This window comes from Vicugna pacos, chromosome 9 (genome assembly GCF_048564905.1).
Source record: "Vicugna pacos chromosome 9, VicPac4, whole genome shotgun sequence".
Classification (NCBI taxonomy): domain Eukaryota; kingdom Metazoa; phylum Chordata; class Mammalia; order Artiodactyla; family Camelidae; genus Vicugna; species Vicugna pacos.
In genome coordinates this window covers 61080809-61224987 of record NC_132995.1, presented here as the reverse complement: position 1 = coordinate 61224987, position 144179 = coordinate 61080809, and the positions used below count along the sequence as shown (strand labels likewise).

Sequence of the window (144179 nt, the reverse complement as noted above, 5' to 3'; positions counted from 1 at the left end):
TCTCTCAGGTCCCTCCCCTCCCCTCCTCTCTCCTCACAACGGAGTACAGCGCGTTCTGAACAGAGAGGAGGCTTCAGTGGGGTATGAAATGAAACAAATCCGCAGGCAAACAGCAGAGAAAGAGGGTGTGTTTTTAATATGCAGGCACCATTTCGGGGATTGTGGAGAAAGTTTTGCCTCTTCGTGTTGAAAAACCAGTGCACTGGAAAGGGAACCAGAGGGAGGGGAGGAAACACACAACTCTCCCCGTTCCGCACAGCCACTTCTTAAAGAAGCAATTGATTAAAGAGAAAATATGGGGAACCAATTGTTCACACCTGCCAAATATTTCTAAAGGCTTCTAAATCACTCGAGGTAGATTTTTTCCCCCATAACGTGTCTACACAATCTGTCACCTCAACACCCGGTGCTCAAACAGGGCCGTGTCTTGAAAAATGACTTTGTTGTTGTCTGAATCACTCACAGCGCTGGCCTGACACTGCTTCTGTTTTCTGCTTCAGTGTGAAACGCGCTGCAAAACAGCTGCACCAGGGCTCAGCATAACAGCTGCCAGGAGCCAGGGAGATGGCCTTCACCGCCTCGGGCGGCCAGCCTCAGGACAACTCCCCTCTGTCCCCCGCCCACTTCCTCCCTGTGACTGGGAGCAGGACAAGGGCTCATTGCCTTTAGATGGATGGTGTGAGCTGCAATTGCCTACACCACAAAGACCACAGCGGAGTGTCTGAACAGGATGACAGATTTAGAAGCAATCTTACTATCTGTTCCAAAACCTTCTTTCTATAGTAGAGGAAACTGAGAAACAGAGAAAAAAGCGACACACCCAAAGGCTAATGGACATCTACCATTTGCTTCGGCTGTTCAGCAATTCTATTCCTTGTTTTGTTCAGGGAATTCCCAGCCTTAGGAGTCTTGGTAGGAATCAGAGCCCATCTCCTACTGTAGTAGCTGAAAATGCCAGGTAATTACTTCTTATGCTTAGCCAGGGCATAGGCACTTGACCTAAGCTCTTGCCAAGCAGATGCTCCTGCCCCATATGATGATCCTGTGATTGGGAGAGAGTGACTCGGTGGAAAGGAGACAGAGGAAGACTTCCTCTGAGGTCATGGTTCTGGATGTTGTTCCTGGCTGTAAAACTCCTGATTTCATGAACTACTCAATAGCCTTGCAATCAATCTTTTTTTCTCTCTCTCTCTCTTTCTGACTTAGCCACAGCCCCTTTTTGTAGCTTGCAGATAAAGACTGGCTGATGTCAAAAATGGCACCAATGGTTGAGGAGAAACAGACCCTCCAGAAATTTGCAGGAATCTGGGGTAGTTTATTTGACATGGTCAGGGCTGAACACAGTGAAAATTCAGCCAGTGGTAAGAGATGCGACTCCACCAAAACATGGTAAACAGTAGCCAAATCATTAAATTTTTAACTGTGGCCACCCAGGATGAAGTACCTATGAATGAAGTCAAGGTTTAGCGGTTGCTACCATAGAATGATATACAGGGCATGCGAAATTCAAGGTTTATAGGATAAAATGCTTGCTTCTAATAGCGCTAGATGCATTTTTAAAAGGAAAAAAATGAAAAACACAAATTCTTAATTTCTCAACTCAAGGCATAAAATGGAAACCATGAATTTTCTATGACTGTACTAGGAGAATCTCTCTTTTATTTTAGCCACAGTGCTGAGCTAGACAAAAACCAAACACAAAGTTTGATCCTGCAGTTTGCTAAATTACAAGATTAGTTGAATTTACAAGCTAACACTATTGCTTAGATGAAAATTAGAGCATTAATCAGGAAACAGGTAGGAAAGGGGTAGACCTGGGAACTGGAACGGAGAGTTATAGGAGGATTCAGATAACTCAGAAAGCATTGAATTTCTCAACTTAATTGATTTTCTTTTACATTTTTTAATTGAAGTATAGTCGGTTACAATGTGTCAATTTCTGGTGTACAGCACAATGTCCCAGTCATGCATATACATACATATATTCATTTTCATATTCTTTTTTCATTAAAGATTATTACTGGATATTGAATATAGTTCCCTGTGCTATACAGAAGAAATCTGGTTTTTTAAGTCTCTTTTTAAATATAGTGACTAACATTTGCAAATCTCAAACTCCCTAATTTACCCCTTCCCACCCACTTTCCCTGGGTAACTTCATTGATTTTTATTTCTCTTGTCAGCCAAATTAGCCCCCCCTTTTCTCACGTGTCTATTCCCACCTTGCTTAAAAATCCCAGTGATCTAACATGAGGGTGTTACTTGGCAACGGAAAGCCTCTTCTCTTCATGCTAAATCCCTCTATCCCTCATTATCTCCACATCTACAACTAGAGTTAGAGCTCAGCAAGTCACTGGAACAGGGTGGGCTGGGGATGGGAGCTTGAAGTCCATACCTGAAGTGCATATCCAATATCTGAAGGGAAAAGCTATAGACAAAAATGCATGACCTTGATAACTGACATCAACAGAGACCTGGAGGGAATACATGAAGAAGTAGATTCTGAAGATGCTAGTCCAAAAAGGGAAAAACATAATTTTAGGTCAAGCTGAGTTTATTGATATGGTGGCATCTGCCAGTGATTCTACATCTGATGTACTAGCTTGAGCATCTAAGGATCATTTTCATTGTTTGCTGAGTAGATTGACAGGAATCTGGACCCACTGGTGTTCCATACTAAATGCATTGGAGATGCCAGAAATTATAAGGTAAACTTTAGAGGAAGTAAATTCAAAGACCAAGACAGAAATGTTGGGGTGGATTTATCATGATTGCTTACCCATCTCATAACTATGTCTCCCAAAAGGACCCAAAACATACATCTTTTGTCAAGGCAATGGTAAATACATTACTAAGGGAACACCAACATCTTTATAAAAAGCTAGAGTGGCTATTATCTGTCAGCCAAGATTGTTGGTGGAGAAAAGATGTAGTTGGAATAGAGATGCACAATTTCAATTGGATTGGGACTGTAACGAGGTAAAACAGGCCTGGGGAACAGCATTTATTGCCAGATTGCATAGAGAGCTTGGCTATCATAATAGGCAACTGGCCAGCCTGATAATCAGACTGGTCTGACCCATAGGAATCTTTATATGGCAGCTCATGGTGCCCCCAAAGAAAAAGAGATGGATGCAATAAGGTTCTTACTTTGATCTGACAGGCCTAATGAATAGAGGCCTGAGTTCTGCCTTCATGACTGAGTTACAGTCTATAATAGACTGTTCATTTCACAGCCTACAACCATTCATTAACTTCCCATCCCTGCTTCCTAACCAAAGTCAAGTGAGACTTCTAGGGGATAATTCCTTACTCCAAAAACCAAACTCTAAGGAAGGAAAAGTCCTTCCTCCTTCTTGGACATTACCTGACTGCACATGGTTCTGGCAGGCAACTTGCAACCACGGAGTGCAGTAAACCAACACACCAAGAAGGACAGAGCAAAGGCATGCAAAGAGCCCAGGTCTTTAATGGTACTTCTGAGTTGTTGAATTAACAACCCCGGTATTTCCTGCCTTCAAACTTTTCATTCCATGAGATACTTTTTCTTAAGGTTAATACTTTCTGTTAATGAAGCCTAAACTAGCCTAATGATGCATAGTCCCTACTTAATCCCCATACCTGAGTCAGTTCACAGACTCAGTTTTCTGTGTATGATGGGAAAGTTGGGTACCCTTGAGTAAGAAATCTACAATTACATGGCAATTATACCCTGAATCTTTTCCCTAGAAGTCCCCAAATGCCTGCAAAAATATACTTGAGTATCTGTGAACTAGGAAAAAGGAAATACCCAAAGTCCTTGTCAAAATTATTAGAGACTGGCTTGACTTAAAGACAGCAGCAAAATCTGAAGATGTAGAACACTATGATGGTGTCAGAGTGGGTATGCATGGAAGACAGGCATAAAACAGACTTTTACTGATGTCTACCTCATGTAGGCCCAGTAGGACCTCACGTCCAGTCTTTTGGTCATTTTCCCAGTTACTGGGCATACAGCTAGAATAGACATGTTTAGTAACTGGCAGCATCCTCATGCAGACTCTCTGACTAGACAGCAAAGGAATATAGGTTCCTAGGCAGGAAGAGTCAAGTAGAAACACCCGGAGTTCCCTCATGCTACCAAAATGGTAAATAAAATGCAAGACTTCTCCATGGGAGAATCACAGAAATTTAGCACCACCCTTAAATATTTGAAAGATACAGAGGTAGAAACTTCTCTTCCATTCTGAGTTAACTGTCTAGTGTGGTGAATTGGGAAGACCATGGGGCCTTCACAAATGGCCATGGATAAATATAAACATAATCAAGTGGTAATTTCAGTTAAAAGCACAGCTCCAGACGTGGTCTTTTTACTGAAACTAATCAACATAATCCCTGGCACCTATAATGCAGCTCTACTGCAGATATGATTCCTCTCTCCTTAAGCAGAGGACACCTGAAACTTTCACCTGGTAGGGACAAGAGTACCCTAATACCATCAAGCTGTAACGAGAGTGTCTACCCCCAGAACTGTGCCACCAATAAGTTTTCTGAGATCTCGATCATGTCACCCATCCACCAAGAACAGGTGGTTCACAAGAATGTTAACATGATACGATGTGAAAAGCAAGAAGTAGTGGCTCAACGGATGCCTTGGTAAGGTTCATGTACACCGGAGATGTGAGAAAAATACCTCAAAAGTACAGGGGACTTCTACCTCCATGACAGGGATGGCTCAGTGGTTGAGAATGTTCAGTCATTCCCCACAAAATAAAAGACAATTTTCCATAACTTGTTCCTCTTACAATGAAAAAAAAAAGGGGCGTAGCATTTTGAGGGTCTCTTTGGATTTAAGCAACAATATATGCCACATTGTGCTTACTGCTCCAATCCACTTTCCAGGTGACCAATAAGGCTGCCAACTTTGAGTAGAATTCAGAGGAAGAGAAGGCTCGCTAACTAGTTCAGCCTGCAGTGTGATCATCCCTTCCCTTGGCTCTTCTGATCCACAAGATCCAATGGTACTTCAGCTGTCCTGGCACATCAGGGTGCTGTACGGAGTCTGAAGCAAAGCTGGACAGGAAAATTGTAAAATAGGCCCCTGAGGTTTTGAGAAAGTTAGGTTCTCTTTAGCAAATTACTATGTGTTCTCTTTTTAAGATAGGCTGTTAGTTTTCTACTAGGCCCTGGTTGAATGCATGATCATTAGACACCACATAATCAGGAATCTTCAGCTACCCACCCTGAACTAGATGTTAGCTGATCCACCTAACTATAAATCAGGCAGGCCCATCAACACACCATTGTCTATGGAAGTAATATACGGAGGACCAAGCTCAAGAAAGTCCTAATGGTACAAGTGAATTTCACGAGGTTATACTCCCAGTATGCCTGCTCCTAAGGTGTTGCTACTCCTCCCTCAACTTCCATGGCTGAGGTATATTCTTTGAACCATATATTGCTGTTTCTTACATAGCCGGAAAGCAGGAGTCTAGAAACCAAGGAGGTGGAAGTGGGGATGGCACTTCTCACTCTTACACCAAAAATGTTAGTAAATTTTTAGCACTCAAACAAGACTGCTTCTACCAGGAAACCATTGGTTCATTGAATTGAAAGCGGAGGCTCTGACCTAGCCATTGGTAGTACCTATTCCCACTGAATGAACAGGCCAAAAACAAAACAAAACAAAAAATGAGATTACTGTATGGCTTAGAGTACTTGCTCTAGATCATGTAGAGGAAATAAGATTGTTGCAACACATTGAGTCCAAAAAAGAGTATGAATGGAGCACATGGGACACCCTAAGGCAACTTACGGTACATCTATTTCCAGTGGTAATAGACTGATGGGAAACCATGGCAACCCTGAGCAGATAAAACTACCAAGAAATCAAATCTCTCAAAAGTGAATGTTTGCATTACACACCAATTTAAAAATCTGGATGGACTGAGTGCTGAATGAAAAGAAAAGAAACAAGTGCAAGCTAATGGAGGAGGAACTCTTAAATACCAACCACAAAGAAACCGTATCTATATTCCAACTATAGTGACATCAAGGATGGAGGATTTGACCCACCTATTTAGGAGAGTGTCCCATCTTAAGGGAACATGGAAGGCAAGACTTTGGCAAGTTGAGTTGGAACAGTGATGTGTTTTCTCCTACAGATAATTTACAGCCTCCTGATGGTCTGTATTTTCTGCATAGATTGGGCAATTGGAAGGAAGACAGTATCACCTACATTATTTGCATCAGTATAGACTTAGCTTTTTTAAACATTGAGATTTGACTTTTTAGCCTTCTCCATCCATCTGTGCTTCCCTCTCTTGAACTCATGCTTCTGAGACAGGCAAATGTATGTGTAATTCAACTCTTTTCTTAACTTGGTTTGGTGACTTTAAGCAAGTCACTCAATCTCTGTGAGCCTCAGCATACTCGTCTATAAAATGGGTTGACACACTCAACCTTACAGGGGAGTTATGAGGATTAAGTGAGATAATGCACACATTAGCAGCTCCTCCTCCCTGCTACCAAGGGAAAGACTCTGAACCTTCCATCCTGCCACCCCTAAAGCACATTAAATCCTCTGTCCATGCACATCCCTTCCTTCATTTATAGTATTTTCACAATGCCTGCCCTTTAGAAAGCTGCTCCTTAACAGTTTCTTTCTGCTCCATTTCCTGAGCCTGGCACCCCATCACACTCATGCTCTCAGTTTGTACTCTTTCCTCTCGAACTCAGCGTCCTTCCTTCATTCCCTCTATGTGGGTTCTGTGTTGATTCCCCCCGCCCCAGGAACCCACTGCATGGCTCCCCACACAACACAGAATGGAAGGTAGAAGGGGAGGGAGAAGGTGAGCATCTCAGGTCTCCATGGAGGCAGTTATCCTGGACGCAGGAAGATCACCCAGACAGTCAGATACTGCTACTGCCTGCACAACAGGCCCTGTTGTCTCAAATGCCTCACAAAACCTCCAGCCTGTGAAAGGAGATATTTTGCCTGCAGCTTCTCAACAAGGCCTTATTCCATGCCTCCAGCTGCTCCCTTTGATCTGAGCTGACCCTCTCTCCTGTCTGTGGGTAATCTTGGCCTCCATTAAATTCTGCTCCTGATCCCTCTGGAGCCATGTTAATTAAACACAAAATTGTCGCCATGTTCTCCACTCAGTCTCCTTCACAGGCTCTGTGACCCAAGAGCCCTCCCCATGTGCCAACAAGCTTTGTTCTGTCCTACTTAGATGATTTTAACTGTGTGTTGGCCAGGGCCCAGACATAAGCACCTCCAACCTTCCCCGTCCAAGGCAGAGATGGTCTCTTGATGCTTTTGAATCATCATTTTACCAAGGTGAGTTAACGAAATGATGAATATACACCCAGCCATGTGCAAAGGATTCATTCATTCATTAATAAATGCTTTCGAGCAAGATTTCCTATATGTCAGGTATGTTTGTTGTTGGTGGGAATACAGCAGTGAATCAAAACCAAATCTCTGATCTCATAAAAATCACAGTCTGGTGTGGTTTTAGTAAGGCCAGTGGTTTTTCAACCTTGGCTGTACATTAGAAATACCTGGAGAATTTTTAAAATCCTAACACCCCCCACTGCATACCAGATCAATTAAATAAGAATTTCTAGTATTTTTTAAAATCTCCAAATGATTCCTATGTGGAGATACAAGTATTTCCTCTGATGCCTCAGATGATCAGTCATAAGCCCTTTAAGTAGCCTGGGATGAAGTTGTCTAGAGTGACTTTCATCTTAAGCTTCATTAATAGAATCTCTGCAAGGTAGGAGGGGCTGCCCTGCTATGCTTTGTTCTTATGGGGCCAAAGCTCAGTGGTATCTTAACAGGAACGTAGACCAACAATTGAGAGGCTAGGTTGGTCCTGAAACTCTGTCATTGAAAGAACTGAGAAGGTGCCACCTGGGAAACAGAAGATTCTGGGTGTAGGTGAAGACTTTCTCTAAATATTGAAAAGGTTGCCCTGTGGTTGGGGGCTCAGATCTGTTCCATTAGTGGACAGGAGGCTATGGGAAGGCAAATTTAAGTTGACTGCAAGCCACAACTCTCAATAATCACAATTATCGAAGAGATTCCAGGAGCTGCTCTGTAGGACAGCAAAGGGCCCCATTCCTGGAGCCTGCTCAATGTTGCCTGCACAACTATGCAGTGGGGGTCGTGCAGGGAAACTGGCACTGAACTAGGGACTGATCTATCTGCCAGCGAGAACGACCTGTACTTTGTGGACTCTGGGGGAGGCAAGTGAGTGCCAGCAACAGTGGTCAAATATCCTAGAAACTACTTAGCTGGGTGGAGGCTGGAGGATGTACCTCGGGCAGTCTTCTCCCTGACACATCCATCCCAAGTAGATATTGGGTTAGACGTACTTTAGACTTTCTTTCAACCCTGCAACTGTCAGATTCTATAGCAGTAGGTATCAGAGCAGTTATTCAGCCATGGGCCTTAAGAATAGTAATTATCAAAAAGAAGAACTAGAAGAAAAGGAGGAGGAGGGAGGAGAGGAGGAGGAGGGAGGGGAGGGAGAGGAAGAAAAATCATCATCACAGGGCAGCTAAGAACAAGGAACTGGAGCCAAGCTACCGGAGTTTAATTCTTGGCTCCACCTCTTACTGCCAGTGTGACAAGTTACTTAACCTCTCAGTGCCTTAGTGACTTCATCTGTACAGTAAGGAAAATAAAATTACATGCAGAGTCTTCGTGAGGATCCATGAGTTCAGTGTGTGAAAGCACTTAGAAGAGTGCCTAGCAGAGAGCCCTTGCCCAGCTGTGTGAGTTCTTATCATTTCAGGAAGGACTGACGAGGAAAGAAAATTATTGTGTCATTTCTCCCTACAGTAGATCATTGTTATTTGTCCCTAAGGTAAAGAGGCATCCAGGTTGACCCTCAAGTGGGACCCATCCCCATGTCTAGTGAGTATTGTATTTACTGAGTACCCAGAAACTATCAGAGAAAAAGGAACAAGGCTTATCTCTGGATATTGATGGTGGCTGTTCATTCATCGTGAACTGGCCTGGAATGAGCACACATGTGTGCACACTTGTGTCCACGCACAAAATCCACCATATGGAAAGGTCTTGAAACTCTTCTCTCTCTCCTTTTGATCAATCCTTCTGTTTCCTATCAAAAAAAAAAAAAGTGTTGGGGGTGGGGGCGGATATATCACTCCCTAAGGAAGAGAGAAGATCATTGTCCCTGGAGTTGTGAGCTTGGCATTTCAAGTTCCAAAGAAGTACTCCCTGAAAGGCTCAGATCCTCTCTCATCTGATGGGCCTATAGGTTCTGAGAGTCAGGCAAAGCAGCTGGCCTTGAACTGGTCCCATCATCCCTGGATGACAGGGAGATCTCCACGTGCTGGAACCACTGCTGTTACTACCCTGTCCATACAAAATTGCCCGAAGTACATGTCCCCAGGTTGACAAAGGGCCTAACCCCGCCAATTTGTTTCCTCTTTTCTGTCATTTAGACATGATGAGGGGCCTCCTACTAATGGCACACTTGTCCTCAGGGGCTGGGAATAGGAGTTTCTTAAACTGGTGATAAAATTCTAAGGAGCATGTTCTGAGAATCAGGTGGCTCCTTCTCCTCAGTGAAGCCTGGGTCTGACTCTTGGTCCCAGGAGCTCCCTACCCAAGGGAAAAAGCTTCATGGCAGGGAAGGAGGTTATGGAGTTGTTCCATACCCTAGAGCTGGCTGGAAAACAACTCTGGCCTTTAGGGAAGGGGACACAGCAAGGGAGAAAGCTGTCTCTCGGGTCCCAGCACGTTCAGTCCTCCCATGGCAAGTGAGGATGTGAGAGGCAATGTAAGTGGTGGCTCAACCGGGCTTTGGGAGGTCTTGATTCTGGTGCCGGTTCTATCATGAATTAGCTGGTGCATCTTAGGCAAGTCTTAACCACTCTCCAGGCATGACTTTCTTTTCTATAAAATTAAATGATGCACTAAATAAAAGACATCTGAAGAATCTTCTAGATTTGATGGTCTAGAATTCTAAGAGACTAAGAGCAACTGCCCATCCAACTGGCCCAGAGCACCCGTAGGCATGAAGAAGGGGCCAGAGGGTGTCCAGCCTGAGGAGACGTGGTTATTCAGAGCCAGGCTCCTTCCCACTCTCCAGGCCAGGGGGATATCAAGCCATTTGCCTGATAAGCAAGTAAAGAGAAGTAAGTAGCTAAAGACTCCTCTGCCCCTTTCATGCCTCTGCAAAGACGTGGCAGAGTAATGGTCTCAGCCTCTGGGAATGGTGCCCTGGGCCTGGTGGATAGAGTGAAGCAGTCAAGGACCTCCCAGGTCCCAAAGCTGAGCTTGAGTCCAATTTGAAGCTGTCACAGCTACAGCCTGAATGCCTAGCAGCCCTGGTCTCATGGGGTTTATAGCTCCTCCTGGCTGCCTGAGAAATTATTCACTTGGATAAACCCAAATTAGACTTAGGAAAGTAGCACATTTCTCTTGACTCCTCAGCTGTCTAGAGCGTTTCTCCACTGCCCCACACTTACACACACACCTTCCTCCCTCCCCCGGCCTCTTCAAGTTCCAGCCTTGGAAAATTCCCAGGACGCAGCCATTTCCAGAGCTTGTCAGAGACGTCAGAGGACATACCGAAGTCTAGCAGTTGTGTGAGATCCATTCATGGAGAGGGATGGTTGGCACAGAAAAAAAAGAAATTCATGGGCCTTGTAAATAAATGCCAGACTGCTCCCTGCCCCATAAAGACTCAGTGAAAGTATTAGGAAATCTTCCCTAACTTCCTACCTCCCTGCTGCACTTGCATTTAGCGATGTAGCCTTCCTTCCCATTCACACTGTAGGAAACAAAACACCAAGCTGAATGTAGGATTCAAGGGAGTCCCTCATTGGCTGTGTCAACTCACAATCCTGTTTCCATCCCATGTCTGATTGGTCAAAGGGTAGAGACAGCTGACCTATTCTGGACCAATCAGATTCTTTCTTCCAGGAAGATGATGACTTGAGCACCCAGAGACCAGGCAGGTGGAGCTCATGGCACTCATTGTCCTGGAGATGAGATCCAGGAGGGTCTTCTAGTGAGGATTCTGGAATGCTCTGGTTGTTCAGGTTTTCCTTTATTCTGTGAGCAACCATAGTTGCCTTCATCTTGGGCTGCCTGGAATCAATTCAGTTGTTTGCCTCCAAAGACATTTAATTGGTAAAAACTCCCTTAAACACCATCCTTCCCCCATGCCAGTATGGGCACACTATTGCAATCACCTTTTTCTCTTTGCCCAATTCTTTTCCTAGACCAGAAACTCCATGGTGTCCTGGACCAGAGATCCAGAGACCAGTCTCACCTTCCCCTCTCCACTCACTGTTCACCAGGCAAAGTCCCACACTTCCCTCAGGTCCCATGTCAGATTTCAACACCTCTGACAAGCCTTCCCTGACCATCACCCCCTGCACCCCTTGTCTGGGTTAAGCGCCCCTGGACTGTGTTCCCACAGCACCAGGTACTTCCCCTGAGGTAATGTGTTAGGTGCTTCTCTGTTGCTCTTGAGACGTAGCTCCTGGAGCTGTGTACTGTTCTATCTCCAACGCACAGCACAGTGCCTAGGACATGGTAAGCATGCAGGAGATGTTTCTAGAGTGAGTAAGTGAATGAAAGAAAGCATATGCTCATCTTCTTTCCCCCTGCTCACAGTAGAATAATAGAAATTAATTACCTGGTCCAAATTATTATTCATCTCAGAATGCAATCAGCTAGTCAACAAATTAGTACTAACTGATGTGCCAAAAACTGTATTAGGCATGATGCAACTGCAATAAAGGTACAAATATAGGCAAATGAGAGGGAGGTGGGGTTTCTCATGAGAAATATAACATACAGTCTTGGGCTCTAATTTCCATTTTGCCCAGTCTGATGGCTTCTATGCCTCTATTTTCTGTATCTTGAAAATAGACGTGTAAGAATTACCATGAATAAACTATTGGGTTTGTAACAATCTCCTGAATCAATGGGCAGGAACTTGTAGAACAGTGCTGAATCCAAACAAGGCAGAAACCTTTGGGCACAATGGCACATCCAGGCTAATGCTTTGGACTCCGGATCCCGTCCTCTCTGGCTCCTGCGTGGCTCAAAAAGACTGCTGCATGATATTGTGGGCTGAGGCTCCAACAGGTGGATAGGAGATTCTCAGCCTCTTTTCCCAGAAGGGCCGGCAGCTGCCATCCCTGCTACACTGGCAGGTGTTGAGAGGAGAAAGGGGGACAGCTCCCCCTGCCTCAAGGCTAGCAGTTACAGAACCCAAATTGTCATCTGCAGGAAGGCATCATTGTCCCGATGTCATTTCAGCATAAAATAAATTGCACTGCCCATCAGCCTGCTAGAGGCCAGCACTTGCGGGCAGCTTCTACTCGCTCCCAGGAAGAGCCTACTCAAATGTGAAGACAAGTCATCCGCTGCAGCCAGCGCTGGGAGTGACCCTTCAGGCCCACGAAGCGTGATTCTGTCATGCAAGGACCCAGCGCACGCCTGAAAGAGCACTGCTTCAGCCTGGTACCAGCGACAGCTCTGCCAGGCTGGTCTCCTATTTGTCAAATCCCAGCAAAGAGCAAGATAAAGAATTCAGAGAGATACAGGGTAACCACGTCAGCAGTGTGAACTCTCCCCTGCATCCTCACCCCACTGCCCCAGAAGTTGGAAGATATCTCTCCTTTCTCTGAAAAATCAAAAACAGCCAGCGTTGATTGCCTGTTCTGTGCTTTACAATTTACATGCTCTCTCACATTTATCTGTCATTATCAGTTCCATTATTAAATGAGAAAGCTGGGGTTTAGGTGGTTTGCCCAAAGTCACAGAAAACCTAAATTGAAGAGCCAGAACATGAACCCAGAACTGCGGAGTCCGAAATCTATGCCCTTAATTACTATGAAACACTCCCTCTTCAGCTCCAAGGGGTGAGCAAGGAGAGATTCATCTCTCTTGCAATTGCCATCACCATCCCAAATAAGTTTATCACCTAAGTAGTGCCAAATGATTCTGATGCCATTGAAGTCTTACCCATCAGACCCCTTAGAGGTTCTGGGAAGGGCCCTGGCAAGGTGTTCGTGTGATCTTATGTGTTGGTAACACTTTCTAAAGTAAAATATTTTAACCCAAATTGATTATAAGCTAGTATCTCCTTCCATCCTAGCCTCCCTCCATCACACTTCTCCTCACATCAAGGATGCCAGAGGAGCCATGGGCATTTAGGGATCCAGCCCAGGGGAAGTTGGATTGGAAAAACTTTTAGTTCCATTCATTATATTTTGCTATTTCACAGTTTTGCATACAGTTAAGTTATTGCTTAGAAATGACTTGAAGACACTTTCCACCCACTGTGCCAAATTGCCCGGCACCATGACCCTGGGTGCAGGACCCGAGGTCGTAGTGTGGGGTGAACATGTCTATGGCTCTTGGGATGAATTTCTCACAATTCCAGAGTTGCAGAGCCCAAAACTAGAGCATTACCACAAAAGCAAGAACGCCTGTGTGTTTTATGAATCCCAGCCATCAACAATATAAAAACAACTTTTGATCAACTGTGTGAGAGGAAAGACAGAATTAGCTTTCTACTCTCTCTTTGGAAAATACATTTCAAAACTGTTATGTTATGAAGAAACATCAAAGAGTGTGCAACCAAAAACTGCAGGGAGAAAGTCAGCTGATTCATTTTATTTTCTATTATTTTTCTGGATTTTGTGGTGTTGGTGGCATTGTCAGTTTTTTAAGCATATAGTTTACTCTGATCCATTTTCTTACTTGAAATTAATACTTGATTTTATACTTATTTCTGTACTCACAGTTTTGGGTTTTTTTCTTAAATAACCTCCCTCTCAATTAATAAGCTTTAGCACCCCCAAACCCTGGACCTACTCCTGAATCTCAGTGAAGATGGCACTCTTGCCATTGCAAACACCTCATCAAGAGTCCTGCCATCTCCCTCGGTCCAGCTAGGGCCCCCAGTGCCTTCCACGGGCATTCTGGGGCAAGGGCTGCAGTTTCACATGACTCTTTCAGGGCGCACAGCACTGTTTACTGATACTTCTTTATGTCCCTTTTTGTCTCTGTCCAGCAACCAACTCAGGGCCTTACATGGAGGAGAAACTCAATAAATGTTTCAAGATGAGAGTCAGGAGGCAGAGTAGACCAGGTGAAGAGGCAGGCAACAGCCCTTAGACCCTGGGTCTGCACCCTAGTGATGGGCAGAGAATGTCTCTGATGTTTATCTTTTGTATATGCAAATTGTACAGGCAAAAGACTTTCTTCTCTCTTTCCCTGGGTCCCAATCCCTAACTCTCTTTTCATCTCTCTGATTCCCTTTGGAAGGAGCAGAAATGGGAACATGGGAGGCTATCACAGCCCCAAATCTTCCCGGCCCCAAATCTTCCCATTCCAGGCAGAAATTCACCTGCAGAGGCACCTGCAGAGAGGCAGCCTTCCAAGGAGAGGATGGATTGTCTGACCCAGGCTGTGTATCTCTCCATCAGACTGGTTTCAACCAGAAGTCATCCAACAGGCTGACGTTTCCTGAAAGTCAGGGTCAGTCTCATCACTGACAGGTGAGGTGGGAGGTCCTCTGTGGAGGGAAGCTGAGCAGTGAAATTTACTTCAAAGATCACAAGGTTTGGACCCCACTCAGAGAATGAGTCTTCCAGCCAACTCGATGGGAATGAAAAGGAAGAGTATTCAGATAGCACAGTTACTGTCTGGCTAAATTAATTGTTGCATTCATTGAAATGGATTAGACATTTTAATTAGCAGGGTCTGGTTGTTTGCCGAAATTGAATTTTTGGCATGTGGGTGTTATGTGCACATGTGTGTTTATTCTAGCGGAGCCCAGGCTGGAGCAAATCTGCAGTGATTGCTTTCTCCATCGATGAAAGGATCTGGCAGCTTGGAAGGAACCAGCCTCCTCTCCACAGGTCTCCATCCCCGAGCTGGAAGGAAGACCATGGCATCCTCACCTGGCCTCCACAGGGGGTTGTGCAGCTGGAGAAAACATCTGTGGGCTTAGAAGCAGAAGGGAAGAAGGGGAAGGGTGTGATGGAAGAATGTTGGCTTCAAAGCTTTCCTTTGATTTACACTAGAAGTGGAAGGAAACTAGTCTCCCAAATTGGCCTCTAGGATGTGCGCCCCCAGGGGGCAGCAGAGCACCAACCCTTGGGAAGCCCGCTGTCCAGCTACTCCGTTTTGGCCAGAGATGTGCTGTGGATACACGGGGTACTTAGTGGCAGGAAGACAACTGATCTGATTAGGAGAACAGAGATCTGAACCTCTCTGGGACCTTAGAAGGCCAATACCAAGAAGTCTAGGAAGAGGAGGGCCGGAACAAAAAAGGTTGGCATCAGTCTCAAGAGAGAAAACAGAATCAGGGTCCGCAAAGCAAGGATCAGAATTCTTGAACAGATCAGCAAGGTGCAGGGCCTGCAGACTAAACAGAATCAAGGGCGGACCAGCCAGGCCACTACCCCAGATGCCATCTATAAAGAGAGTTAGTTTAGAATATTCATGGAGATGTAAGATGCTAGAGAGAATGTGTTTGCCAGATCACCCCCCCCCACCAGGAGGGACTATATACTTAGCTGAGCCTCATTGGGACTGGGGTCAGGGGGAGGTGGTGGTTGGGTTGATAAGAAGATACACAGAGATAAAGCAGGCAGAGGTTAGGGCACGTCCTGGTTATGGGTACTTTCTAGATCGTCCTCCTTAACTGTCAGGCTTTTATTTCAGTAGGTGGGACAGGCAAGTCTGGAGCCAGTACTGAATTGTTGGGGACATCAGGGAAGAGCAAGACCTGCCACCAGCAGTCCTCACTCCACCCTTCCCCCAAAGCTCTCAACCTTGCCTACAAATAATTACACCAACTGAAAGGGAGTCTAATCACAGTCTTGCCAAGGAGCCCTCTCTGCGTCTGGCCCCGCTTATCACAGGCTGTGTCTACGCAGCTCCTGTGCAGGTGGGTCCCTCCTTCTGTGCTTGCTCCACTGACCTGCTCAGGGCCTGCAGCCGCAGGGCCATAGCAGGGCCTGAGTCTCTTTTCAAAAAGCTGAAGGAAACTATTCCTCTGCCTGGCCCAGACTGGGCCGGGGAGAGCGCCTCCAACCTGGAGGCAGAGGGGAAGGAGGCTTCAGTTCTCCAATTCATTTCATTGCAGAGTTTGCAACTGAGTTTGAACAGCAACTCTTCACGCCTCTCGTAAGGTTTGTTTCACATCTGTTATGAAGAGACGGCAATCACGCCGCTCACGGTTATGTGGTCGATGGAGCAGAGGCAATGAGATTGTCCCCGGGCAGGGAGGAGATAATCTCATTTGCTTTGTCTTTTTTGATCAGGGGAGCAGGTCGGAAATGGGATTTCATGCAGCTTATTCTTTTCTGTTGCAACTAATGATCATGGCTATTTAACATTTCCTGAGTGCCAAAAAGCTGCTAGGCACCTGGGAACCTTTCCTCCAGCTTGGAAACTGTTCTCAGCAAATGAGCACACACCAGTTTCAGGGAAAGGCAAACTCCCGAGATCATTTTATCCAGGGCTCAAGCCTCTGCATAAGAGTGTATGTAGAATATTCCAGAATATTCTGGAGGAATATGGCCAAGTCTGCCATTTGTCCCACTGGTCATTTTGGAACAGGGCTTCTCTCTTTAGCATCAGTCCCACTCCCTACTTCCTCACCCCCACCCACTACACACAGACACACACATGCACACACATCTCTGTCACTTGCAGACCATTTCACCTTGATATTTGGGGGGAGTGGGGAGTGGTGCTAGGTAGCAAAGGCCAACATATCTGACCTTGTCAAATGACAAGAATCTGAACACCCGTCTGCCACCACCGCCCTGCTACCCCTTCCCACCACATCCCACCAAGATCCTCCTTAAGGATAAAGAGGGCTGAAAAACTGAGTGCACTTGAATAAACACTCTCTTCTCTGGCCTCAGTGCCCTCATCCGTAAAATGCCGAGGTTGGACGGGAGAATGTTTACAATCTCTTACAGCTCTGATGTCAGATCGATTTTCAAAGGGAAACAGTTCCCTGAGAAGGCTTTGTTACGGTTCTGCTACTGGATGTGGCCACGCTGGGGGGGTGGAGGGGGATGGACCAGTGCAGCCATGTCCCAGGCTAAGGAGGACAAGGAAGAAGAGAAAGAAGCCAGAGAAGGCTCCGGAAACTATTTTAAAAGGAGCTGTTAACGTGCAGGAGGTTATTTCTTCTGGGCTCTCAATTGCAAGCAACTTAAAATGAAAAGTCTTAGTGACTTGGTCAGGGAAAGCTGTGTGATAGGAGCCATCCAGCGGGGGGTTGGGGGCTTTGGGGAGCACAGTGGCGCTTCATGGGGTCCCAGCAGAGCCCTGTCCTGGGCATGGGTTTTGCAGGCCCGAGATGGGGCAGCGGCCCCCCAGACACAGGCTCTGTCAGCCTTGGTGGGCTCCTTCCCTGAAGGCCCAGGTCCAGTTCAAGCCTCCACCCTCCACTCCACTCTGAGAGTCTGTGAAAAGGCACGGGGACTGCAGAGGCAGAGGGCCTCCTTCCTGTCTGGTGCCAGGAGACAGGGCGACAACCTGGCAGACTCTAAAAGCACTCAAGTCGGGCGGCAGCTTCAGGAGGGAGATGGAAGATGTGGTGCGTGTGGGAGGTTTTATGGAGTGACGGTAATAACCCCTCCATCTCTGCAGAGCTTTCCAGTTTATAAAGCCCTCTCACATCCATTATCTCATCTGAGCCTCCTTGAAGTGCTAAGAAGCAGGCAGGGCGGCTCTCATCTTTTCTGTTTCATTGCCAAAAAAGCTGCAGTGTAGATGAGTTAGGTGACCTGCCCAAGGTCACACAGGTGGCTTAGGGCTGAGCAGGGCCGTTCCAGGCACTCGGGAAGGAGCACCAGCCTGGCAGGCGGACAGACCCAAGCCCCATGCCTGCTCTGTCCCAGGCCAGGCCGTTTTCCTCTGAGCTTCACTGTTTTTATCTGCAAAATAGGGCAGTTAAGGCAGATGGTATGTGCAGAGGGCCCAGGCCCGAGTAGACGAATCAGCACATCTACTCTTCTCTTTTCTCCTGCTAACATTTAAGAATCTCCCTTCCTTTGGCCCTGAATCACAGCCAGTAGTTTGCTGAAGCTGTTGGTTTCAAGTAGGAGCCTAAAGAAATGTCTTTCTGCGGTCTGTTGGCCATTCAGAACTTTGGAAATATAATGGTCAATTCATTAGAAATAAACTCCTGAGTCACTGGTGACAGATGTGAGCTAATACTTATTTGTAATCGATTAATACTGGGATTCCAAAATTTAGAGATCCCTGGCTTAACTTGTTCATTAGAATTATAATACTGTTAAACCCAATTACTACAAAAAAAATGGCTGTGGGTTTTGCACAACAGTAGGGTGATTCTGAACTATGAGCTTCCTTTGAATTATTTGCCTTTTGTATGCCCAGGGCCCTGATTTGTTATTTTTAGACTTCATTCAAATTAGAAACTTACATTTATTATTGGACTATAAAACTTTTTTAGTTGTTTACTGGATTGCGAAAGTCATCTATATTATGGACATTGATTAAGTTACTTTCATAGTAAAGCACCTGTTAAATTAAAAAACAAAAAAGAATCTCCCTTCCTTCACTTGATCTTAGCCAAAAGGCCAAGAAGCAATGAATCTCCCTTCCTTAAAGGGGTAGGAGATTAAGAGGTACGAATTACTATGTATAAAATAAATAAGCTACCAGGATATATAATACAGCACAGTGAATAAAGCCAATATTTCATAATAACTATAAATAGACTAGAACCTTTAAAAATTGTGAATCGCTATGTTGTACACCTGAAACTTATATAATATTATACGTCAACTATAGCTAATTAATAAAAAAGAAGAATCTCCCTTCTTTGAGGTAGACAGGGAATGAGGTGGGCTCAGGCAGACGTGGTTTCAAATCCTGCCCGCCCTTCTGGCCTTGTAATCTTGGCACAAAGTATTAAGAGTCCCTGGCAGTGTCCTTCTCTGGAAAGGGGGGGCTCTAATACCCACCTCAAGGGGGTGTTTGAAAGTCAAGTGACAAAACATATAACTCACCTAACACTGTGTCTGTCTTAATAAAGGCAGTTTCCCCTTTTTTCCTTCTTTCTACTACAGCATGAGGTGGCCACCTTCATGGAGCCGGCCAACAAATCCCAGAACGCAGGGTCCTTTCCAGGCCCTGGTTGCCTCTTCCACCATGAAAATACTAATTGTCATTATTGTTTTTATTCACCAAGTGCTCACTCTGGCTCAAACACAGTATTCAGTGCTATACCTGCATGATCTAATTTAATTGTTACAATAGTGCAGAGCTATTAGCCCCATTTTGCAGATGAGATAACTGAGACACAAAGAACTCAGGAATTTGCCCACGGCTTTACGGTTAATGATGGCAGAGCCGAGACTGAGCTCCAAAGCTAAAGCTCTTCTGCTAACTCACCTCTGACCATCATGTGCCTGCTGCCTACCGGCTGGGGGCAAAGACCCCACTCTTCCCTGCGCCGCTGTCCCATGGCCATGAGGATTGAGTCCTGAGTAAGCGAGCTGAGAAGCTCCCTAGCCCAACTGGTAAGGCCAGATTTCATCATTTATGCAAATGCCAGGATTCTATTTGTTGAAGAGGGTCCAGGATGAGTTTCATTTGAGAAGTGGGAAAACGTGGATGATCCCGGAAAGCCAATTAGTACACGAAGGAACATTATCCCCTGTCAGAGAAGCCAGATATTAACAAAACTTACTCTGTGTGCAAACTTCAATTAGAGAATCAGCCAATAGGCTTAGGAGCAAAATTGAATATGACATGTGGGAACCCCTCTCTTACCACCTGAAGAAGCAGGATTTAGTGGTAGACCCCCTTCCCTGGCAACTCAATGGGTCAGGTGATTAAGTGTTTCACAAAGACCTGGACACCCATTGCCCAGCACAGAGCCTGGTCCTTGGTCAGTGCTCAAGGAGAATGAATGAATGAATGAATGAATGAATGAATGAATGAATGAATCAACCAAACCGTTCTCTTACCAAGAGGCAGGCAAAGAATCTAGAATGTTTCCCAGTACCCTCTAATCACAGGAGACTCAGAGAAAACCCCAGTCGTTAGGGGAAACTTGAAAGAGAACTTCCTGACAGTGTAGAATAAAAAACAGGTGACCGAAGAGTGAGGGAGGGTAGGTCAACTTCAAGAAAGGGATTCCTAAAGGTCAGTTTGGGGCCAGAGGACAGCCTTTTCTAGAGATAGAATGACATCTACCACGTGGATCTCAAAGCAAGGAGAGAAACTGAATGAGAAAGAGTCCATCTAAGTGGAATATACGATGTTAGGTCTTGATTTTTAGCATATTTCCAGATGTTGAAGTCTTGGGAAAATCAGGATAGCCTCTGCTTCCGCTCCCTGACCCTGACCCCACACCCCAAACCTCAGGTTCTTCTCCTCAAGTGACGGTTCTTCAGGACCTAGCCTGGGGCACAGTCCAGAATGGTCATGCCCATGGGACAGCTATCAGGACATGGCTGTTTGCCAACTCCAGGCCCATATTTTTAAATGCCCGTCTCACTTTATAAAACCAAAGTAAAAGCTACAGTTCAGAGAGTGCTTGCAACATGGCAGGTGCTGGGCACAGACTCATGTGGATAATCCCATTTTATCCCCAGAATAACCCAATGGGATTGGGCTATAATTTGCCCCATCTTACTTAGTTGACCCAGGTCACATATTTAATAAATAAAGGACCCAGAATTTAAAGGCCCAAGGCACTGAAAAGATTATGACATTCCCTTGAAATATAATGCAAAAGAGAAACAAACCTAGACCATAAAATAAATGTAAAGAAATTCACAAAGTTCTTTGTTTTCCTATGATTTAAAATATAAATAAAAATAATCATAAGAAGTACACTTGCTAAATTGCTGGGTAACCCACCAGGATGCAAGCCCCATTCTGCCCACTCCAGGCCTGAGTTCTTAAACACAGTACTCCCTTGCTGGGTGGACTTTGCTTTTTCCCAGCATCTGGTGCTTCCAGAGCCTCCAGACCTTCTAAGAGGCCCAAACATTTGTTTCTTCCCAGAGGAGATCACAAAGTAGATATTGCAAAAGGTGGGGGCCTGATGGGGAGGGTGACTGAGGTTGTTTGAGCTCAAATCTTAGGAAAGAGATTATAGGAAATCTGCTGGTTGGCCAGCCACTTGGGCTCCTTATCTGAGCCAAAGCAATCACTTGCAGAAAAGCAAACCCATCTATCGCTGCAGCCAGCGTGGGAAGATGCTTCTCTTTATCTTTGCCAGGAGCTGAAGTGCTTTTGGCTTTGTAATCAGCTTCTGTGAAGGAGCTGCCACTCAGGCATGGCTAGCCTTTATGAACCTCCCTTCCTTGGGAGAGACAGGAAATGAGTTGGGGTCGGACCTAAAGGATCTTGCCAGGGTGGAGAATCTAGGTGAGTTCTGGGACTGCCTTCTTCACATCAGATGAGCTGAGTTCAGCACCGATCTGGGAACCAGACTTCGTGGCGTGATCCCCAACCAGGATGCACAAGTCCAAAGATACTGTGTGAGAGAGTGCAGGTGGACTGACATGGGTAGGTCAAATCTGACAGCCATCTTTCTTCCCACTGTAATTATGTAAGAGGCACTTTCTGTCATATCTGCCCTGTCTTCACACCACTACCCCTCGATCAACACATACCCTCTTAAGAATTGCTGCAGTCCCTCTGGAGGGGAACACTCCTGTGCCTGTTTGTGGAAAGTGACAGCTGAGGGGCCAGAGGGGGCGCTTAACCTCAACAGGGCCATCACATTTCTCTTCCACAAACAGGGACTTGAAGAACCAGAATATGGGTTGGTGGAGCTTAGAGAGAAGACTGATAATGAGGTGAGGGTGGCCACATTCTGCCATGTACACAGAAGAGCCAAGGAAGCTTGTCTGCAGAGAAAGAGAATGAAGCAGACGCACAGGGAAAGGGATGAGACCACACGGCCAGACAGTGGCTGTCCCAGGCCCTGACAGCTTCCTAGCCCCTGGTTCCTGACTCTGATGAAGCCCAAATGCATGCCCTGACCTTGGGTCTAGACTCGTCAACACCCCAGAGAGTCTCCTTCTTCCTCAAGCTCCTCTGAGTTGATCTTCACTATTTGCAATCAAAATAAAGGAGCTTTGAAAAGCAATTAACATTATCATTCAGATTAAGAGTCTACTAATGGTTATGGAATACCTATTATGTGCCAGGCATGGCTCCAGAACATTGCCATGATTCATCTCACTTATTGACGTCTTCATCAGCCACATCAGGAATGTTAGTATCAGAAGGGTTTACAAAGAGCCTACTTTGGTATAACACTCAGTGAGACTGAAAGAGAGTGACATTAGCCAGGTCCACGTCCCCTGACAGCTCATTCTGGACAGGCAGTCTGATGTGATGACAAATGCACCGGGCATTAAATTAAGACACAGGAGGCAGTGAGATACTTGCCTCATTATCAGGTTAGGAAGAAGGAGAGAGGCAAGAGCAAGGGTAGATAAGGGGACAGCTGAGGGCATTCCAGGTCAGGGGATGGAGGATGAATCCCAGGGGAGGGAAAGCTCAGTTCGAACAAGGAGACTCATAGAAAAGGATAGAAAAGAGGCTGAAGGATCCTCAGTGCCAGGGCATGCTGCCCTAGTCGGCAGGCATCAGCGTGATCTCTAACTCAGCGAGAAGGGAGAACTGAGGGGACACTGGAGACAGAAGGCAGGGTGGGGAAGAGTTGAGAGAAGAGGGACCAAAAGAAATCTTCCATGTTGATACTGATTCACCTGGCAGATTTCACTACGCCACTGGGAAGCCAGAAAGAGCAAACAGCTGGTAGGAGAGAGGGGCTGGAAAAGAGAAACCTTCGAAAGGGGAAAAGTACTGAGTAGAGACGGGAAGTGAAGATGTGGAGAGGGAAGAGGCGTGGGAAGATGAATTAGACAAAATAGAAGGTGCCAGGTGGGGTCAGAGGCAGGGAGGGGCAAAGACTATCAAATATAAAGCGAGGCCAAGAAACACCACAACAGAGAATGAGGGCGAGTCAGAGACAGTACAGAAAGGGAAAACGAAGAGGAGCAGCCGAAGCTTTTGAGAGGAGCGTGGGAGGCAGCCCTTGAGCAGGAGGGCTCTCCTCGCCCGCCCACCGCCACCCTGGAGGACATTTCCACGCTCTTCATTTTCTGGCTGAGAACCTGGAGAGTTTCTTCCTTCCTTCATTCCGTATATGGAAAGCCTGGCGCTGGTCTTTGTCATTCTTTCTTCCAACTGTCTAACCCCTCCCCACCCTCATATCCCCTGGATGACCGCCTCTGGAGGTCCTTCCCGCCTCCAGACTCTCAACATTGTCTTTATCCAGGTCCCCATAATGATAATTTCTCCCATTTACCTGCAAAGGACTCACCAGATGACTTCTGATCCTCCCAACTGCTCTCTGAGTTAACATTATTATACACATTATACAAACCTATTCACTCATTAAACCAGTATTTCTTGAGAACTTTTCCCGGTTCCATGCTCAGAGCTAGGGATTCAGCCCTGACCATGACAGGTCTGGCCCCTGTCCTCCTGGGCCTGCAGATATTAGACAACTAATTACAACTGTGACAAGTGCCACAGGGGAGAAGTAGGAGTTGCCATATGACAGAGGGTCTGGCTTAATCAGAGTATCAGGGCAGTAACATTTCATCCGAGCTCTGAAGAAGCGGGAAGCTGAAGTTTGGAGAGGTTTTGAGACTCACTCAGGGTGGAAGAAACCTGGGCTCAGGACTGTCATCTTCTGACTCAGTGCAGGTCTGGCCTCTGGCTGTTGGGTTCACTACCTCTCTAGGCATGGATATACACAGGGAGGCATGACTCCCTTGACTTCGGGGCAAATGCACTTGTTCCAGAATCTCAGTGACTTTCTCTGGGCCTCTGACATCAACCCAGACTCCTCTGCCTGGACCCCCAGGCCTCCATCCTCCAGCCACACCTGACTCATTCACCCATCTTCCCCCATTGTTCTGAGGTACATGCCCTGGACACTAGTAAAGCCTTTTTCTAGTCCTGAGATTAGAGCAATAAATGTCCATTTAACCACGACAGTGACTCTGCTGCTCCCCTCTCCATCCCCTCCCTGTTCCAGGACATGGGGAACATTTGTCTATTTTACGTTGAATTCATTTGTATACTTATACCTTCACCCAACACTCTTAAACCTCTGCTATATGCCAAGCATACATCCTGCTCATGCCATTTCTCCTACTTGAATTTTCATTCTCTTTGCTTTTCATTAATCTAAATCCTCCTTACCTTGAGTCTTGTCTCCTTTAAATCCTTGACACAATATAACAAAAGGAGTAGGGAACTCAAAGTCGGAACACGGCTGTTCAAGTCCACTCATGGCTTCAACTTTCTCAACCTCAGTTGTCCCCCCTTTAAAATGATGAAATCATGATTGCCCACAACAGAAATGTTGACATGAGAATCAAAATACCAAAATAAGCTAAGTTTTGTATGAAAGCACTTTGTAAATTACTGTACAGATTTAAGGAATTCATTGATTGACCCCCAGCTCAGCTGGAGCCCTCTCTTCTCCACACTCCTGCTTTTGCACACTCCAGTCAAGCCCTTCTGTCCTCTCAACTTCAATCGTGTTAGTCTTCTCTCCTCAACAAGATTACAAGCAGTATGAGGGGTGGAGACACACCATAGACTTTCACATCCCCCACGGTGTCTGGGGAAGTGCTGGCAGTTAGTAAACACTGGTTTGCTGTCCAGGTTTGTTGATCGAGCTCTCCTGAAATGTGAGCAGAATGGCCAGGGAGGGTTTGCCCCCGCCTCACGGAAAGGGGAGGAGACAGACAGAAGAACTCACACTTGAGCCCTGGCCACGACTGCCCAGAGCTAAGACCCAGTGGGGCCATCAGAGAGATGGGCAACCCAGTTCTTCATGCCATCTGACCTCAGGCTACCCAGGCCCCAGAGCTGCCAGGGAGCCCAGTGCCACCGCACCTTAAAAATAACAACCACCAGCCAATGGATTGATTTGGGGATGTAGCTTGTTTTTCTAGCGATCGCTGGAGTTCCTGTTCCCTTTGCCAGCTGAGCTGAAGCTTTTCTATAGCCCCCGGGCCTATGGCAATAAATTTCCATTTAGCCATGATAAATGACTCTGCTGCTCCCCTCTCCCTCCACCAGGCCCCACTTCCTTATTCTGAAGTCTCCCTCTCAGAGGTAGCTCGAGGGCCTTCCCTTTATGTGACATGGACAGGCAAGGACATCTGTAGTTTCCCACAGCTGGTATCACTCCAGAACAGGCTGACTGTAACCGGAGGAAAAGAGAGGTTAGGGTGGGAGAAAGATGATGGGAAGAGGAAGACGAGAGCTGGGCTGCAATGTGGACTAGCCTTCCCAGGTGAAGTCACTGACGACACTGACAAGAGCACAAGAGCAAGAAGAGGACATGTTAGAATAATAAGAGGCTGATGGGCGATGCAGAGGGCGGAGGGGAAAGGAGGAAGAGGCAAAAGATATTCTTTAGTTGTGTTGATTCAAGGGGAAAGACAAGTGATTAATTAATTTGTGCCCAAGGAAGAGGCTTCTGGTCCTACTTTTCTTCCTTGGCAAGAAGCAGAGATCATTTCTTAGCAGAGTGGCTCTACCTGGCTCCATCTGAGCTGGGGTTCATAAAGGGGGAGGGACGGTCGAGGAGTGGGCTCCACAGCCAACTCTTAGCAATGCATGCCAATGGAGGGGCCCAGCAGCATGGGTCATGTCCCGGAGTGGACGACCCTCCTGGTGGTCTCTCTCTAGGCTTCGAAATTTATACGTGGAGTGGAGGCACATTCAGCAATGGTTAGCCATTATTCCCTGAGCCCAGGCTGTGAGATTAGGGGGCTGTAGGGGGACGGGGCAGGAAGGTGGGAGGGGGCAGGTAGAAGATGACAAGGGTGGGAAAGTTGTACATCTTCAAAGTGAGTGATCAAGTGGGGAGGTAGAGTGCATGCTTAGCGTGCACAAGGTCCTGGGTTCAACCCCCAGTACCTATGTTAAAAAATAAATAAAAATAAGTAAACCTAATTACCTACACCCTCCAAAAAAAAAACCTGAGTGGTCTTAATTTTAAGTCAAAAGTCAACTGTGACCATATTCAGGAGGGAAGGGAGAGAGCCTTTGTGTTGTGCCCACCATGTGCTACGCTTTCAGTTTGACTGACTTACTGCATCCGTGATACCTGCCAGGCACAGCAGTGCAGGATAAGGAAGACACAGTCCCTGAAGGATCTCTCAATCTAGATGGGGAGACACAGTGTCAAGTCATTTCCATATCATATGGTAAGAGCTAAGTCAGGGGATGTACCAGGGCGGACAGAGGGCAGTGCTGAGGGTTTCTGGAAGGTTTCCCAGAGAAGGAAGTTGGCAGTGGAGCCTGGTCCTGGGGCTGACCGCATGAGTCTGAATGGGTTCAGAGGTGCCCCTAGGTCAGCTGCTGCAGATGCTCTAGCCCACATGCGCTTTGCCAGTTCACAAATTCCCCAGATTTTACCATTCTCCCTCCTCCTCCCTTTTGCAGCCCCATGATCCCTGCAGAGGACACGGAAACCTCCCACTCCAGGCCCTACCTGCTGGAACAAGGTGTACCCCAGGCACTTGACAGAAGAACGTCAGTCTCCTACTTGGAGCCATCCCGCACACAGGTTTCCACAATGGGACTCTGCCCTGCCAACTCATTACCATGCTCTTGGCAGGTACAAGGCAGCTCTTAAAAGCATTCCCTTTCAATGTGCTCTTTAGGATATAGAGTCTTAGAATAAAGCACAAATCAAAGCTGGGGAGACAAGAGGGTCCATCTGCCCCGGGGCTGCTCCTGCCCTCAGCAAAGTAGGAGACGGGCTCCTCTCCATCCTCTCTCTTCCCACATCCTTCTCTCATACTTGGTCAGGTACCTCCACTGCCTTTTCTTTTCTTTTTTTTTTTTTCCCACTGCCTTTTCAACCAGGGATTTAGTCGAAACTAATTCAGGGCAAGAGCAGGTCTTTTCTTTTGTAAGAAGTATTTCAAAGAGAACTGAAAATCAGTCATTCCCAAGGGGGCTGTAGGAGAAGTTAGAAGGTCACATAATTTTTCCTGAATTTCCAAGAAAGACTGCATGTCTTCCATTTCCCTCTCATGGGATTCTAACTCCTGCTTCCCAGGTAAGCATTGCCCCTGTAGGGTGTGACCGGCGTTCCTGGAGAGCTCTGCCTTGGCTCTGCCTCCTCTCTCCATGGCAACACCCCTGAAGGGAAAGCCTCAGATGTCTAGGACGGAGAGATCCCCCTTCTTCCCTCTCACCTCAGCCATGTCAACTTTCTGCCCTGGTTTTTCCCACCCCACTTCTTGGACTGAGCCAGGCTGCATTCTCCATTTGCTCATGAATCCTATGGTTTGACTCCTCCCTCCACCACACACACACATATCACCCACACATCACATATACACATACCAGGGTCCCTGGAAGGCAGCCCAACAAGTTGATCAGAGTTAGCCAACTTCAGGAAAGTTTAAACACTGGTAGTCTCTTTCTTCCCAAAAGTTGGCTTCCAAAAGCCAAAGTTGCCAATGGCCAACTTAGCAACATGACTTTTTCCCAAAGTAGCTACTTCACATGGGAATACATATACATATTCACAGAATCCTTCCTTGATCTGAGCTGGGGTAACAAAAGGAAAGGAGGATGCTGAGTATGGCCAGCATAGGCATGGCCATGGTTAGGAGTAGAGAGATTGGCTGGCCCATATGACTGAGGGGTTTCTTATACTCATTTATTCTCTTCCTCGGCCAAAAACACTTTAAAATAGCAGCCACTTTCAAGGGTTGAGATCCAAGGGCCAGGAGTCTGGGGGCACTGCATGATATCCTCTCCCTTAACATTCCCTTTCCCTGAGAATTAAAGCATGCCAGGGACCTGAGACATCTTCTAAGTCAAACCCCTGAGGTACAAAGGTGGAAAAAACTTAATGAGGTCGAAGTTAGTGTAGAACCTAAAGCTGACCCCAGGTCAACTGGCTCTCAGAGCCAGGTCTTTGTATCATCATACAGCCATTGGTTCTTCCAAAATTAGGTGTAGGAGGGGGCAAAAGAAGTGTAAGTACTGACAAATGGAGACATTCACAATGACAGGCAGAAATGCTCTTTTGGGAAGCCATCTCCAGCTATATTGCAGAAATAAATCAGAAAGCATTTACTGATCAGCTACTATGTGTTTAATGTTTTTCAAGGCACTGTGGAGAGTGTAGAAGAGGAGTAAGACAGGAAAGCACCTAATACAGTGCCCTGTCCAGAGTCAAATCATAGCTGCTCATTAAAGATTTGTTGCATTACACTGAGTGGTGATAATAATAACTAATATTTATTGTGCCTACTGTGTGCCAAGGACCCTGGTCTAAGCTTCATACATGCATTTTTCTCATTCTTTCCTCACTACAACCTTAGAGTAGGTAATTCCTCCTACCATTATTTGATAATTAAACTGAAATGCAGAAGCTAATTAAGCCCAAGGTCATATATCTGGTAAGTGGTATTAGGACTGTGCATTCAGCCACCAGATTACAGAAGACATAGGACACCCATATTCTATGTCCAACTGTGGCAATTATGAGCTGTGGGACTAGTCCACAAACAATAAATGCTGAAGAGGGTGTTGGAGAAAAGGGGGCCCTCCTGCACCGCTGGTGGGAATGGTGCAGCCACTATGGAAAACAGTATGGAGATTTCTTAGAAAACTAAAAATAGACCTACCCTATGATCCAGCAATCTCACTCCTGGGCATCTATCTGGAGGAAATTCTAATTCAAAAAGATATATGCACTCCAATGTTCATAGCAGGACTGTTTACAATAGCCAGGACATGGAAACAACCTAAACAACCAGTCCATCCACAGATGACTGGATAAAGCAGTTGTGAGACTATATATATATATATATATATATATATATATATATATATATATATGCTACTCAGTCATAAAAAAGAATGAAATAATGCCATTTGCAGCAACATAGATGGACCTGGAGATTGTCATACTAAGTGAAGTAAGCCAGAAAGAAAAAGAAAAATACTATATGATATCACTTATATGTGGAATCTTTAAAAATGACACAAATGAACTTACTTACAAAATAGAAACAGACTCACAGACACAGAAAACAAACTTATAGTTACCCGTAGGGAAAGGAGGGAGGGTGGACGGATAAATTGGGAGTTTGAGATTTGCAGATACTAACTACTATATATAAAACAGATAAAAAAACAAGGTCCTACTGTACAGAACAGGGAGCTATATTCAATATCTTGTAATAGCCTGTAATGAAAAGAATATAAAAAGAAACATATATTGTATGACTGAATCACTATGCTGTACACCAGAAATTAACACAACATTGTAAACCAACTATACTTCAATAAAAAAATTTAAAAAGTAAAATAAAATAAAATAGATACACAACAAGGCCCTACTGTACAGAACAGGGAACTATATTCAATATCTTGTAATAGCCTATAATGAAAAAGAATATAAAAAGAAATACATATATATGTATAATTGAATCACTATGCTATACACCAGAAATTAACACAACATTGTAAACCGACTCTACTTCAATAAAAAGTAAATAAATAGATAAAAATAAGTTGTGTGACCTGAGGTCAGTCAGCAAGTTGCTTCACCTCTCTAAACCTCATTTGAAAAATGGCCGGAACACTGCCACTGAGAGAGGGTTAACAAGGTCCTGCCCAGCAGAGCCCGGAACACTCACACCACTTCCCTTGGAAAGTCAGCAGAGGGAAGAAGAAACAAGCATGAAACCAAAAACGAACACGGCCTCCACTTCCACACCGCTACGATCTACCTCATTAGGCTGTGGTGAGGATAGACTGAGTTCCTACAAGAGAGCCCTTAGCAGAGAACTTGGCACAAAGTACACGCATAGTAAATGTTGGCTATGATCACAATGATTGTCACTATAGCATCACCGTTATGATTACAGTTTATAGAAACTGGCTACCACTGGACTTCAGAGAATTGGTCTGCAGTGTTGAAGAAAGCTTTATGAAAGGGTCCGGTCTGGGCTATGATCAAAGGCTGAGATTTATAAAGACACAGAGAAAGACAGCTCTCAGACTCACAGGAGCCAGAGAAACAGGATTCCAGCCTTCTACTGGCAGTGGGAGCCAATGTGCAGGCCTTGGAAACGGCTCACAGCTTCCCCCTCAAACTGTGGGAGGTAGAATAGTAACAGAAGTCCTTCTCCTTCTCGAGGGCCTGGCTTTGAGACCACCAGCCCCGGGAGGTGTCTGACCTTCCTGAGACAAGGTCAGGTCAGCAACTAGAGAGAGAACTAGGAAAGCTGCTTCCCAGCAGCCTGGCAGGGCCACCAGCTGCTGCCCCTCTTAAATGGGCGTGATGCTTTCTCCCAAGGAGCCCCCAAATAGGTCCACTTCCTCTCCTTCCCCCCACATCCCCCGAGCCCCGGCCAAGCTGGCAACTGTCGCTGGTTGGATGTGGGATTTATGTGCTGTTTCCAGTGCTATCTGATTATTCTTGAACCTGAAAGCTTTACTGGGCATTAGATTCCACACTGGGCTGCTGTTTGTGCTCCCCAGTGAGGCAAGGAGGGAGAGAGCTTCAACACTCTACGAAAAGAAGGGCCTGAATCATTTATGAACGGGCATCGCAGGAAGCCCAGAGCCAGTGTTAGGACAAGGGCTGTTTCCAGAAGGAAAATGTTTGTTGTGGAAGGTCCAGCTCTGCCCTCACCCCAGCAATCCAAAATCCCTTGTTAGCAGGACCACGTGGATCATTCCCTTGGTCATTAAAGGACAACCCAGAGGGTGGGGGCCGTGGGGAGGGGAGGCTGCTCGCTGTATGACGACAAAGCCGGAGCCGGCAATTATCTCTCTGTGATAAGAGAGGAGCTCTGTCCTAGCTACTCTGGCTTATTTAGCTTTAGCTTTGTTCTCGTGGGAATGTTTTTAAAGCTACACGGGCTGGCTGTCCAGGCCTTGGGAGAAGCCTGCTGGCAGGTGGGCTGTTTCAAGTGAACAACCCAAGTGGATTGTGGACTCCGGCCACTTTTTCCCCCAGCCTCAGCGTCCCTTGGGGAATGTGCAGATGCAAAGTCGAATAGCTCCTGTGATTTATTTTTTTTTCCCTTGGGGCCACTACTCAACCCCTTCATTAGAAAGGTTATAATCAGAAAACAGAATGTTTCATTTTAGAATCATAGAATTACAACGCTGAAAGAAATAGGAAAAAAAAAACAAAGCAAAACTGAGTATCGTGAGCCTCTGGAAGCAGATCCTCCTCTGCCCAGACCACCCGCTTCCCTTCTTGGCCCCCGAGCCCTTTCATAGGCTGCAAAATACAATGCAACTCTCAGTCCTTTACAGGACTTAAAGGACTTTATAATTTCCAGCCACCACAGGCTGACTACCCGCTTCTTAGGCATGTCCTTGAGGTGGCCAAGACCCTGAAGTACAGAAAGGGACAGAGCCACCCCAGAGACGTCTTGGCAGTGCTGGTTTGGAACCTGGACCAATGTCTTTCCAGTCCTAATATTGCAACCCAAGCAGGGCCAGGAAGTCTAATCTCAGAGCACCAGACAGGACTCTTCTCACAACCGAGAAAATGGGGATCCCCCTGTTCTGCTGACTTCACCGAGCTGCTGGGAAGCTCACAGAGGCAGTGTTGATGATGGCTCCCTTCCATCCTCGAAAGTAAGGGTGCTCACTCATGCTCTGGCTCTGTCTCCCAGAAACGGCAGGACTTAGGGTAACTCCTTCTTCCTGTCCTTCAGTTTCCTCAACCTCAACATGAAGAAGTTGATGGCTCCTAAGATCTCCCCAACCCTCTGATTCTGGGCTGGCCCTAACCCTGGGCCCTAAGAGTCCTGGGCTTTGGAGGCAACTAAAGAGGTGGGGAGAGAGGGAGCACCTGGGGTATCTGTCCAGCCTGCCCTGAAGGAGACATCCTCACCCTTAGCAGGACCCTGGGGCCAGCTGCTGGGAGCTAAGGATAGTCACCCGGACTCCTCCCAATCCAGTCCCAGGCAGTCTTTCCGACAGTGACTGGAACTTTGCAGCAGCAGGAATGTCAATGGCTTTCCCTTGGGCTCAGGGTCAGGCTCAGGAAACAGTTGGGTGGACCAACGTGCCATTCTCACCTGATAGCTGGTTTCCCCGCCCCTTCTACTTTTTGAAGCTTGAAGCTTCCTCCTCATCCTGAGGAACGTTCATCGAATGCCAAATCCAAGTCAACATGGAGCTCTGGCAAAGTTTGAGTGGTTTCTGGAAGGAAGCAAAGTGGGTGAGGGGAGAGGCAGGAGTGTCTCAGGAGCTGGAGGGGCAGGAGCACAGAGCCCTCAGCCCAGCGCAGACAGCATCAGTCCTGGGGGAAGTCCCCAGAAGACGGAACCTAATACAGCCCAAGATATGAAGCCAAGAGGGCTCTCTGATGTGCAGAGAGCTGAGGGTCTGGGCAGGGAAATGAGCCTTCAACAAGAAGAATCTTTTAGCAGAAAGTAGAGTAATCCATGGAGCTGTCCCAGGAGCTGGAAAGGGATGGCCACCTGCCCGCTCGCCACACCTTGGGCCTTGGTTGGTCACTTGAGTGTGTGCAGTAGGTAGGGAAGCCTCAGGAGGCCGGGAAGGAGGACTTCCCAGCCAATGAGCCTAGGGTCCTGGTAAATGGACTACCTCTTCTAGAAAGAGGGCTTGAGGACTAGAAGAGGCAGTTGTTGCTTTGAAGCTCTGGAGAAAACACCTACTCACTTCCCCTTTCTGGGCCTGAGTTTCCTCCTCTGTCAAATAAGAGGATTGGATTTGGCGGTTTCTAAGCCCCTTCCACGTCTGACATATTGGGATTCTATGATTAATTTTTTAAAAAAATAAATAAATAAATAAATATTGAAACAATAAGAAAAAACCTGAGAGTGGAAGGAGGAGGTTCGAGAGAGAAACTTGAAGGAGGGAAAGAGCCGCCGGCCAGCACAGGATGGGGATATGGCCCAATTCTTACAGCCGCTGAGCTTTGGAGAGTGGAGTAGGACTTTTGGAGCTGTTGCCCTATGGTTTATTAAGAGGAATTAATTTGTCAAGGCCCTGAATGTTCTGTAAATCCTCAGCCCAGTCACAGGAGGCCTAGGTCAATTGGAGGCCTTTGCCTTTAAGCCTAGAGGCGACTCTGAAGGCCCTTGCAGACCCAGACCCCTACCCTAGAGAGCTCAAATCTCAGAACAGAGGACCCTCACGTCCCTAATGACATGGTCCACATAAGAGAAGTCTGAGTGGTTCCTGGGCCTGTGGCCACAGCCAGTCTGCAGCTCATGCCTAAGTGGGGCAGGACCAGCTCAGGCGGAGGATTAATGACAGTGATTGAATATTTTATAAGTGGAATATTGTGTATTTTCCAAAACCAAATGGAATGTCATTTTTTTTCCCAAGAGAGATGGGGGACATCACTGTCCTCGTTTCCCATTCAAACCCCATCCTCCATGGCAAGCAGGATGAATGGGCCTGGGAGTTTCCCGAGGAGAAGACGAGAGACAGAAACGGAGAAAGAAGATCCTTTTTCATGTTGTCCTCTCCCCACCAGCCTAGCCCCACTGGCTCCTTCAGCAGCCAGTATTTGAACCCACTGTGCCCTGGATGGCTCCAGCAACTGACTGAGGATGCATCTAATTCCCTGATCCCTGTGTGGTCTCTACACCACGTGGAGACTAAGTCACAGGTCACGTCCTCCATCCCTGTGTTTCCAAGAAACACAGAGCCTCAGCCATGGAAAATTTGCTCCCAGGTCTTCCTTCATGTTCTTAGTCCAAGGTATTCTTTTCTTTAGAAATGCCTTCCTTTGGTCTAAACGAAGTTCATCTCACTTCAGATGAAGGTCATGTCCTCTAAATGTTAACTTTGGTGGAGGGTAAACTATATCTGGCCTCCTTCCTTGGGGCAGAAGCTCTGCCTATGCTTGATATGAAAGTCTTCGGGACTGAAGTGTTTCAGAAACCCAGGATCTAGCATTCCCTCCAAACCCACGCTCTTTAAGGCGTTATTGGCCTGTGCAAATGGAACAATTTGATTAGCGCTGGAATGGTGAGAGGCCCTTCCTTTCTCAATACCTTATTCCATGCTCCAAGGCCACCCACAGGCTCCACTACTTTGCATTTGCCCTGCAATCTTTCATGCCAGTTGACTTTTCATCTCCAAATCCCTTTTCACATTAAACACAAACCCACACACTCTGTCCCATTTTCCTTTGAAATAAATCATAAGCCCATGCCAGAAAAGACTCAGGGTGTTCTCTGGAATTTGTAAACAGCATTAAAGTCTTGTGGGAAATGTCACAGAGTGTTGGTCTGAATTTATTAAGTAATTTCTCAGCTTAAAATATATCTTCCCAGCCTGCTGTCTGACAACATTTACCTCTAATGGAATTTTATCCGCTCCTGATCACTAAGCACACCCCCATCCCAGAGTACAGATTTCTAAGCGCCTCCTGTCAGGTTCTCCAGCGGGGTAGGTTTCAGACACGCCAGCCTTGCCCTTGCTTCTCGGGAGAGAAGCTTCAGTACTCTGGGGCTCTGGGACTGCCGATGACTACATTTCTGAGGGCAGAATTGTCATCATGCTGCACACACCGGGGTGGAGCTGGACTTCAGAACACATGAATGACAGCCACACTTAGCTCACACCACGGCAGACCAGGGAATGGCTTGAGAAAGGAACTTTAGTCCCCACAAATCTCCATCTGTCCCCAAAGCTACCCCAAACAAATGTCCTATTTGATGTAAAACCAAGACTTACTGTACAAAATAGCTTCAAGACAAGTCCACTAGCCTGCCTCCTCTTCAGCCAATTGTCACTCGTAAGCCCCTTTCTCATAGAATTGTTGGTACTGCCCTGGAGATTTTTGAACACTGGTTTCAGTCAGTCGATCAAATCATACATCTGTAAAGAGCAGCTGTTTCGTACTGTTGTGGAAAAATGTATTACAGCTCAGTTGTGACAGCAACCTGGATCCAAGCGAGACACCAAGCAGCACTCAGAAAGTTGGAGAACTCAGGTTTTTACACCAGCAGACCCAGAGGAGTTAATACTCCAAGCTCTAGACCCCTCTGTAGGTTTACATTGGCTTTTATAGGCTGCCAGTTTACACTTTGCAACATCATATACAAATAAGGTATAACAAAAGTTGACTAATTAGAAACAAGCTTTGTAGAAATGGACCAATCAGGAGGGAGAGAAATAACCAGTCAGGAGTGAGCTCCATGCAAATGAAGTACTACAAATGGACCAATCAGAAGTTAGGGAAATGAACCAATCAGGAGTGAAGGAAATAACCAATCAGGGGTGAACTCAAGGAACCAATAGAATTTTAGGGGTAAGTAAGCCCTTTCAGAGACAAAAAGTGAGATAGAGTCTCTGGGCCAGGGAACCAGATGGTGCTGGCAGGAGAGTAGTGGCTGTGCCTGGGGGTCCTGCGGGTCTTTTTATGGGGCTTCCCGCCTCAGTACAAGGTTAAAATGAAGTGAGGGAATGAAGAGGCATCAGCTTGTGTCCTTCCTAGATCTCCCCGCCCCCCCGCCTGGGTCCTCCACCCATGGCCTCAGGCCTCCTTGGTTCCAGGGCCCATCCTGACCAGGACAGGGAGCGTTCCAACAGCATCAACCCAGCGTCTATTAGGGCCTGAATTGGTCATGGTATTCTAAGCTCAGTATCCAGGGTAGTTTATCCCTAGGCCTGTCACAACTCTGAATATGTTGGCTTTTTCTCTCCTCCGCACTATACAGAAGATAGTATAATATACTGGTCAAAAATTTAGACCCTGGAATCAGAACAAGCTGAAGTCCCAGTTCTGCTACTTACTAGCTGTGTGACCTTTGACAGGTTGCTTAACCACTCTGCGCTTCCATTTCCTTATCTGTATAATAACGATCTAAATTTTAGTGCCTGTCTTCTAGAATTGTCCTGAGAATTAAAACAATATATGTAAAATTCATAGAACAATGTATGGTTATTATTTTTAAGTAGTGATTTAAAATAATAAATATGTTTTATTATTAAATATTTGCTATCATTTAATTATCTTGCTGACAGTGTCCTCTTTGCTTTTGTTCTAATTAGATCTCCAAGTTCCTTGGTCTCCGTAAACCATTTACTGTCTGGTGACTGGGGAGGGGATCAGTAGATGGCTGTTTATGCTGAGGTATGGCCAACAGCTGCTTCCAAATGGGGCCCTTCTCCTTGTATACCCTGCTCTGAGGATGCATAGTCAGCTCTCAAAAGGTTAGCATTTCTGGAACTGAAAGTAAAAGCTGGCCACCCTGCCTTCCCAAGAGGCTCCAAGGAATCCCATTTCACATGGGCTTGGCCAACAGCTCCTGCGTGGTGAACAAGGAACCAGAGCAAAGGGAGCTGAAGGTCTTCAGAGATACTAAAACTGTATTTCTGAGGGTGATTAACAAATAAAGTTGTGCTACTGGGATAAATTGAGAGGGATAAATTGGGAGTTTGAGATTGGCAGATATAAACTACTCTGTACAGAATAGATAAACAACAAGGTCCTACTGTATAGCATAGGGAACTACATTCAGTGGCGTGTGGTAACTTGTATTGCAAAAGAACATGAAAAAGAATATGTGTATCTGGAGGAAACTCTTAATTCAAAAAGATACATGCACCCCAATGTTCACAGCAGCACTATTTACAGTAGCCAAGACATGGAAACAACCTAAATGTCCATTGACAGATGAGTAGATAAAGAAGCTGTGGTATATTTATACAATGGAATACTACTCTGCCATTAAAAAGAATAAAATAATGCCATTTGCAGCAACATAGATGGGCCTAGAGATTATCAGTCTAAGTAAAGTAAGCCAAAAAGAGGAAGAAAAATACCATACGATATGACTCATATGTGGAATCTAAAAAAAATAAAGACACAAATGAACTTATTTACATAACATAAACAGACTCATGGACATAGAAAACAAACTTATGGTTACCAGGGTAGAAAGGGGGTTGGGAAGGGGTTAATTGGGATTTCAAGATTTGCAGATACTAATGACTAAATATAAACTAGGTAAACAACATTTCTTCTGTATAGCACAGGGAGCTAGATTCAATATCTTGTATTAACCTATAATGAAAAAGAATCTGAAAACAAATATATGTACGTATATGCATGACTGAAACCTGATGCTGCACACTAGAAACTGACACAACATTGTAAACTGACGAAAAAGTAAAAAAAAGAAAAAGAAAATGTGTATACATGTAAACTTGAATCACTATACTATACACTAGAAACTAATGCAACATTGTAAATCAACTACACTTCAATAAAATTTTTTAAAAAATAAAAATAATTGTTTTAAGTTGTAATATATTTAATGTGTAAAACATGGTGATTCAATATATGTCCACATTTGTGAGCTGATTCCCACAATTGAGTTAATTAACACATCCATCACCTCACATAGTTACCTTTTTACTTTTCGTTTTCCTTGTTTTGGTAAAAATGCTTAAGATCTCACCAAATTTCAAGTATACTCTCAGCAAATTTCACGTATACAGTACAGCATGATTAACTGTAGTCATCATGATGTACATTAGCTCCTCAACTTATTCAGCTTATAACTGGAAATCTGTACCCTTTTGACCAACCTCCACCTATTTCCCCAGCCTTTCAGGCCCTGACAACCACCGTTCTACTGTCTGTTTCTATGAGGCTGACTTTTTAAATTGAAATTCAGAGGCCAATCTCAAAATAGAAGTTAAAGCAATGGTTAATCAGAATAATTACAAAAGTGTGGAAAAACTAGTAAGGAACAAGAAATCTGAGACAAACTATAAATGAATTAAAACCCACTGGGCCAGATCCCATATTTGACATTTTCTATTAGAAATTGTGTCCTGCTCTGGAACGTATGTTCTATTTGAGTATATCCCTTCTCTACTCTAAGAATGTATCTACAAAGAGACAGAATAGTAGGTGCATGTGCTGAAAAAGCCTTATTTGGGGTTCCTTTGTATCTGGACTCAAGACAGTATCCAATCTTCTGTTTGACAACATTGCTTTAAACATGTTACAATCAGTTAGACAACTTTTCTTTGCATCATATTTTAATTTGGGAAGACGTGGGAGACATCCTTATTTCTTGAAGAGATTTGCAAATTGGTCTAGGCTCACTGGAAATACATTGACAAACTCATAGTGGATTAGTTATGTGTATTCTAAACTCATCCTATTTTTTTCAACCTCAGAGGATGGCTTTCAAATCTTGTCTTCAACGTCCAAAGGATATTTTGAGTCTGTTGGGAGATAGAATAAGCCATACATGTATTTGTTACACTTTGGATTTTTAAATAAGTTTAAGGAATTATGAGACTATTTTAAATGCCTAATTCTGCCTCTTAAGCCCTGATGAAAGGAGTAGATTGTGAGGATAGCCCTGTATGTCAAGTTAAGTGCTCTGGCGGAGGGCGTAAGGCAGGTTAAGTCCTGAACAGACAGACTGAGGAAGCCTAACCCGGGGAATCTAAGTGTGTCCCCCAGGGCTGTAATCCAACAGCGAATTAGCAAAATTACAGAAACAGCAGAGAGCTGGAAGACAGGTAGGAAGGTCAAATGCAAACAGATCAGAGCTGAAAATAAACCTGAGATTAATTATAAATGAATTAAACCTACCAGCTCAAATGAAACAGCCAATTTTACATTTGATATTTACGAGTATTTTTGTTAGTTACAATTTTTATTTGTGTGCACCTGTGCACGTCTATGTTCTCAGAACGTATTTCATATGTATTTTCTCAAAATTAGGAAACTTCTTTTCCATAAAAAAAAAAAAACAGGTTTCTTAAAAATTTGTGTGATATTTCCTGTCTGCAGAGTTGGTTTTGCAAGTCATGCCCCTGGAAAGTTATTCTCAAATCTTGGTCTGCGTCAGAATCCCTGGGAGACTCTGAGTCAATATGGCCAGGCATCTGTGCCTTTTACAAGCTGCTCAGTGAGCCTGAGGACCACGGAAGCTTGAGAACCATCACCCCAGGGAATGGCTCCCTCCACACTCTACGTGAGTAACTGCTACTTGTGCTTTCAGTCTCCTATTTCTTCATTTATACTTGGGGACCCATTAAAGTATAAGGAAAGTTACATAATTAATAAGAACCCCTTGAGATAGTTTTCCTACCCTCAAGTTGTTTATCTGGAGAACCTAGTAAGACGACACAGCAGATACACAGAGATTTCATCACGAACACAAGGCAACGTGGGATGAGGGTGAGGGATGTCGTATTTTGACACATAACTGAGAGATCAGACAACGAGAGCTGCACTGCAGTGATCAGAGCAGTCTTTCTTCAGGTAATTCTTGAAGGGAGCCCTAAAAGATGAATAGAATATGCATAGAGGTGAACTTGGAGGCGTGCTACAGGGTGAGTGAAGGTTGCAATTTGAGGTTGCTGGGCAATTATGGAAGTTCCTCTCTTTGCAGTAGTCAGATGCTAATTAAAAACTGCCTTTGGCTCTCACAGGCACTATCTAGTTAAAGTTTTAAGAGGAGGAATTTTTTGTAAGAGTCCATAAAATTTAGTACCAACTTAATTTTTATTCATTGTGAATCAATGCAGAAACCAGAATAGACCTGACACATTGTTGCTGAGTATGTTCTGGAATCACAACACATTCTTGGCTAGAATCAGAAAGGTGATAAAACTAAAAGAAAGGTCTTGGGTCTCCAATCCCACTTGTGGTTACAGTTCTGCCCTTGCCATCTCCTGAGAAACGTCTCCAGGAATAGGCAATTAGCAAAACCAGAGTGATGGGTATAAGGAAAATCAAATTTATCTGGTCTGTATTGGGTAAACACAGTCCCACTCCTTGAACCTGGGCAGTCAGGGCCTCTGCCCTTGGCTCTGCGGTGTGGAGACCCCAGATGCTCACTCCTCCTCCTGGTTATGCTTCTTCCTGTGAGATGAGGAATCCACAGGGCTAAGAGACATGCCCACCAGGAGTCTATGATCTCCCTTTTAGACAACACTCTGGGTATCTAGACACTGGAATTCTCTGCCCTTCACAGGCCTCCTCCTCAGGTCCATATTCCCAAGGATGTACAGTGCCACCAACAAGGACACACCTAGGCCTAAGGGGTGGCCAAAGGGATACTGTTGGGAGAGGGTATGGGCAGGGCTTCAACAAGTGGACAAAATGCATGAGGACCCTTATGGTGAGAGATGAAGGGAAAGAGCAAAGATGGGTTAGGAGGACCCAAGTTCTACTCTTGTCTGAACCATGAAAATGTTAGGAGAAGACATTAAAGATTCCCAGCCTCTGGGGAACTGGGATGTGCCATCACGATTGCCTCTGCACAGCCCCTTTCTATTCCTGGTCCAACAACCAAATGTTAGGTGCTATTTACTGCCCACATCTTACATTTCCATAGAAGCATTTCACTCTATGCCCTGGGAGGGAACACCGAAACCCTCTTCATCCTCTTTCTACTTCCGTCCATTCTCCCCAAAGGAGGAGGAAAGACTGGTCAGATTGGTCAGGCTGAAGAAATGTCTGTAAATGCATAGCTCTGCCCTCCCAGGGCTCTTTTAGAGACTCTCTCTGCCTGCAGCCATCGCTTTTTCTCCTCCATTCAAGGATCAGTGGAGAGGCTCAAAGCTTCTCCATCCTGTGACTGGTATATCTGTACTAGTTCAGGGAGGAAGACACAGAAAGCCTGCATTCGGCCCTAGATCTGACTAGTTCTCCACTCCAGTAGCAATCATATTCCTCCCTTGCTGCAGACTCAGGGTCATCACACGCACGTGGTAACACACGGGAAACTCCAGCCACGCCAAGTCTGAGGTGAATCATGAGGGGCTTGAAGGATAATAGACAACAGACAACAAAAAAAGAAGAAAGAGAAAGGAAACTTTTCACCCATTTAGGAGAGAAGACAACTAGACCAAGAGATCAGGAACCATAGAGAATAAATGCACTGGGCAACCAGAAGACAACAGTTGAAGGGACTAGCTCTCTCTAGAGAGAGTCTAGGAGAGAAGGGGTGACAGGGGAGATGGAGGTTAGGGGATGGTACTAGTGGCATTTAATGTAGGCCACAGATAAAAAGAAAAAATATTCAAGGGAACCTAAAAGGACTCCAGGGGAGCAGATACCCTGCCTAGGAGAGAAGATCTGGAATCCAGAAGAAGAACCCAGTGATTCCAGGGACTGAGGTTGACCATATGATGTAAAAGTCCATCTTGTATGCTAAGCATGGTCAAACTGCATTTGATCGTTCAGCCAAGCGCCTGTAATTTACCTATTCCCGTCTGCATGTACCCTGAAACCTAGAGCTCCTCTCACTGTAAGGAAGGAAAATTTCTGCGAGAAACATCTGGTTGGACAGGAATATGCTTTTGAACTATGAAGGAACCACAGCACAGACCTGAGCCACAATCCCAAAGTGAAAGTCTGAAAACAAGAACAACTCTCCCAGCTCCTGTGGGTGGAAGAGATGGAAGCGGCCAGAGGAGACTGCCACTTTCAGCCAGACACCCCGTGCTTTCACGCCCGCTTTCAGGCATACGGTCCACGGGGTGGTTCAACATGCACAAATCAATTCATGTGATACACCACATCAACAAAAGGAAGGACAAAAATCACATGATCATCTCAATAGATGCAGAAAAAGCATTTGATAAAATTCAACATTCATTCATGATAAAAACTTTTTACCAAAAGGGTCATAGAGGGGACATATCTCAACATAATAAAAGCTATTTACGACAAACCCACAGCCAGCATAGTACTCAACAGTGAAAAGTTGAAAGCCTTCCCACTAAAAGCTGGAGCAAGACAAGGATGCCCACTCTCAGGCATACTGACATTCATCTAAATCAAATGATGGTTTGGGGGTTGGTTCATTTTGTTTTAGAATTTCCTGCCCCCACTTTGGATTAACTGAAGACCCCTTGGATATCATAAAACTAACACTGGAATTCATAAAACCATACATTTGGGATGGTATGTGCCAAAGGTAGAGAGACAAATTAATGCACAAAAGCATGGAAGATATAAAAAAATAAGGAGGAAAGAGAAAGAGTTAAGGAGTGCCCTTGGAGAGAATAAAATGTAGGTGGAAAAAAGTCATAGAAACAGAAGCAGGAAGATTTTTTTCAATGGAAGGAAGAAGGAAGGTAAAAGTGGAGAGAGGGAAGAAAGAGTAGAGGGAAAGACTGGGTAGGTACGTTAATTAGGGACGAGAGCAAAGAAGGGAAAACAAAATGTTCTCCAAGTAAAACAATCTCCAGCCACATGAAAACAAGGGTACTTTCTGCATTTCTGTCAACCTCTCTGCTGGCTGTTTTGTTTTGAAAAGCAGCAGGGAACGTCAAACAGCTGTTTTTACAGCTTCTGCAGCGTTGTCAAAGCCAGCCTGTGCAGCCTGACTGCGGGGCACTCCCGACAGCCGAGCAGGCGGCGAGGCGCTGCGGGAGCAGATGGGCCGCGTCTGAGGGAGACAGTGCCTGGGCCCCTCATGCTCCCCGAAGCCGGGACCCAGGACCCCTGGGAATGCTGCTGGAGAGAGATAAGCAAACACTCCAGGCAGCATTTCTCTTTCCTGATTAAAAAAAAAAAAAAAAAAAGCACCTGGGGTAGTCTTCCCTTGGTGGAAACAGCAGAAAAACACACAAAACTCAAAGTCAGATGACGTGGCCTTGGGCCCCAGCGCTACCATTTCTGAGCTACATGGCCTCAAGTCTGTTGCTTCCCCTCTGAAAGTCTATTTCTTCATTTATAAAATGGGGAGAATACCTGGAAGGGTTCTCGTAAGGACTGAATAAGGTCAGAGCATGGCACACAGCCTAGAATATAGTAGGCATTCAGGAAAGATGGTAAAACCTCACACTTGGTTTAAAAAATAAAAAATGAGAGAGAAAGAGATGATAGACACAGAGACAGGTCAAGGGCTTTCCTGGATCTTGATCTTGACCTCAGTCCCTATCATCCCTACCTCTCTCTCTACTGATCTGTCTCTGTGCCTGTCAGCTCTTCCCACCAATGTTTGGTTTCCAATAAGTGTAAGAAGGGACTTCTCACCCTCCCTCCTTGTCCTCTACTCTCTCCCAACAGCGAGGCCACCTGGAAATCACAGAGGTGGTCTCTCCTTTCTACCCCCCCTCCCCAGTAAAGCCTCCAGCAGCACCACTCCTAACCCTGCCAAGTCTAGCAGGGATCTTTACCACGTAGGGGACCCCCGAGGAAGGGGCTTCCTCCCTTGGTGACCTGTTCCCTCCTGAGAGTGACTGTACAATTCATGGTTCGTCTGTGGCTGGCTGGGAGTGGAGGCCACCGGGGGGAGGACAACTAGGAAGGGGAAGAGAAACAAGCACCAGATTATAAAGGAAGACAGCCTGGGGTCAATGGTGTGGCCAAGGTCGTGGTCAAAAGTGACAGAGGGTGAGCCTAAATTAGAGCCCTTTCCTCACAAGACCGTGGGTCACAGGGCTCCCGCCAGCTCATCAGCACCCTGGTCGTCAGTCTTATCCCAGAAGACAAATGAGTGTTTCCCCGGGGCTCGGAGCATTGCCCAGTGTGGCCCCCTTCACTGACACTCTGCTTGGTGGTCTGAAAGCATGGCGCTTGGCCTGGCTGCTTCACGGGGGCCTTTGAGGCCTGTTCTCACCACCACTTTCACTTGGGCACACCCCTAACACTTACGGGGCCAAGAACAGGACAGTCAAAAGTCATAAATCAAACTAACAAACTGCGAGATAAAATATACTCTCCTTGACAAATACATCTTCATAAGCCTGGGAAGTTTAAATCTAGAATTCTCAGGCTCCTTGGAGTTCTGCTCCGGCACGTGGAGTTATGGGGAAAGATGACCTCTACTCCCCAGGCTGCCTCCCCACCTCTTCCCACACAGGGTTCTCACTCACCTTGAAGGACCTCACACACACACATACACACGTGCACATCCAGCCCACAACCCACAAGGACACAGTCCACTCTTTAACAGACATGCTGGCAGCGGGGGTTAGGGGGAGGGTAGAGCTCAGTAGTAGAGCACGTGCTTAGCGTTCAGGAGGTCCTGGACTCAATCCCCAGTACTTTCATTTAAAAAAAAATTTGAATAAAAGTAAATAAATAAACCTAATTACCTGCCCCCCACCAAAAATTAAAAAAAAAGAAAAAAAGATATGTTGGGGTAGAAGCTTGGGCAGACCCGCTGAGCTGGTTTGGAGCTTTTGAGCAGAGAATTGCAGGTTCCCAGGTACCTGAAGCATGGCGGGGCGGGGGAGGGGGGAGTCACGTGACTTGCATAAGCCTATCCTCAAAGCGCCAAGGATTCCTTGCCCTTCAGGGAGGGTTACGGCTGGAAGAGGGCAGAGTGGTACCCTCTAAAGTGCAAGATGCAGAGCAGGGGGCCCTCTTGCCCAGAGCATTCTGCATCCTCAGTAATGTTATGACCCGCAACTAATAGCACGCCCATCTCCCGCCTAGGCAGGGTGGAGAACATGCCTCATGTTTGCTCCCCTCCTGGGCTCCCACCACACCATCCTAGCCACACTCTCACCGACCCCAGCCTGAAACTCAGATTCACTCAAGTTATTAGGACTCAGTACTCCTCTGGGAAGGACTGAGGGTTGGGGAAAGGGAGCCAGGCTGGAGACTGAGGCAGGACTGAGCCGAGCTGGGACCCCTGGGGCCCGTCCCATTGTTAAGCAGGCCCCCCACCGGATCTAATGGAGCATTTCTGCTGTGCTTTTCAGTGTTGTGGCTCTAACAGGCTCCCCCCGGCGGGCCGCTCAGGGCCCACGCTGCCTCCGAGCAGCTGCTGTGCTGAGCGAGGGAACGAGAGCCTTGCTCGTTTGCAGACCACGTGCCTGTCGCCTTCGCAGGCAGCCATCACCACCGCACACCCTGGAACAGGCTCCCGAGGAGACATCACAGTTTAGTGTAATTCGTCAACTTCACAGCTGCTCCTTGGGAGGGAGGGGGTCTGGGGAAGCAAGTGCCAAGCCGCTCAGGAATCAGGAGCCTTCCCCAGGCCAGCCAAGAAAGAGTAAGCCCCAATCAGAGCGAGCTGGGCTCCAGCCTGCCTCTGGCTTCACCTCCAGCCTGCCATAGGCCTGGGGGCCCTGGCCTCTACTGGTCCCCAGGACTCTGCGAGACTGGGACTCAAAGAGAGAGCTGGTCTTCAGAGTCAGGAAGACTGAATTCAGGGGCCCTGGCATCATTCACTGGGTGTATGATCTTCAGCAAGTTACCTCACCTCTCTAAGCCTCTACTTACCTATCTGTAAAATGGAGGTGAAAGTAACTCTTCCTCGCAGGACTGAGATTCAACTAGGAGTGTGAAAGTTACTGAAAGATAGAAATATCTGGTAAAGAACAGCAGTTCTCAAAGGGTGGTTTCTAGACCAGCTGCATCGACATCACCTGGGAACGTGTTAGAAATGCATGTTCTTGGCATCCTCCCAGGCTTACTGAATCAGAAACTTCAGAGATGGGGCCTCTGAACTGATGTTTTAATAAGCCTCCCAGGTAATTCCAAGGTGGGCTAAAACACAGAGTATTTTCACTCCTGCCCTAAAAATCCTCTGTGCTCTGCCTATTCATGCCTCCTCACCCCCAACCCCTGGCAACCACTGGTCTTTTCACTGTCTCCATAGTTTTGCCTTTTCTGTGATGTCATACAGTTGGAATCATATAATATTTAGCCTTTTCAGGTTGGCTTCTTTCACTTAGTCATATGCATTTATGTTTCCTCCATGTCTCTTCATGACTCAGTAACTCATTTCTTTTTTAGTGCTGACTAATATTCCATTGTCTGGATAGCTAATCCACTTACCTACTGAAGGGCATCTTGTTTACTTCCAAATTTTGGCCATTATGAATAAGACTGCTATAAATATCCATGTGCAGATTTTTGCACTGATATAAGTTTTCAACAATTCTGGGTAAATACCAAGGAGCGTGATTGCTGGATCGTATGGTGAGAGTGTATTTAGTTTTGTAAGAAACTGCCAAATTGTCTTCCAGAGTGGCTGTACCATTTTGCATTCCCACTAGCAATGAATGAGAGTTCCTATTGCACCAAATCCTCGCCAGCATTTGGTGTTGCTAGTGTTTTGGATTTGGGCCATGCTCATACGTATGCAGTGGTATCTCATTGTTGTTTACATTTGTATTTCCTCAGTGACGTACGAGGCGGAGCATCTCCTTGTATGTGTATTAACTTTTCACATCTTCTTTGGTGAGGTGCCTTTTACTTCGGTGTTCAGGTCTTTTACTCATTTTTTAATCAGGTTGTCCTTTTCTGATTGTCAAGTTTTAATAGTTCTTAGTATATTTTAAATAGTCCTTTATCAAATATGTCTTTTGCAAATATTTGTCCTTTAGTCTGTGGCTTGTCTTCTCATTCTCTTGAAGTAAGTCGATGTTTCTTACTTTGTTTTCTTTTAGTAACAAAGAGATAAAGGGTAAAAATAATAAACATTTAGGGAAAGGTGAGTGTTACAGGAACTTTCATACACCCCACAGTGAGAGTTCTGAGGCCCAGGGATACAGGCCAGGTGGCTCTAACAAGTCCCCCAGCTCCTGTCCCTTATTTCCACTCATCTCCAACACAAAGCTCGGTCCTTAGATAAGGACCTTCCCAGAAGAACTTCCCTAGAACAACTTCCTGCTTCAATGGACAAACAGTGTTTCTTTAACCCTTTCGGGACCACTGACCTCTTTGAGAATCTGATGAAAGCTGCAGGCCTCCTCCCAGGAAAATGCACACACACACACACACATTACATGCCAATTCAGGTGTTCACAGGATTCCCAAAGCCCATGCAACATTCAGTGACCCCAGGTTAGGAAGCCTTGCTGGAGAGAGTGAGGAGAAAGACTTGAGCTGCCCGTAGTCAACTGGTCAGGGCCCCAAGGCACAAAGCACAAGCCATTTCCTTTTCAAGGCAAAACCCAAACTCACAGCCCCTGTCTCCCAAGTCCTCTAGGCTCTTCCCTGGCCAATGCCTTGCTCTTTTGAGATTTGGGGAGGAAATGAACCAGTGGCCAGAGCTTGGAGACGTCATCCAGCCCTGGTCACAATGACCTCATGCAACCCCGAACCAAAGCAAATGAGCTATCCACCCATCACCTTCCCATGTGGCAGCCGTCCCCCAGCTGGAGCAGAGCCACCCCATGGTGGGGTCTCCCCTCTGCCCCATGAGGCTTCTAGGGGCCCAGCTGGTGGTCTGGCTGCATGGGGCCTTCGGTTCCGAAAGGAGGAAGGCTGGAATTTGGAGAGGCAAATGAGGCACTGACAGTGCAAAATATGAAGGACTGCTCACTCTCAGGGCCCTGCAGAGAAGCCCACCAGGAGGCACATGGCCAGCAGGCTTCCTCGGACACAGAAACAGCTGGCTGCCAAGAGGCTGGAAACACTTTGTTTCAAATGAGATGAGTTGGTGTATAGCAACCACAGCCCCTCGGAGCAGAGCTCCTTGGCACTTCACCAGCTTCAAGCCCAGCTTTGGTGACCTTTGAGAGGGAGGGAGGGTCGGCTCCCACGTGGAAAATACTGCAAGGACCTTGTTAACACTTTACACAGGGCACTGGAGGAGCTGGGAACTTGGAAAAGAAAGTCTTTCTCGGCGGCCCGGCCTGGGGTGAGTATGCAGTCATGTCTGTGGTGGAGAGATGGGGGGCCTCGCCTCCGTGAGGGCTGGACGTGGGCGCTGGGGGTGTACCTCACACAGAGTAAGTCCTCTCCAGGAGAGTTTTCCCAGTGCCATTCAGATGAGCCCACCCAAGTCCCTCCACCCTGCGAATCCCAGTCCTGACGTCCTCCCTCACTTCATCCTTTCCCAATCTGTGAGCTGCCTAAGGCTTCCCCCTTCTGCCCAGGCTGGGGAGGTGCCAGCACACCAGAGGAGGAGCAGAGCCCACCCACCTCGGCTCCTGCCCCAACCCTCTGGCTGCGGTAGCTGAGGAGAGGGGGAGGGGTGCTGAACAGACAGTAAGTGAGAAAGGCAGGGAAAAGGGGTCATCAACAGCTACTCAGGTGCAAAGATGGCAAGCCCATGAAAGCTAAATAGGGTGTGAAATTCATCCTTCATCTGTTCAGAAATGGAAGTCCTTGCCTGCTGCATCTCCTGGTCCAGGCACTCTGGGAAATGTGGAGCAGGTGCGGCAGCAAGCCCCCAACAGAGGGTGAGGCTCCCCCTTCCCGGACCATCCACCTCTGCTCTTTGCTCCACTCGTGTCCATTACCCAGACCTCATCCCACCCTACCAACCCCCCGTCACTGCTACTACTGTGCTGGACCTGGGAAAAGGTAGTGTGAACTGAAAAGGTAGGAGATAAGCACACAGAGAACACACAGAACAACCTAGAAGTTGAAGGTTTTTTTCTGTAACCCTCATCCCTTAGGGAATATGGTTTCCAGGGTTCGGAGAGCGAAGGCAATGAACCTATAAAAAGTTGATCTAGTTGATGGGAATGTAAATTGGTGCAGCCACTATGGAGGACAGTATGTAGGTATCTTAGAAAACTAACAATAGAACTACCATATGATCCAGCAATTCCACTCCTGGGCATATATCTGAAGGAAACTCTAATTCAAAAAGACATATGTACCCCATGTACCCCAATAGTCATAGCAACACTATTTATAGCCAAGACATGGAAACAAACACAGATGACTGGATAAAGAAGATGTGGTGTGTATGTGTATATATGTATATTATATATATTATATATGTGGCATATATGATATATGTTATATATATATGTTATACACATATATAATGGAGTATTACTCAGCCGTAAAAAAGAATGAAATAATGCCATTTGCAACAACATGGATGGACCTAGAGATTATCATATTAAGTGAAGTAAGAAGTCAGACAGAGAAAGACAAGTATCATATGATTTCATTTATATGTAGATTCTAAAAAACTACAAATTTTATTTACAAACCAGAAATAGATTCACAGACATAGAAAACAAACTGTGGTTACCAGGGAAGAAAGCAGGGGGGAGGAATAGATTAGAAATTTGGGATTAATAGAGACACATTACTATATATAAAATAGATAACAAAGACCTGCCGTATTGCACAGGGAAGTATACAATTTCTTGTAATGCACTGTAATGGAAAAGAATCTGAAAAAAAAAATATATATATATATATGTGTGTGTGTGTGTGTGTGTGTATGTATAACTGAATCACTTTGCTGTACACCTAAAACTAAACTGACTACACTTCAATAAAAAGTAAGAATTTTTTTAAAGAGTTGATCTGTAGAGAGTGATGAAACTATAAATGACTTGAAGTCTTCCTAACAGAACTTGTCACAGCACTGAAGTCTTCAGGAAGACAGGACTGAAGTCTGGAAGTCAGCTCTGTGGTTCGTGACATGGTGTTGCTCCCACCTCGTTCTGAGACATCACACTAGATGTTTCCCCTTCCTGGGCCTCAGATTCATGACATAGATATTTCTTGAGCATCTTCATTGTGCCAAGCATTGTGCTAAGTGTTGGAGATCAACTAAGAATAGCTTAATGTTCACCACCTGAATGTTGGGTATGGACACTGTTCTAAGCACTTTGCTTAAATTATCTCACTTAATCCTCACAATATCCCTGTGAGGTGGACACTACCATTATCCTCACTTTACACGTGAGACACTGAGGCACAAAGAAATTAAGCAACACATTTATGTCTCCCAGCTAGGAAGTGGTGGAACAGGGTTTGAACACAGACCATCTGATCTCAGACCATCCTCTTAACCACTGCTGAACGCTCCCTCTCAAGACAAAAAAAGAAACACACACTCTCTGCTCCATGACCTCATAGGCTAATGAAAAGTACGGCCCTTGGGCCAAATAATAAATAAAGTTTTATCTAAATAAATAAATAAATAATAAAGTTTTATCAGAACACAGCCATGCTCATTTGTTTACCTACTGTTTGTGTCCACTTTCACACTCACGATTGAGTGGTTGTGACAGAAACTGTATGGCCCACAAATCTCAAAATATTTGCTATACGGTTTTTTGCAGAAAAAGTGTGCCAACCCGTGATCTAGTGAAATGGAACCATCTTGCCCTTCCATGCAAAACCAGCAGGACGAAGTGATGGGAGGGACAATGCTTTGAGCTCTTTGGTCTAAAGAGTGACCAGCACACCCCAATCAGAGCATATCCAGGCTGCCATCCAACTACTATTCTATCTTCAGGATGATTTGGGATCACTTTTCTCCTGATTGTCCCGCTGTCACTCAATATCCTGAGCCCAGAGGAGATAGGGCACCCACTGGCGAGAGTCATAGCTAGTTACAGTTAGAGGAAATTGATCTGTCCTCTGGGGCCCAGACACCGCAGGCAGCTTGGGAGGCAGTGAGCTCTTCCTCCAGCTTAAGAGGCTGCTCATTGATCCATCTAATCATTCAACATTTATTAAGCACCCACTGTGCCCCAGGCCCCAGGGTGGGTGCTGTACTCATAGAGTCCTACTATAGATACAGTTCAGATAAAATCATACATTGGACAAGGATTAGCCAAAAAACACCATACTGGACCTTCTGATTCTAAAATACTGTGCTTCAGTGTTCTCTAGGGTTCGCTCCCTTGCAAGGAATACCACCATATATATTCAGGTCTCAAGTGGTACCCAAGAGAGGATCAAATCTGCAGAAAGCTGCCCACCCCAAATTTTCTTCTCTCGAAGGCAACTTTCTAGCTTTTTCCAGTTCTACCCCATTGTATTGCAGAGTAACTTGTTCTGCAAGTAGCACAACTAGATATGGAGATATATGCATATAATAATCTTCAAATATTTTATTCAGCTTTGATTAAATGGCATCTAATGAAAAAAACATTAAGAAAAAACACTAAATAAAAAGAACTGTTGACACAAGTGCTTTGAGGATGCCAAACCTAGGGTTAGCATGGGCCCTTGCTGAGACAGATGAAAAGGGTTAGACAATATTTACATATCAGATGCAAAATTTAGGTTAAATCCACACTTTTTCTGTATCTTGTCAGCATTAAGTTGAGTTCCCATCTAAGTCTTGTCATGAAAAAAGGCAAAGAACTTTCCTATAACACTGACTACCTTAAGAGTTCTAAGGACTTGGAATCACGAGCCCATTAAAGTTTGCTAAAGGAGACAACACGTGTTGAGATGTTTGCTGTAGAAAATTGTTCACTTACAGTAGCTAAGCTGTGTTTATCAAAGGAGGTTGAATTTTCTCACCAGCCTTGCTATAATTAACCCACCGACAATGACCTCATTGGTCTCATTATAATTCAACTGGTGAAAAAGACTGGCAGAGCCTCTTAAAATTAGGAACATGACTAAAGGCACTCCTTCTCTCAAAAAAAGAGGGGTGATTTTGAAAGTAAACTAAACATGTGGTTCTAACAGATTAGCTTCAAAACAGCATGCAGAATCTCGATTTTCCACAACACAGGAATTCTCACGTTAAGTAGGTTTAATGAGATTCTGCGCAGATTTTTTTCCCTCTCTGATGCCAACACGTGAGCACATCCTCAGGGCGCCTGGGTGTTATTTCTAAAGGCTCAGCCCCTGCTCCCTCCTCCTGCTTCACTCCAAGTCTGAGCAAAATACAGAACACAACACTGCTTCACAAGCCACTCGCCAGAATCCTCATTACCTTCCCTGGAGCTCAGCACCCATGGAAAGGCTAGCAGGGAGGCTGCGGTGTTGGGGCGCTCCACAGCAGACCCAGCCCAACAGCCTCCCTGAGCCAGAGGCCTGTGACCAGAGAAGCAATTTGCTTTTTCATGCATTTTCTTCTCCCAGTCAAGATCAGAGAAGTGGTGTTGGCTGTTGTTGAAAGCTTTTTGGGCTAGACATCAATATTAATGGAATGACAATTGGAAATACAGCATTGTTAGGCCAGGCGTCTCTCAGGGGAGCCGGCTAGATGGCCTAGCAGAGCTGCCAGAAAACCGTGTGGTGATACCCATCCTGGCCTCCTAGGCCAGGCGCATCTGGACCAGAAGAGATGACTCCACCCCAACACACCCGGTACACGTCTTGTCCCCAGAAACAGGTTCGGCTGAAGGTTTGCAGCTCCAGAAGGAGACTGAGAGCGGGGCTGGGTTTTGAATGATTGATTACTCAATTGAAAACAGTTAAGGTTGTCAATTTCTGGGTGAGGCTAAACTGAGAACCAGCTAGGGACCAGGGAGGCATCAAATCCTCACAGGTTCTCAAGCGCTGAAGAGCACCCAGATGCCCAGGGGCAGGCCACCACCCTCCCTCCCACAGTGAGAGCACTGACCTCCATATGAAAACCTCCAGGGAAAACGTCCTTTCCACGTTTGACCTTCCCAGCTTCCTCTTCCCCTCCTTTTCTTCCTCCCCCTTAACTCCCTCCCCTTCCTTCTCCCCCAGCACCCACCCTGCCCCTCCCCCATTTCCTTTTCCTGGAGGTCTCTGCCTGTTGACCCAAGGCTCACAGGGAGGAGCTTTTCCCAAACTCAGGAGGCAGACCTGCTGGTGAGAGGGGCCAACCCCTCAAGGAGTCCCAGGACAGAGCCAGGAGCTCACTTTTCTCAGCCCGTCCTGGGGGGCAGGACTGTATCTCCATCCTGTTGGGAAGGCTCGGAGGTACAGTGTCAGGGACCCAGCTTTCAGTCAGAGACTGGGGTTTGAAGCCTGGCGCCAATATTTACCAGCTGTGTGGTCCTAGGCAAGTCACTCTACTTCCCTCGACCTCTTTCTTTGTCTGTCAAATTGGGAATAATAATACCTATCTCAGAGTTGTTGTGAGCATTCAAAGAGTTAATGTAGATAAAGTATCTGGCCAGTGCCTGGTGATGGATAAAGTGAGTCCCATCACTCTTCCTCCCTTCCCCTTTCTGTCCATCAGGAGTACAGCTCTGATTATCTGTGACTTCCTCGGAGAAACAGCCCAGGAGACTGTGGACTCATCCTGCCCAGATCCAGTGGACAAGTCAACATCTGCAGGGTGTTCTGTGTCTTCTATTGGGCCCCTGCTGGGCCAGGTTAGGAGACCGTGGTTCAGAGTCAAAGGGGACCAGACGCTGGGAACAGTCATGTATGAAGGGAAAAGAGGTCTCCTGGAGCCTGCTGACAATTGATTCTATTTCACTTCCCTTTTTTAACCCTGGAGTGCCCACCCTCAAGCAGCTGATGCTCAGATAGCTGGTCCTAGGGCCACAGGAAGGCCCCCTGCTCTGGGTCCTGCTGCTGTCTATTCTGAGATGGGTCTGCTCCACCCAGCATGATATTAAATCAGGGCTCCCCTTCCTGAAAGGAGTCTTAGCCTTGGCACCTAGATATGCACACCTCCATTCAATCAGACCACCGGATATTTTCCAAGGGTCTCCCCTGGTCCACTCTCCATCCTTAAGAAGATCTAGGAACCATACAGAGCCTGGAAAAAATCTGCCTCTGTGCACTCAAAAGATTTTCTAGAATAAAAGCCATGATAATAACCAGCAACATTAGTATAACACTTTGAAGTGCCTGCAGAAATTTGGTCCATTGAAACCCTGTCAAAGTAGGCTTACCGCTATGACGAATGATGCCAAAATTTCAAAGGCTTAACATAATGAAAGAATTTCTTGTTCTCATCACAGATCAACGCAAGTGGGTAGAAAGGAGGGAAAGCTTTATCCCGCGTAGACAATGGAGTCCCAGGCTCTTTTCATCCTGGGGCATTGCCATCCCTAGAATCTCTAAATCCTTCACCTCTAGTGCACAGGCAGGGAAAAGCCAAGTATGGAAGATCCTGCAGGTTTCTATGGCCAAGGCCTGCAAGGAGAAGGGGGAGGAGGGCATCAGTTTCACCTACATCCATCGGCCAGAACTCAGTCATGCTGCCCACTTAATTCCAAGGGAGGTTGGATGCTCAGGAGGAAAGACGACAGGATTTGGTGAAAAGCACTGTACTTTCTGTGCTACAAAACCACAAGACAAGTATCTTTTCCTTAGAGCAGGAAACTGAGACCCAGAATGGCTGACGTGCCCAAGACACCATTGTTGGTAAATAGACAGAAGCAAGATTTGAATCTAAGTCTTCCAGCTTCAGTCAATCCTTTATTTCATGGAGAATTTCTCCCTCCTGTGGATACACGTTGCTGAGCAAGTTACTAAGTCTTAAGAAAGACCCAGGTCCTGCCCATGACACATCCTTTTCTCCTTACCTTCAGGTATTTGAAAAGCCAGAGAGAAACATTACTACATATCTCCTCCCCAATCAACCCTTCCTCCTTCCACACCACGGGAGTGGAATCCAGCCCTCCTCTAGTGGCTCAGCCATGAAAATAAAGACACTTAGGCACACCTACATCTTTGGCCCTGAGTAAGAAAACATGGTCCTTGACTTGGAAGAATTCAGTCTTATGGAGAGACAGAAATGTAAGAAGCAGCTCTAATTAGACATGATTAGTCAACAAAAGAGGTCTCTACCAAGTGCTGCAGGAACACAGATGAGCAAGAAACGTATTTTCTCAGGCACTCAGAGAATGTCACAGACAGTAATGTTTGTCCTGGGTCATGAGTCAGGAGTACCTAGCAGACAAGGCAGGAGAGGCACCAAGGCCAGAGAGGAGCATGTGAACAGACACAAACAAGAGAAAGGAGTCGTCCAGGTGAGTACTCCACAGGAAACTGGGAAAACCCAATTTCATGCAGCTGCAGAAGACCCCCTTTCCTTCTTCTGGGGTCCTGGGAAGAAGGGAGACCCTGAAGAAGGTCACAATCTGGAGAGTGTCCCAAGGTTTTTATGTCACAAGACCAAGGGGCAGGTTCTCGTGTAGGATCCAAGACTGTTACTTACCTATAGTAGAATTAGCTGTCACTTACACAACACTTAGCTATTTAGAGGCCTTTTTCACACATTATCTCCCTTCACTCCTCATTCTGCAGATGAAGAAAACAAATCTCAGAGAGGTTAAGCCACTCAGCTGGTAGGCAGCAGGACTAGAACTCAAGCCCAGACCTGTCCTCTAAAACCCTGGTGTTTCCACTAGGGCTTTTGTCAGCAGTTGGGGGGTGGGGGGCACTGCAGGGGCCTTTTCAGTGCCCCATCAGGGTCCTGAGGATAACTCATTGCCTGTTCTTTTCCCTTCCTCTCCACACATGGAGTTGAGAGTAATTCTAAGAATCTGCTCCAAGGGGACCCCACTTCAGCACACCAACCCAAGGAATAAAGGGCTCTCCCCCGATTCTGGAAAGCCCCTACCTTCCCCACCACCAGGTCATCTACAGTTCCCTCCAGGAAGCCACCAGAGGACAGAAGTGGAAGAATCAAGGACAGATAAGAACAGAAGCAGAGGCCAACACAGAAGAGGATGCCATCTTCCAATGCTCCATGAACCACACACACCCACTTGGGACCTGCACAGAAGCACCAGGGCAGCAGCCACCTTCTCTGCATAGCCACCCCACCGTCACCCACCCCAGTGCCAGGGCCCTTCATTCCTTTCTCCCACCCCTGCTCTGTTCTTCCTTTCAGAAATGGATCAAGAGCAAAGACGGAAAATGCTGTTTTCAGTGTCGTTCTCTGACCTCTCTGAAGGGTGGCCAGCAGGAAGGTGTTCCTTCTGGAATTGACTAGGGCTCCTTCCTCCTCCTGCCAGAGGAAAGCTAGTAGGAGGGAACATTGGTGACCAAGAGAACTAGGCGGTCCTCCCAGAGGACCTGAGGACTAGGTACCATCTACTGCCCTGCTGTAGATGGGGCAGAGACCATCCTGGGAGAAATTTGCATTAGACAAATTCCCTTCCTCTTTTCTTGACCAAACTGCTCTTCCATCAAGTCAAGGGTGATGATAGTGGAAAGGGAAGAGCTGGGTTTCATTGGATCCAGCCAGTGCTATTGATTCTTTCTCCTCTCATCAGCAGTCCTGTTTCCACAGTCTAGGATCCTGGTGCTCCAGCTGTCGGCTTTAATCAACAGCAAGAGTAAATACAGGCAGATGCTGACTGTTCCAGGATGTCCTGAAAGCTTCTCACACTCAGCTTGAAAAGGAACATTTGCTGGGATTGTTTCGGGACATGTGACTCCATAAGCATCCAGATTGCAGCTGAGAGGAGACAAGGAAAGAGCTGGGACAACGGGGTCCTTCCCTTGAAGATGTGATGGAAGGAGGTTTCTTTAGGACTTCTTAAGAAGCTCTAGACCTCAGTTGCCAATAGCAAACATCTGATTCCAATTTCAGTGGTTGAATGATCCTCTACAAAGGGTATTGATCTAGGAATTGATGTAAGGGTCATAGATCTACCTAGAAGGGGTTCTCCAGTGATTTCTCTCTGTCCTTGGCTTTGTCCTATAAAACATCTACTTTAACAGCTTAAATAGAAACATTCCATTAAAGTTGAGAGATGACCCAAAACTAACGGGTAGTGTGAGCCAGCCTGGTAACCTTGGGCAATTTGCTTAACCACTCTGAGCTGCAGTTTTCACATCTGCAAAATGACACCATAAATCCTCCTTCTTTAGATTGTTCTGAAGATTAACTGGATCGCCCTGAGCAAAGCACCTATCCCACTGTCTGGCACAAAGGACACACTCATTACATAGTAGTAATTTCCTTCGCTCAGTTTGTCATTTGTAAAATGGGGACAATAAAAGTATAAATGTCATTAGAACCTGAAACCCAGCTGGCTCTGGAAAGGAAAACTTAGCTGTTGGAGAACTACCACAGGCTAGAATAACAGACCAGAATCAAGAAAACAAACATTAATAAGCCACACAATTAACAACTAATAACAGCACAGAGAATACAAGCTTGATAACAATTCCAGTGAAAAAGGCCCAAGAGTTTTAATCAGCCACAAGCTCAGTTTGAATTGAAACAAGAGTGGGACACATTTACCATAAGCTTATGCAATTGTAGACTATACAATAATAATTGACAAATATTGAACACTTACTATGTCCCAAGTGGTACTCTAAGTATTGTGCTTTACTCATTATTGTCCCCAGTAACCCTATGAGCTGCTACTTTTATCACCAGTTTATAGATGACAAAACTGAAGGAGAGAGAATTTAAGTAGATTGCCCATGGCCACAGAGCTTATTAATAGCAGATCTGGGACAGAAATAGCCAAGCTGTACACACTTCAGACCACATCTGGAGTTCCTGGGTTAGTTCTGAGTGCCATGACAGATACAGCCATGTTGTCCCTCCCCAGATGCCACCCCCACCTTCAACAGTTCTAGGCCAACAGGTTAGGATGGGGAGGTTAAGCGGGGCATAGCTTAGAATTAAATCACCCACTCAGGCCCTAAAGGCCAAGCCATGACATTAAGACATTCACCTTGCTCTTCAGATCATCTGTGCCTCATGGAAGGGCCCTGGGTGCTCTACTGCCCCGAACTGTCACATCTCCTCCCCTTTTTTTCTCTCTCAGCCCATTCAACTGATCCCCATAAGCTGATGACTACCTGCCATTAAAAACAGTGGTACAATGGTGGGGAGGGTATTGCTCAGTGGTAGACTGCATGCTTAGCACGCATGACGTCCCAGATCCAATCCCCAGTACCTCCATTAAAATAAATAAATAAACCTAATTACCTCCCCTCAAAACAAACAAAAATAAATGAAACATTTTTAAAGTAAATTTTTTTAAAAGATGGTACTGAAAAATGAGGTGAGCTGGATATTTCTTTGAAGTCTCATATCTTCTAAAATTCGTGCAATTGTACTCTCCTTCATGCTGTACCTGGGTTTGTCTTAATATAAAAATAGTATTTTAGGTGACTTACCACAGAGTGAAATTGATGCTCTAGAGTGATGAACCGTGGTTTTCATAGGACCTCTGGCACACTGCTACATATCCCCCATTTGAAAAAGCTCAGAACTGTAGAGGCATTATTTCATAACACGGAAAGGTGTCCAGGGCACATTATTGGGTTTTAAGAGGTGACCGAACAGTACTCACAGTAGGATTCTATTTTTGTATCCCCTCTGGAAGGTTACATGCACACTAAAATGTTAACAGAGGTGATCTCTGGGCTGTAGGAATGTGAGCAACTTTTATTTTGCTGTTTTCACTTCTTATATAATTTTTCTACAATAAGCATATGTATTATTTGTGGGGATAGAGTATGGGGTTTTGTGGTGGTGAGGGTTTTTTTCTTCTTTTTTTTTTTTTTTTTGAGGGGGTGGGGAGCAGTTAGTTTGGCTTTTTAAGACTTAAGAGTTCATGGCCGCCTGAATTTTCAGACACTTGCTTCAGCAGGATGCCCCTTTCAGAACCTGAGATGTTCACCCTCTGAAGCAGGGAAGCCAAGTACAAGAAGACACCATACACACAAATTCAACCAGTTATCTTTGCCGGCGCCCCACCTCCTTGTTTTGTTAGCTTTGCCAGCAGTGACCTTGAACATCCAGGATGCTCACCCAAATCCCTCTCACCTTCGAGGTTCGCTGTGGGGGACACCCCAGTGACCAATCCCCACTCTGCATAACCTTATGGCAAAACATTTCTGTCCTGTCCCCACTGTCCCAACAACCAGTTCTAGGTGTGACCAAGGTCTTGCCGTCCCACCTCCAGCCTAATGCTGCTGGCTCACCCGAACCATGCAGGTCAAGGAGTAAAGACCTCACACTGGCCGCTGCCTGCATCTTGTCATGACTCACTGCACATTTGGAATCTGTGGCTCAGCTCTCAGCTTCTTCCCCAGAGGCTGCCCCACGGCAAGTGCAGTTTCCCAGTCTTCCATCTCTGCTTCGTACCAAGGTCTCAATCCAGGTCTCCTTCCTATCTCATTCCTGATGTCATTAATCATGATTAATTATTTGTTGCACAATCACTATGTGGCAAGCACATAATGGATATCCATTTATATCCATTATCTTTTAAATCTCATACTAAACACCTAACGTGGATGTCAGAGTCCTCATTTCACAGGTAAAGAAACTGAGACTCAGGGAGCTTGAGGAGAGCTGAAGGTCACCGTTCTGATTATTGCCAATAATGAATCACCACTATGCTTAGTGTCTTAAAACAACAATTTTATTCTGGAGTTGACTGGGCTCAGCTGGGTGATTTTGCTGGAGGTCACTCACGAGGCTGCAGTCTTGTGGTAGCTCGGGATGGAGTTATCTTAAAGACCCTCACTAAACATACTTGCTCAGAGGCTGGTGCTACCTATGCCCTAGGACTTCAGCTGCGCTATCAGCCAAAACACCTACACTTGGCCACTCCATATGGTTTTTTCACTTGGGTCAGTATGGGCTTTTTCACACAAAATGACTGAATTCCAAAGAGAACTAGATGGTAGCATATGGCATTTTTATGACCTCAGCTCACACAGCGTCACTTCTGCACCTTTCATTGGTCATGGCAATCATAAAGGTCTGCCCAGATTCAAGGGGAAGGAATACAGACCCCACCACTTGACAGGAAGCGTGTCACCACATCGCACGAAGAACATGTGGGAAGGGATATATCGTGGCAGCCATCGTTGGAAACTCTGGTCTGCCACGACCACACAGCCGGCAAATTGGGTAGAGCCAGTATGTGAACCCAGATCAGCCTAAATGCAAAGTGTGTGCGCTTAAACCATGACAGTACACTGCCAAGAGAGATTCAGAATGCCTCAAGGGACAGGGAGGCTAAGATGTTGAGATGCCTGGAAACAATAACATACGGTTTAACAAATAATTGAGGCTATTTAGCCGGCAGAAGACAAGTGACATGAGAGCTTTCTCAAATATACTAAAGACAAACACGTGGAAGAGGGAAGACAGATTGTGTCTTGCATCCTCCAGTGATGGAGGAGACAGGGAGGCAGAATCCAGTCCATTGCGCCAGTTCAATGCAGAGGGCAGAGCACTGGCTTCTGGAACCCTACTGGTTTGGTAAGCAAACCAGGTCTACCTCCTGGCTGCACCTCATAGGTGAATCACTTATCCCCTCTAGGCCTCATTTTCCACATCTATAAAGCGGAGATAATAAAACCTATCTTACAGGGTTGTGGTAGAAACTGAAGGTGATGTATGTATAGCTGCTTTATTATTGTCACATTGTTTTTCATTAGAGCTATTCAACAATGAGATGGGCTGCCTTGCAAAAACATGAGTCCCAGGAAGGAATTTTTTTTAATTTAACTTATTTTTTGTATTGAAGTATAGTCTGTTTACAATGTTGTGTTAATTTCAGAAAGGATTTTTATATTTGGCAGTGGGAAGTATCTGGATGGAATGTTGATCAGTAGCCCAGAAGTTCTAGGCCCTTGCCCACTTTGGGCTCAGCAGAGATGAAGGCCAACCCAGCCAAACGCCACTGTCCCTTGGGTGGACTTGGCCTAGGGGCTTGCTGGGACCCTGGCAGCACTGGCCAGGAGAGAACAAGAGGAAACCAGAAGGCATGGGGCCGAGAGAGCAGCACTGGACCCCGGAGGGAGGCCCGGGTGGAGGTAACAGAGATCTTTGGGCAACAGCGGTGATAGAACCATAAGTTGTCAGCGGGATTCTGGCAGCATCTGTCTAGACTGGCTCCATCTAGGCTCGGCTCCTGGGAAGTTTGCAATCCCAAGGGGAAGGACATGGTGGGAATAAGTTAGGAGCTGGAGCCACAGACAACAAGGGTGACCCCAAGAAGCCCTGATTACAGATCAGGAAGCCAAGACCCAAATCAGATCTTATAACCTATTAATCAGCACAGGGCCAAGAGAGAAAGTAGAGAAGGAAAAGCAGGGAGGGGGAACTTCTTAAAAACAAACAAAAACCCAATTTGTGTATCACTACTTGCCAAAGCATGGTATTACACATTTTATGAATGTTAACTCATTTGATCATCACAATGCTTCTATAAGGTATGTTATTATTACCCCATCTTACAGGTGAAGAAACCAAGGTATAGAAAAGCTGTTACTTGCCTAGTTTCCGCCAGCTGGAGGCTGTCAGGGTCAGGTTTGAACCCAGGAAATCTGGTTCCAGTGGTGTGATCTTTACAGCTCCACTCTTCCCGCCTGCCCCAGTGCATACACCACTTAATTTAGTTTTTAAAGGCACTTACTATTGCTGTTGCAGAAAAACGTGTTACAGCTCGGTGTTATAGCTCACTTGTGCCAGCAGCCTGGATCCATGCGACAATCCACTCGGAGAATTGGAGAACTCAGGTTTTTTACATCAGCGGGCGGAGAAAAGCTAACACTTGAAGCTCTGAACCCCATCTGTAGCTTTACACAGGCCTTTTATAGGCTGCCAGTTTTACACTTTGCAACATCATAGGCAAATAAAGTACAATAGAAGTTGACCAACCAGGAATAAGCTTTGTAGAAATAGACCAATCAGGATTGAGCTCCATGTAAATGAAGTACTACAAATGGGCCAATCAGAAGTTAGGAAAGTGGACCAATCAAAAGTGAAAGTAATAACCAATCAGAAGTGAGAGTAATAACCAATCAGGAGTGAGAGTAATAACCAATCAGAAGTTAGCTCACGGAACCAATAGAATTCTAGGTGTAAGTTAGCCGCATTAGAGGCAAAAAGTGAGATAGAGCCCCTGGGCCAGGGAACCAGATGGTGTTAAGAGGAGAGTAGCGGCCATGCCTAGGGGGCTTGCCCGTCTTTTTATGGGGCTTCCCGCCTCACTGCCTTTATTTTCAGAGGAGGAAAACAGAAGCTCAGAGGAATAAAGAAGCCTCCCCAATATCAGACAGCTGATAGAGAACTGAGGTAGGATATTAACACATGTCCGTCTGCTCTTGCAGTTACGCCGAGCTCTCTGTTTAACAGGCACAAGGACTTAGGACCCACCAGAGGCTGTTTGGTACCAGCTTAGAGCAGCAGGACCAATTGATTCTATTTGCTATAGACAGGCTCCCAGCCAAAGGTATCCTGGCCTGCCTTGGGCTGAGTGGGTCAAGTCTCAGGGGTGGCAGGGTCTCAGTGCCCTCCCAGGGACAATGTCCCCAAGGCAGGACAGCACGTCCCTCCCTACAGCCTGCCATTTCTCCCCGACAAATGCAGTCCTGCCTGGGCCTGGCGTCACAGTGATAAATTCTAGTCTCTGACGGCAAAACTCCCAGGCCCAAACTCTGTCTGCCTATTAAGCGGCAAGACCTTTCCCTGACTCACCAGGGAAAACCTGGGAGGAAAAGGAAAAAAGACTGGGTTTCCAGAACATTAAACTTCCATTGCCACTACTGCCTGCCAATCTGCCTGCTAATCACTTGGAGAAAAGAGTCAATGCACCTGGGAGGGAGCCGGGGTGAGGGAGCTCACTGCAGCACTGCCTGCAGAGAGTCCTCGTCTTTCCAGCAGGAAGGGACCTTGGAAGGTCAATTCGTCCCTTCTGCCCAGGCCCAGACTCACTTCACACAGAGAAAGAAACCTGGCCCAGCCAAAGGGACATTTCTCCCTCCTTATTTGGTGACAAAAATATCAACCAGAGTTCATTCCAGAGCCAACAAACATTTAGTAAGCATTGTCCATGTGCCAGACACTGAGCTGATTAAATAGGGCTCCAACTCTGTGTCGGCGAAGTTTATCATCAGGGGCTTAAATACCAGGGAAGGGGGTAGTCCTCAGACTGGACGGTATAAATAATGAAAACCTTTCTCCCTCACCCTTACTCTACTGCCTCCACCAGCACCTCACAAAGTGCATATACCTTCTGCCTCCTTTTCTGGCTTTCTTTTTCTGGGAGAGATTTTCATGTGCAGGACAGGCTGCTCCAACATAAAGATTCAGTGGAGTTTGACCAGCAGTGGGATATAACGAAAAGATCACGAAACTGAACATGCAGTTAGGAGACTGGGTCACCATAGAAACCTGGACCAGTCACTCAACCTCAGTGATGCTTCGTTGTGTTATCTGAAAATGGGATTACTTATGCCACTTGCTTCATAAATTATTCATCCCATTCCAGTTTCTTAAAAAAAAAAAAAAAGCCTAACTCACCATGCTGGTATATATGATAAGAGTACACTTTAGAAAAAGTGCACACAAAAAAGTAACCCTAAGGTGTGGGGAAATGCACCCTTTTATAAACTGCTGGTAGAGCATAAGCTGGTACACCTTTTGGGGGGGATGTGGCAATAAATTTGAAAGAAAAATTATTGTACTCATCTTTTTCCTCAAAATCTTCTTTCCAGGAATTTACTTTAAAGAGTGTTAAAAGATACATATTATAACAATGGTCATTACAACATCAGTTATAATTACTCCATTTTTATTACGTCACACCTACAAAAAGTATGTATAACAGATATTTACATATGAAAGAACAGACAGCCACATCTCCAACACCTATCTTAAGAAATAGAATATTCACAGTACCTTGAAAGCCCCCTACATGCCCTGTCCCCTCTCCTGCATCTCCCTCCTGCCACTCCAGTAACCCAGTCCCCAAATTTTGGGCTTATCATTCCTTTCCTTTCCTTTTCTTTATAGTTTAATCACACTTCTATGTATCTCTTTAAAAAAGAAGTTCCATTTTTCCTATTTTTGATCTCTGTCCAAATATGGTCGATTTGTGTACATTTGTCCATGATTTTAGTTCTAACTTGATTTTAACCCCACAAATTAGTTTATTATTATTTTGTACTATCAATATTTATTTAGATACAATTTGTTCTTGCACTTCAAAAACCTCCTTCTGGAATCATTTTTCATCTTCCTGGTGTATATCTATATAAGTCCTGTTAGCGAGTGTCTTTTGGTAATCAACTGTATCACTTTTCTTTTTAAAACATGTTTAAATTGTTTTTATTTTGCTTACATTTATTTTATTTTATTTTATTTATATTTAAATTATAATGGGGGTAGAATTCTAGCATATTTTCACTTAGCACTTCAGAGCTATCATTCCATAGTCTTCTGGTTTCTCTTGTTGCTGTTGGTAAATAAGCTGTGGGTGGAATTCTCATTGCTTTGTAGGTAATCTATCTTTTCTCTCTGACTGCTTTTAGGATCCTCTCTTTTTCTTTAGTGTTCTGTTTTCCTACATAACGTGGGTTTCTTTTTCTTCAGCCAGTTTTGGATTAGTGGGGCTTGCTCAAGCTGCAGAGTAATGTCTTTCATCAAGACTAGAAACTTTTCAGTTGTTAGCCTCTTTGATATTTCTCCCCCATTCTCTCTGTTGAGCCTTTGGCATTCCAATCATATGTATGTTGTATCTCCTCACTCAGTTTTTTTAATCTCTTCACTCTTTCATCTCTTTGTCTTCCCACTGTATTCAAGGTCATTCTTCAGAGAAACTTCCAGACCACTAATTCTTTCTTCTTAACTCAGCTATGTATAACTTATTATCATACACATGACTTGTTCATTTGAATGATCATACTTTTTAATTTTCTAAAAGTTGTATTTGTTTCTCTTTTACATCTGACTAGGTTATTCTGATAGTCTTTTGTCCCCTCATTATAATTCTAATACTCTCTTTTATTTCATAAACAAATTAAATGTGTTTATTTTATAGTCTATATTGGATAAGTACAGGTCCTTTCAGTCTTTGAGGAATTTGTTGTTTTTACCAAGTCTCATTCAGGGTAATTTATTCCCCCATGTATTTGCTGAATTTTGATTATGAGGTCCATGTGCCTTGGAACTTTATCTGTGGGAGTTCTCTGAGGCCAGGGTTTAAAGTGTGTTCTTTCAGGGAGGATTTTTTTTCAGGCACTGAGAATCTCACCAATCGAAGATGCTTCAAATTTTCAGAGTGGAGTTTTGGGTAAATTCCTGTTTAAGATTAGGAATTCTCCAAGAAAACACTTTTCTTTATGTTTTTTCTTCTGTTCCATCAAAAGTCAAGGATGATAAGCAAGTGTCTTCACGCACTTTCTCTTTCTGTGGAGTGTTTTTTCCAGAATCCAGCCTGCTTGGACCCTGGGCTGTATCTTCCGTCTGTCATGTGTGTGGCCTATATTACCTAGTAAACTGCAAATAGGCTCCCAGACAAAGACCAGCTCTATAGCTCACTTATTCTCTCAGATTCATGTTTTCAATTTTTTTAATTTAATTTTTTTTTATTTACTTGGCAGGGGGAGGTAATTGAGTTTATTTAGTTTTAGAGGAGATAATAGGGATCGAACCCAGGACCTCATGCATGCTAAGCATGTGCTCTACCACTTGAGCTACCTCCCCACCACAGATTCATGTTTTCTTGTGTTGTTTGTTGCAAAGAAATTCTCTTTATTTTGTATCAACTCAGCCATGCGCTCACACATTTTTTAAAGGAAGAGGGAATATATATATACATATACATCATATACATATACATATACATATATATATAAAACTCAATTTTACTCACACTATTATGCAGATATGCAAAACATTTGTGGCTTCTTTATCTCTCTGTAACATGCTTAATTTTGCTTCTGGAGACTCCATCCAAGTGGGAAGGGTAGGACTAGGAAATAGGAGTTTTCAGACCCAGTATATGGGTATCCCCAGATTTGCTTGACCCAACTTGCCTCTACCCTCTACCACATGCTCAATGAATAGCCTGAGCCACCGCCACCACTGCCTCACCTCTTAACCCTGCCTGCTGTCTCAGCCTTCTCCAAAGTGAGGGCTGCCACAGATATCCACCATGCCTGCCATGGCAGAAGCCATGGCAGTTCTGGTGCCCAGGTCTGACTCAACAAGACCCATGAAGTTTCTCGTTCCTCTCATCACTTCCAGACTCAGATGAAGAGTATATTTTTACCTAGTGCTTTGTAACAAATTACACCAAAACTTGAAGCTTAAAGCAACACTTATTATCTAACATTTTCTGTAAGTCAAGAAACTGAGAGTCGCTTAGATGGGTGGTTCTGGCCCAGGACCCATTTTCTTGGATTTTAACTTAGCAGTCCTTCCAGGGAATGAGTTCCTATACTTATCCCTTTGACCCAGAGTAAGAAAAAGCCCTCTTCAGCCCCCATTGTCTCACCTCACAGTCAGGAAAGAGATCAAACACAAGGATGTTTTAAAACATGAAAAGAAAAGCTGTACATGAAATTGCTTTGTAAACTGTAATGCCCCATAAAAATATCTATTATTTCATGAAAGAAGGTTTCTCAAATAGCTGAGAAGAGTACTTCTCCTAATGTTGCCTGTTGATACTTGTCTTTTGAATGATGACACTTGTTCCCAGGGGCCAGGAAGGATTAAGTCAGTATCAGGAGGGAGGCTTCATTAAGTCATTGAAGAAAAAGGATGGAACAAGATGGGGCACCTGTGGAAAGTCATTTTCAGATGCATCTCATCTGCCTGGATAACCACTGGCTTCAGGCATCTGCTGGTGGGGTGATATCAGAGAACCCCTTAGGGAAGACATCCATGGAGGGCCAAGTCACAATATTGAGGTGGTGGCAAACTAGAACCCCAGAACCTTCAGACAGGCCACTTCTGCAGCCGTGGGCAGAGATCTACCCAGGCTGCTGTCCAAATTCACTCTACTGGGCAGAAGAGAAGCTGATTTATGTCTCCAGCAGGTATGCCAGAGAAAATTCAACTTGATCAAAAATTAAATATTCATAGGACATTATTCATTAAGATTCATCTCACCGAGTGGATGAAATGAGGCAAGGGAAGAAATTAGCTTGCTTGAGAGTGTCAAAGTGATTATGTGATTAAATTGCAATTTATAATTTCTCCCTCAAAAAAAGCATTACTTCTTGATTTGTGTTTTTTCCTCCATACTGGGCCCCCTTGTTGTCTAGGCTTGAGCCAAGGGCACTCATGGTTCATCGGACATGGAAAGGCTGGTTGGTCTCACTGTCTTCATCCTTCTCCCCACCCACCACTGCCTCCAAGAGAGGCCCTTCCACCCGGCCTTAGAACAGGGCCTCCAGGAGCAAGGGACGACCACCTCAGAGAAAACCGGACAAATCCCCACAGGGCCACTTGGCTGGATCATTTCCAGGCTTAGGCCACTGTCTCTCTTTCCTCTATGAGAAAAAAAAGTAAAAAAAAAAAATGCAGAAAGTACAATTTCCCTGTAGATCACCAGGGCAATACCTAGATGGTCTCTAAAGTCCCCTTCCTGCCACCATCCACGTTCTCCCAGAAGGAGGTGTCCTTCTTGTACTCTTGGTCCTCCCCTCCTGAACTTGATGTGATTATACACAGCCTCCTGGAGGCAAAGTCAGGGTCACGTGATAACTTGCAATGCTCACCCACTGAGAATTCATCACTGAAAGTTAACAAGCCAGTTCCCCAGCTCCTGCCAACAAAGGTCCCTGGGGAAGTAACCAGAGATCAAGAACCCAACAGTCCAGGGTGGGGAGAGTAGGTGTCCCCTCGAGTAGCCCACACCCTTCAGCTGCTGGATCCTCTCGTCCTCACTCCCCATCTGGTGACCCCCAAAACTAGGGTAGGCCTGAATCCAGTGAAGAACCAGAGACGCTCGCCCTGTCACACGGAAGCCAGGCAGCTTTCGTTTCCCAGCTGTGCTCTCCAGAGCCCTGAGCATCCTGAGGACAGGTGGCCAGGCGGTGGAGAGCAGAGGGAAGGGGCCGGGAGGAGCCACAAGCTCCAAATGGAGCGCCCCGCTTTTATCTGCTTTACACACGGTGCTTCTGCGGGTGATTTCATCTCAGGAAAGTGTTTTGCTGCTAAAAATAATTTTAAACCACCGAATTAGATGACCTCTCATAAGCCCCTTCCAGTCCAGAAGCTTCTGATTTTCTGACTTTAGTGGTATAGAAACAAGATGTCCTCTGAGCTAGACAAAGGCTCTATTTTCTCCCCTGATCTCTCGCTTTGAGAAGAGACTCAGTCTGTCTGTCTGTCTGCTTTTCTAGAATCCAGAGTCTAGGGAAGATGCTATATACAGGTAAGGAGGCAGATGGATAACGGTGTTTATCCTGCCCTGTCTCTCTGTCTTCTCCCATCTTGGCCTCTCACTGTCTCTAGAACTCTGCATCTCTCTACTGCTACCACCCAATAAAGATTTAGAGTCTGGCTCCAGCAGCTGAGAAGGGCGGTATTAATTCCAAGCTTGTTTCCAAACACCACGGAGGCCTGCCCGGGTTAATTAGTTGTGCAGGCTTTTCTTCAAGTGAGCGAGCCGGCAGGGTTTTTTACAGCTCTGTCACTGTGGTTATTTGTTCGCTTTCTGTTTTATTTGGAAATACGTTTATCTGACAATAAATAACACCTGCCGGGACTAGGGCCGATCAAGACAGCGAGCGGCCCCTCCAGGGACTTGGGGGTCATAGTCAGAAGGCTTCGAGGCCCAGTTCCCCTACCCCTAGAGGGATTTCCAGGCCCTGGGAGAGGCAAGGAGGATGGGGGTGAGGCCAGCGAAAGGAGGCTAGAGAAAGAGGTAGGACCAAGGGGTATGGACATGACTACAAGTAGAAAGGAAATACCCAGTGGTGAGCAGAGCCCAGAGCAAGGGGGCAGAAGCCTGAGGGTGTCGGATGAAGGGCGTTGAGGATGGATGGACCTGAGAAAAGAGCAAAGGCAGAAGATTTGGTTCCAGGCCCCAGTTCCAGCACTTTTCACCTGAGTGACCTCAGGCAAGTGTCTAACCTCCATGCTCCAGTCTCCTCACCCTTACAATGGGAAGGATAATAGTTGCTTTCTACTCAGAGTGGTTACAAATACCTAGAAGACAATGGAAGTCAATGTACTACACCAACAAAAGAGATTCGGTTTCTCAGATGAGAAGAACTGCTCAGGGAGACTCTCCTGGACTGTGTGTTCAGGACTCTAGGCTTCCCGGGAAAAAGACTAATCTAAAAATTTAAGAGAAGGGATTTGATGAGCAAGCTTCAGCCTTCTATCCAAAGGGTCTGTGCTGAAGACTTCAACAGGATTGCACGGTTTGGCCCATTTACAAGTTTACCACAAGCTCACCATGGCTAGTTCAACTCTTGCACAAGCCCCATCTGGGCGGATTCTGTTAGTCCAAACACAAATTATTATGGGAAGTACTTCACAATGATCTACAAGTACTTACTTAGGGCTTCAGGGATGATGGATGAGGAGGGGGAAGGGCGCAGAAAGACCACAGTGTAAAACCAAGTAGGCAGAACAGAATATCAGTAGAAGGTATGAACTTGGAGTTTAAATCACCTGTTTATATCACTTTCTGGCCATAAACCATAAAGAAGCTACTTAATATTTTTATTTCCTTTTAGTTTTCTCATCTGTAAAATGGGCATAATAGCACCTAGCCCTTTGGATGGTGGTGGGATCACCAAATGAGATGAAGTACCTGAATGCTTATGACAGTAGATGGTACGTGGCAAGAATTCAGTAAACACTATCTACCCTTATGACGCATGAAAACTAGTCAAGACGTGGCTAAAAATCCATTCATTCACATGTGTAGGAACTGACTACCAGTTGAGAGCCTGAGTGCACGGGAAAGGATTTCAGTCTGATGGGGTTTAATCAAGGAATCCTTCCAGGAAGAAGAGCAATTGCAACACAGTTAAAAGGAGAGAAGACAGGATATTCTTGTACACTGCTGGGCAAATCCTCACGCTTTTTCCCATTAATGCTAGAACTGCAGCCAAAGCCTAAAAGATCAGAGTATAGGAGCCAAGTAACCCCTGGAGAGCTACCAGCAAGCCGCCAGCAGATGGAGCCAGCTACCTCCACACAGGGCTGATGGAGGTCCCAGAACCCCTCAAATGAGAGATTAGGCCTCCTTCTCCCCTGTGGAGGAGAGAAGAGGGTGCTTTCCTGCCCCGATGGAAAGGGAAAGAGGATACACAGACCCCACAATGCCTCACAGATACAGAGCACTGCCAAAGAGTCCTTCAATTCCAGAAGCCAAGGACAGCAGCCCAATGCCCTGTTTGTTCCGTTCCTCCACTATAAGAAAGGAGAGCAGAGTTGTTGACATTCATATCCTGAGGTCTAGGATTATACTTAAAGGTAAAGACTGGTACCCACTAGGGCCTGGAGATTCTAAAAGTGGGAGGTCCACAGCAATCGCCTACCCAGCAGATCTTGAAAGGACTTGGTACAGCATGACTGGGAAGAAGATGGGGGCAGCTGTACCATCCCTGAGGGCTGCAGTCACCCCAGCAGGCCCTGTAGCTCCACGTGGAGATGCACAGAAGTCAGCTCGAGGGCAGGAGCCAAAGCTTTGCTGAGGTCGCTGCTGAGTTAAGAGTTGGCTACCTAAGCCAGAGACTGGAGTCTTTGGGAGCCTCTACCACTAGTGAGGCCACAGGGAGATGCAGCTAGGGAGGTTGGGTGTAGGAGGAAAGGATGGTCCTCAGTGATGGAAAAGGGCTAGGGTGAAATCTCCAGCATCTATCAGAACCAGAGAGAACCAGGAAGGGACAGAGGACACAAAACACGTCTCCTGTCGGCATAAGTCATATTGAGAGGCCTCTTACTCCCCATCCCTCCTCCCAGCCACAAACAGAGATGCTAGGGCCTCAAAAAGGAGGGGAATACTGCCTTCAAGCCCGTCCCCACTTCCCCTCCACTGCCCGGCTTTAGTTTGTGCTGGAGGGGAGGGAAGAGAAGAGCTTTGAATCAAGTCTGCAATGAAAGTTTTAAAAACGTAAAAGATTGAGTCTTAATTACCGGAACAAGAGCGTTGTAGTAACCGAAAGTGGCTGGAAAGTCATGGAAGCAGACCAAGACATCATTAAGGGAGCTGCTCCCCAGCAGGAAAGAGAGATCTGGCGCGGTAGAGCCAGGGGCAGTTACTGGAAGAAATAAAACTGTTTTGTGTTTATTCTCTATAAGTTGAGACTCTCCAGTAAATCATGCCCAATTACATGCACACAGGAAGGAACTGGACCTTGGAGACCCGTGTCCCTGTGGTCCGAGCACCCTGAGGAAGAATAATGACGGGTACAGAACAAATCCTTCTCTCTTCCATTCAGGGGCTGCCTTGGCTCCCAGGGTAGAGACCTTAAGTGATGGAGGGGAACTCTGTCCTCAGGCTTTTAACGAGGCACTTGGAAAGAGGAACACGATGGTTTCTTCTTACAGGAATCTTCAAGGCAATGCACATGCAGGCAGCTGGAAGAGATGGTGCAATTGCTTACTTCTGGTGCATTCCAGGAAGCACTCCCCCTGCTAACATCCAGTGATCCCCGCCTGGGACGGCCAACAACCACGGAGGTCTCTTAGTTTCCAGGCTGAGCAAGGCAGGAGAGGACCAAGTCAGGGGACACTACAAGCCCTGGGACACAGAGGCAGCATATCCAGAGGGTCAGGAGGCTCCACCCCCTAGTGGAAAGTGAGAGGAGATGAAGTTTATAAAGAGCGGGGGTGGGACTTGATTTGTGGAACAGGATGTTCCCTTGGCTAATTTCCATCTAGGGGAGATGGAGGAACCTGGTTGAATGCCTGTACTGTATCAGGCACCATGTTCATCCTCATCTTGTCTAATCCTCCCACAACCCTGTAAGGAAGGCCTTCTCCCCATTTTACTGAGGAAGCTGAGTCAGAGTGGTGACCTAAGGTCACATGTTGCCAGGATTCGAACTTCAGGTCTGTCTGTATAGCACACGTGAAGGTTTACTGCTTTCATTGCTCCTTCAATAAAGGGCTTGCTGCCCCGCTGCCAAGAGTGTTGGCTCTGCTTTCCTCCAGCAGTTAGTTCCATCAGGGACCCATCAGCATTTGAGCTACAGTCATGCTCTTCCCAAGGGTGGCCCCAGCCAATGAATGAGCAAGATGGTGGTACATGGGCCCAGCACTCCTCTACCAACAGGGAACTCCTCTAACAAGCAATTTTGCCCCAGGTGCCCCCCTGGACTGGCCGAGGCTTTGTCAGGTCTGCTTCTCAGGCTGAGACCTCCTCCTGGCCAGTCCGCCTTCCTGCCTGTTCCTTTCACAGGTCTTACTCCCCTTTTGTACCCTTACCTCCATTTTAGTATCTGGTTCCCAGAGAACCCAGCTGGGGCTCTCAAGCGTCTAACTCCAAAGCTCCTGCTCATTCTGACACATCATCCTCACTGTAACATTGCTGCAGCCTAGAGAATGACTTCCTATCGGTAGCTGTGCCTTCACCCCTTCCAGAGGGAAGCTACTAAGGTTTAAGGATTAGTGGAATTCCCAAACACTCAGCTTTCCTTGACTGTTAGGTGGTCAGTGCTCCATATGCCTGTCAGTATCTACAAATTTTGAACTCCCAGTCTATCCCTTCCCACCCGCCTCCCCCTTGGCAACCACAAGTTTGTATTCTATGTCTATGAGTCTGTTTCTGTAAAACAGAAAACTGTTAAACTCCTAGAAGGTGGGCGGGGGGTGGGAAGAGATAGACTGGGATTTCAAAATTGTTGAATAGATAAACAAGATTATATGGTATAGCACAGGGAAATATACACAAGATCTTATGGTAGCTCACAGAGAAAAAAATGTGACAATGAATATATATATGTTCCTGTATAACTGAAAAATCGTGCTCTACGCTGGGATTTGACACAACATTGTAAAATGATTATAAATCAATAAAAAATGTTAAAAAAATAAAATAAAAAATAAACTCCTAGAAGGTAACGTAGGAGAAAACCTAGATGACCCTGGATATGGTAATGACTTTTTAGATACAACATGATAGGCATGATCCATGAAAGAAATAAGTTCTAAGCTGAACTTCAATCAAATTAAAAATGTCTGCTCCATGAAAGACAACGTTAAGAGAATGAGAAGGCAAGTCACAGCCTAGGAGAAAATATTTGCCAAAAAAAAAAAATAAAGAACTGTTCCAAAAGTACAAAGAATTCTTAAAACTCAATAAGAAAACAATTCAGTTACAAAATGGGCCAAAGACCTGAACAAATATTCTACAAAGAAGATATACAGATGGCATATGTAAAGATGCTCCACATCATATGTCATCAGGATAATGCAAATTAAAACAACAATGAGGTACCACTAACACACCTAGAATGGCCAAAATCCAAAACACTGACAACACCAAATGCTAACAAGGATGTGGGACAACAGGAACTCTCATTCATTGCTGGTGACAATGCAAAATGGTACAGCCACTTTGGAAGATGATTCAGCGGTTTCTTATGAAACTAAAAATATTCTTACCATACAATTCAGCAACCATGACCCTTGGTATTTACTCAGAAGAGTTAAGAACTTACGTCCACACAAAAACCTGTAGATTAGAGCAGCAGTCTAGAGGCCACATATTGGATGATTCAATTTATATTAAATGTTCATAATAGGCAAATTCACAGAGACAGAAAGTAGATTGGTGTTTGCCAGAGGCTGGGAGGAGGGAGAAATAGCGAGTGACTGTTTAATGGATACAGGGTTTCTTTTGGGGTGAGGAAAATGTTCTGGAACTAGATAGTGGTGATAATTGCATAACTTTGTAAATATACTAAAAACCACTGAAATGTGTACTTTTAAAGAGTAAGGTTTATGGAATGTGAATTGTATCTCAAAAAAAAAAAAACCCTAAAACTAGAAAACTTCTAAAAGAAAACATAGAAAAAAGCTTTTGTGATCTTGGGTTAGGCAAATATTTTTTAGATAAAGCACCAAAAGCATAATCCATTAAAGGAAAAAAATTGATAAATTGGGCTTCATCAAAATTTAAATTTTTCATTTATGTAAGAAACTGCTAAGAGAATAAAATAACAAGCCACATACTTGGAGAAACTCTTTGTAGAACATGTATCTGATACAGGACTCATGTCCAGAATATATAACAAACTCTAGAAACTCAACAACAAGAATGCAAACAACCAATTTTCTTCTTATTATTTTTTATTGAAATATAGTCAATTTACAATGCTAGTTTCAGATATAAAACAAAGCGATTCAGTATACATACATACATACTTTTTTTTTCAGTTTCTTTACCATTACATTCCATTACAAGAAATTGAATATAGTTCCCCGTGCTATACAGTAAATCCTGGTTGTTATCTATTTTATATATAGTAGTGTATATCTGTTCATCCCAAACTTCTAATCTATTCCTTCCCTTCCCTCCCCACCAGTAACCATAGTTTGTTTTCTATGTCAGTGACTATTTCTGAACAACTACTTTTTAAAATGGGCTGAAGATTTGGACACTTCAACAACAACAAAAAATAGGCAGATGGAAAATAAGCATACTAAAAGATGCTCAACATAATTAGTCATTAGGGAAATGCAAATTTAAAACCTTAATGAGATACCATGATGTATCTATTGGAATGGCTAAAATTAAAAAGATGGTCATATAAGTGTTGGCAAGGATGCAGAACTGAAACTTTCAAGGTTCAACCATTTTGGAAAACTGTCTGGCCCTTGTTTTTTTGTTTCGTTTTTTTTTCAATTTAAACATATTACTACCACCCTCCAAGATACTTCCTCAAAAGGAAAGATGGAACAAGCCCATAAAACACTGGTATCAAAATGTTCATAGCAACTTTGTTTTTAATAACCCCAAACTGGAAAGAACTCACATGCCCACCAGCAGCAGACTGGAGAAACACATGGTGGTCTAGTCATACAATGAAGTATTACTTGGCAATGAAAAGGAATGAACCATTGATACACACAGCAATATGGATGAATCTCAAAATACTTATGCTAAGTGAAAAGAGCTAGACAAAAAGGAACATATGTTGTATGATTTCATTTATATAAAATTTTAGAAAATACAAACCAACCTCTAGTGACAGAAAGCAGATCAGTGGTTGCCAGAAGCAAGGAGGGGAGGAGGCGAGAAAAGATGGAAAAGAGAGAATACAAAGGGACACAAAGAAACGTCCAGTGACAGATACATTCCATCTTGATTGTGACAATGGTTTCATAGGTATGTCGAAAACTTACAAAATTGTGAACTTTAAATATGTGCAATTATTATATGTTGATTCTGACTCAGTAAAGCTAGAGAAAGAGAGAAAGGGAACATTCATGAGTGAAGATATAACTTATTATACAATATCCTACGTAGTGGAAAAAGTCCCATTTAGATTCTGCCCCCAAGACTTAAAGTGTTTCAGGATAGAATGATCCCAGAAGGCCCAGAAGACTGGCCCTTCCCTAGATCCATCAGACAATTTTTTCCTTTATTAGAACACCCTTCCCTCACCTTACTACCTGTTGAATGTCAACACAGCTTTCAAGCCCAGCCCAAATCTAATCTACCCCTTGAAGCTTTCCTTGTCTTCTCCTGGCAGAATTTGTGACTCAGTCTGTGCTCTTAGTACCTGAGAAGCCCTTAATCTATCCCCGTGGCATTCTAGGATGTAAGATTTGTGGTTTCAGCTGTTCTCCCCAAATCCTAAAGGTCCACCATTTGCACTGATCTGTCATATTACTGAGACACAAATTTGATCCCAGCCAGCTGCAAGGTCCCTACAGCGAAGGAGGAGCTGAGATGATGAGTGAGCCAAGCCCTCACCCACCTTCATACCTTCATAGTCCAACCCCACTTGGTTGACCTCTACTTGTTATAAAAGCTTTTTTTTTCCTTTATGAAGAATGGACTGCCTGAAAAAAAGCTATCAGCTTATGATGGAAATGATGAGTGAGTGAAGCAGTCCAAGAAAGGGATGGTTCTTAGCCAGAAAATAGCTTTATAAATTACTTTAATCTTTTATTAAGAATCTAGAAGCATCACTTAAAAACCTTAGTTGTACTTTACAGCGTTTTACAGGGAGAAGTTATACACTACAGTGGCATTAACAGGATTGGAAATCTGAAATGGCTTTGGGCCTTGCCCCTCAATAATGTCAAAAGCTCCCAGCAGCTCTAGTGAATACTCATCACATTGCATTATAATTATGTGTTTCGCTACCTCCCTTCTAGTCTAAGAAGTGCAGTAGTTTAGACTCTAGAGCTGGATTGTCTGGGCTCCAATCAGTTCCTTTCATAGCTGGGTGACCTTGAACAGGTTGCTCAACCTCTGTGCGCCTCGATTTTTTCATCTTTAAAATGGCAAGTAAAATTGTCTGCCTGAAAGAGTTGCTTTCAATGATTCAACACGGCAATACATGAAAAGAGGTTAAATCAGTGTCTGATCCATCAAAAAGTGCTTGATCAACGTTAGTAATTAGCTTGAGAGTTTCCTCTGGGGCAGAGTTTATGTATTAGGGACTTTTTCAAAATTTTCTAGTTCTCCAGTGGCTCATACAGTTCTTGGCACATGGAGTGTGCTCAGCAAGAGTTAAGAGAATGAATGAATGACTCAGTAAGTGGATGAATTTTGGCTCTGCCGCTTTGTTCCCTAAGCCAAAATTCTTTCTCGTATAATGGGGGCATTTCAGCTTGGCTTATCTGGTATGCAGACAGCGTTACTGTGGTCAGCATCCCCACCACCATCATGTTCACTGGTGTTCTCAGTTTGTAACTATGGAGACTAATGGTACCACGACCGGGAAGGAGCAGGGGAGCAGACAGGATGGTGGAGGATCATAGCTGGCCAGTCTTCCCCATTTGGCCATCATGGTAGAAGGATGAGGCTAGAATCCAGACAAAAGTCAACAGAGAGCAGAGTTGCCTTGAGAGTCAGCTAACACCCTTGTACCCCTGTAGAGTTTATTCTCAACCCAGCACCCAGAGTGATCCTATTGAAACCCAAATTGAATCATGTCACTCCCCTGTACAAAACCCTCCAATGGCTCCTCATCTTATTGGGAACAAAGCCCCAAACTCTCACAGAGACCTACAAGGCCCCACAAACTCCAACCTGTGCTGTCTGTCTCTTGCCCACCGCATCTCCTACTCTTGCTCCTCCTTGCTCCTCTCTGCATGCTCCACTCCAGCCTTCCTGTGGATACTGGCCTCTGACACCTCCTCAGACACACCCAAAAGACCTCTGCTTGCAGTCTTTGCACTCTCTGTTCCCTCTCCTGGTATGCTTTTACAGGCAATTCATGGTTCACTCCATCACTTCATTTAGACCTCGGCTCAAATGTCACCTCATCCTGTCCACCCACTTAACACTCCATGAGAGCAAGGACTTCATCTGTTTGATGCCTTGTTCCATTCCCAAAATGTCCAGGACCTAGCACATAGTACTCTATAAATACTTACTTACTATGAGGTGAATAAAACCCCAGGAACCCACCTGCTGTCTGCATTTGTTTTCCTCCCAGGGCCCGGTCCTCCCCAAGTGGAGACCTCTCCCCACTAGTGAGTTGTCTGTGTCCAAAGATGGTTCCTGTAACCCCGGCAGAATAAGCTGGATAAAAATGTATTCCTGGAACAAGATGGAGCTGCTGGTTGTTGGGGAGACACGGGGGCCCCTGGTTTGACAAGATGAATGTGCATTTGCTCGTGTTTTCAACAAAAGGTATAAAGTGTAAGGTGTTAAAGAGACAGAAGTGCTGATTACTGTGACCCATTAAACAACTAAAGTAATGAAGAGGGACACAGACTGAGAAGAAAAAGAGAAGGGAAAACCCTGCATCACTGGTGATGCTCTCCCTGGGGCAGGACTCAAGAAGACGCATTTTAACATCCCCCTGAGTGATTCATAAGTAAGGACCAGTTTAAGACAGGTCCACAGAAAGGCATTTGAAGATTTAGAAAGTATAAGGCACACATTACAGTGGGAAAGGGATGGGCTATCACAGCCGAACAGACGTGGGTTCAAATCCTGCCATCACTGCTTGTTATCTGTGTCACTCTCTGCTATTATTTAACCTCTCAGATCCTGAGGTTCCATTTCAAGTTAGAGTAGATAATTATATCTATCTTATTGGGCTGTCATGGTGATTAAATCACAACACATGTAATGTGCCTGGAACATAGCAGATACTTAATAGCCGGTATTTTATTACCCTTCTTTTTATGGCCTCTGTTTTCTGAGTGCTCCCTACAACCTACCTACAATGTCCTGTGGCAAACTGAAATTCTTACCCATCCTCTCTGTGGCCTCACAGAGGTGAAAGCATATATTCAGAAGGGCCAGTTCTTAGTGCATATAGTAAAATCTCAACCTTCACCATCCCTAGAATTCCTCTTCCCTTCTCTAGACTAGATCAGGGTGCATATTTTTGCTGGTAATGACCCATTAATCATTAATAATAAATCCTTATATTTTCAGTCTTTACCAAGGCCTTCGTGTATATTTCAGTACAAAAGCTTGAGACATGTGGAACAGACCCCAGGATCACTCACTCACAGACGTCAGGTGAGTGGCCTGAGTACCTGGCCAGAATGTGGGTGTGCTGGGACTCAGAACTTGCCAACGCTGTGCACTGTCAATGAGGCAGCCTTCACCATCATCAGGACCTCGGGACTGGCCTTCAAGGGCAAAGAGGGAAAAGAGGCAGGGAGTATCCATCTCCGGTTGCTTCCTGCCCCTCCCCTCTGGAGTAGTGGTTGGAGAATTCTGCACAGACTGCAAGGACAGTCTTGAAGAGCCTCTCCCATCCAAATGAGAGGTGGCTGCCACATAGTGTCTCAGTCCTTCTGTTCTACTCGAGGCTGCCAGCCTTCGGCAACTCCACACCCCCACCTGCTGGACGCTGCCTTGCATAGATCCTGACCATCCACCACCCAAGTAGGACTACTGTTCCCTGTGAGTCCCCTGCGTCACTCACCCTGGCCCCAGGGCTGCTTTAAGGGCCACAGAACAGACTGGAACGGAGGAAAGCACTCCTATTTCTTTCTCAGTCTTACTCTATGACACTGGGTGAACTCTTGGCTCTCTCAAAACTTCAGTTTCTCCCAAGTTGTAAAACAGAGGAAGCTTCAGCCCTGACCCTCCTTGCCTCCTAGGGTGAAACGGAATAGAATAATAAGAGACCCGCTCTGCCAGATGGAAAGAATTGGGGCTTTGGAGAGGAAACTGCTATAAATTTCAGAACGAGGGGGATAAAAGCAGCAGCGTTCCCAGTAAACAAATGAAGAAACTAAGTCCCAGAGAACCCAAGTGAGCAGCTGCAGGGAACAGAGTTTATTTATTCACTCACTTATTCAGTTACTCACTCAGACATATTAATTGAGCCCCTACTATGTGCCTGGTACTGTAATACAGGGATGAAAACTCGGTCACCATACTTTAAGACCCTTTGTGGGCCACTTTTTCCTCTCCACCTTCCTGTCGCTGTTTTCCGCCTGAATATTTTCCCCTGTGCTCTTGGTAACCCTTGTTCCACTGAAAACAAATCCTACATCCACTGCACCCTCCCAGAACTTTCACTCTATCCTCCCCTTCACCGTATCTAAACCCTGGCCTTACCCCAAGGACACTGCTCCCCTTGCAGCCCTCTTGCGTGGAGGCGGCTCTCCCTCCCACACGAGTTCCATTTTCCAGCCAAGCGGAGTGCACTCGGGGTCAGCAGTCTCCCAGCTTTCCCTGACAGTTTCACACTCTGACTTTTCCACCCTTGTTTAAAGCCCTCCGCAAACTGAATGGCTCGTTGCCCTCTACCTCTTCTGTTGCTGTCACTGACCCTGGCCCACACGAGCCAAGGACTCTGTCCACTTAACCCCTACACGTGAACTCCCACCATGGCCCTGAGACAAATCGCTGAGGCCAATGCATCCAGCACTCTTACTTCCCCCTAACTTTATCCTGATGACTTCAAATAACCTTTTACGCTGCTTTCAGCCATGCTTTTGAAGGCCACAATTGGGCCATTATATAGCATGGCTCCACCTCTCAGAAACTAAACTTCAGCATCCCACTTGGACCACAATCCCTCCCGCTCTCTTCTGTTCCTCCCACTTCCCCACTCCTTGACCTCACTGAGTTCCAGCACTTTAACCTTTTGCTTGCCTCACAGTTTATCTTCCCTCCTCCTTCAGCCCCGGGGCTCAGCCTTTGGAAACCCAAGCTAGATCTCTGGTCAACAACCCGAATGACTTCTCGTCAGCCTCGTCAACACCCTTTGCTGCCTTTTCTTTCCACTCCCAAGCCCTTGAAAGTCCTGACCCTGAGTCCTACAACTGTCTGCTCTGCCCAAAAGCCTGGACTTCTGGGTCCTTGTGGAGAAAACTGTGTAATATGGTACAGGTTGGTCTTCTGAAAGTGTCTTCGAGGGCTTTTATAAATCGGTCTCACTCTCCCCAAGCTCTCAGCAGGTAGCCTAGCTTCCTACTTCACTGAGAACATCAAAGCCAAGGACTCTCTCAGCATCTAGCCTCCTTCTCTCATAAGTGCATTCTGACTGCCCACCACATATCCTTTCTGTGGTTTCCAGGCTCAAAGGATGCTCCTCTCCTTGTTTAGAGTCAGCCTTTCCTTATCTTTCATGTCCTCCCCATCTCTGAAATTTTTATTTCCTTCTTTTTTCAGTGTATCAGCCAGAGTTCACTCAGGAGACAGAAAACACACTCTAGTTTGAACAGAGGGATTTTAATTGTAAAGAATGATTAACCATAACAGGAGATTACCTTCTAAAGAGAAAGAAAGAACTCAATGAGATTCACAAACCTTTTATAGGGAGCAGCCTATACCTCTAGGTCTGAGATGGAAGCTGATCTGGAAGAGGCCCCGCCCCCTCAGCTGATATCTAACCTGTGGTGGAAAAGGGGAAGACTTGACCCACTGGATGGCAGAGATGTTGTGCTAACAGAAGTCACCAAGAAGCTACCCTCTGGGGTACCTGAGAAAGCCATCTACATGGAGGGTCTGTGCTGTAGAGTTTGCAAGACCACCACACACTGCCCAGGAAGCCATCTGGGGTGCCAAAGGACATCCTTGAGGAGGTGTTGCCCTGCACAGCTTGCTAGGAGAATACCTGTAAGGATGATAAATTAGAAAGCCACCCTCTGCACCCCAATGTTCATAGCAGCACTGTTTACAATAGCCAAGACATGGAAGCAACCTAAATGTCCATAGACAGATGATTGGGCAAAGAAGCTCTGGTGTACACACACACACACACACACACACACACACACACACACACACACACAATGAAATACTACTCAGCCATAAAAAAGGATAAAATAATGCCATTTGCAGCAATATGGTTGGACCTAGAGATTATCATACTAAGTGAAGTCAGTCAGACAGAGAAAGACAAATATCATACAATATCACTTTATATGTGGAATGTAAACAAAAAAAGATACAAATTCTATTTGCAAACCAAAAACAGACTCATGGACATAGAAAACAAAATATGGTTACCAAAGGCTGAAAGCTTTCTCTCCCAAGATCAAGAACAAGGCAAGAAGATCTGCTCTTTCCACTTCTATTCAACATTGTAATAGAGTTCCTAGCACAACAATAAGGGAGGTGGGAGAGAGAAGAGGAAGAGACAGAGATAGAGAGAGAACACATACCGTTTGCAAAGGAGGAAATAAAATTTTCTGTATTTACAGATGACGTGATTGTGTATATAGAAATTCCGAAGGACTCTACCCCCCAAAATGTGAAAACTAATAAGTGAATTGAACTCATTGCCCTCTTGCACTCCAGTCCTCAGCCATACAAAGCAAATGCCCAAGGTAGCCACTCCCTGTGGACAGGACACAAGGGCAAATATCAAAAATCAATTGTTTTTCTCTAGAATATAAAAAAAAATTTTTAACATTTTTTATTGATTTATAATCATTTTACAATGTTGTGTCAAATTCCAGTGAAATTTTTTTTTAAGTTTGACTTTAATACTATTTAAAGTAGCACCAGAAAAAAAAACTGTATAGCACAGGGAACTATATTCAATAGCTTGTGGTAACCTATAATGAAAAAGAATATGAAAAAAATATATGTATGTATATATACGACTGAAACGTTGTACTGTACATCAGAAATTGACACAACATTGCAAACTGACTATACTTCAATTAAAAAGAATGCAAATAAAATATTATCAGGAGTTCTAATTTTGATATAGACGGACTAACAAGGACAACATTTACTCTCTCACCTGAAACAACTAAAACACTAGACAAAATATATGAAACAAGAGTCCTCAGACACTAGGCATCAGGCAGTGATCCGGAAGAGAGAATACACAAACAAGATGAGCCCTGTGACTTCCTCAGTCAGTGACAGGAGTGGGTTTCCAGGCTTCAGACTAGAAAGGGGATGCCAGACATAGCCCAAAATTCTCCCTCAGCTTAGGAGGTCAAACTGGGAATCTGAGGAGGTCAAGGGCAGCTGTTTACAAGGATGAACATCAGAGATGAGGGAGCTGTCCTGAGAGAGAGCCCCCAGAGATCAGTAGAGGGTCTCCCTCAAGCCTGGGGCTGAATGCTGCCTTTTCTAATATATTCTTTATATAAGTTGATACCCTGTGTCTGACACACAGTAAACACTGTATGTATGTATGTGTGTGTGTATGTATGTGTGTGTATATATATTTATATATATGTATATAAAATGAATGAAAGATGGAATCACTAACAGTCAAAAACTTCTTCAATTCTTCCTCTCCTGTATTTAAACACATGACCAACATGTTTTGTCTAGCCCTGCCTCCCCCTCCTTTTGTGAAGCTAGAAAGATATAATCTTCTTCTAGGCCAGCTTTGTGACACTAAACAAATTCTCACCCCTCTTAGGGCCTTGGAGACAAATATTAGGGGGGGAGGTATAGCTCAGTGGTAGAGTGCACGCCTGGCATAAGCAAGATGCTGGGTTCAATCTCCAGTACCTCCATTAAACAATCAATCAATCTAATTCCCCCTCCACCCAAAAAATATTTAAAAGACAATAAAACATATCAAAAAAATTAATAAAATTTCGAAGAAAAGAAAAAAAGACATAGGTTTGGAATCAGCTAGAAGCAGATTCAAATTTCTACTTACTGTTGCATTGTTACATCTTTAGCACGTTCTTTCTATTCTTTGAATTTCACTTTCCTTATCTATGAAGTAGAAAGATGAATGTCTACATTTTAAGGTTGTTCTGAATATTAAATGAAATGGAAAGTTACCACTGCCTGGCAGGTAGGAAGTGTCATTAAGTGTTAGCTCATCCTCTTACCACTTTCTTCTCCCCACTGCCTCTTCTCCCACCCCAGAAGGAGAGGGAGGGAGAATGGAGTTGGTACCCATGTCTGAATGGCACGTCCTCAGACCAACAGGCTTTATTTCAAGAAAAGGCAAGATGCTCTCCCCCTCCCCGCCCCTCGCATGCCACGGTCACCATCGGAACTACCTGCCGTTGGTATTCCAGGCAGATGCAGCCAGCTGCAGAGGTGCTGTTATCCGATGATGCATCTGTCTGGGAAACTAGAAAAGGAAAACTGTGTTTAGAAAGTATATATTTCCCCTCCCCAGGTAAGCAGGAGAAATAATGCAGTTCAAATTGGAATGACCATGAGATAAAACTCCTGCCCACCAGGTATTTATCCCAGTTCATAAAAACAACTACTTTTAAGGTAATGGAAAAAAAAAAAAACAACTCCCTGTTGGGGAAGCAAATGGAACCACATGTTTCTGAAACAGTTTGAGAGAAAACAGCAAAGTCAATGAGCAGACAGCAAACGCATATCAAGCAGGGTCATCCCAGGCTGCCGCGCTCACAAGCACTCCCCACAGACAAGGCTCCAAGAGAGGCTGGACCCCTTGAAATCAGACCCCCCATTAGGAAAGCACGTGGACCTTCTGACAGGTCCCTAGGGCTCAGTGGGATGTGGGAAGTCTCCCCTTTTTTCTGTATCCACACCTGAAGAATTTAACCTCATTTCTGTTTCTTTAATGCTGCCCTACCAACTCTGTCTCTTAGGACACTGTCTCCCCATTCCCTCCTTTCTCTGCTGTCCCTAAAGATAAGCACACAGGTTTTTACGGTTGGAAGAGTTTGCTGCTAATCACTAGGAAAAAACAGACAGGGAGAAACACAACCAACAAAGATGCAGACATGATTTATTTACCTAAGGAGCCCCTATATGTAAGGGGACCAAATGTCCCTGCTTGCACAGGACAGTCATGGTTTCTACCTATTGTCCTGATGTAATTATTAATAGCATCCCTTTTACTCTCAAAATTATCCATGTTTGGCCATAAAGTATAATACATTATTCTATTTATACGGCACATATAAACATTAATTTATTTAACCCTGAAAGCAATTCTATGAGGTAAGAGACCTTTTAAAATAATGATGTCAAGGCACAGAGAGGTTAAGTAGCTTGCCCAAGGTCACACAGATGATCAGTGTCTGAGCGAGGATTTGAACTGAGGCAGTCTGGCTTCAATGTCCTTGTTCTTAATCACTATGGTAGGCTAGCTAAGACAAAGCTTAAGAAATTACTTGCTATTTCATTTAATAAATATTGTTCATACCTACTATGTGCAGACACTATGCTACAAACTACAAATGCACCCAAGAACCAGGCAGAGTCCCTGCCCTCAAGGAGCTTTTAGTCCAGGGGAGACACAGATACAAGGAAAAGGACAGGGTGTACAGGGTGCATTGAGAACAAACAGAATGGAGGTGGGGAGGTAAGGAGCATCTAATATGGCCCTAAAAGATCACAGAAAGCTTCCTGGAGGAAGTGACATCTGAGGAGAGTCCTAAAGAAAGAGTAGTAGCTGGACTGGAAGAACCAAGAGAAAGCAGTGCAGGCAGAACAGCACATCAAAGGGTCCTTTGGTCAGGGGATCATAATGAATTAAGGGAATTCAAGTGGATCAGTAAGCTCTAGTGTTGCCTGGGGCCAACGTAGTAACAATAGTTGGAACTGGAAACATAAGCCAAGGCCGGACCAAGAAGAGATATTACGGATATGCTTATGTTTACACCTTATCCTGAAGTTAATGGGAAACCCATGACTTTCTAGGAACTTAAGCAGAGAAGTGACCTGACCAAATTTTCATTTTAGAAAAATCACTGCGGTTGCCATGCAGAAACAAATTAAAGATGGAAGAGCTGGGACAGACACAGGAAACCCAGAATCCATAGGAAAGGGGAAGGTGGCTTGAACTAAGGTAGTGATAGGAAATGTGCACAGACTGGGTGGATTGGGGAAGTAGAAATGGACTTAGTGATTGGCAGGATGTAGTGAGTGGCAGAGGGAGGGGAAGGAGGGTCATGGATGCCATGGAGATGTCCTTTCCCATCGGAGTCTGGAGCTCAGGTCATGGATTTATTTGAGAGTCATCTGAGTAGAGGTGGTCACTGAGTCATCAGATTAGGTGGCTCACCCAGGGGAGCGTGTGAAGTGGGAAGAGAAAGAAATGGCCACAAAAAGAATGGGAAGGAGAGGCAGGAGACCAGCAAAGAGAGGATGGTGTCATCATAGCCATCAAGAGACAGAGAAGGCAAAGGAGAACAGTGTCTAAGGCTGTGGGGGCACCAGTTACGACCCAGACATGTCCACATGGATTAGCAACAAGATGGTCATTGGAAATCTTAGGAGAGCAGGTGCACAGTGCAGGCAGGAGTGAGACTACAAAGGGATGAGGAGAGGATGGAAGGTGAGGACGGGTCTCAGAAAGCTTGGCATGGAGGGAGGGGAGGGAGTGAAGGGAGGTAGAAGTGGGGCCAGGTCCTGGAATGGATACACAGCTCCCTGCTTTCTTGCTATGTCCTCTCCCCACCTAATCCCACCCACCAGTTCTATTGATACACACTACTGGAGAACAGATGGCAGTAATAGAAACAGTGAAGAAATCTCGCTAAGTTCATATTGCCATTTCCCTGATTGTAGCACAAGTCACCTAGAAAAGCCCCTTGTGGGCTTTATTCCCAATGGCATCTTTTGCTAGGTGGGCAGCCATCAGGGCAGAACTAGCATCCATCTCCTTAGCATCCAACCAGGGACCATCTGTCTCAGAGGGATTATGTGTACTCCTGAGAACCACCCAAATGTGTCAGTGGACCCCCCTGGACATTTCCTCAATTCCAAGATCATTCATTTGAGTAACCACCAGGTCCCAGGCACTGTTCTAGGCATCGAGGATTGAAAGGTGAGTAAATCATGGTCCTGAGGGATCATCCTAAGGGGATTTTTCAGGAAGGGCATGTAAAGTCTCGGGGCTTTCCAGGCACCTCCAAGGTTTCCCCTAGGAGAGTTAACAGATGGTTAAAATAGTCCAAAGAGGGTAATGTCCCCCAACAGAGTCCAGGATTATTATCACAGTTGGACACTAAGAGAAATGATTTCTTGAGTACTTTTATATATAACGTGCTTTCAACCATTCATTCATTCAATAAACACTCATAGAACACCTACTGTGTGCCGGGTACTGTGTTATGATATGGAAGATAAGAATCATAAGCAAAATAGAAATGATCTCTCTGTCCTCGTGGAGGATACAAAAGACATATGAAAAGTCACATTAATCAAAACAACTGCACAAATGTATAATTACAAATCCTGACAGATGCTACAAAGGCAAAATACTGGAACCTACTCACTCTACTGGGCTAAGGTAGCTTTCCTGAGAAAGTGACATTGAGATGAGGTCTGAAGGTTGCATAGGCTTTAGGTAGAGGGGAGGAAGAAATTCCAAGAAAATAGAATAACATTAGCAAAGACCCTGAGAAACAGGAAAGCAACCAATGTTGGGGGGAAAAAGTTATTCTGACACTTGTTAAAATGGTAAGGGAGACATTCCTCAGGACTATTGCAATTATGTCAAGACTATGGCAATAGGAGAGAGAGATCAGGTTCAACTCCAAGTCCAAACGGATGAATGGGGATTTTATAGCCAACAAGCAGAGTGAGGGACTCAGTGGATGGAAGATTACTAAGAGGAGACATCAAGGATGGGGGATTCTTGGGAGGGTGGGTAGAGCTCAGTGGAAGAGCCCATGCTTAGCATGCATGAGGTCCAGGGTTCATGCCCAGTACCTCCATTAAAAAACAAATAAATAAATAAACAAATAAACAAACTGAATTACCCCCCCCCACCAAAATAAAAAAACAAAGGATGGGGGATTCTTGCTAAACCAACATAACGGGATTCTTGCTGAAGGCAGGCTTAGATGTCAAGGAGGAATGAAGAACTTCATCAGATTTAGCAGGATTCTTGCTAAAACTGGGCTATGAGGGCCCAGGGAGGAGGGTGGGGGTGGAGGGGCCAATGCCGAGACCTAAACTAAAGCCTGACTAAAGTCTGGTCAGGGAGAGAGTCTTTGTTCTCACGTGTCCGAGGCAGAGACAGCAACAGGCAGAGAGGCACTAAATGATTCTGGAGAAAGAAGCAGGAGCCAAGTCATGAGGGCTTTGTGAATCAGGTTATCCTAAGAGCACTGAAAAGTTTTAATTGGGAGGAAGGGGTTGCGACATGATCAGGTTGTGTTTTCTTAAGATCCACTCAGCCTGCTGGGTGGAGACTGGACAGGATGGGGCTAGAATGAAGGCTAGAAGACCACTTAGAAGGCTGCTGCTGTCCTGGAGAGACAAGGTAGTGGACAGACCAAGGTGGTGATGGAGGTAGGAATAGAAGTAAATGGAGTCATCACAGACATAAAACAAATTTATGGTTACATTGTGGGGGGATAAATCAGGAGTATGGGATGGGCAGATACAAACTACTATGTAGAGAATAGATAAACAAGGTGTTCCTGTATAGCATAGGAAACTATAATCAGTGGGGGAAAAGCAAAAAAAAAAAAAAGTAAATGGAGTCGAGGTATTCATCAGGTAAAATGAACAGGACTCAGTGATAGATTGGTGGTCGGGAGAAAAAGGGATCAATAAGCCTCCCTTAACTACAACCTGGTGAAACACACGAGTATTTTCTCAATTTTATGGATAAGGGATTTGAAATTCAAGATAGGTAAGGGACATGCCCAGGTCACACAGCTGGTAGGTGTGGCTCTCTTTTCAAGATGCAACACAGGAGTCAAGCAGTTGTTCCTCATAGAAGATTCCATGCCCTTTTGTGCCTCTGAAAGCTACGCCTAGTCAATACCTGGAGCCCCGCAGCTCACCCACACCATTCCCTGTTCGCCTTTGCCTACACGACGGGAAAATTGAAAATATTATCATAGAAGCTGTTGCATTTCATGTCAGTGACCTCCATGGGCAGTACAAACAGATTCCTCTGTTGGAGAAATTATCTTCATGGGCTTATCTGGCACTGACAAGTGAGGGCCCCCTGAGTAGAACTGAGATGAGAAAGGTTTGGTCATAAGGAATTAAATCACTTTACATGACAAAGGGGGATTTTGGAGCAGGAACCATGGCCATCATTATAACTTCAGTTACAAACCTAGCACACAGGGACCCATATATTTTTGCTGAAACTCTGGAGGCGGGCCCCAGCAATCTGTGACTGAACAAGACCTTCAGGTGATTTCAATACACCCTAAAATCCGAGAACTTCTAATCTTTACAAACCTTATTTTAACACCGCCCATGCCATGCCAGGCCCCCAAATCCTCAGTGAACAGCTGCTACACACAATAGTCTTTTTGTTAGTAGCGGTTTGGGCAACAAAGGACGAAGACCAGCCGTCCCAGAGTGATGACCAGCAGCAAGGAAAGTCCAAGCCAAGGCAGAGTTGGGGCAAGGTTTAGAGAAGCTGCTGGAAACAAGCCACTGGACAACAAGCAGCTAGAAAACAAGCCACATCTAGATTTCCATGCACTTAAAATATTGTATTCACACTTACTTGCTTAATATGCACATGCTTGCTTTGTTTTAATGTTTTACACAGTAGATGACCTATAACACGTATTATGCTAAAGAAAATTTGTAAGGAGAAATCCTGAGATTGACCATAAGGGCACGAAGGAGGGCAGATATTTCCTTAGGGTGAAACAATGGATGGTCCTGGAAAGCCAGCTCATCCATTAACAGAACTTCGTTCTGGCATGAAAGCATGAGGTTTAACCCAGGGGAAATACTTGCTATCTCGAGATGTCCCGGAGGCAGTAACAGGATAGACTTAGAAATTCTGCATACCCTGAGGAGGGCGATTGTTCCTGGAAGGGATAGGCCTGAAATTAATCAATTAACCAGCAAGCAGTGCTTATCTCATGAAATATCTAAAGCCCCACCGCTTTGATCGCATTTTTTTCTGAGTTGTATACTCCTAATAAATATGATGTCGACCAGGCTTTTGGCCCTCTAGATCCACAAGATCTTGAGTTCCCAGGTCCCATCTTTGCTCTTTACTTTGTCTCTTTGTCTCTTAAGTCCTGCGTCGCCTGTCCTCAGACATGGTCCCGAGCTGTGCTGGACGCAGCAGAGAAGCAGCTGCAGCTCAAGCTGATCCAAGAGCAAATGTGAGACCAACCCTCAAAAGTGTAGTAAACACTTAGTGTTTGCTTCCCAAACATCCATCCCCATATTTTTTTTTGTAATAAATGAATGAATGAATGAATTTTTATTTGAAGTTATAGCTTTCCCCACACTTAATTCATAGCTCTAGACAGAGCTCATGATCTAGATCTAGCCAATCAAAGCAGCACATCCTCTTGGCCACAATGATTGGGTTCAGGTTTGAACATGTGGTCCAAGCAAAGCCAAGAAGTTAGGGTGGGATTTTTCGCAGACTTCTGGGAAAGAGGGAGGTGCTCTTTCCTATTGAATATGACTGGATATGAAGCCAGAGCTCCTATGTTTATTGACAGATGAGGAAGAAAGCATGTCTGAAAACAGAACTGACTCGACAAAAGTAGAATTGAGAAATCTGGTCCAGGTAACATTTTTGGAGAAGCCAGATCAAGCCTCACCTGAAGTCAGTCTACTCCTGGCCTTTTTTATTGCATAAGCCAATAAAAACTAGCTTTGGCTAGTTTGGGTGGAGTTTTCTCCCTCACAGCTGGAGGTGTCCTGATTATGATGTAATACAATGGATGGAGCTATTTTATTTGGAAAGTGTGGCTACAGAAAGCAGGAGAACTTGGGTCAACCAGTTACACAAATCTACTTCCCCTCCAGACTGTGAGCACTCTGAGGTCTGAAACTGTGCGTTATTTCTTGTGGTAATGATAATAGACAGTCAGTGATTATTTTAGGAATAAGGACAGAGGGGTCAAGATGAAGTCAGGGTGGCAGAAAGAAAAGGGGAAGAGAAATGTACAGATTCCTCCCAATGGAGCAGGAGCCCTGAGTCTCCTGGTCACTTTGTTCAGGACAGACTAGAGCCTGCTGGGGCCCAGCAGGAACCGTGAAGCAGGACATGAGGGCACAGAGGCTTTTAGCACCAGGCTTCTCCAAAGGGCCACTTACCAAGAAATTGCCTAGAAGTGATGGTGTAGCCATAATCGGGTCATTTCTTGCCCTACAAATATTTCCCCCTTTTGTGAGTAACAAGGACCCATTCAGCCAACTGTGCAGTGTCTCAGCTGAAATAACAGACTGGGGGAAATGTGTCATTGCCTTTTATCAGATTGAAACCGTACTGAAGCTCTGTCTCTGGCCATAGCACAGAAATTATTTACCACTTAATATCAGGCCATGTGTGGGGAAGAAGAGGGAATAAAAGCAGAAGACCAGCCTTCCTGTCAGCTTCAGCCCTTTTGGCAAGGCTACTTGGCCCAGAGCTTTGTCTGAAGAGCTAGCAGAGACAGAAGAGGATTTGGCTCCAAACATTTGGGAAAGAAGGCACCTGGGGCAGAGGAGAAACAGGAAGAGAGATAAAAGGGGAGGGTTTGAAGAGAGGGAAAGAGTCAACATTTAGAGTGGAGGGTATAGCTCAGTGGTAAAATGCCTGCTTAGCGTGCACCAGGTCCTGGGTTCAATCCCCAGTACCTCTATTAAAATAAAATAAAATAAATAAATAAACCTAATTACCTCCTTTCCCAAAAAAAGAGTTAACCTTTAATGAAATAAATCAACTTACAAATAGAAAACAGTAGCCAACTGATATCTCCTGTCCCCACCCCACACTCCCCCCAACCCCCTCACTCCCCCACCACGTCCATCTATATCAACACTTGGAAATAACAAACAGAACATCAACCAGTTCCCCAATTCATCATCTGGTACATGTTTTTCAATTATAATTGAATAATTTCAAAGATTAGAATGAAAATGAAAACTTGAGGCTCATCCAAAAGCACACAGTGTATTCTTCCAGGGACCTGGGACTAATCTGCATTGTGGGGGTGAGGGGAGGAGTTTAAAATGACTCAGATCCTTAGGAACTTTGCTGGGTGACCTGGGGAACTCCATGATTTTCTCATCTACTTCCAGGAATTTTCAATCTGGGCTAGACTGTGCCCCATTTACCTTTCCTTTTTGCTCCTCAGGGAGCTTTGTGTACCTCATCCTGGCCCACCACCTTCAGGGGAGCATGTGAGCTCCACACAGGAGGAGGGAGGCAGGACGCACGGTCCTCTGGATGCTGTCCCCAAGGCCCCTATCAGCAATACTGTTGGCAGTTCCCAGAGTGCTGCCCCGTCATGCGTTTCCCCAAGCAAACTCTCCCAGGATCTAATGGATGTCAGCCTGGGCTTTTTCATTGCCACCCTACCTCAGGAGATCCTATCTTTGGATCAGGAGATCCAAAAAACCACACGGCCCTAGTCCTCGGGAAGGGCTGCCAGGCAGTGGCTGTCATGGAAAGAACAGTGAATCACCCAGTCCTGGGCCCAGTCCCATCTCTACCACCCACAGCTCCATGAGGCAACGGTGGAGTGGAAACAGCATGGGACTGGAGTCAGGAGGACCTAGCACTTTGATCTCAGGCAAGTTCTCCGTTATCCCTTGTTTAAACTACCTAAATCTCAGTGCTCTCATCTGTCAAATGGAGATTATCGTAACTATTTTCAAGAGTCCCTGAGAGGATTAAAAGAAATACTGTGCCTGGTGTGAAGTAGGGACAAAATAACGGGTTGATGTTATTATCAGTGTTGTTATTATGTGACGTTTGGCGAGACACTTAACCTCTCTGAACTTGCTTTCTTATGTCAAAAAACAGAAGTAATAACAATGATCTCTTAGGCTGATCACAAGAATTATATGTGTAAAGGATTATATGGATTATACATGTAAGGATTACAAGGATTATGCATGTAATATACGTAAAGCACCTGGCACAGTGCCTGAGACACAGTAGACACTCAATGTTAGATTTCTTTCCCTTCCCTTCCCAACCTCCCTCTACAAAATCCAGGATGAGAGTTGCCATGGTCAAGCTGGCCCCAACACTTAGCTAATAAAACAGCAGCATCTGCCCCTGAAGGTGGTTTTTCGGAACTGCTGGTCCTTGGAGCCTCCTACCTGCCGCGCTTTCAGCCCACACCCTTAAAAGGAAAAACTGTCAGTAGAGAGGCCTCCGCCGAGCGCGCTGGGGCCAAGGGGGAAGCTGGCAGCTGCAGGACTCATGGCTCAGCACTAGGGGGAGCAATAAGATCGAGAACACAGCGAGAGCCACGCCCAGAAATCTCAACACCCCCTGTTCTCCAGTCGCCCAGGTTGAGACGATCCAAGCTGGAAGAGAACCTTAGGGACTACTCAGAAAGGGTTTTGTGGGAACAGTTAATGAGAGAAAATGCAGGGAGCCCTGGAGAGCACGCCATCCCTCCTACTTCAGCCCAGTCCCAGCCCAGGGAGCTGTCTCTGGCTTCCAGATGGCAACTCCCGGATCCCCTCCGGGAAGAGCCAGGCGGAGGCTTGGGGAACAAGAGGCAGGGGAGACAAGCCAGGTCACTTTTCTTGGTCACTCCAACTTTGACATCTAGCTCCCCCAGCATCTTGGTAAGTCCCAGGGGGGTCACAGCTAGAAGGAGAGAGAGCCCCAGATCTTCAATCCCCACATGTTTAGCTAGAGGGCTGGGACTCGGAGAGGAGAAAAAGTTTGAGCAAGATCTCCCAGGTAGTTATCATCATCCCTTACAGAGTTTACCAAATACTTTCATGTCCAGAATCTCATTTGGATATTCACACCATCTGGTGTTGTACGCAGGAACTGTTAGTCCATTTTACAAATGAGGAAACTGAGGTTCAGGTACGTGTCCATAGCTCTCCTCTCGCCTACTAAGTTTTCAACACCACCTTGCTATTCCCTTCTCTCTACCTTTCCCTAGGAAGATTGCTACTCAGCTCCAAATATTCCATAAATCAAATTTTAAAATATCTGTTGCACTCCCCATCTTCCTAACCCATCTAGTATGACGGAGAGATAGAGCGCAGTAATTATGATTGGGCACTTTGGAATCAGATCTGAGTAAATAAATAGTCCATGTTCCTCACTTAGGAATTCCATGACTATGGACTTCTTTATAGCCTCACTTTCCTCATCTGTAAAATGGGAATATTCACATCTATCTCATGGAATTCTTTTAAGGGTTGAATGAGATGCACTGTAAAGCAATTTCATACTGCCTGGCATATAGGGAAGGCTTGAAAAATGTTTCTAACATACATAATTATCATACAATTAGATAACTGAAATGATCTTTAGGAATTAGTTCACTACTTTCATGCCATTACCTAGGAAGTTAAAGGGAGTTGAATGAGGATGTTACTTTGCTAAGTAGTTTGCCATGCTGGTTTGAATGGTTCCCACATCTACCCTCCAAAATTCGTGTCCACCTCGACCTCAGAATGCAAACCTGTTTGGAAATAGGATCTTTGCAGATGTAATGAATTAAAATGAGGTCATACCATGCATAGAATACAGACTTGTGGTTGCCGGTGGGAGAGGGTGGGAAGGGATACACTGGGAGTTCGAGATTTGCAGATACTGACTGGTATGTATAAAATAGATTAACAAGTTTATACTGTATAGCACAGGGAAATATATTCAATAACTTGTAGTAGCTCATGGTAGAAAGGAATATGAAAATGACTATATGTATATTCATATATGACTGAAGAATTGTGCTGTATACCAGAAATTGACACAACATTGTAAACTGACTATAACTCATTAAAAAAAAAGATGAATAGATTTGTTAAAAAAAATGAGGTCATACCAGATTAGGGTGAGTTCTAGACCTAGTAAGACGTATGCTTATAAGAAGAGGAGAGGCCGTAGACGGATAGGTATGGTCACAGAGGGAGGAAGGTCATGTGAAGACAGAGGCAGAGGCTGGGGTGATGCGGTTACAACCCAAGGAATGCAAGGATCGCTGGGAACCCCCATCAGCTAGGACAGCGGTATGGACTGGATCCTCTCGCCAAGGCACTGACCTTGTCAACACGTTTCAGACTTTTGGCCTCCTGACAGAGAGAATGCATTTCTGTTGTCTTAAGCCACCGAGTTTGTGGTTAATTGGATACAGCTGCCCTAGGAAGCTATTACAGCTTGTGACAGACGGAGGACTCCCTCACAACCAGGACTTCCGACAGAACTCCTGGATTTTGTTACTCCCAGTCTAGCCTTCTTTTACTCCATCATCACCTCCCCAGCGATGAACATTTCTGGTACACCCACCTAGGAAGTTTACCTATTTTGAGAAAAATAAACACACTGTATAATCTTTAGCACTTCTTACTAAGTTGTTACCTGACACACAGTAGGCATTTAATAAATACTTAGTGGTGAGTTGATAAAATAATAGATATAACAATGGTATGTTGTGTTATACCAATTTAAGATATTATTACAAACCCACTTTCTACCTCTGTGTACACCTTTGGCCCAGGCTCTAAATTTATGTACACATCTTATATATTTGAAGAATGACAGAACTTCTGGTTCACAAGCCCTGCAGGGGTGACGAATTAAAAGGAAAGCAATCTGAATACCCTCAGGACTCTGACGCCGCCGACTAGGCTGGGATGATCTTTCTTGCCAGGTCCTCCCACACTCACTCAGGAATGAACAAGTGAGAGGTCAGGGAGTCACGGGAGCTGCTGGTCCCCATAAAACAAGTAGGCACCCAGTCAGCCTGGGAGTAGAACGGGTGTTGGTGGGTTAACCAAGGGAAGGAGGGAGGAGCTGATTCACTGGGACAACTCTGAGAGTGACTCAGAAGGCAGCAGAAAATAGCCTGTTCTCCCACATCTGCCTCATTGCCCGACAATGAGGCACTTCCTCATTGCACACCCATAGGCAGGGCAAAAGGGAGGAGGAGGAAATGGGATTTTTCAAATTCATGGGCCCAGTCCAGCACCTAAACTCTGTTTTTAACCATTTCAGACATTTTGTTTCAGGTCAAGTGTCAGTATTTGTTGGGCGCCTACTGTGTGCCTGGCCCTTCATCTTGCCTTTCAGATCGTCAGGCTCCTGAATACAGGGAGTAATGTCTTTCTGTAGTTCTGTTTTTCCTACTTTGTTAACTTTAAAAGCACTTGGGCTGCTGTTGAGCACCTCAGAATGGTCTTGCTGTCTTTCATAGAAAGAGATGACCCTCTCCAGTCGATAGGAGGAGGCATGGAGCTTTTTTCTGGCTCTGATGCTGGTTTTACAGTCATCCAGGTCCACCCTCTGGACCAATCCTCCTTATGAGAGACAGCATGTGATGAGTAGAATGTAGTACAGGTTTGGGCAGAATATAGCACATCCTTGTTGGAAGTTCTATATTTACCATTTACCAGCTCTATGGCTTTACCTGATTTCTCTGAGTCTCTCTCTTCTCATCTGTAAAATAAGCACAAGGATGTCTATCTTACATGTTAGGGAAGATTTTTCATATAGTGGTGAAGATTAAGATATCATTACATGAAAGTACCTGGTACAGTGATGACATTAATACTAGTTTATTTCCTTCAAACTTCCCTATGATTGCACAGACCAATCACATCCCCTCACCGGACTGTAAACTGCATGAGGACAGGGCCGCACCTGTCTTGAGACAGTCTGCCTAGGTGAGTACTAGGACCCTAATACTGTCTTGCTTCATAAAAATTGTCAAGATTAGAAATAATGTATCAAGCTTAATAATGCAAATTGTATTTATTTGTAAGTATGTATATTATATTTAAAAATAATGTGGTTATTATTCTTTTAACCAGCTGAGTTAATCTGTGAACTGGAAAAGGAATCCAGAAATATTGACCTCAGAAAGGGATGCATCTTCACCTCTCTGTGGGTTATTTGGTCCTGAAAGGACCGCTATCAAGATCTACATTCCTGCGTTCATAAGGGATAGACATTCCTTGCATCTTCCACCGTCCTTTGTTCCAGCTTCACTGAAAATGCCTTAGCCCACAGAAGAATGGGGCCAAAGACAAAAAAAAAAGTCCCTTCATTTGGAAAATACAATGTAGAAAACCTTGACATACAAATTTTATTCATTTGACTTCTACCTGGAAGGCAGGTCGGGCTGGGTTTGTGCTCTCCCCGGTGCTACCCAGTGTCCTAGCCCCAGGGGCTCCAGGCGGGGTGGGGTGGGGGTGCAAATTCTCCAGGTTTTTCATCTTTGCGTCCTTGCTTCTAGCGCAAGCTGTTTCGAAGAAAAGAGACAGCAGGCAAGCGTTACCAGGTTTTCAAGAACTATTTTTAAAGCAGACACGAAAGAGTATTTCATTTATTACCATCTTGGATGAAAAGAAACGTTAATGTGCCCTATCAATCAGGGCACCTGGAGCCCGCCATTCCTAACCTTCCCATACCATGAGGGTAAACATGAAGCACTAGCCACCGTCCCGTCCAGAAATCGCACAGAAGGTGGGAAGTTCCAGAAGCCGGGCCAGGAGAGGCGCGAGCCCACCCCTGAGCCCCAGCCGGAGGCCGGCGCTTCCTCCCGGAAGTGACGCGAGCTCAATCCCAGCTTGGCTCTCCCCAAACAAAAGGGATCTTGGGGCCCCGGGAGGAGCCTAAATGACATTGGAGAAGCCCCTCCCCCAGCCGGCGTGGATTGGTGCCGGGGCTGGAGAGGCGAGGAGGTGATTGGCTCTGCCAAATGTCAGTGCCCCCGCCTGGCGGCTGAGGGGCGGGGCCTCGAGGGGCTGTGGATGGAGAGGGTGGCGGAGGCGGCGGGGAGTGGAGCCCGGAGCGCCGGGAAAAGGTAGGAGTCCCTGGCGCTGGGGTTTGGCGGTGGCTGGGAGCCGGCTTCTCGAGAGAAAAGCAAGGGTAGGACCACCGGCGTCCTCCTGCCACAGTCCCAACTGCCACTCGCGCCCGTCCCCTGAGGGGGCGGGGTCGTCTCCTCTATCTCCCGGTATTCCCTGAGGAGGAGGCTCCTTATCTTTCGAGGGTGCTCACAGCTACTTATTGTCCCCTCTCAATTCCAGTTCCACAGAAGGGGCTGCCCTCCTGACACCACTCATTTAAAGGCCCCCCTCGCCCAGCCTCTCAGCCTTGGGAGAGGGCGTACAGGTTCCCATTCTGTAGCCTGCCGCCCCCGCCCCCATTTTGTATCCTTGAGAGGCCAGACATCCCTTCCCACACTTGTCCCTGCTTGCTAGGGTGGGACCAGAGCTTGTTTCATCCGTAAGATAAAATCAGTGTTTTTGAAAAAAAGAGAGAGATGGGACGAAGCAGAAATCAAAGACCCGACCTAGACAGCCAGCTCCGCGGACAAATCGGCCTTCCCCCACTTGGGTTCTTCCCATCCCCCATTCTCAGATCCTCAGCTTTCCCCTGAAGCCCCTCGGATCCTACGGTGGTGGGAGGGGTCGAGAGCTCACCTGCTTAGGGACTTTTTTAGACTCTGGAGGAAGGAGAAACAGTAACCTCCCCACCCCACCCCACTTTGTACCTTTACTCTCTATTCCTTCTGGGAGTACCCAACCACTGAGGGGTTTTTTAGGTTTGAGTTGAATTTCATTTTTGCTTTCCACCCTATTTCTTCCCTGAGAACATGATGAAAAACCATCTTTTAGTATTTTACAGTGAGGTGGGCGTGTTGGGTATCTACAGAGTTGGCCTTGTGTGGGTAGGAATGCAGTGTGTATTGTTGGATTGTCAGTGAATAACAGCATGCTTTCAAATGAACAGTACAGATAGGTAAATAAAGAGTTTTAGATTAGGAATGAGTATCTGGCCGTCTAGGGTGGGCTGGTCTGTTGCTCAGGGAGACTGCAGTTAACCTTGAAGATATAGTTCTGTTGAAACAAAAGGCAGGAAATGTTTGAAGAAAATTCAGGTTCAGTGGTCTAGGTTTATGATTAATCTGGTACGTGGCCTTTGGTTACTCTCTAACCCCCATTTTAAGATGGGTTTTTCCCTCCAGGTGAAACTGAGAGATATAGAGAGAGAGAGAGTTGTTGATTGGTTTTACAAGACCGGTATCATCTACCAAAATTCAAGGGATGAAAAGTAAAAGCAAATTTTAAATCTCAGAGATAAGGCTAAATAAAAGCAAACTCCAGCGATTCACACATACGTGACTACCACAACTTGTCTCTGTAGTGTGCTCATAAAGGCTTCCATGTCAGCAGGTGCAAAATATTGATGACTTTGGCTTCATGTTAATGCCGTTGAATCCCCAGTTATCATCTATTGCTAGCACTTTCATGTATTAAAATTTGCCATATTTTGTAGCATTGTTTCTTTTGCTTTCCCAATCTGAAGTCTATCTTACTGTTATCTATAGTCAGAGCTAATGGATGCAAGGAGTTGGAATGGGGGGGGGCAATTATAACAGCTGTCTTTCACTTTCCTGATTAGACTGTCTGAAGGTGGACTTCCTGAAGGTAATCAATTTTGAATAGTTAGGTTCGAAGTTTTCAGAGCCAGTCTCAGTGCTCACAGATCTGTTCACTGATTGTTTCCAGATCTCCAGCAAAAAAGCACAAGGAAGAAACTGGAGGGTCTGTCCAACAAACACAGTGTACTGAGATAGGAGGGTAAGTCGTGCGCCCCCAGCAATAGCAGCAGGAAAAACTCAAAGCAGAACAGGAAATCCCAGAAAGATATATCTTATTACATGAGCAGAGAACAGAAAATAAACTAAGGTAAGAGACTAAGGAAACCAAAGTTGTGATTGCCATGGCCTTAATAAGCAGAGAGGAAAAAACAATGCTCTTTGATTACTTGGCACAACACGCGATATCTGTCTGATATCCATTTGGCTCTTGGAAATCTTTCCTTGAACGTTTTCAATACCTGTTTGGTATACTGGATGAAGAGCATTGTATGCAGAGATTTTTATGTATATATCTATCTTATTAAACTGTAAGTTCTTTGAGAGAAGTTATTAGTATGTTTTGTTTCATCTTTGTACCTTTCCCAGTGCCTGGTATACATAATTTGACTGAAGGAGATTTTGGTGAACTTGGTTTGAAGCTGACACCTTAAGGTAGACCAGAAAGATAATTTACTGATAAACTATAGTGTTTCTTGGCAGTATAAACAATCCATTTCTTTTTCTCTTGATTTAACTTTATTTTCCCTATCTGATGTCTTTCGAAACTCCAATATCTTAAATGACTCTAAAATATTGAATTTGGAATAAGAAATATCTGTTAGTTAAATATATAATTTTGCTGTGAACCAGGCTTAATGTAATCAGCACCACTCATTTTAGGACTTTATTTTTCTAAGAATCTGACCTGAGAGGAAAAAAGCGAAACAGAGCATACTAGGAACTGATTTTTGTTTAAGAATGGTTTCTGAGTACTTGGTTTTGACAAGTTACTGGTCTGCTTTGGGATTTTTAGTTTTTTTTATGCTTTTCTAGGCTAGCACTAAATCCATGAGCAGGGACACAAACTATTGAATAGAATAGATAAAGAGGGATTCTGGTGAGCATGTGCTGTCTACAGTGCATTTGTGTCTTGGCAGAATCAGGTTTGCAGTGCTACCAGTTAATTTGCAGAACAGGATTGGAATTCTTGGCTTTTCTGAGCAGAGAAGAATGTGTTTCTTTGGTGTTTCTAGTGAAATGGGTTTCACTTTGCTTGTGAGTTAAAGAATTTAATATTAAATATTTTTCTACTCCTTTAGTATTTAAGCAATAGTGAAGAATTAGTGTCCGATTTTAGTTATTGGTTGGTTTTATTTTAAATATTTCAATATATAGCTACGATGCCTAACTAGGGGGAAACAAAGCTTGTATATGTCATATCTCAGACATCTGATAGAGGGATTTTTAGGCCATTGAACTGGTGTTTGGTGGCATGATACAAGAAGCAGAGATTTCGTTCTGGAGGAAATTTGTCTAGCCTGTGGTGGCTGACCCCAGGAATGGCTTGTTAGCCTATTACAAAAGGCCATTTTTTCTTATTTCCTGAATGTGTGCTGCTAATAACTAAAAATCAAGTCTTCCTAGTTTTAGTTCAAAGCATTTCAGTGAGAAAATGGCTTATTTATGGTGAGGCTATAAAATGTGGTAATTTACAGCACAGACTTTACAGGCAAACCTGAGTTTAAAGCCCAAGTCTGCTGTTCTTTTGCTGTGTGACCAAGGGCCAGGGCAGAGTTTTCTCTCTTTACCATACCCCAGTTTCCTCAGCTATGACATAGAAATGGCTTTGAGAGGGTTTTTTTTTTTTTTAAGGATTACATAAACTAATATATATATATAAATTACAGAGCAAGGTATCTGGCGTGTAGGAACCACTCAATAATTAGTAGGTGTTATTGCCATTGTTAGCACTTTGCATGTGAGTTAAAGAATTTAATACTAAATATTTGTGGGGTTGGTTTTTTTTTTTTTTGAGGGGAGGAGATGATTAGGTTTATTTATTTTTAGAGGAGGTACTTGGGATTGAACCCAGGACCTTGTGCATGCTGAGCATGCACTCTGCCACTTGAACTATACCCTCCCCTCCAAATATTCTTTTACTCCTCTCACATTTAAGCAAGGTAAAGAATTAGTGTCTGATTTTAGTTACTGATTGGTTTTGTTTTATGAGACTGATGCACTGCCTATTGTGCTAAGAAGGCAGGTTGATTGGTTTTGTTTTAAATATTTCAATATATAGCTAAGATTTCTAAGTAGAGGGAAACAAAGCTTATATATGTTATGATCTAAGACTTCTTCTGATAGAAGGATTTTTAGGACAATGTGTGTTTGTGTGTGTGTGTCTTACAGAGTGTATGTGTTTCATAATTTTGTCATGCAGATTATCTTCCTTGACTTTTTTGACCCTGGAAAAAGAACAAGTGATACAACTATCTGATAGCTTCTCTCTGAGTTGTCAGTTGTACCACTCCACACTGTCTTTAAGTACCTTCAGCTTCAGTGTCATATGGATGGTTTTGTGGATACTGTGATGATGGTGCAGGGTTGTACTTTCTGTGAGACTTAAGGGATTTTCAATGGTAATTTTGATTGACAGTGACTTTCCACCTTTTGAAGATAACTCCCCCACTGCCCCCCCCATATAAGGAGCAATCATAGAAACAACCAAAATGGATGAGAAGAAACCACGGGTCGGGTAATTAAGAGTGGAGGTCAGGGGAGTCGAGGACAGGAGTTTGGGGGTTGAGGAAAATAGGACTGCAAGCAGGCGTTGAGGTAAAGAATGTAGTAATATGGTTCCTCCTAGCCTGCTTTTTCCAAACTGTATGTCAAGTCGAAAGCCAGTGCTTCCAATCTAAATGTGTCCTTTGCTGCTAAGTGAGTCCTTTCTGCTTCTAGAGCCATAGAAGAATGTAATCCTTAATTGTTACTGCGTTTGAAGAATATAATCCTTATTTGTTGCTGAGTTTAAATAGAAACTAGGAAGGAAAATAGGGCACAGGATGATGGGGTTTACAGACAAAAAAGACTCCTGACCCTGAGCCTTGGGAGCATCTGCATGGATCCTTTGTGCAAAGCTGCTGGGGAAGGTGGGGCTGAAGTGTGCTCTGGGTCTGCTCTCCTAGAAAGGTGAGAGCCAGGGAGGAAGGAGTAGACAAGGGAGAAGCAAGTGGGGATGAATTGTTTTAATAAGAGGTACAAACTATAAGTTGTAGTGGAGAGAAGCATGAACTTACAGGTAAGTTGTAGGAAAAAGAGAGAAGCCCTAGATTTGGGGGGTTTTTTGGAGAGAGAGGTGCCCCATTACATGGTTTCTGCTAAGTAGTCCTTTCTGTTGAGCAGGTGGTGCAGGAGTGAGAACAGAAACAATCTGGTTCTTATTTATGGTACAGGAATCATACCACAATAACGATGTTAAAAATGATAATAAAAAAATTTTTTTTTGAAAAGAACCAATTTGGTTCTTAACTGGTTTCATATTTGATGCTACAAGCATGATCTGGCCCAGTCCTCTGTATTAGCTTCTTCTCATTGCTTCTTCTTTTTAAATTGAAGATACAGAAGACATTTCCTGAAAAGGCTCCACCCCGAAAGACTTAACCACTCCTAAACCTTTAGCCTTCACCATATTCACTGACTCTTAACACGTTCCTCTTGGGGGTCTAATTACTTCTTATTCAGCGTGTCTCACATCACAGTCATCATTTCCCCCCTAAAACCAGTTCCTTTTCTAACATCCCTGTTTCTGTTCATGGCATCATCATTCTGGTCACCCAGTCTTAAATCCTCAGCTGATCTGGGATCATTTCCCCCCTTACCTCCTTAAAAGGAACCAAAACCAAGTTACTGTGAATTCTTTATAAAGTCTCTTGCATCAGTCATTTCTTATCCACTCTTACAGCCACCATCCTAGTTGACACATTTTAGCCTTATTCTTATGCTGTTAAAGTTTTCTCCCAACTGCTTTTTCTGCTTCCAGTTTCTCTTCAGTCACAGCAGCTCTGTACCTTCCTAACAGAAACTTTAGCCTTCCTAAAACTATACTTCTGGTACAATATTCACCTAGTTAAAAATGTTTAGTAGCTTCTTATTTCCTAAAAGTTCAGTTTTGTTGGTTGTAATTCAAGGTACTGTTCTGTACCTTTCTTCCCAGCCAGCATTTTTTTTAATATCCCTTTGAACCCCTTTGACTACTTGGTGCTAAGTTTCATCAAGTTGAAGATAGAGTATTTGTCTACAAGAGCATAGTCTTGTAAGACAAAAGACAGCTATGTAAATAGATGAATTGATATAATAGAAATGTGATAACTGCTCTTATATTAGGAATATAGATACATATCCATTATGCATTTAGTAGAATGTAAAAAATAGCTGTGATATTTTTAGAAAACCCATTTCTCAGTCATTACATGTTAAAATTGTGACTTGATTAAAAGCTATAAAAATTCAGTGGGAGCAAAGGCGTGCTTTTCATTTATATCCAAAAGTCACAGAAAGCTGGTCTAGGCAGAGCATTATCCTTTTTTTTTTTTTTCCAAATGGTGTGCAGATACCACCAGCCTGAATTAGTGTTGTGCATGTTCCTAAGCAGACTTTCCCAGGAACTGGCCAGGCCATCTCCTTCTTTGAGCAGATAAATCTACCAGGTTAGAAGGAATTAACTTGTTTTGATGTTTAGACACAGAAAATGACAACTCATTGGAAAAAAGGAAAACTTCATTATTGTTGAAGATGAAACCAAATATATGCTCTCCAGGGATGAGAAGTAAGAGAACTGACCGTTTACTAACTTGTTTAAATTGTTCAGTATCCTGTTAGAGCATGTATGGTCATCCCCATTTTATAGATGAAGAACTTAAAGCTCAAAGATTAAGTAGATCAAGGAAGTATGAAGTGGTAGAACCAGGACACAATCCTGGGCCTGTCTGGCTCCAAAGTCCACGCGCTTTGCACTGTAGCACACCGCCTCCCAGAAGATTTATTGTCCTCGAAGAACCTTGCAGCAAAAACACTTGCTAGGTCTGTTGTTGATCATTTTCAACTGATAGCAAGTTGTTAAACTTTTTAAAAACTCAGTGGTCTGTTGTAGAAGACAAAACAATATCATCAGTTGTAATATACTGTTACAAGCTTTTGTGAAATTTTGTACAGTTCAGGGAGAGTCAGGTTATGGGCACAGCTAAAACAGATGCCTTAACTGTTTTATGGTTCATCCTCCATGCCATACACTCTGTTTATTCCTGATTTGAAATCCTCGTGCAGTCAGTGACTTCATCCTACATTAATAGCTGAAGGACTCTTATATTCCAGGCTGCCTGTAGAATTGAGGCCCATGAATCATTTTACTGGAAATAAAATCAATCTACATATTATTGTTCCCTCATTGTAGTGTTTTACAAATCATGGTGGCATTTTTTTCAAAAAAGCAAAAATTTAGAATGATGGACAAATAGATATATTGACAGATATACATATTTCAATGAAATTATGTTATAATTTCATTTAAATAAATAAAGCCTACTGACAGATATACTTGAAATGGTAAAAATTTCTGGTACTTTTCTGATGTTAAGAGACATCTTTTTTTATTTTAATGAAAAAAATTTATAAATGTAAAAGCTATTATTCACTTTCATTAACGTACATACCAGTAGCTTAACTAATGCAGATCTTCTGGTTTGGTCTTGTCTCAAATGAGAATACTTGAAAAAGTGTAAACAGATATCCAGGTAGACAGACCTGTTTTTAATAGTGTTGTGCCAAATGTCCTCATTTTGGGGAAGAGATGTTTGAATGCTTGTTTATGCACATGAGACCACTTCCTCCTTATCGTTAATATACATACAAATCTTGCTGGCAACATGTAGGAGAGACAGAAAAACAGATGTACACCCATAGAGAGGGTGACAGACATTCACACACACAGAGAGATGCACCAGAGATGCAAGAATCTTAAACCAGAGCTAAACAAAGCAGAAACCTGCTGTCCATCATGATGTCCCAGACAGTGATTAGACTGGATCTTAATAGCTTTACCATTTAACTGTAATCTTCAGTAATTTACTTAACAACTCGCCTCAATTTTCATCTGTAGAATGAGAGTGCTAGACCTACTGTATAGCACAGGGAACGATATTCAGTAAAAAAAAAAAAAATAAAGTTGAGAGTGCTAACTTAGATTATTTCTGAAGTCCCTTCCAGCTCTGTGAATCACATTTTAGCTGATAAAATGAGAAATCAGATGTGGACAGTGGTTACCAAGTAGCAGTGATTACTAAGGAAGCCTCTGGAATCAAATTACTTAGATTCAAATCCCATTTCTGCATGATGTGAGGCTTTGAGCAACTTACTTGCCTTTGTACCTCAGTGTTCCTATCTGTAAAATGGGGATGATGATGATAATGATGAATTTGTGATGGTTATAGCATCTATCACCTAAGGTTGTGAGCACTGAATTACATGTCAAATACTTAGAACACTGCCTAGAACACAGTAATGTTTAGCTCAATAAATGAATATCATTTGTATTATTACTGTTATGGCTTGAATTCTTGCTAGAAGACTATGCTATAAAACTCTGAAGTAGTGGTGATTAACATTGGTAAGCTCAATTATATCATTATTAATTTCTATACTAAGAATAAATCCAGAAAATCTGGTATCATAGAATCTGCTTTGAGTAGAGCACTGAAAGCATTTAAAATAATTACCTTAAAGACTTTAAAGACTATTAAAGACCTTAAAGACTATTAGCTTTATTACAGAACTTGAAGCCTATGTCAAAGTCTAGACTGGCAGCATTGGATAAACAAGCATCTCACTCCTTTCGCACTGTTGTAATTCCTTTGTAAGTGCACACTTATTCATATTGTATTTCGGGATCCTGAAATTTAGAGTCTCTAAAACTGTTTTAGAACCCGCCCATAGTGTGGCTGGAAAAAGCAGACTGATTAAGGCCAAGCAGGCCATTCTGTGCTATGTCACTCTCATGGGAAGGAGAGGGCTTGGATCTCGTTGCTGTAATAGTCTTTAAAAGTAGTAAATGTTTGGCATATATTAGTTTGCTAGATCTGCCATAAAACAATACCACAGACTGGGTGGCTTAAACTACAGAAATTTACTTTCTCACAATCCTGGAGGCTAGAAGCTGGAAATCAGTGTGTGAGTAGGATCGGTTTCTTCTTAGGCCTCTCTCTTTGGCTCGTAGGTGCCCATTTTCTCCCTGTGTCTTCACATGGTCTCTCCCTGTCCTATGTTTGTGTCCAGTTTTCTCTTCTTATAATGACACCAGTCACATTAGATTAGGGCCCACCCTAATGACCTCATTTTTCATTTTAATTTAAGTACCTCTTTAAAGACCTTATCTCCAAATACAGTCACATTCTAAGGTATTGGGAATTAGAACTTTAATTTATGAATTTGGGGGTGGGGGACACAATTCAGCCCATAGCACATGTTATAACACATAGACAGATAAGAATCCAGGTAGCCCAGTAATATCTTTTACCTTCAACTGAAAGAAGATTGATTTGACGTTTGTAATGAAGCTTATTTTGCGTAGTATTGTAGAATTCAGTAAAATGAGATTTGTTTTTCTACCTTGGTTTTAGAATCTTTGTAAATAATAACAGCATAACAACTCTTTAATAAATGTACAAAAATTTGCTTTTGTGATCAGAAAATTACTTTCTGATAATATTTTGAGATGTTTTTCTAATTTAGCCTAATCCTAAAATGGCAAAAGTGGAATGAGAGGTACGATTTGGAATGTTGCCACTCTTTTATCCCCAAATGCATAAATAACCCTTCCAAAAACCAGAAATGCCAGAGGGTGGGGAAACTTAAATCTTGAGATAGTCAAGGTAATGTGTCAACACCTTCTGCCCCAGATAGGAGGTTGCTTTGGATACGTTTTTTTTTTTAAACAGCAGTGCACTTTTGTCTGTGTTTAGATTCGGTACTTATAATTGTGACATGTTCATTTTATTTTTTAAAAATTTCATATATACCACGTTTTTAAGGAAGTAAATTATCTAGAGGAAAGCTGTCAAAACACCCATTTTATATGTTGATGTTGACTCTTTGAATTCTAAGAATTAACTGGCTTCTCAAATTTTGGTTTTACTTATATGTATTGGTAAGAGTCTTTATATAATTGGAGCAAATTTTCTTTATATCTTAGCTCATATCTTATCACTGATACTAAAAACTTACTGAATGGCCTGCATCTCAGTCAATTGTAGCCCAAGTATAAATTTCTTAAATTTGATATCTGATTATCTAATAAAGAAGTAATTTTTTTTTTAATCCAGTCCTGCAAGTGTGACCTTCTGGGTAAAATAACTGATTCATTTTTTATACTAGCCAAGTGAATTTTTTAAAAAGATTTGTGTAGTTTTTTTTTTTTTTTGAGGTGATTATAGGTCAGGAATATCTAAGACTCATCTCTCATGTCCCATATCCCCCAGCACTGAGAAATAAAGCCTTCAGTTCCAGGGAAAGACATACACACACCCAGATACTAGGTAGACAAACATCTTACTTGTACTCCACCCTGCCCTGCCCTACTGCTTACTTTGCTGTAGAAACTGTTTGGGGTGTTTCTTTTTCTGCCACCCAGTCTCTATTGGTAAAAAGGCAACAATGCCTGCTGTCCTACAGAATTAATTCACAGTTCCAGAGCAAAAACTTGAGACTTATTCAAGAAGGAAAAGGCACAATCAGAACCAGATTGAGTGGAAGTTGGGTAAAGGGAAAAGGTGAAAATGAAATGACCAGCGCCCAAGCCACAGCAGCATACTTCATGGCAAAATCAGCACTGTTGTTTAGGAGGTACAGTGGAGGTGTGGGGACAGTGTTCTTTGTGACACCCATATTGGCACATGAAAGTTCGTACAGAAGAGACTCATGCTCTCCTGGCTGTTGGCCCTGATTTGATAGGAAGTAGCACGTGAATAGAGCAAATGGAGTGCTGGGCAAACTTATGTTTGAAATCACTTATTAATAACTTAAAAGTAAGTTTCATACTTAGTCTATAAATAGGCTTATTTTCCCAGGATTTTAAAATGTATATAACTTGATCTTTTTGTTAGATATATTTATATGTATTTTTAATTGAGAAAACTATAAAGCTTAATATAGCCACAGCTAGCTGTACCATGGTGTATGATAATGTATTCAGACAACTTGTCCACAAGTGGTTTTTGTTTCAGATTTATAGACTGTAGCATTCCTTAGACAGAAATATTCTAAACGAAGGAAAGTTGGGTCTTGGAGAGATTCTACTGGAAGGAATTAGCTGAGCATCTGGTTGAAATGATCTTGTCTTTCACAGTTACTTAATGGATGATGACAGTGACAAGTAACAGCTCATTTAGAAAATAAGTAGAGAATGAGTCTGTAGACGACAGTATGGCATGCCAAAAATCTGGCAGTCGTATTTCTGATAATGAATGTGGAGTCAAAAACAGCCTTTTTCTGAAAATCCTGGGCCACATAATTTGTACATGGGCAGAGACTGAGTCAAATAGACTTGGTGCCTTAAAATACAGGACAAAAATTATGTTTTATCAAATAAAATTTAGGGCCTATCATTTTTAAAAAAGTTTTCTGGGGTCTGATACACTACTATGAAGACATAAGCCAAAAACTGCATGTAATTCAACAATTAATATTTGGAAATAAATAGGAAAAAGTAGAAACTGGGATGAGTAATTTACAGACAAAGCTGAGATGGTGACAGGTTGGTTTGTTTATTGATTGGCAGGAGGTGAGGGGATGAGAATTTCCTTGCAGAAATTTGGCAATTTGAAAAGTCCAGTTGTAATTGTGTTATTTTTCTGAGTACTCTATGCATAAGTCATGGTGATTCAAGCAAATAGGCTTTTGTCAATTTAGGGAGAAAAAGTCAGTTTCTTCTAGTAACATTCATAAGATAGTTCTTGAAATGATAGTGGACATCTTAAAGTAAAAACATTTTGAAAGCCCTTACTTTCCCTAATTTTAATTGCAAACGGGAAGTCAGATTTCTGGTATTTGTCCTATATTACTCAGCTTCAACTTGAAGAAGTGGCTGTTTTCCTCTTTCTTGTCTGTATCAACCTACAGCTGTCAGGCCTTATCAGCTATAATGACAGGTGACATTCTTGGGATTTACCAATTGTCTATAGTGTGGTCACACAGACAATAAATTTCTTATTATTTTGCAGCATTGGACACTTTTCCACCATGCTGATGACATTTTAAATATATGTGTCAATCTTCCCGAATATTAACTGAAGAAAACCTTAAGAATTTATATTTGAGGACTAAAGTGTGACTGCCAGTTATCAGGTCAGTATCACCCCCATGCCCATCCCCGCCCCCAGGAACATCATTGCCATCCTAAAACATAATGCAATTTTACTATCACTCATTTATATTTCAGACAAAAACTTATTGCAATGTCTTGTGTGTTGAGACTAGATTCAAATGTAAAGAACTGCTAAATTTTAATATTTATTAAAGAAGGGTTATGGAAAATGGAAAAACAGACCCATTGGGTTTTGAATTACACAGCTATGGCTCTTTTCCCCTCCTGTGTCATGTTTGTATTATATTCACTTCACATAGATACTAAGCTAAATAAGTTGGTACGTATCAGCAAAATGTTCCAGATATTAAAATTTGTGTGCAGAAGTGATTTACAAATATAGAGGTACCAAGAATATTGTTCATTGTGCCATTGACAAAGAATAGAATTTCTTCTTGCCTGGGCTGGACTGCTTTATAATTAACGTGACTAAAGATTGTTTCAGTTTTACTCTTCTGTTCAACGAGAATGTATATTTATCACAGCAAATCAAAAACTTTGATTTAGGTACAGTCTCTTTTTGTTCTTTGTATGTTTACCTGTAGTTCTTATTTAACTGAATTCTCTAACAAATAATTCTTGAGTTTTACTCATGAAGGCTTAGAAGGAAACCATGAAGAACTGTAGAGATTATCGAGTCTGTTTCACCTGTGCGGAAACTCAGTGCCAGGGCAGCTGGGTCATGTTTTTTCCCAAAGTGATGTCGCTGTTTAGTGGCAGAGCTGAAAGTAAAATTCTACATTCTTCACTCCCAGTCTATTATATCTTATTATGTCACATCACTTCCTTAAGCCACAGTTTTGGATCTCTAAATAAGAATATTTCAAGACTATAAAGGGGGGAGGGTATAGCTGAGTAGTAGAGCGCATGCTTGGCATACACAAGGTCCTGGGTTCAAACCCCAGCACCTCCTCTGAAAAATATAGAAAGAAGTAAGCCTAATTACCTCCCCCCAATAGATAGATAGATAAATAAATAAATAAATACGTAATACATTAAAAATAATAGAGTCTATAAAGATATTGAAGGAAAGAAGAGTAACAGTGTGAACAGTATCATTTTCAGCTCTATTCCTAGTTGACTTAGTGCAGTTGATAATTTATGGAGTGCCTTAACCAAGTGCCTATTATTCTGCTTAACATCATGGGAGGGATAAGGAAGGGTATAAAATGATAGGATTTTTTCCTCTGCCTTACAGTCTCCTTGAGAGAGATTAAAACATGAAACCATTAGGACCTAGGGGAAGGGTTTCATCTAAGAAACCAGTGTGACTCAACTGGTAGTTTAAGTTCCTCACCGTTCCTCACTCCAGGACATCTTTCGTCATTTGTGGTTCCCAACTACAAAAGGGCAGTCAAAGTCATTGCATTCTGAAGTCCTTGATCTTGACTGTCTGCAATTTTGGTAATGCCTTTCCTAGAATTCTTTTAGAAAATGAGACAGGATAGTAGTTATTAATAATTAAACCATTGATCAGCTTATATCAGGAACTTGACAAGATGTTTTATATTTACTAACTCAGTTTTCACAACAATCCTGAGTTAGATCTCATCATCCCACTTTTCAGATAAGAAAACTGAGAATCAGAAAACTTGCCCAAAGTCACACAACCAGGAAGATGCCAAAATGTCATCTATCTGACTGCAAAGCTATGTGTTTTTTTCCCACGTACCATCTTTGTTGTTTTGGGGGGGGTGGGTTGTTTTGTTTTTGTTAGTTCTTATTTTTAAAATAACTGTTGTGAGATAGCTCTCTGATACTGAAGTGAGAATCACTTACTAGTCGCTAACCCTCACCAGTTAGAAAGTTAGCAGTTAGAGCTGAAAGTATTTTTTAGAGCTGAACATATTTTACCATGTGGCAAAAGACTTGTACAGCTTGTCCTGGGACAAAATCTAACAACACAGTGAAGTATGCATTTTCTACGAGCTCTCATTCACTTAAAGGCAGTAGCTCTGGAAGAATCAATGACTCTTTTGTGTGCCTCCTAAAATTTAATGTGCTCATAGGAGTTGGAAATTACTGGAGGGTGTGTGAGCTAGTCATGTTATGATTCACTTTAAAGAAAACTATATGAGAGTGGCAACTTGTAAGTAAAGAGTGGGAGAGGAAAATAGTGTTTGCTGTACTTTAGAAGTTATAAAATGCATTTTCACCATACAAACTGCTCAGAAGACCCTTCAAAGATTGTATAGCAGTCTAACTTCTATCTGTGTGTGGTTTGTGGGAAATTAATCTCAGGGAAAAGACTGAGTTCATGCCATGCGATTTGCCATTTAACAAATGTAGAAGATGCAAGACTTCATAAAAATGTGAACTTGCTAAGTCAAATAAATTCAGTTTGTAGTAGCCTGGCCAATTAACATGTTTAAACAATACATTTTAAGAAGTCATTTAAAAGTATATTCATTCATGGTTGCGTTTAGGTCTTACTTTACTGTATGAAATATAAATATTGTGATAGATGTTCTCTGTGAAAGTAGACAGTAGAAGAAAAATTTCTCCCACACTCCCACCAAACATTATCTTTGCTCAAATTCATTTCAGCCAATTTCAGAGGGATCCCAGAATGTTTTATATACAGTTTTGGAATTTAGTTATCTAAATCTGAGGTAGTCTAATATCTTTTCTAAACTTTAGCTATCTAAAACTTTTCATGATCTAACAATTTTTCAGTGAAATCGTATTCATTGTAACACAATTTTACCTGAACTTTTAATGAACAAAATTAGTGAGTAATTCTCTCTGGGTCCTTCGAGAATGTTTATATATATGCCTGGAGGAAAAATGATGAAAATTTGATCTTTGTGAATGGTGATGAAATCAATAATTAAAGTGAATTTTATTTTCTCTTGCTGCTTAGTTTAAGATTAACATCAGAAAGCTCTTATTTTTCTATCTAATTAACTTTCCTTTCTTAAATCATTTTATACTGTAATTGTTGCTCTTTTCTCATCTATTTTTTCTTTAATAATATCAAATTAATTCTTTCTTCTGGGTATTGTCTGATTGTTGTCTTTGTTTTAGGCTTTCAGGATGAATCTGGAAAAACTCAGCAAGCCAGAACTCCTAACACTATTCAGTATTCTTGAAGGAGAACTTGAAGCAAGAGACCTTGTTATAGAAGCTTTAAAGGTATGTTAAAAGAAAAGAAAGAAAGGTCAGCATATGTTTGAAAGCCATTTCGTTGGTTAGCTGGGGTATTTCTATAGCCTGAAGTTAAGAGGCTTGCTGTACGTTAAGCTTGTATTGAGACTTGCTATAGCAGCCACCCATGTGGCATGGTTTTAGGGACACTGATGAAGCCTTTCTGCCCCCAAATAGTTCCTTTAGTCTCTCTACCTGATGTCTGGACTTTGAATTTCATTCTTTCACTTAGTGGCCTTAGCTGCTTCTGAATGCCAGCCCCTGAGAACTTGATGAGACCTGCTTCCTTAAAAAGGTATATGCACCCATATAGCAAAATTGAGGATATATTATCTGGTAGATCAAGGACCCCATGAAGACCATGCATGGATTCCCTCGACCCCAAATTAATAGTTCTTTCTTTTGCTTCATTATTTGATATCTGTTAAAATACATGAGGTGAGATGGGAGATGATATAGGGGACCTCTACTTCCCACTCAGTTTTGCCGTGAACCTAAAACTATGCTAAAAATAAAGTCCAATTTAAAAAAATACAAAGGGAAATAACTCCTTTCAAGTGTCATGAATCTTTTATACCTTGCTAAGGATGCTTCCCTATCGGTCTTGAGATCAGATTTGGAGAGGGGAAGACCTTTAAGCATATCTGTGTGAGTAGTGGGAAGATGATACCCAAAAAGGAGAGGAGAAATGGCCAAAGAAGATGAGGCTTGGGCATACTGAAGAAAAATGCACCTGAGTCTAGGTATCTAAGAAGACTTTTATAGTTTCACATTTTAGTTAGAACTTATATTGATGTATATCTTAAAGCTCATTATTAAATGGTTTATGAAGTGTCTTACTACATTTTCTCAAAATTTTCCTAGCTCTTTATTAAATACTGTATTAATATTTCGTGTGTGTTTGTGTGAAGCTTCTTTGCTGAAGATTTTTCTATAGCCACAAAGATTTATTTTCTCATTGCTATTCTCGGAGGCTTAGAGAATCAGTGATTCCCTAAGTAGCCAAGCAAAAGCCACTTAATAGAATTCATACAAAAAGCTGTGTCTTTTCTTTAGCTTCTTTTCCTTTTTCCCCTCCTGCACTGATACAGAGTAAATGTGTTCATTTAGTCGTATTTGGGTAATCTTTTCTTGGATTAGTACTCTGAAATTATAATTGTGATAAAAATAAACCTAAAACTATTATTTCTATATGCTGTGAAATTTAGAGTAATGTATTAATTTATGTTTTTTAAGGCTGACAAAGACTGACATTTCTATCTAATTAAATATGCCTTAGGGTAATTTGTCACTGAAAACTATTGGTTTTTTTTTTTTCCCCTAGTAGCTTTGAAATGTGTGATAAGTAATTTCCAGTGGTTTCATTTCTCCAGAGTGCATAAGGCATCTCCCTTCTGATATGGGATGGAGTCTGTCTTATTTTCTTCCTTTCTCTGCTTGCTTCAGTCTTGTTTTGCATGGCATCCCTAGGGACTACGTGTTTATGACTTTGACACATGCCAAGTCACATATTGAAGTTCACTGCGCAAGTCTTTGCTTGTTGTGCCACTACACGTAACTGTGTGACCTTGGTCCCATCATTCAATCTGTCTGAAGCAAAGTTTCCTTGTCTATAATAAGGATAAATGATTGATAACTAGTATTTGTGTGTTAACACTGCAATTTGCATGGCATTACAAATACTCCAACAGTGTAGGATTCATTTTTCCTTTTCCCTTTATTTATATTCTTTCAATATATATCATGCACCCCATATCCAAGGAACAATTGGTGGTTGCTAATCATTTGAATGTATGTCTCTAGCGTGCCTTCAACAGTGCCTAGTTTTTTAATGCCTCCTCTGCCAACGTATATTACATTTCATATTCTCTCTGATTGGTGACTCATTTCTGCCACATCCACAGGCCTTCCCCTTTTGTCACTACTGGGGATTTCTTTTCCTTTCCCTGTATGTCCCTGAATCCTATTCTGTTTCTCATAACCCCATCCCACTATTACCACTAGTCCTAACCTTAAACCCAGGAAACCCTCCCATTTATCACATGTTTATCTGATTGATGAAGAGAAAAGAAAAAGGAAGTGGGGAAAGTTTGAGTTCCTTCCCGATCCTCACTCCTAAGGCCTGTTGTTTTTCCTACTTCCTTCCCCTGTTCTCACCTGAGACCCCGGTTTTCCTCTCCATAGAAGTTATCAGCTTAGAACTGGAGGAGTTCCGCTGCCTCGGCTGAACCAGGAAGTGCTTTGTTCATACTGACTCCTTTTAGACCTCTTCCAGGAGCAGCATTATTATAAATAGCAATCAGATTTTAGAAAACTGCAATAGTTTGGCAACATGTGTTAAACAGACTCACCTAAGGACCTACCCCTATTGGCACTAGGACTCCAGGAAGAAGTTTCCAGTAGACATCACAGTGGACTTACGCAAAAACTTGTGGCCTCTCGTAATTGTAGTAGGGGGATGGTGAATGGCTGACTCTAACAGAAGAAAAATTAGAGAATGATCTTATTTTCTCTTTGCTTTTCAGCCTTAAAAACGATACAGACCTGTAGAGCTTTATGTGTTTATTTTGTGAATCGTGTCCTCAGTACCCAGCATAGCGCCTAGCATATAGATGCTCAGTAAATATTTGTTGAACAGATGAAATGATTACGCCACTGTGGAGTATCGTTTTAAAAGATTGCCATAATATTTCAGAATGAATGTTGTGAATTATTAAATTTTACAGCCTGTCTTAATGTGTGCTGTAACACACCGCCTTCTGGTTTTAATGTTAACAGATGTTTAGGTGCTTGTGGCACATGTTTTCCTAAAATACATTTTTTTCTGCACGAGTCCAATTTTAGTTACTTTAGGCAGCTTCTGACAAGTTGAAAGAGCAGCTTGAGAAGCAAGAGCTATAATTAAGAGAGCATTTTGATATAAGATACCATTCCGAACCAGGCACAAGTGTTGTATTTAGTGTGCATACGGCCTGTTGGTGGTAAGTTCTCTTCTCAGGCTTAAACTGTATGCAGTTTAGATGAAATGAATAGCTTCACCAGAAGCATACATCTTTAAACAGTCTATTGTTAGATAAAATAAGTAGCAGCTGGGGGTCAAAATTGTTTCAGTCCTTTGAGAAAAGCAACTGCCATAGCAGATTCTTAAAGTTAAAATGAAGTCTTGTTTTATTTGTGGAGTATTTTTGTTTGTTTGTTTGGTTTGTTGTTGTTTTTATTTGTTTTGGTTCTGTAGTATGTAGAATGTAGTATTTTACTGCCTTCTTTCTGTATAGCTCTTGCTTAGCAACAAACACAGTTGCTCTTCTTGGATGAATACGGCAACTCACTGATTTTCTTCCTTTTAATATTCTTTCTTAATTCATGCTTAGTGGATTGAAAAGGTTTTGGTCTTTGTCCCAAATAGCTATGACTGGTTTTTCCTTCCTATTTAACTAAAAACGTTTATCTTTTTTCCCTTCCCTTTACCTTCAAAATAGATTTTTTTTTCCTAACATAAAATCTATTCTTTAACCCTGCATCTCTGAACAAAACCATATGGTTCACGGCTGCTGTTAAATAAATAGTAAGTCACACTGGTAAGGGTTAGATTTATATAGGGACATATTAATAAAGTTCCCATAGTTTATAAGTACCTCCTCCCTGTTGAGTTATATTTGTAAAAGAACTTCATTCATTTTCCAAAATTTCTGCAAAGTGCCAGATTGCAGCTACACCCTTGCAGAATCCCCATAGTTTTTTTTCTCCCCAAAATATAAAAGCCTCCGCACTCTTCTATTGTAGCCAAGACATGTTTGGCATACAACCAGGGAAGCCAGTAGAAAATAATGTAATATTCAGCCTTTTCTATATCTGAAGTCTAATTGTTACAGAGGCCATTTATACAGTATTTGGTCCTAATTGAACTTTAAAGTGATTTTCTGTTTTAGAAGGGATTACATCAGAGAAAAGCATTCTTAATAAAAGTCTCTCCCTTTTATCAGTTTATTTTCATGAATGAGAATCCTTTGGGAATCCCTTCCACACTGAAAGCAGATTTCATTGCTCATAAACTGTCCAGGGGAGGTTGAGGTGGAACCACACAGTCCAGCAAGAGGGGCTTAGCTCATTAATTCTAAGAAAATCTAGGAAAGGCTCCCCAGGATGGTCTGACTACTCTAGAGAAAGATGAGGGAACTTTAGTCTTTAAGATTTGGAAAATAGATTTGACTGCCAATAAAAGTTAGATTAAATAGTTTGAGTCTTTCACATTGGATATATTATATCTGTATGTCTCAGATCTGATGCAAAGTCACACTTAGCTATGACTAAGTGGAATCTACCCTGTATTAGTATCATTCTATTTTAAAGCATTCTTTAAATTGCTTCTGCAATAATAAATGGAAAGTATTACAGTTTTCACGTAGAATTAGCTTAACAAGTCTTGAATTCCTTTCCATTGATGCCTCAACCATAAAACAGGTATAACTCCTTTAAAGTCTGGGATAGAACTTTGTTGTTTTTGGCCAGAGGCCACTGCAGAATTCCCCAAGCAGGAAAATTTATAGATGAAAATGTTGTAGACAGAACAAAGTTAGAAATATATTTAGAGTATGAGACTGTAATATTTAACTATTGTGAGTTTTTTAAGCAGCCAGGGTTAAAATTTTTTAAATCTAAATATTGCACACGTGTTTGTGTTGAAACAATAAATGATTTACTTTTGCCAAAAATATTCTTAAAATAATGATAATTATGACAGTGCCAAAAATATAGAACAAAACAAAAGTTATAGAAGGCTAGGGCTCAAGAAAATCACAAATACAAGTAATACAAGTTCACTGTAAGTTGAGTCTGACATCTGCTTTTGGTCATGGCCTTGTGCCTATTATGGAAGCAGATTATTATAAAGGCTGGTCTGACATGAGGAAAGTACAATTGAATTTAGCAATCACCATACTATGTGCTGTACTAGTAAGCTTGTCAAGTGTTTGCATTAAAAACAAAATCAGATATATACTCACTTAATAACAGATCTGTGAGTATACTTAAATGTGCTCAAAGTTGAAGCATGCTTTGTCACCCATAGGCCTGGACCTAACAATCCTTTGACCAAAAATGATCCCGTTTTGATAGGTTATTTTTAGGAAGAGCTGTTAGGATTGGGGTAGGTAGTTTAAATCTTTGATGAAGATTATGTGAACATAAGCTGTACCTGAGAGAAGTCTAATTTCTGCCTAGATAAGAACTAGGATATTAGGAAGTAAATAGAACTTTATTTAGGGAATTGAATTATGAGGTTTTTAGATTCACATTTATAACCTTTACCGTAAAACATGTTTTAAAAGGGAATTAATCAGTGGTATTTGGGGTTGTGTCTTTATGTGGGGTTTTTTTGGTTGGAATTGTTGGTATTTTTTATTTCTACTCTCTGAGTAATGTGCATACATGAAATCCTAGCTTTTCAAAAAAGATGTAAAGATAATTATTAGGCACTCTGCAGAACTATCACCTGAAACATTCAATTAAGTGTAGCTGTTTAGAGCATGTGCTTTCACATCAGACAGACCTAGGTTTGAGCTCTGCCATTTAATTGTTGTGTGATCTTAGATCAGTTACTTACCCTGTAAGCTTTTGTTGGTAGAAAGGTAGGGTTATTTCAAGAATTAAATGAGATAGCAAATGCTAATCGTGCTCATTTACTGTTAGTTGTTATTATTAGAACATAAGTTTTAAAGTCCATCCATTTAGGAACAAAAGTATATTCCACAAAGCAAGGCATTCTGATAATATGTTATCCTTCGTAAGAAAGATGAATGTTTAAATTAAATCTTTGTTTTCAGCAGGGCTTGCACATCAGCTTGTTTTTCTTATGGAAACTGATGGTTTTGAGTTGATCCATCACCACCATCACAACCAAAAGCATTTATTTTGAGACAGCTGGCAAAGGTTAAGGGTGTACTGTGGGGCATGGAGCAGATGTTACACTGCATTCCCTTCCCTCTCTCTTTATAATAAAAACAGGAAATAAAAGGACAGTGTGGAAGCTTTTTTCAAATTGATTTTTTTCCATTGATTTCTTTGCTTATTTCTGTATTGCTTGATTTCACATATTTGTTATAGTTTGATTTTTTAAATTTAGCTTTATTGAGGTAAAATTGACATACAGTAAGCTGCATGTATTTAATGTGTACAAATTGATGTTTTGATATATGTATTCCCAATGAAACCATTACTGCAATCAAGGTAGTGCACATACCTATCACCCTTCAAATTTTCCTTGTGCCCCTTTACCTAATCTCCCCCAGTCCTCTCCCCCAACCCACCCAAAGCACTAATCCATTAGAGATTAGTTTACATTTTCTGGAATTTTATGCAAATAAAGTCATATAGAATGTACCTTTTTTTTTTTTTTTGGCCTGGTTCTTTCATTCACCATAATTATCTGGAGATTCATCCATGTTGTCATTGTATTGATAGTTCATTCCTTTCATTACTGAGTAATGTCCATTGTATGTATGTACCAAAGTTTTTGTCTGTTCATCTGTTGGTGAACATTTTCACTGTTTCCAGTTTTGGACTGTTGCAAGTAAAGCTGCTATGAACATTCATATACAAGGCTTTCTATGGACATGTGCTTTTCTTTCTGTTGGATAATTGGCTGGGAACGGAAAGGCTATATTACATGGTACATGTATGTTTAACTTTTTAAGAAACTGCCAAACTGTTTTCCAAAGTGGTTTTACCATTTACATTCCCACCAACATGTATAAGAGTTCCAGTTGCTCCATATCCTCACCAACACTTGATATGGCCAGTCTTTAATTTTAGACTTTCTAATAGGTGTGTAGTATCTCATTGCAGTTTTATTTATTTTTATTTTTTAATTTTTTGTAGGGGAGAAGTGATTAGCATTTTTTTATTGAAGTACAGTTAGTTTACAATGTTCTGTTAATTTCTGGTGTACATCATTGCAGTTTTAATTTTCATTTCCCTGTTGACTAGTGATGTTGAGCATCTTTTCATGTGCTTATTTGCATCTATGTTGTTTTCTTAAAATATTTGTTCAGATCTTTCACCCATTTTTAAAATTCAGTTTTCTCATTACTGAGTTTTAAGCATTCCTTATATATCTGGATACAAGTCCTTTATTAGACATATGCCTTGCAAATATTTTCTCCCAGTCTATGGCTTGTCATTTTTCATATTCTTAACTGTATCTTTTGAAGAGCAGAAGTTTTCATTTTGATGAAGTCCAGTTTATCAATATTTCTTTCATAGATTTTACTTTTAGTATCAATAAAAGAAAGATTTAGTATCATATAAGAAATCTTTGCCTAAATCAAGGTCAGAAAGTTTATCACCTATATTTCTATAATTTCATACTTTTAAGTTTTATATTTGGGTCTGTTATACAGCTTCAGTTAAATTGTGTTATATTGTATGGCATATGGATGAAGAAAATTTTTTACTTACGATATTCTATTATTCTAGTCCTATTTATTAAAAACACTTTCTTTCCTCTGTAGAATGGCATCGGCACCTTTGTCACAATCCATTTTCCATATATTTGTAGGTTTATTTCTAGAATCTCTGCTCTGTTTCATCTGTCTACCTTGATGCCCCTACCACACTGTCTTGATTACTGTGGTCTTTGATGTAAGTCTTAAAATCAGGTAGCGTTAATCCCTTAACTTGGGTTCCTTTTGACAGTTGTTTTGGTTATTTATGGTTCTTGCATTTCCTTATGAATTTTGGAAAAGCTTATCAGTTTCTCCAAAAATTCTATTGGAATTTTGATTGGGATTGCATTGATTCTGTAGATCAATTTGGGGAATTTAACCTCAGGACACCTGTTTATTGAGGAGAGTTGCTGTAGTCTACATGGTTTTATGTGAAAATATATGTACAAAAATGTTTTCTATAAATTACTTCAGATTACCCCCAAACATCCCATGATAACATAGTTATATTGATCTAGTTCCAATTAATTCTGTATAAAAAGTAAACTCTTTGTTAATGGCTACATGAATTGGGTGGTACATCCACATGGTGGACTATTATGCAGCTATTTTAAAATATGATACATATGAGGAACTTTTAATGACATGTAGTGTTCCTACAGTATAATACTAAGTTTATGAAGCAGGCCATAACATTAAATATATCCTTTAATCTCAATTATAAAGAATAATATATATGTATGATTATTACATATAATTATATAACATTATATGTATATGAAAAACTCAAGCAAGCAAATAGATTGAAATTTGTAGTTTGAGTGTTAATAGTAGTTGTCCCTGGGTATGGAATCATATGTGCATTTTAATTTTTTTATTAAAATGTCTGTATTATATATAAATTAATTTAAAATCAGAAACACTTGTTTTTAAATAGCAATAATCTTGTACAACTTCTTGCTCAAATTTCTGTTTAGTAACAGTCTTGCTCTAAAAAGATAATTTAGCCATTAATTATTCACTTTGTAGGAAAAGATATTACAGCTAATTAGAACTATATGAATTCTTCCTTTTTTTGTTCCTGATATTATTAGTATTATTCTTTTCCAACTTACTCTAAATAACTCTAGTGTCTCTGCCTGAAAAACCTAAGTTACCAAGCTATCCAGTAAAAGGATCACAGAGTTAGAGGGAGAAAAAGAAGACTGTGATAAAGATACCTGTTTATCATACCAGAGTCTAAAGAAGTGTTTTTCAAACATTTTTGAAATACATTTTACCATTTTGCCACAATCCAGGACACACATACACACCTACATACATATTTTAAGCCAAACAAAAATTTCACTAAAATGTGCACTAACTTTAACTTCTACTGCACTATAATATTTACACTATACCATATTATACTACACTGTTTTCTTCTGTACTTTATATTTCTTTAAATGTTGATTGTGATCCCCACTAATCTAATTTCATGATCCACATCTAGAAATTTATGCTACAGATGTGCTTAGACCTCTGTAATAAAGTATATGAGTAAGGATATTTTTTGCAGCATTGTTTATAGTAGCAAAATTCTGGAAACAACTTACGTATTTATCAGTAGGGTTCTAGTCAAGTAAATTATGGCATATTGTACAGTAGAATACTCTGCAACCATTAAATATAGTAAGTGAAAAAATAAGGCACAGAACAATGGGCACTGTAAAAGAAAAAAGAAAAAAGAAAAAGTATTAAGTTTCAACTGGTGAAGCCAGAAATATATTTCACAAACCCTCTTCCTTCCCCATGGCTTGGTTCCCTTGAGAATGATAGGAGTTCCCAAAATGGTCTGCCCTGGGAAAGGAATGAAATTAGTGAAAGGAAAATACCAGGTTTGGTGGTGGGGTACTCGGGCAGAAAAGAGCCAAAGGAAGCAGGAAAGACTGGTCATGTGTGTGGGATGTTTACAAACTGGGTATCTATGAAAAAGACTACATTCATAAGTGGTTAAGTATCTTTGTTGCATTCAGAAAAACACTGAGCCTCATATATGACAGCTAACTCTGATATCAGCTATTTGCTTTCTCTAAGATAATGGTTTCTCCAGCTTTTTATCACTTGTCACCATTTACATTACAGCTTGTGGAATTTAGGGGTTCAGGAGTAAAGGGGCCAGAAGAAAAAGCACAGTTCTCATTTAACTGACGTCTTCCCCTGGGCTGTTTTCCTTATGTCTTTGAGGAAAGAAAGGGGGAATTCAGCTTGTAGGATGCTGCTTACTTAGAGAACACACAGTTCTCTAACAGTTGGGGACAGCATCAGAAAAGATTACAGCAGTAGGGAACTTCATTGCATTTTTCAGCCTGAAACTAAAACAAATAGAAAAGGGAAACAGCTTATTCCTGTTATTTTGACTTCCTCTTATTGTGTCTTCCTTGCATGTGTTCCCCTTGTGATTTGGGATTAATCAGAGGTTATTTCTAGTTCCCCCCATAAAGAGAAGAGAAAGGAAGACAAAGAGGCTGCTTCTAAAATTGAAGCCTGGGTCCCTCATTTGGTATTTCAGTTCAGCCAGTTGTAGGAATAATTTGAAAGGTAGGAGGAAACCATCTTGTGTGTTTACTGAAAATCTTTATGGAAGAGGAGCACTTATAGAATGAAGCTGAGAATTTTATTATATAGGAAATTATTCCCTTAGAAAAGCACAACGATGTATCTTTCCCACCAAACTATTCTTATATATGCCCAAGGATGCTCGTTGCAGTATTGTTTAATACAGTATTTGGAAACTATAAACGGCCTAAAATGTCCATCAGTAAAGTATAAATGCGTAACTGGTGCACCCTTATTATGGAGTGTCACGTAACTGCTTCTTTTTAATGAGGGAAAAAAGCTGTGTACTTACTAACTTAGAAAGCTAAGGCACAAGAAGTGAAAACAAGTTGCAGAACAGTTTTACAGAAAATTGTATCTGGGTAATTACATACACACACACCCACGCCCCTACATACACATGCATATGCTTGGAAAAGGCCTGAGAGAGGACGTCCATCGTACTAAAAACTTTCGGAAAGGCAAAAGAGATTGGGTTGCATTTAGGAAGGACTTCAGCTTTATCTATGCAGTTAAAATCTTTACAAGAAAATATTCACTTTCTAATGGTAAAATTAAAATAAAAACCATATTTGTAGGAAATATAGGATTAACTCCTTGCACTGGGATGGCAAGGAGTTAAGAGCAACATTTACTTTTTAACTGCCTTTTCTTCTAGGTGGTTTATAGATCTCTCGGAAATCTGTATTAATTCGGAAGTAAAGTTAAAAGGAGCAGAGACAAACAGGCCTGCCATGGGAAAGCATGAGCCTGTTACCTCTGTATCTCTGACTTCCTCCCAAAAAAGCAGAGTAAATTTCTGACCAGTTTTCACATTCTACCTTTGTGCAGGATACCTAAAAGTTGCTTTTCCAGAGCAGACTCTTTCACAGGTCATGGACTCAGATTAAATAAAGCTGACAACAGATGTGTGAGAGGCCACATGATTAAAATTTCAATTTTATTATCATAGCAAGAGACCTACAGCCCTTCAAAGTGTGTTTTTCCTGCCTTCAGTTTCATAGATGTAATTCATAATCTTTCATTGTTTAACAACAAAAAGTTTTTCGGCCTCAAAAGCCAACTCGACCCAGCGAGTTCAATGATAAGCATAAGTTCAAAGAATTTTTTAATTCTATTCCTAACATTCTGTCTGTTCAACAGAAGACTGAATTCATTGGTAGAAGTGAGTATGAGATTATATTGTTACTAAATTCAGAAATCTCTTGTTGATTGGAAACTTTATACATAGAACCCCTCACATAAGCATACCCAATGAATTTTTATAGAATTGAGACATATTTAATCTGATTTCTCTTTGCACTGCATTAGTGATAATATGAAAATTTGTCTGTGCTAAGCATCCTAGGTTATACATTTTCATCTCTCTTTTCTTTATAGCTAGTATTTCTCTTTTTCATTAAATGTAAGCTTCATGAGGGGCAGGTACTTTATCTTGCTGCACTGCATCCCAGGTATCTAGAACCTAGTAAGTTCTTCAGAAATATTTGTCATCTGAGAGAATAAGTTAAGACCCTAAATAAGTTTAACTTGAATGTATTCAAGTCTCAAAAACTAGGTTGCCATTTACTAATTCATATTTTTGAGAAGAGAGGCTTACTATAGTAACATAGTTTGCCAACTAAAAGTTGTCACTCATCACCTGGTTCTACAAGAATGAAGTCATTAGCCATTGTAGTTGCTGGCCTTCACCACCCCCTGGAAGTTCAGGGCGGAGATCAGGAATGGGGCAGAGATCTGTGCTCTGGGGAAAACTGGCAGAACAGTCCTTCAGATAGGTATTTGCAGATTTTATGAGCCCAACTTCTTGCATCTTCTCATATCTAGAAAAGCACTAAAATTATTCATAAAAACATCTGCTTCTTGTGACTAGCAGCAGCCTTCTACCCAAATGTATGCTTGACTGTATGAACCCACCTTCACCCTGATACCCCCTGCCATTACCTCTTCGGAGCAATTCCTCAGAGCTATCTGAAAGGCTGTCACCCAGGCTGTAGTCTTCATTTTGCCCCCAATAAAACTAGTTTCATAATTTTACTATTGCTGATAATCCCCATCTCAGTGACATTATTTACATCTCACCCTGTGCTAAGACAGAGCAATTTGTTCCTCAGACAGGAAATTACTGCTTTGTGTTTGTTTCCATATTTGTAGTAAATGATAACAAGTAATTGGAATGTGTACCTTTGTTCACTGTGTTTCTGTATTTAACCAAAAAAAAAAAAAAAGAAAGAAAAATCAACTGACATTTTACCTTGGTGTCCTTTCCTATCAAATTGGGATGTGGTCTGTGCATTCCCTGAGTGGATAGTAATGGTACTTCTGTGAGTATCAGAGAAAATAGTACAGTATTTTTTTTGAGTACGGAATTTCTTGTCTTTCTTCATCTTAGATATATACAAAAATATCGTTTCCCAGACTTTTTAGCTAAGGACCCTGTGGGCATCTGTCTAAATTTCACATGTCCTGTCTCTATCTTTCAGAATGTATTTGTTTATCCCCTATTTCTCTGGTGTTGTTTTGTTCTTGTTTTTGGCTTTCACAAAATCTTCATTATCGTCCTTTTCTTTGCTTTCTAAATCGGTAGCTCTGAGTTCTTTTCTCTTTAAAATCTTCCTTTCAGTCTCTTGTCCTTCCTTTCTTGACAGAATCTTTTATCAGTAGGACAAATGACTGTCATCTCCACATCAGACCTAGACATTATCAAAGGAAGAGAGTGCTAAAACAAAATCTTAGAGGCTTAGAATAGAGCCAGTTTTCCTGGTCCTTATGGGACTAAAATGGGAAAAGGGTCTAGGTTATCCCATTCTTGTCCCTGGTGACATTTAAAATTTCCTAATGGTATCAGCACTCTTTAAGATAAAAAGGAAGGGTTCATGTATCTCCAAACAAAGATTGCCTGTTCTTCTGATCCAGGCATATTCTAATCCCCTTCAGTAGACTGTTACCAAAAAGATAAAGGCAATCTTGGGTTGGGATTACTTGGAATTAATTGTAACCGTGGTCAGCTTCAGCATGCTCAATTTCCCCATGTTCCATGCCTTACTGCGTTACTAGGTTCACGTTTTAAATTATCATTGAACACCCCACAATGCACTTGCAGCCCACCTTTTACTCTTCAGTCTTGGCTTCTTTACCCCTCCTCCCATTTCTTTTCTCTAAAGAAAAACAATCCTTCCCTAATTTGAGTCCCAAGGCACCTATATGACTGCTGGTTGAAGCTGAAGAGCTAGTTACCTCCCTCCACACAAGGCTGCAGGGACAACAGAACTGCCATCTTTCCACCCTCTGACTTGTGACGTGGAGCTTGTCATGATGTGTGATTGGCGCTGTCCTTGCTTCTATTTGCCTGCCCTGATGTCTTGTTCTCACTGCGGTATGGTTCTCAAACCATACTGGCCCCTTTTTTTCATTCTACCCTGTCTCTACATTCCCCCAACCCTCCTCTACCCCCACAAGCTTCTTATTCCTGTCTACTTGATAAACTTCCCGTTGTAAACACTTTTACTTCTCAGCCAAGTAAGGACCATTTTCCCAGGACCTTTCATTTCAGCAGCTTGTTTCTTGCCATATTTCCTTGTAGTATCAGTCTGTGTTTATAATTTAAGAATCTTCTTTCAAACAAATTTTTAGAGTTAAGAGCCGTTCCACAATTACACAGCTTCAGATCTTCTCTCCGCAGAATCCCCTAACTAGAGGAAGAAGACACCCTTTCACATCTTACTGTATCACTACAAAACATTTTAATACGATAACACTGAAGTTAGCTTCTACACTGTCTGTTAATACATAGTGAGTAAAAGAGCCTGAGCCCATCTCTAATAAAGAGGTCTTCCAAGATCCTAGTTACTTAAAGTAACACACAGTTATAATAGTCTGCAGTCTGGGTCTCCTTATGTAAAACTTCAGAGACAGCTTTTAGAATGTGTGCCCCTCTCAGCCTCATGGTGTTTCCTGTGATTCATTAAATTGCTGATAGTCCTATTTATCTGCCAGAACCCACCCACTTCCAGGGCTGGCTTTTTCCTTCCTATTCCTTATGAGTATAAGGTCTGAGTCTTAGAAAGTTCTGATCAAACAAATTGTACTTGGTGTTCCTTTAAACATCAATGGTATTGTTTAGAAAACATTTAAATAAGCAGAAGCAGCTTGTTTGTTTCTGCTCTGAGGACTTAAACTTGTCTGGCCAATTTTAAGCTCCTTGAGAGCAGGGGACTACATCTTACTTAGTCAAATGCGTGTCCCCGTATCCTCACCCATATCACTTAGTATATATAGTACCCAGCAGACATTAAGTATTCAATGTAAACATCCTAAGCATGTGCCTCTGTGAATCATCCACATATCCAGAAAATTTTCCCAGATTTCTCCAATGCTGTTTTTTAGTATATGTGCTGCCGAAGCAGGCACTCCAGTGCTGTTTTTGATTGTCTAACCCAGATTGCACAGACCTCTTTTTTTTTTGCTTTTGCACTTTGTATATTTGATGTCAGATATGTAAACTTCTCGTTTGTAGACTTTTATAACATCCATTTTTAACATAAAACAAAATCCTGATTCCTTATCACTTTTAGAATTTGCATATTTATTATAGCCTAAACTATTTAAAAGCATAGATTCAGGAGTCAGACTTCTTAGATTTTTCATTCTATTCTAGTGTTTTTCAGACTTTTTTGAGATGGACACATAGTGAAAAATAGATTTTACATTGTGACTCAGGAAACACCAACGCACTTGCACATACACACACTTACATTCTTTTTTTTTAATTGAAGTGTAGTTGGTTTACAATGTTTTGCCAATTTCTGATTTACAGCATAATGTTTCAGTCATACATATACATACATATATTCCTTTTCCTATTCTTTTTCATTATAGGTTACCACAAGATACTGAATATAGCTCCCAGTGCTATACAGAAGAAACGTTGTTTACCTATTTTATATCTAGTCGTTGGTATCTGCAAATCTCCAGCTCCCAATTTATCCTTTTCCAACCCTCTTTCCACCCTGGTAACCATAAATTGGTGTTTTAGGTCCGTGAATCTGTTTCTGTTTTGTAAATAAGTTCATGTCATTTTTTTTAGATTACACATATGAGTCGTACCATACTGTATTTTTCTTTTTCTTTCTGGCTTACTCCACTTAGAATGACGATCTCCAGGTCCATACATGTTACTGCAAATGGCATTATTTTATTCTTTTTTATGGCTGAGTATTGTTCCATTGTATAAATATACCAAACCTCTTTATCCAGTCATCTGTTGATGGACATTTGCGTTGTTTCTGTGTTTTGGCTGTTGTAAATAGTGCTGCTATGAACATTGGGGTACATGTATCTTTTCAAATTAGAGTTTCCTCTGGATGTATACCCAGGAGTGGGATTGCTGGATCATAGGGTAAGTCCATTTTTAGTTTTTTAAGAAATGTCCGTATTGTTTTCCATAATGGCTGCACAAAACTACTTTCCCACCAACAGTGTAGGAGGGTTCCTTTTCTCCAAACCCTCTCTAGCATTTATCATTTGTAGACTTTTTAACGATGGCCATTTTGACTGGACAGACCTACATTCTTTGCCAAAAGAAGTTTCTCGAAGTAGTAGTACAACATTCAGTGCTCTGTGATGTTTTCCATTCTGTTCTATTTCACTTTTAAGCTACTGATCAAGACCTACTAAATTGAAATTCATTCCTGGGGAAGTCCAGGGGAATATCTGCTATGTTTATTACTCATTCAGCTAATGTATTCAGCACTTACTGTATACTATTTACCATTCTTCTCCACTCCTTAAATGGCTCTGTGACCTTAGGAAAGTCACATGTTAATGTTCAGTTTCTCCTATAAAATGGAGACACAGTGGTATCTACCTCCAGAGGAATGCTGTTAGGATTAGATAAGATATATGAAACACTGAGCACACTGCTCTGCAGGTAATAAGCCCTCCATTGTGAGCGCCTCCCTCGTTTTTTCTGCTCTTGTCATTACTATTAAAATTACTTTAGTTTGAACTTCCCATGTTTCTGAAACACTAGAGTATATAAAGGACATATTACATATAACTTAATTTTCCCTTTAACTATCATTATATATATTTATATTTTTAAACTAGAGATATAATTTAGATAGTGAAATGCACAGACCTCAAGTGTTCAGCTCAATAAGTTTTGAGAAATGCGCACTCCATTTGACCTACCCTCCTATCAAGACATCAATATTCTCATCACACCAAAAACTTATCTTATGCCCCTTCCTGGTCACTTGTCCCCTCTGTATCCAGAGGCAATTGCTGTTCTGATTTTTTTTTCACCATAGATTAGGTTTTGCCCATTAGAACAGAGTCACACAGAGTGTATTCTTTGTGTCTAGGTGTTTTTGTTGTTCAGGATAATGATTTTCAGGTTCATCAGTGTCACTGTATGTGTCAGTAATTTATTCCTCTTTATTGCTGAGTAGTATTCCATTACGTAAATGCATCACATTTTCTTTATCTGTTCTCCTAGTGATTGATACTTGATTGTTTCCAGTTTGGGGCTATTATGAATAAAGTTGCTGTGGACAATTGTGTAGAAGTCTTTGTGGATGTACATTTTCATTTCTTTTAGAGAAATACTTAGAAGTGGATTTGTAGGTAGGCATTTTCTAACTTTATGAGAAATTTCCAGAAAAATTTCCAAAGTAATTCTATCATTTATACTCCCACCAGCAGTATGCAGGTGTTCTAGTTGCTCCATATCCTTTCCAACATTTGATATTGTCAGTATTTAATTTTAGCCTTTCTTATTACTGTTTTAATTTACATCTCCCTGATCACTAATAAGTTGAGCACTTTTTCATGTGCTCCTTGACCATTTGTATTTTATATTGAGGTCTGTGATCCATCCCTGTTTTTTCCTGCATGGTAGGAGGTAGGTGTTGACTCTCATTCAATTTTAAAGGATGTATGGTCCCCTGAGTAAAAGAGATTCAGATCTAATGCATCATTAAAAATTATACTTTCAAATCCTTACATTCAGAGCATTAGTTTGTTTAGGCCTTGTAAAATCCCTTTACACATTTTCTTCCCCACCTGAAAAAGTTATTTATGTAGAGCCAGTCCAGAATGTATATGTAACTGGTTTCAACCACATGCATAGACTTAAATAATAAAACAGAACAAAGACAAAAAAACCTCAACACAATTCAGTTTCACTAGGAGTTTTCACAGGACTCTCTGGAATTTGAATGTTGAAGCAGCTACATTATGCCATTTACCCATATTCTTATTCTGTCAACGAGCAACCTACTAGCAAGAAGTACCACACTTGCAGCTGTTTGTACTAAACTTACCATTTTTAGTCTTCAAAAGAATTTAGTGCACTGTAGTCAAATAATAAATATGATCCTCTGAACTTATGTAAATAATTACTTTTATAAATATCTATGGTTGTGAACTGACTCCACAGGGAACCTTTGAAGCTCATTCTACTTCAAAGTCAGTTTGCTAAGTATATAAATTGGTATTACCTTAAGTGATTATACTAAGTAAATCATAGATTTTACTAACAGCAAAATAAAATATTGACCTCACTAAAATGATGAGAGTAAAATACTCTAAGATATCAGGAAAGAGACTGGAAAGTAAACATCTGTTATGTGTCTTGGGCTTAAGACAAAATACAGGATATAGGAAGAAGAAAGATGTGTGATAAATCTTTTTCCTTCAAGTCACTTGCCATGTAGGCAGGATGAAAGAAAAGACAAAAAAGTGGGAAGTGTTTAATAATAATGCAAGAGACAAGTACTAATTGACCACATTACATAAAATGTCACGTAGCAATTCAGGGTTGATTGCTAAATGAGTAGAATGTTATTGTTTATCCAGGTTCCTGATATATTTTTAGTGATGTGTTACTTTGGAGTTATCTGGGATCAGTGAATTTCATTTTGCTTCCTAGCCTGATCCAACTTAGAGAATCTTAAATCTGTGGGGTTGGGTTTAAGTTATTGGGTCTAAAACAAAGGAAAATCTATATTCTAAACTTGATTATTAAAAAAATTAATTCACATTTATAGTAGTTCCTTTGTGCCAGGTACATTAGGAAGCATTTTATATTACTCATTTAATTTTTTCAAACATACACAATTTTTATTTGTCAATTATATCTCAATAAAGGTGGAAAAAAATTCTCACAAAATTTTCATTGCAGAGAACTTCCTGACTAAAATAATTTTAGTGCTCACAATGTGTCTAACAGGGATTATAAGTGTTATTACTGAGAATATGTTTTTCATTTATTTTGTGTAACAAACCTATAGGTAGATTGTTACCCTCATCCTACAGATGAGGAATCTGAGGCACAGAGAAGTTAATAAGCTTGTTGCTGAAGGTAACACAGAGAAAATAGTAGTGACAGGACACGATCCCAGTTCTGTTAGACTCTAGAGCCCAAAAGTATAAAAGAAAATAAACATAGAGAAAAGGCCAGACTTGAGAATTCAGCATTTATGGTTAAGTGGAAGAAGCACTGGGTTTCCAATAATATATTAGAAATACTTTTTAAGTCATGGAAAATTTCCCTCTTTGCTCCCATGATAAATTTTGTGCCATTTTCCAAAAATTAAAGTTTAATTCAAATGAGGCTAAATCCTCTTTTATCAATATTGTCAAACAGTAAAATCCAGTCATCTTTTTAGCAAGTGAAAAGGAACTTCCAGAACAAAAGGCATACTTGTGATGTTGTTACCATCTTTATCCAGAATGGTTGTTTTATTTCCAGTTGCTCAGGCAGCTATTTATAGTTTATGAGGGACTCCAGAGTGTAAATGATTTGAAGATTAATAGATTCAACTTGTGTGTGAAAAGCATTCCTTTTTAACATGCTTTTGGTAGCATTAATAAAAACCATTTTGGAATCATGTTCTTTTGTTTTTCTGATCCCTGGCCTAAAGATATTCAGATATTTTTAAAAGTATGATGTTTATATTGCATATTACTTTTAAGTATCACTTCAGAACTGAGAATAAATGACAAAGGTACATATCATAATCTAGTTATGGTATCTGCTTGAGTCTTAAAAATAAAACCTGGTACTTACATATAAGCCCTTCGGGGAGGGTATAGCTCAAGTGGTAGAGTGCATACTTAGCATGCTTAAGGTCCTGGGTCCGATCCCCAGTACCTCCTCCAAAAATAAATAAATAAACCTAATTCCCCCCACAAAAAAATAAAAAAGTAAAAAAAAATATAAACCCTGAATTAAATAGGCCATTATTCTTCACCTTTATATTTGAAACCACTTTTCATGTTGCTGATTATCATCCAAAGAATAAAGAGATTGATTTCCTATTTTAAGATTGGAATATATATATAAATATAATTTATGCTATTATTTACACATTGTTATTGAACTATTATTTATGTATATGATATAATATGTATTTTATATATGTATTATTATTTACAATAAATAAATTATTATTATAGAGAGAAGATAACTGCTTCATACTTCTTTTTGTAGTTTCTCGTAGCAAAGCTGAAGTTTTTGGAGTGCAAGTGTGGCAGACTCCAGGATATTATATGGTTTTATTTTAAGCTTTCTGTAGTAGTGTGTTTCATTCAGCTTGTAACAGTAAAAATAAGTGACTAATAGATGACTAGTATGTTTTGTCTGCTGTAGTAATAGTCTGTCATTGAATCTGGCTAACCAGCCAATTATTTTACTGTTGTCTGAAATAAAGATCACTATGTTTTCTGACAATGTAGGAATTTCTGTTCACTTAAAATATATGTTGTCATTGAAGTGAAAATAATGAAATTGCAAGAAATTGACTGATTTTAGCTGTATCACTGAACTCCTTCTCTAAAAAGTCAAATCCAAGTTATTTTAAAGTTCTTATAAAGTAGCTGAAATAGCATTAAAATATTAAAACTCAACCTTGACAGTTTTTAGTATAGATGATTAGCCTCTAAATTGTGACCTGAGATGTAAATGGTAGTGGTAGCATGTCTGGTCATTCACCTTGGTGTCCAGACTCCAAGATGGTCCCCAATGATCCCCTCCTGATATTCACACCTTTATGTAGTCCCCTCCCACATTTACGGGGGTTGGTCTCTATGATTGATAGAATACATCAGAAATGATGGAAAGTCACTTCTAAGGTTAGGTTATAAAAGACACTGGGACTTCCATCTTGGCGTGTCTGAGTCTGTCTCTCTCTCAAGTCACTTACTCTGTGGGAAGCCAGCATATGCCAGGAACCAGGCCTAACCCAACAGCCAATCTTGGAAATGGATCCTCCAGTTCTAATTGTGCCTTCAGATGACTGCAGCCCTCACCTCAGCCCCTCCCAGATTCCTGACCCTCAGAAACTGAGATAAAAAATGTTTACTAAACATTTAAATTTGGGGGTAATTTGTTTCGCAGGAATAGATAACCAACACACACCTCCACTAAAGCTCTTTCATTTGTCAAATCTTAACCTCTTTTTTTGGTTATTGTTGTCATTATTTGTGCTGTTAAACCTGTAATCCATACAATTCACCTGACTGAAGCCTTAGGTTGGTTGGAAAATGCTATATTCTGTCTCCCATCTTCCAATCCAGTGTTTGATAGAATAAATACAGAATTCACTTTTCCCATGTTTGGGTCCTGTATTAGAATGTACTTAAAAGAATTGTTTTGTGACAAGGAGCCTTTTTTAGATTATTCCACAGATTCTTTTCATTTATGTGTGAAGCCACCAGTTTTGTATAACTTGTAATTACTGTGCAAGTGATTATGGAATTACTTCAAGAGAAAACAGACAGCTTAACAACTATTCTCGGTGTAGTCTGCGACCTCACCAAAGAAGCTCCTCATCTATTACTTGTAACTCTGTGATGCTTATTAATTATACAGGATAATAACAGTGTGGGCTTTATAAAGTCATATTTTTAAGGATTAGTTAACTACATATTCAAACTTAAGAGACAGCTTCTCAGCAGATCTGATGTCAAGATCATGAGGTATATTCCCAGCTCTGCTCTCCTACCCCACTTTATCCACGGTGTTCTGAAAAGGAAAAGTTCATAAAAATACTCAGGTTTACTTTTTCCTTTTTGCCCTGCTAAACCAATTTCAGTACCACTAATCACTCCTTTTCCTAGCTAATAATACAGAAAATGTAATCATGAATAAAAGATGTGGCAGAAAAGTGAAATTTCAACTTCTTAAAGAGTTTTATTTTCCTCTTGCTTCCTTTGTCTAAGTGTTTTTCTACACATGGATTTGCCTAAGAACATGAATAGCTAAAAATAGATACTTTGATTGGATCTCATGTCTTCATACCTGAATTTAGAGAAATAGATGTTCTTGGGTGAAAACATTGATGAGTCCTGTGTTGTTTGACATTGCTTTAAAGATGTAACTAAAAACTAGCTCTTTTGTTTACTCTTGCTATGATTTTTAAAAATAATTATAAAAATAGCCAGTTTTGGAATTGGTCTTATCTTTCTCCATCCTAAATGAATGAGATTATTTTGAATTTTTACTGAAAATTTCCTTTTTCATTTGGAGCTGAAAAAAATAGGATTGTCTTTCACATTCCTCCCCCCTTTAATTCACATGCTCACATGTGCACACACATGCGCACTTGTAATGAGGTTAGGGAGGATGGTTATCAGTAACTTAAAGGAACAAATGGATTTCACTCTTCAGATTTCCAATATTCAGATACTATCCATGACGAATACTCCCAATAATGTTATCACTTAAGACGGTTGCAGTGAAGCCAGAAGAAAAACCCAGGGTTTCTAACTGTGCTTTGAACATTTGCCAACTGGTACCAACACAAATGTGTAGCACAAAGCTAAGTAATTCCTGGGTCTTTGAGTTGGACAGTCTCTGAAGAAGGAGGCATCAGATTTTCAGCACTGAATCATACTTCTGTATTAAAGAAACGCTATGTTTGCTTTATTCTCTTGAGGGTTTCTGTTGTTTTTTAAGCATGGCTGTTGAATTATGTATTTTTCTCTTCAAATGGGTTACTATTTATGGGTGGTGGTAAAAAAAACCACATGGATCCTGATGAAATAATTTTTTTAAAATTGAGAAATAACAGTAGTTTTCATAACTAGGTTTCATTTAAAAGCTTAAGTTATATAGTACTTTGCTATGGTTTTTGAGAAATTTTCGTCAACTCTGTATTAACACTTCATTTTTATAAATTGTGAAATGTCTCAGGAAACTTTTTAATGTCTGTGTAGTAAAGTAATTGTTAATGTCACTCTGTTCACCTGCATGGAATATATGATGCTCACATGAAGTAGTGCTTCAGACCCCTCCTAGCAGAGGTAAGAAGGAAGCCTAAGAACCTCCTTCCACTCCCCTCCTGACCCCGCGACCTGACTTGGCTCCCAAGCCCAAAGCCTGAGGCCAGCCTCCAAGCGCCAGCCCACATTCCTTGCTCAGGTGCTCTCTCATCCCCAAAGCTCACCAAGGGACAGAAAGGAGGATAGAGGATACCAGCTGAGCAGAAACTAGAAGAGGGGGTGGAATTTGGCAGCAGGTAGAGGGGATTTCGTCTGCACCTCTAGTGGCGAGTGTCTGCGCCTTCTTAGACCCACCAACAACTGAGTGAAGTTCTGTAGGGACAAATGGCAAATAGTCCTCAATTATAATGTAAAAAATATTATTAGTGTCCTTTACTTAATCTACAGCCACCCTGTTAGGTCTCTAAGTATATAAACTCACAAAAGTATTAAGCTTACCCTATTTTAGAAATGCAAATACCATGACACAGAAAGAGAAGGTGCGATATACCTGTTAGTGGTACAAGCATTCATAAGCTAAGGCAGTAAGCGTGGTGCTTAGGGACCACGCTTACTGGGTTTAAATTCCAGTCCTGACGGCTTGCTAGATGAGTAACTGGAAACAAGTTATTTGACCTCTCTGTAATAGTTTTCTCATCTGCAAAATGGAGATGATAGTACTGCCTTATAGAGTTGTAAATCTTAAATAAGGCAATATGAATCTGAACACTTGGAACAATGCCTAACACATGATTAACCCTATAGAAGTATGTGTTCTCCTTAATATGCTAGACCCCCTTTCTGATGTTTGGGTATTTTGATGGCCCGATCTGATTTGTAGTTAGCGGGCTACTTCATCCTGCCACCACCACCTTTAATGTCTAACTGTGAGCAAATCTCCTCCTCAGCAGTATTTAAAGGAAAATGTTTATTTTTCCTTCTTTCCCAGGCGCAACACAGAGACACTTTCATTGAAGAACGCTATGGAAAATACAACATCAGTGACCCTTTAATGGCGCTCCAGAGAGACTTTGAAACACTGAAGGAGAAGAACGATGGTGAGAAGCAGCCGGTCTGCACAAACCCACTCTCGATTCTGAAGGTGGTGATGAAGCAGTGCAAGAACATGCAGGAGCGCATGCTGTCCCAGCTGGCCGCCGCTGAGAGCCGGCACCGGAAGGTGGGTTCACCCGTTGACTCGCCTGCATCACCTCCTGCGAAGATTGTATAAGTAATGCCTGGTACTTTCTTGTCTGCATCCAGTTCTCACAGTCATTCAACTGGGAGGTCTCACAGGTGTGAGAAAGCCCCTTAGCTTACCTAGGAGCCCGGAGATGGGAAACACAGGTTATTCCAGATGTTCAGTGTAGGGCATGTGCCAGACACATTATTTAAGATGGCATTCCTTCTGATATGACCCTCCAAAACACTTGGTGTGTTTTTTCAACTCTTGATCATCCAAACTTTGGCAACAGACTGGGTTTGACTAAGCCTTGTAGCTGAACAGAGCGTTCTCTATTTGCTTACTTAAGTGATAAATAGAAGATTAACAGGTATTTGGGGAATGCTGTATCAGAGAGAGAGGGAGGAAGGGAATTTACCTGGCTATAAACATACAAGCCAGTAGATTGTTTCCATTTATTTCGGTTTTGAGATTCATTGTGTTTAACTTCTCATGAAACCATTAGGAAGGAGTGTGTGTGTGTATGTGTGTGTGTTCACGTACATGTACACATGTCTGGTTCCAGGTCTTAAGATTAGGCAAACCTGTGCTTTCCTCTGCCTCATCTCAATGGAATTCTTCTGGTGCTTGTGATTTCATTCCCCGACTTGTCATGCATGGCTCAGATTTGCCTGAAGGTGATGCTTGGCTAGAATCTGCATTTTTTGAAACTATTGGTTCAGATTTATGTCAACAAGGAGGGACATCAGTGCATTTAGTAGGAACCATTCTATTCTGAAAAATTGGGTTAGCAGCTGCAGTTTGATGGACCTTAGTGTACTTCTGTGGTTACCTGCTTTAGAAAAGCAACTGCTTAAAATGCATCTGATGAAGTGCTTAGGCTTGGGTCATGCCCCTGATTTTTCTTTCCCTTCACAGAGTCCAAACGAAAGGCCAGAGGGGAAGTTCTTAACCATGGATGGGTCTCAGATGTTCCATGATCCCCCAGAAAATATACAGAATGCCAAAAGTTCATGTATTTTGTAGAAAATGAATTTTTTCCCATATCTTTACTCGAATTCTCACAGTTCTCCAAGACTCCTCCAGACTAGACTGAACTAATCTGAACACGTTTATGCCCCAATTTAAAAGGTGTCAGTGGGTTTAAGTTAGTTGCCTAAACTGGGGGGCTTTTACATAATATTCTGGGAAGATCTTCACAACATCCTTGTTTGACAGGCAGGCCTGTATTCTCCGTCCTACATGAAGTAATTGAGCTGTGCTGAAGGGCGGGGCTGGCTGTCATGCCCATTGAAGGTTTAGTGTTGGGATGATTAGTGGCCCTAGGTGATTGGGGACAGGAAGAGTTAAGAAACTCAGAATTCCTTAATACTATATTTCCATGTAAGATTGTGAGTGTTAAATATATTAAGCCAACTGCCTATCTATTCTTAGGTGTTATATCAAAGTAGAGCACTGACTTTGTGAGAAATCAGATAGTACCTAGGGATTTATAATTAGGGTGTGTGCAGTCCCAGTTTGCCTGAGAGGATTCCAGTGTATGCCGACTGCCGTGGCATACTTCCTGACAACCCCCTTTGGCTCTCAGAAGTGTTAGTGGTTTGGAGGCTCTGCTTATTATGAAAGTAGGGTTCCCTAATCCACCTCCTCCCATTCCCTCTCCTCCTCAATATTAGGAGACAACCACTTTCTTCTTTTAACTGTTTATTTTGGTAGCTAACTTCCATATTTCTAACTAACATACTGCTCTCTCACTTTATCAATTTTAAACACTTATATTACTTCCTTTTATTATAGATGTGAGTTTCGTTATCTTCCTCCCCACCTCCCTTTCCTCTCCACACCTCCCATCTTTCCAAAACAAACACAATCCCTTTTCCTCATTGTCATTTTCTGTCATATCTGTTATTCCCAGATCTGGCGGCTGCCCATTCTGTTTCTTCCGGGGACAAACATCTGGCATATTCCTGGGCAGTAAATGCCTGGCTGGGCATTCTGTGCATAGGAATCAAGTTGAGGGGGCAAAGACCTCTTCTGAAAATACAGACTTGAATCCAGTCCCCTTGTTTTCTGTCCTACATGTCACCTCGCCTCTGCAGTGCCTGCCACCTGCAGGTTCCCTAGCTCTTTGGAGCCCTGCAGGGCAGAGCAGCTTCCTCCCCCTCGTTACTGAAGCAGTTATCATTCCTCCAGCCTCTTTCTGTCTTCCAAAATATTACTAAAATTTGTCTGCCGAAGTCTCTCTTTTTGACTTTGTGGGTTTTGGGGTTTTTTTTTTTTCATTCCATTTAAATAATTTTGAAGGGCTCTCAAAGGAAGAGGAGATTCTGCCACCTTTAGCCAAAAGCTTTTCTTTCTATTAAATAGAAAAAAATTAATCTTTTTATTAACCAGAAGAAAGTACACCAAAATGTTTTTCTTTTTTGTATTGAAAGAGGAGTTTCATGTTCCAGAAAGTTTCCTCTCTCCATTCATAACAATCATTAATGAGGAGAAACAATGAGAAATGACCATTGGGACCACTGCTGTGGCCTGGGGTCTGGGCCAGGGCACCTCTGGAGCATGTGCAGAAGCTATGGAAAACTCCATAGCCCTTCGGAATATTATGCAGTTGCAGGCAGGATTATGTGGGAAAATGTCTCTTTAAATTTATATTCTTAAAATTGGCCTTAGTTTCTTGGCACCAGGATAAGTAGAGTGGGGTGGGCAGGTTGACTAAGAGGCCTTGTAAAAAACTCTGCATTACGATCTCCATAACTGAGTCTTTTCATTTGCAGGAAGATGTCCAGAGGGTCTTTTCACCTCCCATCTAAGTGTATACCAAACGCATATGTTAATCAAGCAAGGCACAGTTAGGATGTCACCTATTTGAAATGTTTAATTTCGGCTTCACTCCCTGGTACCTCCAGTGATTTGAGCATCAGGGGAGAACCTCAGTTTTCAGTGTCCCCTGGTCCTGCCTTGCTTCATCACCTACACCCGTCCCACCAAACTTCTGTTAATTCTCTGAAACCTCAGCCCCTGCAGCTTGTTAGTCGCTGTCTTCTGTTTACAAGCCACTCTGTGTATACCTCAAGAAAAGTATGCATCGAATTGTTTCCTAGCATAAAGCTTGCATGTGTTTCACCCTGCTAAACAATGTGCTCCTTGACGGCCCTGACTAGGATTTGCTTATTTATCTGTGGAATGATCTCGGGTGCTTAGACAGGCACTTCGTGTTTAATTGTATTCTAGTGTGACTCCTTGATATTTGGAAATTTTTTTTTTAATTCCTTAAAGGTGATCCTAGACCTGGAGGAGGAAAGACAGAGGCATGCACAGGACACAGCTGAAGGAGATGATGTCACTTACATGCTAGAGAAGGAGAGGGAGCGGCTGACTCAACAGGTAATTAAGGTGGGGGGGTTCAAGCAGCATTTACCTAGAGCAGCATTTCTCAAAGATTATTCTGCAGAGTGTATATTGGTGTTGCTAAATAATTACTAGATTAGACAAAGTTAAACAGGTTTCTAACTTCAATTTGTTAGACCCTTTAGTGTGCAGAAGCATGCCATGAGTCTTTAAGAACAAGATAGGATATTCTGAGTTTAGCAAATCAGTGTTTTCATTAAATCTTTATTTGACATAGATCATTCACTATGGGACTATTTCATAGAACATACTTTAGGGAACACTAACTTCAAGCTCCCAAACTTTTTTGACTGAGGACTCCCAGTAATAAATACATTTTACATCACAACCTGGTACATACACACACATATACACATGCCTGAGACAAAAATCTCAGGAAATCATACATAACCCTTAGTACTTACAATGCACCCTAATGTTTCCTCTTCTATTTCATTTTTTTAAGTTCTGATCACAGCTCACTAAATTGGTTTCACCATCCATTAATGGGCCTTAGAGTTTGAAAAACACTGAGTAAAAGGGTTCCTTCAATTCTTCCTCTCTCTCTCACTGTCTGCCTTAAATAGGGTTGGGATAATGATTAAAATAGACAGCATTTGTATAAGAAGAATGATTCCAAATGCAACTACTTATGTTTGTTTGTTTTTAAGACCAGAAAGAATTATTAATGACCCTTTAAAGATTTCATTTTCAGCAGCAGTCTCACAAAATCTGGTTTATATGACTTTCTGCTTTGTTTTGATCTGTCCTAATCCTCTGAACTTGCCACAGACCTGTAACACAATGATAATTCAGATTCTCACAAATAACCCTGAGACGATATAAGGACCAGAACTGCCTCCTGAATGATCAAAGAAAGGTTCGATCATAGCGTGCACCTTTTTATGTCAGGTGTTCTAATACTTAACAGCTATTTGATGTGAGCACAGGGCATACGTGGTGATCCTGTGTGCCGGGACACTACTTGGAAACAGCTTTTCGGTACATCTCTTTGTTTTCTTACTCTGATCAAGATATGTGCTGGCATTGTTTTCTAGTTGGAATTTGAAAAGTCCCAGGTGAAGAAGTTTGAGAAAGAGCAGAAGAAGCTCTCCAGCCAGCTGGAGGAGGAGCGCTCCCGCCACAAGCAGCTGTCTTCCATGCTGGTGCGCGAGTGCAAGAAGGCCACCAGCAAGGCGGCCGAGGAGGGCCAGAAGGCGGGCGAGCTGAGCCTGCGGCTGGAGAAGGAGAGGAGCCGGGCGAGCAGACTGGAGGAAGAGCTGGCTGCCGAGAGGAAGCGAGGCTTGCAGACCGAGGCCCAGGTGGAGAAGCAGTTGTCCGAGTTCGACATTGAAAGAGAACAGCTGAGAGCAAAACTGACCCGAGAGGAGAAGCGGACCAGGAGCCTGAAGGAAGAGACGGAGAGTTTGAAGAGGATAGTGAAGGACCTGGAGGCTTCTCACCAGCAAAGTAGCCCCCGTGAGCAACTGAAGAAACCGGTGACCGTGTCTAAAGGCACAGCGACTGAGCCTCCCGTGCTGGTGTCTGTATTTTGCCAAACTGAGAATTTTCAGGCAGAAAGAACCCACGGGAGCAGCATCGCCAAGGTGGCCACCACTGGGCTGCCTGGTCCCACCACTCCTACTTACTCTTATGCAAAAACCAATGGCCATTTTGACCCAGAGCTGCAGACCACCAAGGAATTGATGACAGGCAGCAGTGGGGAAAACCAAGTGCCTCCACGAGAGAAGTCAGTGGGATTGGCCCAAGAGAAGGCAGTAGAGAACGGCGGGTGTCCTGTGGGAACAGAGGTTCCAGGCCCCACGCCCGGTCACCTGCCTTCCAGTGGGAGCTCACCGTCTCCCAGCAGCACAGCCTCTTCCTCACTCACGTCCTCTCCTTGCTCCTCTCCAGTACTAACTAAGCGCTTATTGGGGTCCTCAGCTAGCAGCCCTGGCTACCAGTCATCCTACCAAGTAGGGATCAACCAGCGTTTCCATGCCGCTCGGCACAAATTTCAGTCCCAAGCAGATCAGGACCAGCAAGCCAGTGGTCTCCAGAGCCCTCCGTCCAGGGATCTGTCCCCCACCCTCATGGACAACTCGGCCGCCAAGCAGCTAGCCCGAAACACAGTCACTCAGGTGCTCTCCAGATTCACTAACCAACAAGGGCCAATCAAGCCCGTCTCTCCCAACAGCTCCCCCTTTGGCACAGACTATCGAAATCTGGCCAACACTGCCAACCCAAGAGGTGACACCAGCCATTCACCTACTCCAGGGAAAGTGTCCAGTCCTCTGAGCCCCCTGTCTCCGGGGATCAAGTCCCCTACTATCCCCAGAGCTGAGAGAGGAAACCCTCCACCTATCCCACCCAAAAAACCCGGCCTCACTCCTTCTCCATCTGCTACCACTCCACTGACCAAAACTCATTCCCAGCCCTCCTCTTTGACCACCACAGAAGACCTTGCCAGCAACTGCTCTTCTAATGCTGTTGTAGCCAACGGCAAGGACGTTGAGCTACTTCTGCCTACCAGCAGCTAGTCTCGAGGAGGGAGTCTCCACATTTGACATTCCATCAGATTTCATCCAGGAGCTCCGAATCAAACCGTTGAGTCAAATCGTGTTATTTATTTTGATAGTGACTGAAACCATCTGAGTAATACATTTAGTGTATTTCACCTTTTTCTATTTTTTTAAGTAGAAACTGAGTAGTTTGGGTTTTTATGACTCATATCTTTGTTCTAAAGCTAGAAGGGCACCTCAAAGATGTCTAAGCTCCAGACACCATCATGTTATGATGGAGAAAACTAATTGAGTACCAGGTGGTGATTTGCTGTCTATTTGGGGACGAGAATCACCCAACATTCATTTTAAATTATGTGGAAGTGGTTCATGGAGATTTTTATTCCAGATGAACATGTTTTAAAAGTGCCTGAAATTAGACTGCCATATGAACGTGATTCTGCAGCAGAAACACAAAATGGATCATTTAACTGCAAAAAAATGAGATCCTCTGTGAATTCTGAATGTTACAAACCAACACTGCTTTTAATTCTGTCTTACTGTTATTAATACAAGCTTTGTGTTCAGAAACAAGGCTGCATAAGCAGAATGGGAATCCTAAAGGTGGGTGTGAACTCACCACAGAGCTGAGCTTTACAGAGCCCTTGAGAAACCCTCGTGGACGTGAAGCAGTTGGGGTGCTGATTTTCTTGTACTTTTGAAAACTTACATCACTCCCAGTTTCCTGCATAGACTGAAATCACATCTCCTTCAAAATCACATCTCCTTCTTCAGGCATCTACTGTTGTGTAAGGAACTTCTGATTCCGATTGCTGTTACTTGAATAGGAAATGGTTATTCATTCTGTATAAAAGTTTTGCAACAGAATGAGATCTTTAGTCTGTAATCAAAAAGCAATAACTTAAAATTCACTGTCTTTGTAATATTATGAGTCAGAATTATACAGGTTTTAGCTAATCGTTACTCTTCTCCAAGTTACCAGCACTTGGTGTCTGTATCTGTGGAACCAAATTAACTTTTGCCTAAATGGAAGTATACATATATCTGTATAGATACACACCCCATTACGTGTTTAACATACACACACTTAAACACATGAATATTAGTGTGATTATATCTTTGGAGTTTGCAATACAGCATAAAAGAAGAGCAGAAATGCGTGTTAAGATTACCTACCAAAGCAACCAGCTGTAGTCGAGACCCAGTCAGTCAAAAGGAGGAGTCTTGTCCATGGGGAGGGGGAAATTCAAAATGAAATCAGGTCTTCAGCATCATAAAAAGGCATGGCCAAACTAACGCAGTGTCACAAAGCTGGTCATATAAATGAGTGACACAGTTCACTCACTGCAGTGACGTGTGACAGCTGGGAGGAGTAGGGGTTGTCCCAGACCTCGGCGCCCAAGCCCTGTTGAAAAGGCCACCCCTGCTGGGCCTCAGCTGCTTGTTGCCATGCCAGAATGCTCAACCGGGGTTCCCAGCCCCTCACATTTCCTCAAAATCCAAATTTTCACAAGAAACTTTCTCATTTTTAGATACCAAGAACTGATTTTTAAAACTCTTCAATACCTCTGGTTGAACAAACACTTCTGCAGCTGGATTTAGCTCACAGGCTGCCAACTTGCAACCTCTTTCATTCTAGAACCTTCCGTCATTTCCATCACAGCAAATTTGTGAGGACAAATGCCCGCAGACTTCCCAAATTGTTGGCTAGCACAGCCGACAAACCACATAGAATAATGGGCTATCCTCCTCCTCCAAGCAGGACTGCCTGCAGCCCAGCTCAGACGTGGTGGTTATATGACTTTGTGTCCACAAGGATGGAGAGGCCTTGGTCCTCACATACATTCTAGCCAACATCTATCCAGCAGCCCCCAACCTCCTGCTATAGTTTAAACCTGTTCCCTGTTAATCCAATATGAGTTGCTGGGGGAAGGGCAGGTGATGGAAATCAAGGAGTGAGTCACTATGGAGTACATTGGTGTCTCCACAGCTTATGGTTTGGCTAAAGCCAACACATCAAAAAAATTAAAATGCTATTAATGCCCCAGCATGCCTACTAAATGATGGAGGGGTTATCTTAAACTGTCCAAAGCAATCATGCATTTATTCCTGTCCGTAGTCAGATGAACTGTGCTGATGATAAAATAGCTGAACTTTCTAAACAGGAAAGGGGGCGATAATCCCAGAGTGTTATTACCTCTCTTGCTTTAAATGGTAATCTTACAAGTTGCATTGTGCTCTTTTTTTGTTGTTTTGGCATAGATATATATATAGAGAGATACTAAAAGGAAGTTTATTTCTTAGGAAGTGCACTGAATAATGTATTTCTTTTACAGTGTAATATGGGGGTGGGGAAATGCAAAAGAAATGTGTATTTTTGCTAGTTGCCTATCTTCTGAGATGAATAAGCACAATACTGTAATGGATCCAATAACCCAGTTAGGTATTATAGATTAGTATTTAAGTTTGCTGTAGATTGTGTGTGTGCTAAGTAAAAGTTCCATGATTCACAGTTTTGGTCTTAACCCATGTTGCGAAAGCTACGTTACTTGGTCAACAGATTATGATGACGTGTAACCCATAACACAAGCATTAACTAGTCATTAACACTTGTAAAGTCAGATGTACTGTGCAGAAGTCTTCATCCATTTTTATCACAGACTACATTAAAACAAGTTAAATCATACTGTCTGGGGAAAAAATAGTCTTGTTTGTACACAGTGAAGAATGTTGCACAATAGGGCCTGTTTTGTTGGGGAGGGGCAGATTGGTGTGCGAGAGCACTGGTTTTAAAAGATCGAACAAAGTCAGTGACCCTTCCAGGTTAGACCCCCAAAAGGAGGTGGTTTTCTTTAGAATCTTAGAGCTGGAAGAAGCCTTCACAATAGTCTGTAATTCTGTAATTTCTTCCAGTCTGTAATTTTTGAACCATCTGGGGGTTCTGGACCTTTTGAAAAGCTAAGAACAGCTAGACTCTATCCCCGAAAAAATGTACTTATATGTAAAATTTGGTTGGTGACTTTGCGGTGTCCATAGACCCT

At 42.8% G+C, this 144179-nt stretch overlaps 1 protein-coding gene, 3 long non-coding RNA genes and 1 other non-coding gene across 7 annotated transcripts; 3 read left to right on the top strand and 2 right to left on the bottom strand.

Moving 5' to 3' along the window:
• Positions 1-18069: 18069 nt before the first annotated feature.
• Positions 18070-18205, top strand: LOC116281817 (small nucleolar RNA SNORA2/SNORA34 family). The gene has a single exon (XR_004191282.1). It is a non-coding gene; the product is annotated as a small nucleolar RNA SNORA2/SNORA34 family (small nucleolar RNA).
• Positions 18206-38065: 19860 nt separating this feature from the next.
• LOC140698518 (uncharacterized) lies at positions 38066-45708 on the bottom strand. Its single transcript, XR_012076329.1, has 3 exons — positions 45309-45708; positions 39208-39399; positions 38066-38329 (listed from the first exon to the last, which is right to left on the bottom strand). It is a non-coding gene; the product is annotated as an uncharacterized lncRNA (long non-coding RNA).
• Positions 45709-70680: 24972 nt separating this feature from the next.
• LOC116281768 (uncharacterized) lies at positions 70681-96384 on the bottom strand. Its single transcript, XR_012076327.1, has 4 exons — positions 96221-96384; positions 95915-96051; positions 82969-83042; positions 70681-70959 (listed from the first exon to the last, which is right to left on the bottom strand). It is a non-coding gene; the product is annotated as an uncharacterized lncRNA (long non-coding RNA).
• Positions 95405-95893, top strand: LOC140698517 (uncharacterized). Its single transcript, XR_012076328.1, has 2 exons — positions 95405-95473; positions 95621-95893. It is a non-coding gene; the product is annotated as an uncharacterized lncRNA (long non-coding RNA).
• Positions 96385-96546: 162 nt separating the features above from the next.
• On the top strand, positions 96547-143824 carry CTTNBP2NL (CTTNBP2 N-terminal like). 3 transcript variants are annotated; one of them, XM_072967981.1, is made up of 7 exons: positions 96550-96615; positions 98327-98398; positions 108447-108570; positions 111617-111724; positions 134993-135223; positions 138506-138613; positions 139675-143824. In XM_072967981.1, exons 4-7 carry the CDS (start codon positions 111626-111628, stop codon positions 141154-141156), a joined length of 1920 nt encoding a protein of 639 aa, XP_072824082.1. In that variant the 5' UTR covers positions 96550-96615; positions 98327-98398; positions 108447-108570; positions 111617-111625; the 3' UTR covers positions 141157-143824. The 3 variants fall into 3 exon arrangements, with proteins under 3 accessions (XP_015106318.2, XP_072824082.1, XP_072824083.1); XM_072967982.1 differs by having other exon boundaries at positions 98327-98506; XM_015250832.3 differs by lacking the exon at positions 98327-98398 and having other exon boundaries at positions 96547-96615.
• The last annotated feature ends 355 nt before the right edge of the window (positions 143825-144179 follow it).

Coding starts and splice junctions, on each gene's coding strand:
- CTTNBP2NL (XM_015250832.3), top strand. CDS start 111,626: ATGAATCTGGAAAAACTCAGCAAGCCAGAACTCCTAACACTATTCAGT. Junction 135,224..138,505: donor CTGAGAGCCGGCACCGGAAG/GTGGGTTCACCC, acceptor AATTCCTTAAAG/GTGATCCTAGACCTGGAGGA. Junction 138,614..139,674: donor GGGAGCGGCTGACTCAACAG/GTAATTAAGGTG, acceptor ATTGTTTTCTAG/TTGGAATTTGAAAAGTCCCA.